The sequence below is a fragment of the Canis lupus genome, chromosome 11, assembly GCF_003254725.2.
Source record: "Canis lupus dingo isolate Sandy chromosome 11, ASM325472v2, whole genome shotgun sequence".
In the NCBI taxonomy this organism is placed as follows: Eukaryota; Metazoa; Chordata; class Mammalia; order Carnivora; family Canidae; genus Canis; species Canis lupus.
The window spans coordinates 27,626,493-27,770,671 of NC_064253.1; the positions used below are offsets into that span (position 1 = coordinate 27,626,493).

Sequence of the window (144,179 nt, forward strand, 5' to 3'; positions counted from 1 at the left end):
TGGGTTTCAGAGTGGTCATTTACATTTCATCATTTTTTCCTTATTTTTTAGCTGGCATTCTTTCTTTAAGAGGAGTTTTTCTCTCTTTTTCCCTTTCCACTTTATTTTGAATCTCATGATGGACTTAACATTTTTCCAGGTGTTATAATTCATTACCATCATTGTTCTTTTTTGACTATCAATTATCAACAGTGGCTGTCCCCTTGGGTCAGTTTCTGGGCTCACTAATTTTTAAATACTTCCTTACTTTTTAGTACAACTTTTTCCAGGATCATCTTGTATTTTACCTGTCTCAGACCTGGAATCAGCCATTTCTCCTAGGAATGCTGGTGACTTTTTTCTTAGAGAATAGTACAAGAACTAACTGCTAATTGTGCTTCATCACTATTGAAATTTATTTGTCGTAGTGCCTTTTCAGTGTACAGTTAGGATTTTTTGTTGTTGTTGATACTTCAAACTCAAAATCAAATAGACCCTTACCAGATCCTATTTTATATTTTTTTCTCTTGTTCTTAACCATATACCATGGTTCCCAACATAATAAATATATTTTCTAATTTCTCTATCCTAGAAAATTCAAAATGTTTACAGAACTACAATATCATTGCATTATCAAGAATAACACTACTAAGTACAATTCAAGACTACATTATATTTTCCTTGTCTTTAAGGAATACCCAGGGTAAGGACTCTGTTTCTAGGGGGCTCAGGTGAACCTCAGTGCAGGCTTTTGATTTTACTGACTTTATAAGCAGCATAGGACTTGGGAAGACCTCTAGTCTTCTCAGATAGCTAGAGAAGGATCTGTAATTGATTTTTCTTTTTCTTTTTAAATTTTTTTGTAATTAATTTTTATAAATTATCTGTAAATGATTCAATGAAATATATATATTTTTGGTATTCTGATCAAGTTTTACACTCCAATTACGTGAATATTATAATTTGAGACATCATTTGCCTATTAATGTTTCTTTTCTTGGAGATTGCTTTGATATTAATATAGCCACACCAGGTTTTATTTTTGCATCCTTTTACTATCAAACTTTCTATATCTTACTGTTTAATGTATCTCCTATAGGTGATGGATGTATCTATGCTTTGCTGGTGGTGATGATTTCATTGTATACTTAACCTCCAAATTCATGGAGTTGTGTATATAAATTATGTAGAGCTTTTTACATGTCAATAATACCTCAATTAAGTGGCTTAGAAAATATATCTCCTATAAGTGGCTTATAGTTTTTTTTTTAAGATTTAATTAATTAATTTACTTGAGAGAGAGAGAAAGAGAGAGCGTGTGGGAGCATACACGGTGGTGAGGAACAGAGGGGGAGAGGGAAGGAGAGAATCTTTAGCAGACTCCATGCTCAGCAGAGGTGGGCAGGGGCCTTGATAACACAAACCTGAGATCTTGATCTGAGCCAAAACCAAGACTGGAATGCTTAATGAACTGAGCCACACAGGTGCCCCAACATGTAGTTGGTTTTAAAACCTGTTTTCTTCAATCTTCAACTTTTAAGGGTTTCATTCATTTCCATTTAATGAAGTTACTAATACATTTGAGCTTAAAACTATCACTTGACTGTTTTCTATCTGTTCAATAGGCTCTAATGTTTTGTTGTGGCTGTTTCTATTTTCTCTCTTCTTTGTTGTGTTGATGTAATGTTGTCTCTTGCAATGCCTAGTTTTTCAGTTGATGTCAGTCATTATGAATAAAAATTGTAGAGGTAATTTGATGCCCTGAATGATGTTATATTTCTCCAGAGAACTACTTTTGTTTCTGGTAACAGTTAAAATAAGGACAAATTACTTTCCTATAACAAGGAAATGAGCTAATCCAAAGCTGTGCTTTGGTCTTATAAGTGCTGCTCTATTTTTGGTTCACCCTTACTTCAAGGGTATATACCTTGGGGACCCTGAATGAAAACTTAGGGTTTACCAGGACCTCTCTCTTTTTGGTGTATTCTGAGCTCCAATTTTTTGCATTCCTAGCTCCTTGAAATGGTCAGCCTCTCAAATGCAGCTTTCAAATCAACAAATCACTTAAGGGGAAAACTGGTGTCAAGTGTTGGACTCACCCTCCTGCTGAACCTTTGTTTCTACACTTGCCTTTTCCTGAATTGATTCTGTAGTTCTCTGGTGACTTAACCTGTTAATACCCCTATGTCCAGATTTTTCAGTTAGAGAGAGAGAGAAAGAGAGAGAGAGGGAGGGAGAGATATGAAGTGTTGGTCTGCAGCAAGCTATTTGTTTTATTATGGACTAATTATTCAAGTCCAGGGATATAATGAGAAATGAGTTTTTTCTTCCATATAAGTAGTTTGTCATACTTTGGAATATTTGGCCTGAGAGTATTTTCTTAGCCCTAGGCTCTCTCCATCTTATGTGACAGTGTTCACTTCTTTTAAAGTTAGAATTTTGGCCTGTGACCAGAGGTGATAGAGGCAGAACTGGAGGTCATTATGTAAATATCTAGAGGAACTGTGTTTTAGTGACAGAGCTCAAAGTCAAATCTACAGTATCAGCAGGGAAAACTATCAGTGCCCAGCAGTGATGACAGTGTTTTTTTTTTTTTTTTTTGTTTTGTTTTGTTTTGTTTTTAAGAGAGCAGCCTTAGAACATACTTTGAGGTGTCATTCCTGGCGGCAGCGCCTCCAAATCTAATTTTCAGCCTTGTTGGTAATTCCTTAAATGCTATAAATTGTTCAAACAAATTCCTTTTATAAAGGAAGTCAGGTAGGTAGGATTGATTGCAACTAAGAACCCTGACTTGATATATGAACTTTAGACAGAGAGACAGACTCATAGGGTATAAACATAAGGAGCTTTAATGACCATATTATCCTCTAAGAACCAGAGGCAAAGGAAAGTTACGCTCCCTAGAAAGATGGTGGTTTAGTTGATAGTATTCCACCTCTCTAGACAGGGAGTAGGGTATGCTGACATTAAAGAAGGAATGGAGTAATACTATTCCAGGGGGCTTCAGGAAAAATCAGATTTGTCCTCATGTGGCAGGGGAGGAAGATTAATTCCATTGATGATTCTTAGCACATACAGCAGTGTTACTTTGGGTCCTCCAGGAAGCAGGTGGCAAGAAAGAACTAGAAGTGCAAGAAATTTATTGGAGGAAGAACCTGTGAAGGATAAGTGGGAAGAGTAGGTGGGAAGAGCCTGAGAATATCATGCACACCTGACACCGTCAAAGGAGCGAAGGAAGGACAATTGGTTAGGAAGTCAGACTGTTGTGCAGTTCTGAGGAAGTCTCAGTATTTACCAGGAACTCTAATGCAAAGACTGTCTATTAAAAGGAGTCCTATGTTGGTCAAGAATGGGTGCCTTCTGTAGCCACATTGTGCACAGTGATTGGCTAGGAGCAGCTTAGGGATGGCATGAGCTTGGCATGAATGTTGCAATGGATCCTGATGGTGTGATAGCTGGAGGCCATCAGCCTACTACTCTTCTAGGAGCAGGTTCTCTCTAGAAGGGTGCTCTGGGTAGTGCACTCCCATATGTGTGACTGTCACACATTACTAGCAAGTTTTGGGGAATGTATTCAATTGTCTTAGATGATCTAGGGGGTGTACTGTTGAGACACAAGTAATTCACCAGTCCTTTGAAATATGTACCAAAAGGCAATCAAACTCTGGTGTTTCCAATATAATTAAGTTTGGACTGCTATGTCAAGTTTCTAACTTTCAATTTAGGGCATGAAGTTTCAACTACCTCCACGAACTGTTCAGTAATGAAAAAAGGAAGGACTATTACAAAATGACTTGCCTTGTAATTAGGGTAGGAAGGGTGAACAGGTTCCAAACACCAGGGAAATGGGCATTCAAAATTTATTATATGCATTTGGTGAATTTTGACAAATACGTATACCTATGTTTATATTCTCTCTGGCACTTGGAATTGTCAGAGTTTTTAATTTTAGTCATTCAAATGAGTGGGCAGTGATATTTCTTTGTAGGTTTAATTTGCACTTCCCTGATGAATAATAATGATGAGCATCCTTTTTGGGTTTATTGCTCTTCATATATCTTCTCTGGTGAAATGTCTTTTCACATCTTTGGTCCATCTTTTATTGGATTGTCTTCTTATTTAGTTGTAAGAATTATTTATATTCCAGATACAAATCTTTTGTCAGATATATGTTTTGTGAATAATTACTCCCATTTTGTGATTTCCTTTTTTAATATTTCATCAAATGTGTCTCTTTCTTTTTTTCTTTTTAAAGATTTTATTTATTTATTTATTCATGAGACACAGAGAGATAGAGGCAGAGATATAGGCAGGGGGAGAAGCAGGCTCCCTGTGGAGAGCCCCAAGCAGTACTTGATCCCAGGACCCCGGGATCATGACCTGAACCAAAGGCAGACTCTCAACCACTGAGCCACCCAGGTGTCCCTGTCTTTTTCTTTCAAGGACCAAAAGGTTTTTTAGTTATGATAAAGTCCAATTTATCAATCCTTTATGGCTCATGTGTTTTACATCTAATCTAATCTAAAGAATCTTTGTGCTCACCCCTAGTCAAAAAGATTTTTATCTTATGTTTTCTTTTGGAAGGATTGCCTTTTTAGCTTTTACAGTTAAGCCTAAGATCCATCTCGAGTTAATTTTTATATATGTTATAAAGTAAGAGTTGATGTTTATTTTTTCTCAAATGTGCATCTATTGTTCCAGCATTAGTTTTTGAATAAACTTCCCTTTCCTCATTAAATTGCCCTAGAATCTTTGTAAAAAACCAATTGTTCATGTAAATATTGGTTTTTGTTCCCTTCCTTTGATCTGCATGTCTGCCCTTACACCAATACCACCCATGTAGGTTTCTGTTACTTAAAATCATCTATTGAGAGTCCTCTTTACTTGTTCTTCTCTTTTAAAATTGCTTACTTTTAGAATCAGCTTTTCACTTTTACTAAAAAAGCATTCTGGAATTTTGATTGGGATGACACTGTTTCATTGGTCATACTGGGAAGAACTGTTATCTAAACAATATTGAGTCTTGATATCCATGTATGTTGTATATTTCTCCAATTGCTGAGATCTTCTTTAGTTTCCCTCAGCAATGCTCTGCAGTTTTCAAAGAAGAGCCTTGCGTACTTTTTGTTAATTGTATTCCTAAGTGTTATGTTTTTTTGGGTATTATAAATGGAATTATTTATTTATTTATTTATTTATTATTTATTTATTTAAAAGATTTTTATATATTTATATATATAAATTTATATATAAAAAGATTTATATATAGTGTTTATTTATTCATGATATATATATATATATATATTTTTTTTTCATGATATATATATAGAGAGAGGCAAAGACACAGGCAGAGGGAGAAGCAGGCTCCGTGCAGGGAGCCCGACGTGGGACTGGATCCCTGGTCTCCAGGATCACACCCCGGGCTGAAGGCAGGTGCTAAACCGCTGAACCATGGGGGCTGCCCGGAATTATTTATTTAAAGATTCCATTTAATGATTATTTGCTGCTGTATACACAATATAATTTATTTTTAAATATTGATTTTGTTTGCTCCATCTTACCAACTTAGTTATTAATTGTAGTGAGCTTTATATAGATTTAAGATTTTCAACATAAGCAGTTATATTACCTGCAAAAGGAGACAATTATTCTCCCTTAATAATTTTTATTGCTTTTATTTCTTTTTCTTGTTTTATTGCTGCTTACAAAGTGGTAAGAACACATATCCTTGCATTTTTCCCAATATTAAGGGAAAAGTATTTAATATTTTCTATTATACATACTGTTAACTGTGTTTTTATAGTTGTCTTTTGTTAGATTGAGGAAATTACCTTATATTCCAAAATTGTGAGAGTTATTTTTAAAAAAATCATTATTGGATATTGAACATTGTCATATACTTTCACTGAATATTTTATTTTATTTTATTTTATTTTATTTTATTTTATTTTATTTTATTTTATTATTTTTTCACTGAATATTTTAAAATGATCATATGCTTTTTGTACTTTTCCCTTTTAGTATGGCAAATTAATTGCTTTTTATGTTTAGCAACTTTGCATTTTTGAGAGAAACACTACTTGGACTATCTAGTCTGTTAATTGTTTAAAGGATTTTATATGTGAGAGATAATGGTCTGTAATTTTTTTATGGTGTCTTTTTTAGATTTTCATGTTGGGGTTATGCTAGCATTAAAAAATAAGTTTGGAAGTGCATCTTCTTTTTCTATGTTACGGAAGATTTTATGTAAAAGTGGTATTTCTTCTTTAAATGTTGTATGGAATTTGCCAGTAAAATCATCTGAGTTTTGTTGGTGGAAAGACTTTTAATGAAGAAGTAAGTTTCCTTAATATAGTGAATGAGATGTTTTTGTTCCACTTTACATCATTTGTTAACTTATATTTTTAAAGAATTTTGTCCACTTCAACTAGGTTGTTGAATTTATTGGCATAAAACTGATAATAATATTTCTTATATCTTTTTAATATCTGTAGGGTTTATTCTGATAACTCATTTCCTTCCAGATATTTATGATTTATGTTTTTTCCTTTTTTTTTTTGATCAGTCTAGTTATGGCTTTATCAATTTTATTGATCTTCTTAAAAACAGCTTTTGGGGCTTACAAATAGTCTTTATTGTTTATATAAGTTCTACTTAAATTATTTCTGTAGTTATCTTTATCACATTTAGTTTATTTGGCTTTTCTGTGTTTAGTTTCTTGAGTTGGAGCCTTAGGTAATTGATTTTAGGCCTTATCTTCTAGTATGTGTTTAAATCTGTAACTCTCCCTGTCATAGTTCATCAGCTTCATTTCACATCTTTATGTTATTTTTTCATTACTATGGAGTTTGAAGTAATACTAATTGTCCTTATGATTTTTTCCTTGAAGTATGGATTATATAGGAGTGTGTTGTTTGATTTACAAATATTTGGGCTTTTCCTAGATATTTCATTATTATTGATTTCTAATTTAAATTCACTTTGTTCAGAGAATATATTTTGTAAATTCTCTTAAATTTAATGAGATTTGTTTTACAATCTAGCAAGTGGTCTATCTGATGAACGTAATATATGCACTTAGAAATAATATAAATTCCTAAACAATTGGGTGTATGGATCTATAATGTCAATTATGTCAGGTTGTTTGATAGCATTTTTCAGATTTTTCTATGTTATTACTAATATATTTTGTCCATTCATTTTAACAATTACAGAGAGAAGAGTATTAAAGATTGTTATTGTGGAATTGTCTGTTTCTTTGATTCTAATAATTTTTGCTTCATGTATTTTGAGGCTCTGTTATGAAGCATATATATATTACTGATTATTATGACTTTTTGATAAATTTACCCTTTTATTATTATGAAATGTCGCATTTTATTGCTATAATACTTTATCTTGAGATTAATTTTATATAGCTTTCTATTGCTTATTGTTTGTGTGGCATAATTATTTATGTTCATTTGCTTTCATATTGTAGATAGCATATAGTTCATTTTTCTTTTTCTTTTTCGTCCCTTCTGATAATCTCTGTTTCTTAGCTATAGTGTTTATTAGCATTTTATATAATGACTGATATTGTTGGACTAAGTCTACTGTTTTATTGTCGATTTTCTTTTTGTCACCTATGTTGCTGGTCTTCTGTTTCCTGTTTCATGCTTTCTTCTAGATTATTTGAATGTTTTTAGAATTATATTTTAATTTATCCATTGGCTTTTTAAATATACCTCCTTGTATTATTTTTTAGTAGTTGTTCTATAAATTGCAGTACATATTCTTAAAATTTCTTAGTGTATTTAGAATTGATATCATACCACTTCACATAAAATGTGGAAAACTTGAATCCTATAAGTCCATTTATCCATACCTTATGCTTTAGCTGCCATACTATATTTCTGAATATATATTTTAAGCACCTCAAGATAATATAGTTTTTGCTTCAACTATACACATTTTAAAGAAATTAATAGGAAAAACTATGTTTTCTTATTTGCCATGATATTCACCATATCTGTTGTTCTTTATTCTCTCTTAAAGGTCTGATTTTCTCTTTGGTTCCACTTTCATTCAATCTTAAGAACTATTTTTGTTTATTTGTTTATATTTCTTATAATAGGGGTCTGATGATAACTAATTCTCTTAGCTGTGTTTTATCTATAAATGCCATTATTTCACTTTAGTTTCTATTCTCTGATTTCTTTTTTTCTGTGAGTTTTCCCTTCACTTTCTGGTGACTGTGGTGCCCCATACTGATTTGTGGTTTTTCATTACAGAAGTATGGAAGGTTTTCTGTTTGAGTTTGGTTCTCTATGTTGCCTACTGTGATGTGCTCTCAGTATAAAGCCAAAAAAATGGAAAACACATCATGTCCTAGTCTCTCCTCTGAACTTTTGACTCATCTGTAAAATGTTCCTGATTTTGTCTGCTCTGCACAGCCTTTAAATAGTTGCTGTCTGTGTGGAGGTTGGTCTATCAGTTTACTCCATCATGTGAGGATGGGAACTCTGCCTCATCTTAATATAACTATGGTATCCTGAAAAAGTGGCCTAAAAATATAGTGCTCCCAATATTTTAAAATCTCAGAGTTAGAGATTTTTGTAGGGATCTAGTGTGACTTTCCCATTTATTAATGAAGAAATGGAGATTCCTTAGGATGGAATTCATTTATTCCTTCATCAACAAATGCTTTTTTCAGCACTTATTGTGTGCCATTTACTGCGCTGGGTGCTGAGACAATAGAGATGACTTCCTCAAGGGCACCGAGGCCTTGGCAGAGCTGGAACTGGGACTTATGGCTTCTATTTTCTAGTTTATTGTTTTTTTTTTCTGCTGCTAATGAGGAGAATGAGAGAGGGAGGAGAGGAGAAGCCCTCAGGACATAGACTGTGGTCATCAAAGTGACTAAATTTTGGCAACTTGAATCAGATACTGGGCCACAACAGCCTGAAGTTCTTACAATTTTTTTTTCTGTTAGAGTCAGTCTTAGGATCTCAACCTATGTATGCAGAAAATCTTTCTCTATGCTCATTGGTGGTGGAAGTGAGCATGTGAGATGTATCCCTAAAATCGAAGTTCATCCTTCACTTAGCATAGTATCCTCCAGGTTCATCTACCTTGTTGCATATAGAAGGATATCCTATTTCTTTCTTTTTTTAAAAAGCTGAATAGCATTCCATGGCATATGTATATATATATATATATATATATATATATATATATATATATATATTCCATGTATGTGTGTGTATATATATACACACACGCACATGCCACATTTGGTTTTTCCATCATCCACTGATGGACATGCTAAGTGAAATAAACTAGTCACAGAAGGACAAATACTGCATGATTCAATTATATCAGGTGTCTAAAATAGTTAAAGTCTTAGAAACAGAGAATCAAACTGTGGTTGCTAGAGGGATTAAAGGGAGGGAAAATTGGAGAGTTGCTTACCAACAAGTATAAAGTTTCAGTTATGCAAGATAAATACATTCTAGAGATCTTTTGTACAATTTTATGCCTAGAGTTAACAATACGGTATTGGGTACTTAACAATTTGTTAAGAGGGTAGATCTCATGTGTTTTTATCATCATAATAAAAATATACATATGGAACAAATAATGGCAACAACAAAAGTGTGTATTAAAGTTCACCTTAGGCAAACTATCTGATACCGCTTGAGGAACAGCAAGTTTGAGGTTTTGAGTGTAATGAAATTATTATAATTTGCAAAAAGAAAGAATTGCTTAGCTTTCTACATGTATATCTTCAGACTTGGATCTTGGCTATTGAGTCACTGCCAGGCTCCTATCCCCTTAGGCTTGTGGATTACTTTAGGCATCCTGGAGCTTCTGTCTTCTTCCTGAGCGCTCACTGCCACATGGCTGATTATGTGCTCCACACTGCAGGCAATAAATAAACCCTCTTGATCATGGGGATGGTTGACCTGGATGACTTTGATTTCTTTCCATGTGAAGACTTAGGAATTGGCTCTATAAAAAAATGCAGAGAAATAGAGGGACAGAGAAGGAGGGCTTAAACCTTTCTGTTGGACTTTTTCAATTATTCATGGAAAATCTATATTCTCTGTTATCGGCTTTAAGTAAAGCAACTTTGTTGTTCCTATTGATCATGCAATTTATTATCTTTATTTAAACTCTTCAGGCAATAAATAAATAGCAGTTGGGGGGAAAGAAGCTTTTCAGAGAAAGTAATTTCTTAGGCAAGTAGTTTAATCCTTTTAAAATTAGGCTTATAAACTTAAGGATGGTATCTGATTATTCTACTTGATTCTCTTTTAAAAAGGACTCTGGTCTTGATTTCTCTGTTTTAGCTGAGATCTTTCAGTTTTCACTTCTCTTTTCACCAAACTCTCTTTCCATTATATTCATAAATTAATCTACAAAAAGTAGCAAAATATATTGCAACTGGGAATAAGAAAGCTTCTATTTGAGTAATAGTCTCATTTCTCTATTACTGGCTCATGAATACAGTTTACTTAACCTCTTTAAGCCTTATTTCTATCACCAGTAAAATTGGGACAGTAACATTTGCCCTTTCTTCTCCATGGTCAAATGAAGATTGCAGAAGATAACCATGGTGATGAAAACAGTTTTGTATAGTAGTTCACTGTTTATTAAATTATTTAACATTTTTATTTCCTCTAGGTCTTCTGATGCCAAATCTAGTGGGGTTTTTTTTCAATATAGAATGTATACTATTATAAAATTAGAGAGTTGTATGAGATGTTCTTGAAGTTCTTTTTCTGATTTAAGATTCTGTGATTTTATTACAGCTTTTCATATAGAATTTTTTTCAAGCCAGAGACTGCATAATTTCTGTTGTGCTTTCCTCTTGCATCCTGGATGAACAGCCTTTCCTGTGCCCTGTGTTTTATTAGTGCACCTCATTTGGAGCCATGCTGATATTCTCCTTGTGCATTTCATCTGTGCCTCCTGGCTTCATTGTCTATGGCTAAGCTATGGTGGGGTTCTTTAGATTTACTCTGTCCTATTTCCTTGCTGGATTGCTGGATAAGTGTCTCCAAGTTTTCTTCATCAGGGAGAAATTCTCATTTTCTGTACTGAATCTCTTTTTTAAAAAAACAAAACCAACCAAAATGTGTCTCTTCTTGATGACAAACATTGGTTTACTACTTGTACAGTAATTTATAGGAACTTTAATAGGCTCTATGGGATTGAAAAATCAACAGATGAAGATCTGGTTCTTTTCTTGGGGTGTGTGTACAATTATAATTTTGTTCTTTACTCTTAGGAATGCAACACAACATTGCCCAACATAGGTTTAATATCCTCCAGAAAACCTCAGCTTATTATTCTAAAGCAACACAGGTGCTTTTGAATTTAAATGCATCTGAAACCAAAATCCTCTGCAGATTATTATAAATGATACTACTAAACTATAAAGAGGCCATGGTTCTGTTTCATGCCATAGCAGCATGGTGCTGGTGAGTGATTACAGGTTTTGTAGTTAGAAGGCTTAGGTTTGCATTTTGTTCAGCAACTTACTAGCTTTATGAACTTGGGAAAGTTATTTAGTCTCTCTATGCTTTTATCTCCTTATCTCTAAAATTGGATGATGATAATAATAACAACCTCATTGGTTTGTTGTGATGGCCAAGAGACTACCTAGGTGTGAGCAATCCCAGCTAGACTCATGGCGGAGGAGAATTAATTGCCATAAGATCAATTACAACTGCCAGAACGGATAGCAAACAAGAGGAAGAAAGGAAAGGGATAAGGAGATGAATGGCAAAGACAATGAAGAAATTACCAAGCCTTACAGAATTTAGCAAAGAAAGAACAGCAACAGGGACAAGTTGGAAAGAGTAGATTATGCTGGTTTTTTACTCTGGGCCAGCTCATGGGAAGGGAACTTTGAATGACGGAAAAGAGAGGGACAAGTTGAAAAGGACAAAATGAAGAGAAAAAGGGAGAAAACAATGAAAATAGGTGAGCAGAGAGGAAAGAAGAGCTAAGAAATTCTCTGTGGCCTTTTGGGGTCCAGAAGAGGGAGCTAGAGGCAGAAAAAAAAAGTGAGGTATTTATTGAAATCAGGAAATTGTTTTACGGTTTCCCAGAAAGAGACTGTGGTGAATCTAAGGAATCTCAATGTGTGAATCAATATTGAAGAAGTCCAGAGTTTAGGTGAGTGTCTGTTTAGCAGAAAAACAGCTGATTTTTTAGAATATCTCATGCGAAAGATGGACTGTTGAGGGGATACTATGAAAATGTGACTTGGACTAATGGCCTAAACAACCTATATAGTATCTCCAGGGATGTCTCAACCACTTATTTATTTTTTTAAGAATAGAGGGTAGATGTAGGAGATGATGTGACCTGATTACTGTTGTAATAAATATAGGTTTAGCATTCCCTCTAAGATGTGTGAAAGGGGATTTTTGATAAGTGAGAGGTGAGGATGATCATCTGCTAAGTGTCCTTCATTAATGGCACAGAGTTTTAACTAGTACAAGGAACAGCCAAAAACATCTCCATATGGATTATGTTATTTCCTATATGTGGTGTGTAGCTTGAGAGAGTTCCTCTGCAAAGTGAACTAGAATGTCTGCTTAGGAGTCTCTGGTGGATAAGGGTCTCAAATTACTACTGTGAATATTCTTTTGGCCTAAAGTGAGATTGCAAGATACCCCATTGTTGTACGTACATATTGTTTTTTCTTCAATCACAAGAAAGAATATACAGTACAAAATAAGGTTGAACTGGAGGGTATTATGCTGAGTGAAATAAGTCAATCGGAGAAGGACAAACATTATATGGTCTCATTCATTTGGGGAATATAAAAATTAGTGAAAGGGAATAAAGAGGAAAGGAGAAAAAATGAATGGGAAATATCAGAAAGGGAGACAGAACATGAGAGACTCCTAACTCTGGGAAACGAACTAGGGGTAGTGGAAAGGGAGGTGGACGGGGGTAGGGGTGACTGGGTGATGGGCCCTGACTGGGGCACTTGATGGGATGAGTACTGGGTGTTATGCTATATGTTGGCAAATTGAACTCCAATAAAGAAAATATTAAAAAAAATAAGGTTGCTTTAAAATCAGTATGTTTAGTTATATTAGGCATTCTATTAATTCTGTCCTTTGGAAGAAATTTCTCTTGAAGACCTGACCCTATTCTAATCTGGAATGTATTCTCTACTGACATTTATCTTCAGTATTATATTATGGATTTCCTTCAACTTTCTCTTGGCTGATTCTAGATTTTGTAATGGCATTTCCTTTTTCTTTTCTAATTTATGTCCTGTTTTTGGTGGCATACATGCCCAAGCAGTGCTCTGATAAATGGTACTTAGAAGGAAAATTTTTTAGGACCCTATATGTCCCCAAATATCTTTTTCCTGATATTTTAATTGATAGTTGGCTGAGTATAGAGTTCTAGTCTGAAAATAATTTTCCCTCTGACTTTCGAATGCGTTGCTTCTTTGTCAGTTGGCTGCCAGTATTGCTGTTGAGTAGACTAAAATCAGCGAACTTTATCCCTGTGGCTTGTTTTATATGTCCCATGAACTAAGGATAGGTTTTACATTGACAGAGTATTGTAAAAATCAACCAACTAACCATGTCTTGAGATAGTCAGATTCTTCAAAGAAAATTCTCTCAAGGTATTGTCTAGAGAGTAATAGACTTATTACCACTGTTCTGGGAACAGTGAGGGAAGAGAACTTTGGGATTCTAAATTCAACATATAAAAATTCCCTTAGCTCTGTTTTCAACATGTTTCCTCCTATGCTGGAGGTCTCTCAGTCAAAGGACACTCTGTTTTACTTTTTTCAGGGAACTAACAGTTCTCAAGTGAGGTAAGCAGGGCATTCACTAAGCCGCTCACAGAGGGACAGGAATCTAAGGCTCTAACTGCCTTTAAAACAGACTTCCAGCCCATCATTTTACTTTAGCTCTACTTTGACCTTACTTCCAGTATTTGTATTGCCAGTGTTTGAACTTTTTAGGGGCTTACAGGGAAAATCGAGTTGTTCTTCTGCTTTCCCACTATTAGCATAGGATTCCCATTTCTCAGTTCTTGGAAGTCAGACATCCCACCTGCTTCCAAAAATGTTTCTTTAAGATTTTATTTATTTATTTGAGAAAGAGAGAGAGTGCACAAGCAGGGGGGAAGGGCAGAGGGAGAGGGAGAGGGAGAAGCAGGTTCATCACTGACCAGGGAGCCTGATACGGGGCTCAATCCCAAGACCCCGGGATCATGACCTGAGCTGAAGGGAGCTGCTTCACTGACTGAGCCACCTACACGCCCTCCCAAATTTGTTTCTATTGTCTTCTGCTTTCTTTCCTATTCTCTTTATCCTTTTAGATTTATGCCTCAAAAATACATTTATTATCATGGTAGTGGAGTTTAGGAGGGAAAAAAAGTAAATGTGTGTTCTCAGTTTCCCATCATCCAGATTAAACAAATCTTAACATTTTGCCATAGTTGCCTAAGATTTCTTTCCTCGAAAACAAAACATTACACAATCAGTTGAAACCCCTTTTGGCCCCTCTCCAGTCTCAATTCCCTGCCTCCCTCCACCAAGAAAACCACCATCTTGAAGTCAGCTTATATCTTTCTTTTCCTTTGCTGCACATGGATGTATCCATTAAAGTGTAGGCTGTTGTTCCAATGTCTTAAAGTTTGAATAATTGGTGTTATATTATGTTCAGCTTTATGCACTTTTCTTCACTCCACATTAACTATCTGAGATATAGGCATGGTGATAGATTTAGCTCTAGTTCATTCATTTTTACTGCTTAAGGATATTCATTGGGTAAATACTGTCAAATTGCACTCCTATGCTTCTACTAATTTATATTCCCACTAGCTGTATATAGGAGCTCGCATTTCTCCACATCTTCTCCCAATACTTGGTTTTATAACATGTTCTTCAGATGTTAGGTGGTGATAACATGGGTTGTATTACCTATGAAAATGTAACATTAGAACTCTATATCTTTTCCAGAGACACACAGATTAAAACAGAAAGTAATATAAGGTCTGGGGATGCTTGAATTCTATTTGGCCTGACTTCTCTGTACCTTAATTTCCTACAATTCTCTTTGATCATGACTGCTGCTATTCATGAGAATACTATGCTTTTATTTAAATGAACAGAGTTTGAGATGTGATAATTTTGGGATTTGGGTACATAATGTAGGGGAAGTGTAAAAGTAGTCTTCAGACAGATGGTGATGCTGGTTCTAGCAGTTCTACTGTCTCTCATTATCTTTCAACTTTCAGATGCTGATGCCAAGGTACTCATTAATCAGTGAGACAGGGCTAGAAGACTAGCTCTTAAGAAGTGGTTCACTGTTTGACTTGTATGTTTCCTGGTGTGAGCACGTCTCCAGAGAGACAGCGCAATCTGGCTGCTGTGATAGCAAAGTCTGTGTATAACCTTTATTAACACAATCAACTCACCGTTGCTAAGGGGGAAATACCTTCCTTCACAGAGATTTTCCTTCACTTTCCGTATCTTAAGCAGGGCTCTGCCAGCAGAATGTAACAGAAAGTTTAACATGGCTTACCCATATTTCGGCTCTTTCCTAGCTAATAGAAATGAAGTCTCAAGACCTCTGGGTATTTTACTAATTTGTTTTTTCTTTTTCAGAGATCACTGAAAATAACATCTAAGAAAGTGAAATATATGGAACTTAAATGACAGACACACCTTATAAGGGAATAGCAGTCATAAAGCAAAAAATATATTTTCAACTTCCTAATTAGATCTTTCCTTTTTAGTATTACCTTCACGACTACATTTCCATCATTATTTACTTATATGTTCTTTCTTTTTTGTTACTTTCCTTTGTAATTGAACACACAACCAGCTGGATCATATCCAGCAAGAATGCAATTCAGGTAAATAATTTTTTCTGCCATTGACATGCCTGATGCGTTCCCTCTTTGTCTCAACTGAATTAAGCATATGACACCTATACCTTTTATTGCTAATGTCAGCTATTTAATATTTTTTGTTTACTCATATTTATAAAATAATATGGAAAGATATAAAAATTTTAATAATTGCATAAGTAGTATTGTGTACACAATCTTAAAAGGCTTCTGAAATGGAACTATTAGCTGAGAGGTGCTTTGGATATATGAACATATTTTGATATGAACAATGTTCATATCTCAAAATATTTTGAAATTTGGCATGGAAATATATCTCATCTATTGAGATTTGGCGTGGAAATATATTAGTATTACATATTATATGTGCACGCACACACACAAATATGTGAGTTGTTTGAAAAATGAACGCATGAACATCGAGCCCATAGGGACTACCTCTCTCATCCTTTTGTTCCCTTTTGATCTTCTTAAGGCTCAAGTCCTTCCCTTTCCAATCATTGGTATCCATTTCATTTTCATGAAATAATTTATTCTTATCTCTGCTATTCCTGATGCCTTTTACATTGAAGCCCATTTGACTATCCAATGTTGGTCATACCACCAACTCCTTGTGAAGGAAAAATTGAGGGACTTACAAATAAGCCTCAGAGCAACTTGCACCCCAAAGGATTGGGACAGGCTGGTGACGTTAATTTTTTCTGACTCTTGCCTGCTGAACATTAGGCATAGGAAGCCTGAAAGATGACACCAAGGGTCTTAGTGCCCCAAATAGCACAAACAGATAGCATTTTAAGTTCCCATATGTATAATAAGGCATCCTCCAGGAATCTAGAAATATAAGGAATAAGATTGCTGTCTGAGAGTTAAACATTTAAAACAAACAGGTAGTGAATTTTTTCTATAAGAAAGAAAATGACTCCTTTGTTCATAAGACCAGACAGAGAAGGGTGCCTGGGTGGCTCAGTTGGTTAAGCTTCTGCCTTCAGGTCAGGTTATGATCCTGGGGTCCTGGGATTAAGCCCCACATTGGTCTCTCTGCTCAGGGGGAGCCTGCTTCTCCCTCTTCTCCCTGCTTGTCTTCTCTCTCTCTCTCTCTCAAATAAATAAAATCTTTAAAAAAAAAAAGACCAGAGAACTTAGTGAAACTATTAACATATCAAAAGAAGATCTATATCAAGATGTGAGGATGACTAAAGCTATTTTGGAAGAGAGAGAGAGGGAAGAGAGAGAGAGGGAGAGATGCACGCATGGGTGAGGGGGCGGGGGAGAGGGGAAGAGAGAGGAGAGAGAGTCTGTCCAGTGATTTGATATATCTGGTCTCATGATCTGCCTATTATAGAGATAAAAACATGTTATTTCAACCTAATGCTGTTAAGCATCCAACTCATAAAACTAACTCACCTTGTTTTGATTCTGTGTTCACCAAGTTACTTTGTTTTTGCTATTTGATTTCCTGAGTAGTTAGTGTATCTATAGGAAGAGAATACCTGGACCAGTTGGCTAAGTGTATGAGTATTTTGGCATTTTGTTTCACTATAAGTAAGTAAGTAAATAAATAAATAAATAAGTAGGTATTCTGGTTTCAGATATTAGACTTAGAGTTCAGTCAATTTAAGTCCAGCTCTGAGTAGTGGATTTTTAGAAAATTCGTTAAGGGCATGCCACTCTTTGAGGCTACTTTTGAAATAGTTGGCTGGTGACATACCCCTCAGATCATGGGTATAGTTGATCAAGCATATCTATTGAGCACAATGCCTTCAACCCTAAAGGAACAAAATGTAGCAAGAGAAACAAACTGTCTTTGAGGGATTAGACAAATCAACATTCAGCTCTTTTTTCACAGGACCAAAATGTGCTATATACAGGTAGTCTCCTTGTCACACCTCCACTCTTCCTTCTTCTTCCATGTTTTCTGCTCTCTCATTTCAGTTACTTTAGTCATTTCCATGGGCCAGACTCTCAATCCTATCTCCTTTTCCTTCTCTGAAAGTAGTTGTTAATGCAACCACCAATTTCCACGAAAGACCTCTAGTCAAAGGGCAAATATCAACACCAGGGATTTCTAGTTTTGCCTGTCACAGGAATTAGGGCTTTATGGGACTCAAGGGGGCCCAATTGCTTTTCTGAGGCAGGGTGTAAAGGTCTAGGCATGGGTCAAGATTCTGCAGTTGAGGGGCTTTTTTGGAGCAAAGAGGAAGGCTAGAGGCAATGAGAACCTCTGGGCAGCCTAGGATAACTCCCTTAGACTCTCCCTTCCAGTTATTGCTTTAGAGGGAGAATCATGTATGAGGGGTCAGATCAGTGAGAAGGATTCTTTCAAGACAAATGAATGCATACTGATTTCTTCCTATCTTGATTCTAGCAACATTAGTATCCCTACAGATGTTTTTAAAAAACTAAACAAATGGGGGAAAAATAAGAAAAGAAAGAAAAAGTTCCCAGGATAATGATAATTATTCAAGCATATCAGAAAACATGATCTTCTCAAAATAATAAAAGAAAACAAATTACATGTCAAAAATATGCCAGACATTAAAATTAGGTAATTTTTACCTGACTGCTGAAAATTGCCAATCTTCCTAAGCTCTGTGTCTATCAGAGTTTTTGTGTGTTTTTCTTTGGTCTTTATGTGTAAGATTGTAAAAGTGTAAAGGTCAAGCTGAAAGCCCAGGTGTCAAACCCAGGTGATGAATCTCAAGTGCAGTTGTGATGCTGGTTGTGGGGCACAGTGCTGACCCCTAGGCTTGGAGACTATAGTTTCATATTCTCATCATATGAGGTATTCTAGTCTTCACTGGCAAAATCTCAGAATCTTTAACTAATAAAGCAAAAGCTTCTGTGTCTTGGTTTATAAGTAATTGAAATAGCAAAACTGAATGGATGCTGCTCTTACAAATGTCACCATTCACTCAAAAGATAGGTTAGAGGGATGGAATGACATCAGAGTTTGGCTTCTGAAACTTACTGCCACTGTGAGCAACTGCCTATCCTCAGGAGGTCACCTAGACATAAAGTCATTTACTTGTGTCTCAAGCTCTGCCTCTGGGATGTGTGAGCTCCTGGGCAGGGAAGGCAGCTCTGAACTTAGAGGCAATTCTGAACGTGAGCTTGGGGGACAGATTGCCCAGCCTGTGAGCTCTCTCTCCTTCCTGAGATTACATTCCTCTGCCTACTGCATTTGCATGGTGGGTCTCTGGAACTACATCTTCATATATAGTCCAACTTCCCCTACTCTCCTCCCCTCCAAGACACAGGGGATGTTTGACTCAAGTTAGACAACAAAATCTCTTTCCTGGGAATTGGAGAATTTGAACTTAAGGAAGTAAACATTACAGTGTAGTCTAATACTGACATATGGATGAGAAAGAAAGAAGCCTGCTTCTTCTTTCTCTCAGAAAAAGGCAAGAATAAAGAAGCTTTGCAGAAAAGGGCAGACACAAGAAATGCAGAGACGATACTTCTTCAGATTCTCCAACTTTCCAGTTGCTAGCTTTCGTCTCATTAAGATCTATGTTTTTGCCTTTGGATTTAATGAGACACTTCTATATATCCTTATAATAAAATTCTCCTTTGGTTTAATGCTTGAATTAGTTACTTGTAGTACAAAGAGTCTTAATTAATAAAAAAGAATAAACAGAAGATTACAGAGTATCAATGTTTTAGCCTTTCTCAGTAAAAGTCATTTGGCTTGAATTTAAGGGAAGTTTTTTTTTTTTTTTTAATATTTTCAATATTTTGGGGGGAGGAGCAAGATGGCGGAGGAGTAGGGTCTCCAAATCACCTGTCTCCACCAAACTACCTAGAAAACCTTCAAATTATCCTGAAAATCTATGAATTCGGCCTGAGATTTAAAGAGAGACCAGCTGGAATGCTACAGTGAGAAGAGTTCGCGCTTCTATCCAGGTAGGAAGACGAGGAAAAAGAAATAAAGGAACAAAGGCCTCCAAGGGGGAGGGGCCCCGCGAGGAGCCGGGCTGAGGCCGGGGCGAGTGTCCCCAGGACAGGAGAGCCCCGTCCCGGAGGAGCAGGAGCTGCACCGACCTTCCCGGGGGAAAGGGGCTCGTGGGGAGTTGGAGCAGGACCAGGAGGGCGAGGAGGCCCTCGGGCTCCCGGGGACACTAACAGAGCAACTGCGCGCCCAGGAGAGTGCGCCGAGCTCCCTAAGGGCTGCAGCGCGCACGGCGGGACCCGGCGGGACCCGGAGCAGCTGAAGGGGCTCGGGCGGCGGCTCCGCGGAGGGGGCTGCGCGGCCCCGGGAGCAGCTCGGAGGGGCTCGGGCAGAAGAAGAGGCTCCGTGCGGAGGGGGCTGCGCGGTTCCAGGAGCAGCTCGGAGGGGCTCGGGCGGCGGCTCCGCGGAGGGGGTTGCGCGGCCCGGGAGCGCGAATCCACCAGCGCAGGCGCCGGGACACAGGGCGCCGGGACACAGCCCAGGATCCGGCCTCCCCCGGGACAGGCAGAGGCCGGGAGGGCCCAGGACAGCGAGGACGCTCCTGCCCGGAGCTGAGCAGATCAGCGGCCCCGCCCCGGAGCCTCCAGGCCCTGCAGACAGAGTTCCTGCCGGAGCTGAATCCAGGTTTCCAGAGCTGCCCCGCCACTGGGGCTGTTCCTCCTGCGGCCTCACGGGGTAAACAACCCCCACCGAGCCCTGCACCAGACAGGGGCACAGCAGCTCCCCCAACTGCTAACACCTGAAAATCAGCACAACAGGCCCCTCCCCCAGAACACCAGCTAGACGGACAACTTCCAGGAGAAGCCAAGGGACTTAAAGAACACAGAATCAGAAGATACTCCCCGGTGGTTCTTTTTTTGTTTGTTTGTTTTTGTTTTTGTTTTTGTTTTGTTTTGCTTTTTGATCTGTTTCCTTCCCCCACCCCCTTTTTTTCTCCTTTCTTTTTCTTTCTCTTTTTCTTCTTCTTTTTTTTTTTTTTTTTTTTTCGTTTTTTTTTCTTTTTCTTCCCTTTTTTTTCTCTTTCTCTTTTCTTTCCTTCTTTCTCTCCTCTCTTTTTCTCTTTTTCCCAATACAACTTGCTTTTGGCCACTCTGCACTGAGCAAAATGACTAGAAGGAAAACCTCACCTCAAAAGAAAGAATCAGAAACAGTCCTCTCTCCCACAGAGTTACAAAATCTGGATTACAATTCAATGTCAGAAAGCCAATTCAGAAGCACTATTATACAGCTACTGGTGGCTCTAGAAAAAAGTATAAAGGACTCAAGAGACTTCATGACTGCAGAATTTAGAGCTAATCAGGCAGAAATTAAAAACCAATTGAATGAGATGCAATCCAAACTAGAAGTCCTAACGACGAGGGTTAACGAGGTGGAAGAACGAGTGAGTGACCTAGAAGACAAGTTGACAGCAAAGAGGGAAACTGAGGAAAAAAGAGACAAACAATTAAAAGACCATGAAGATAGATTAAGGGAAATAAACGACAGCCTGAGGAAGAAAAACCTACGTTTAATTGGGGTTCCCGAGGGCGCCGAAAGGGACAGAGGGCCAGAATATGTATTTGAACAAATTCTAGCTGAAAACTTTCCTAATCTGGGAAGGGAAACAGGCATTCAGATCCAGGAAATAGAGAGATCCCCCCCTAAAATCAATAAAAACCGTTCAACACCTCGACATTTAATTGTGAAGCTTGCAAATTCCAAAGATAAGGAGAAGATCCTTAAAGCAGCAAGAGACAAGAAATCCCTGACTTTTATGGGGAGGAGTATTAGGGTAACAGCAGACCTCTCCACAGAGACCTGGCAGGCCAGAAAGGGCTGGCAGGATATATTCAGGGTCCTAAATGAAAAGAACATGCAACCAAGAATACTTTATCCAGCAAGGCTCTCATTCAAAATGGAAGGAGAGATAAAGAGCTTCCAAGACAGGCAGCAACTAAAAGAATATGTGACCTCCAAACCAGCTCTGCAAGAAATTTTAAGGGGGCCTCTTAAAATTCCCCTTTAAGAAGAAGTTCAGTGGAACAGTCCACAAAAACAAAGACTGAATAGATATCATGATGACACTAAACTCATATCTCTCAATAGTAACTCTGAATGTGAACGGGCTTAATGACCCCATCAAAAGGCGCAGGGTTTCAGACTGGATAAAAAAGCAGGACCCATCTATTTGCTGTCTACAAGAGACTCATTTTAGACAGAAGGACACCTACAGCCTGAAAATAAAAGGTTGGAGAACCATTTACCATTCGAATGGTCCTCAAAAGAAAGCAGGGGTAGCCATCCTTATATCAGATAAACTAAAATTTACCCCAAAGACTGTAGTGAGAGATGAAGAGGGACACTATATCATACTTAAAGGATCTATTCAACAAGAGGACTTAACAATCCTCAATATATATGCTCCAAATGTGGGAGCTGCCAAATATATAAATCAATTATTAACCAAAGTGAAGAAATACTTAGATAATAATACACTTATACTTGGTGACTTCAATCTAGCTCTTTCTATACTCGATAGGTCTTCTAAGCAAAACATCTCCAAAGAAACGAGAGCTTTAAATGATACACTGGACCAGATGGATTTCACAGATATCTACAGAACTTTACATCCAAACTCAACTGAATACACATTCTTCTCAAGCGCACATGGAACTTTCTCCAGAATAGACCACATATTGGGTCACAAATCGGGTCTGAACCGATACCAAAAGATTGGGATTGTCCCCTGCATATTCTCGGACCATAATGCCTTGAAATTAGAACTAAATCACAACAAGAAGTTTGGAAGGACCTCAAACACATGGAGGTTAAGGACCATCCTGCTAAAAGATAAAAGGGTCAACCAGGAAATTAAGGAAGAATTAAAAAGATTCATGGAAACTAATGAGAATGAAGATACAACCATTCAAAATCTTTGGGATGCAGCAAAAGCAGTCCTAAGGGGGAAATACATCGCAATACAAGCATCCATTCAAAAACTGGAAAGAACTCAAATACAAAAGCTAACCTTACACATAAAGGAGCTAGAGAAAAAACAGCAAATAGATCCTACACCCAAGAGAAGAAGGGAGCTAATAAAGATTCGAGCAGAACTCAACGAAATCGAGACCAGAAGAACTGTGGAACAGATCAACAGAACCAGGAGTTGGTTCTTTGAAAGAATTAATAAGATAGATAAACCATTAGCCAGCCTTATTAAAAAGAAGAGAGAGAAGACTCAAATTAATAAAATCATGAATGAGAAAGGAGAGATCACTACCAACACCAAGGAAATACAAACGATTTTAAAAACCTATTATGAACAGCTATACGCCAATAAATTAGGCAATCTAGAAGAAATGGACGCATTCCTGGAAAGCCACAAACTACCAAAACTGGAACAGGAAGAAATAGAAAACCTGAACAGGCCAATAACCAGGGAGGAAATTGAAGCAGTCATCAAAAACCTCCCAAGACACAAGAGTCCAGGGCCAGATGGCTTCCCAGGAGAATTTTATCAAACGTTTAAAGAAGAAATCATACCTATTCTCCTAAAGCTGTTTGGAAAGATAGAAAGAGATGGAGTACTTCCAAATTCGTTCTATGAAGCCAGCATCACCTTAATTCCAAAGCCAGACAAAGACCCCGCCAAAAAGGAGAATTACAGACCAATATCCCTGATGAACATGGATGCAAAAATTCTCAACAAGATACTGGCCAATAGGATCCAACAGTACATTAAGAAAATTATTCACCATGACCAAGTAGGATTTATCCCTGGGACACAAGGCTGGTTCAACACCCGTAAAACAATCAATGTGATTCATCATATCAGCAAGAGAAAAACCAAGAACCATATGATCCTCTCATTGGATGCAGAGAAAGCATTTGACAAAATACAGCATCCATTCCTGATCAAAACTCTTCAGAGTGTAGGGATAGAGGGAACATTCCTCGACATCTTAAAAGCCATCTATGAAAAGCCCACAGCAAATATCATTCTCAATGGGGAAGCACTGGGAGCCTTTCCCCTAAGATCAGGAACAAGACAGGGATGTCCACTCTCACCACTGCTATTCAACATAGTACTGGAAGTCCTAGCCTCAGCAATCAGACAACAAAAAGACATTAAAGGCATTCAAATTGGCAAAGAAGAAGTCAAACTCTCCCTCTTCGCCGATGACATGATACTCTACATAGAAAACCCAAAAGTCTCCACCCCAAGATTGCTAGAACTCATACAGCAATTCGGTAGCGTGGCAGGATACAAAATCAATGCCCAGAAGTCAGTGGCATTTCTATACACTAACAATGAGACTGAAGAAAGAGAAATTAAGGAGTCAATCCCATTTACAATTGCACCCAAAAGCATAAGATACCTAGGAATAAACCTCACCAAAGATGTAAAGGATCTATACCCTCAAAACTATAGAACACTTCTGAAAGAAATTGAGGAAGACACAAAGAGATGGAAAAATATTCCATGCTCATGGATTGGCAGAATTAATATTGTGAAAATGTCAATGTTACCCAGGGCAATATACACATTTAATGCAATCCCTATCAAAATACCATGGACTTTCTTCAGAGAGTTAGAACAAATTATTTTAAGATTTGTGTGGAATCAGAAAAGACCCCGAATAGCCAGGGGAATTTTAAAAAAGAAAACCATATCTGGGGGCATCACAATGCCAGATTTCAGGTTGTACTACAAAGCTGTGGTCATCAAGACAGTGTGGTACTGGCACAAAAACAGACACATAGATCAGTGGAACAGAATAGAGAATCCAGAAGTGGACCCTGAACTTTATGGGCAACTAATATTCGATAAAGGAGGAAAGACTATCCATTGGAAGAAAGACAGTCTCTTCAATAAATGGTGCTGGGAAAATTGGACATCCACATGCAGAAGAATGAAACTAGACCACTCTCTTTCACCATACACAAAGATAAACTCAAAATGGATGAAAGATCTAAATGTGAGACAAGATTCCATCAAAATCCTAGAGAAGAACACAGGCAACACCCTTTTTGAACTCGGCCATAGTAACTTCTTGCAAGATACATCCACGAAGGCAAAAGAAACAAAAGCAAAAATGAACTATTGGGACTTCATCAAGATAAGAAGCTTTTGCACAGCAAAGGATACAGTCAACAAAACTCAAAGACAACCTACAGAATGGGAGAAGATATTTGCAAATGACATATCAGATAAAGGGCTAGTTTCCAAGATCTATAAAGAACTTATTAAACTCAACACCAAAGAAACAAACAATCCAATCATGAAATGGGCAAAAGACATGAACAGAAATCTCACAGAAGAAGACATAGACATGGCCAACATGCACATGAGAAAATGCTCTGCATCACTTGCCATCAGGGAAATACAAATCAAAACCACAATGAGATACCACCTCACACCAGTGAGAATGGGAAAAATTAACAAGGCAGGAAACAACAAATGTTGGAGAGGATGTGGAGAAAAGGGAACCCTCTTACACTGTTGGTGGGAATGTGAACTGGTGCAGCCACTGTGGAAAACTGTGTGGAGGTTCCTCAAACAGTTAAAAATATACCTGCCCTACGACCCAGCAATTGCACTGTTGGGGATTTACCCCAAAGATACAAATGCAATGAAACGCTGGGACACCTGCACCCCGATGTTTCTAGCAGCAATGGCCACGATAGCCAAACTGTGGAAGGAGCCTCGGTGTCCAACGAAAGATGAATGGATAAAGAAGATGTGGTTTATGTATACAATGGAATATTACTCAGCTATTAGAAATGACAAATACCCACCATTTGCTTCAACGTGGATGGAACTGGAGGGTATTATGCTGAGTGAAGTAAGTCAGTCGGAGAAGGACAAACATTATATGTTCTCATTCATTTGGGGAATATAAATAATAGTGAAAGGGAATATAAGGGAAGGGGGAAGAAATGTGTGGGAAATATCAGAAAGGGAGACAGAACATAAAGACTGCTAACTCTGGGAAACGAACTAGGGGTGGTGGAAGGGGAGGAGGGCGGGGGGTGGGAGTGAATGGGTGACGGGCACTGGGTGTTATTCTGTATGTTAGTAAATTGAACACCAATAAAAAAAAAAAAATAAAAATTAAAAAAAAAAAAAAATATTTTCAATATTTTATCTTCAGGAAATTGGGGTCCATCTTAAAAGCAATATGTTCATTTGAAATGTTTCTTTGTTTTTTTGAGAAACTATTAATAACCCAAAGGGGCATAATCAATAATATGTCAGAATCAAGGAAATGCTATATATTACTGCAATATACTTAGTGTTCCTCTTTTTTATACTGACATTCCTGGATTTCCAGATTCTTAGACTGTAAGAAATGGCTGACCTACTTTGAGGACTTGTGTCAAAATGATTGTGCTCGTAGAATGGTTGGTTTCATTTCCCTAAGACATCTTATTTGACCTGGGCAAAGTTTTCTTGTATTATTTTCTTCTCTTAAAGTGAAGGCAATAAAAATGAAGACACCTGGCTTGGGAATCTTCACCCATCACTGGAGCCACTGCCACTTGGAAGGAGCCGGTTGTCTCCCTGGACCTGAGGTAAGGTTTCCCACTTAGTGATTCCCTTCTTACAGACTACACCTGCATTTTCATTTTTGCCTGCCCCATTGGATGGTAACAAAAATACTTGCGACTTTTCAGTGTTACTTACCTTAAAATTAAAAAAAAAATCAGGAAACTTCAAATATGATATTGTTTAACAAATACAATGACAATTCTTTGAAATCTGACTGCTTTGGTCCTTAAATAGATACCATTACCTTTCATTACTTAGAACTGCCTCTGAGGATGGTTTGCAATTTAAATACGTAAAACCACTAGAATGAGTAATAGGAAAATCAATCTTTATTCTCTCAGATTAAATAAACTTGCTCATGAAAAATACCTTATGTGGACACCAAAATGTAGCTAGAGCTGTTTTTCTGGAGGTCATTAGACAACAGTGGATAAATCTTTTAAAGTAGGTGATTTCTTTTTGTGGGAAGGCTGATCCATGGGAGCCTAGAAATTCTTGAGTTCATATCCACATTCCACTTCAAAGTGTTTTAGTGGGGAGATGGTGGGCTTTGGAAGCAGAGAGGCTTTTTATGAAGCTTGGCTTCTGTAATAGCTGGCTGTATGTTTTCACACAACTCACTTAACCTCTGAACTTCGGATTTCTCAGCTGTGGCATGGTGGTAATATTACTTATTTTCCGGAATGCTTATAGAGATTAGAGAAAGTGAGAAAAACTGACCAGGGTACCACCTGTCCTGCAATGTATCTCCTCAAAATCGATATCCTATGGATGGGTCTGTGTGGTGGGACCTAAACCACAAGTCTAATCCCTGACAGCAAAGGATATTAGGATTAGATTTTTAAAAAATTCTATGTTGAGAAGGTAGGATTCACAATGTGGAGAATTATCAAAAGATTTTGGCAGCCAAAGATACATGTCCACTCTAATATCTTAGGTATGTTAGAAGCATCTTACTCCTATCTCATCAAGCTGTCAGGGCCAATCCTTGTAATCACAGTAATGGCCACAGTCATCAAGATTCCCAGGGTCTATTTTCATCATGTTGCCACCTAAATTAGCAAGACATAAATTGAAAATATAGCTCATGTTTTACCTTTTTAATGATTTATGAAGGTCTTTTCATATTATTTCCCTTTTTTCTCCTCACAAAAGCCTGGAAAATGGTCATTATGAGCTTCATTCACATATAAGGAAGTTGATCATCAATGAAAGTATATTTTGTTGAAGGTCATTCAGCTAATAATTGCTAGGTCTAAGGGTGCTATAGAGATTTTACCTAAATTGTTGTTTCTAACTCAAAATTTATAAATGGTTAAGAAAACAGACTTTTGGGTCTGATCCTTGTGGGTTCAGATCCTAGCACTGCTATTTATGTCTGCCACTTAGCCTGTTTGAGCTCAAGTTTTCTCATCTGTGATTGATGGTAGCATCTACCCTGTAAGATTATTATGATGATTAGATAAGATACCATAACTGGAGCACTTAGTGCAGTGTCATGGTAGGAAGTGAGTGACTCCTGTGTGATATCATTTCTGTCATCAGGATAATCATCATTTGTATTCTACCACACCACCTTGAGAGAGTTGTGCATGTATATCTCTCATATCCTCATGAATGTGTACTCCAAACAATCCTAGATAGAGGGAGAAAGCTTGTTAATAAAGTGCTCAGGCAGACAGGACTGTAACTCTATTTACTGACTTTTAAATTACTGCCATTTTAAAGTTGTAAGCAGTTTTTTTTTTCTCTAGGAGGGAATATTTATTCACTCTTGAGCAGATTCATTTGGTTGTGGAAAAGGCCACCAAGTGACTCCTTGAAGGTATTTAGATATGTGGTAAAACTCCACTCTATTTGTGTGTCTCTACCAATTTACAAGGTTTCCAAGGAAACTTTGAGTTCTGATGGGACTTGGGCAAAAGCCCTCCTAGGTTAGAGCTCCAGAAATGTTGTCATAAACTGTAAGAAGAAATTGTCCTAAGAAAGGGAGAAATGTGAATGCACAGTCCCAAGTCAACACCAGGGCTGTGACTGTTGGTGAGTGAATTCCTGGGTATAGTTCCTGGGTCATGATGGAAACTATGCTCCAGGATATAGTTTGCACCAGGGAAAAGATGGGTGAGATGAGATAACTAGGAATATAATAACTGAAATTCCAGGTTGAGTTTGAGTGGGGGCATCCATGGTTGAACCTGATAGTGGGGCCTAAGGAGCCACTACAGGGAATGGTGCTGGGGCCATCAGATTTGAGAACCTCTTTGATTTGGGTGATGACATAGTATTCTAGTAACAATAGTGGCAGTGGAAGCAAACGGGTAAGGCTTCCAATTCCCAAGTTTTTCTAGTGCCAGTTTTAATGAACAAAGCTTTTGTTTCCTACTAGTGCCTTCCTGGTTTGGTAATAGTGTCAACATTGGCGGTAAATAAGTCATTTCTTTGGTTTGATTAGACCCTTACCTTCATTCTTACAGCAGGAGAATCCAGACAGAATCTGAGGACTGAGTAAGCTTATTTGGGAATTCTGGTCACATGGAGAAGGGATCTCTTTGTATGAGTGTAGAAAACTTAGATTTTCTGCTAATCTGGATACGTGGGGATTCAATGGCACTGTAATTTGTATATGAAAGAAAAAAGTAGTTTTTTTGTTTTGAGCCCACTCTGGTAAAGTCTGGGTTACATATATAAATAGTGATTATGACTGTGCTTGGGAAACAATCAAGTGCTATTGATATTGAAGATGGTGGTATATCAAAAACCAAGGAAAGTTCTCAGACTCATACTAAACAGTGAAAGTGATGATTTTTAGCACACACAAGCTAAGTGCCACTTGGAATTCAGAAAGTGGCTAAACTGTCTTTTAAGGTTCAGCTGCCAAATGGAAGGCTCACAAGAGGGAAAGAACCACATTGCCCTAACTCTGCATTTCTGGGGTAGCCCACAGTTTGAGGGGTCTGCTGAAAGAGCATGGACTCTATAGTCAATTGTAAATGAATTCTAACCTTTCTGAGCCCCACATAACCTTTCTTAGTCCCATTTGCAAAATGGTAATAAATATCCCCTGCCCTTTTTTTTTTTTAGGGAGAGAAAAAGTGGAGGGAGAGACGGGGGGCAAAGGAGAAGGAGGGGCAGAGGGAGGGGGAGAGAGAGAATCCTAAGCAGATACCATGTTCAGTATTGAGCCTGATGTAGGGTTAAATCCCATGACCCTGAGACTGTGACCTGAGCTGAAATCAAGAGTCAGACACTAAACCAACTGAGCACCCCAGGTGCCCCTAAACATACCTCTTATGGCCCTGGTGTGGTATAACACAGGAAGGGGGTCTAGTATGGTATCTAGCGCATGCTGATTTCTTTCATCCCTTTCCCCTTTACTGTGGTCAGTAAGTGCGAGGGAAAGAGGTAGGACTAGAGGCCAGTGAACCCTTTCTTCATGCCACTGGCAGACCTCTGACAGACTTTTCTGCTGATAATTTGATAGTTTTCCCCAACTTCTACAAATGTAACTACTCCTTTGGGGATTGTATCCCTTGAAAATTGCTAGTGGAATTTTGGTGATTTGGACTAATTTACTGGTGTATTATAGGACAAAGTTAATGGGATCATGGGCTCCATTTCCACACTGACAGTTTGCTTGTCATAAAACAAAAATCTGTTTCAGGCCATTGTCTGCCTTCTTCATTCTTGACAGCTGTGGGCCTACAGTCAGTTGGTGAGGGCACTGCAGTGAACTTGCTGCATGCAGTGAAATTGCATTTATCTTGAAGGGGAGGCTGGGGAACAGTGAGGCTGCATAGTGAGGCCAGGCATGGGGCAGCCTGCCATTACCAAGGGACTAAGTGAACCATGACAGACCCTCCAAACCTGTCATTAAATGCCAGTCCGGGAGGAGGGTTATTTTTCAGTTCCATTTTATAAAAGAAAAAGCTGAAGCTCAATGTGGTTAAATGACCTGTTGAAGAAAATCAGGAGCAGAAATAGATAAAATTCCATGGCTTTGGAATCAGAGAGTTATGTACAAGGCAAGAGCCCAAGGCCACACCTCCCTCTTTTCCATTAAGGCAGACTCTTTCACTGCTAAATTTGTCTTGCTTCTTTAGACTTGCACCGAAATTAATAAAGGTCTACTTTCCTAATTGCACAATCAAAATAAATTATGCCCACAAATTAGAAGTCAAGGAAATTGCATGTGCATTTTGGGTGCTCTGATAATGTCCTGTAGTAAATTGTTTTCATATAAATTGCATGCTTAATTAATCGCTTTCAAAAATGCCCATGTATTTTCCTGCAAATACATCTCTGCCTGCAATTCATAAAATACAAAGACAAATTAAATGCTGATCCCCACATAAAAGTGTCGCCCTTGGTGTATCCTGGCTGCGCTCAGTCATTCTGCCCTCTTTCCAGGGAATGCAATAAACCTGGTGAGCCTCTTCCTTTCTGAGTTGCCCCTGGGTATCTGATTCAACATATTTGAGGTCTCTCTTAAATTACAGCCAGACAAGGCAATAAAGTTAATGTGTGCTCCATAACAGGTTGTGCAGAAAATCTGGCTGGCTCAGGTGACTCCTGAGACCTCTCTCGGGCTGAAAGACAGCTCAAGACAGTGAGCTTTGGGAAAGCTAGCCACGCTAAAAACAAAAATAAATACAATGCTCCCCAACATTCAAAATAAAAAAAACTTTCTAGAAAAATGCATGCATTATTTTGATGAAATTACAGAAAAGTATGAAAAAAAGTTGCCTTCCATAATCCCAACACCCAGATATAATCATAGATCATCATGTCCTCTTTGAACAGAATACTAAATGTTAGAAAAATGAAAATGATCATTGGCCGATTTAGTTGATTTGTTTAGGAAATTATTTTTAGTGATGAGTTTGGGCTTGTGCAATTTTCATTAGTTAGAGAATATGTCCTCTATTTCCAACTCCCACATACAGTATGCCTCAGTAGGCAAAAGTTAATGTTTAGAAACGACCCTAGTGTGGTTTGCCTGCTGCAAATCCTTCTGCTCTGATTTCTAGAAAGGAATTGTGCTAACTAACAGAAAGTGAAGGGAACGCTTTGCTAGATATTAGAATTTATTTGCCAAAAAGAATTCAGTGCCCGAAAGCTTTGTTTTAAAAAATATTTCCACCCATGTTTTTGATACAGGAGCCCTTCCTCTGGCTTCCCCTTCAAGTGACTGCTCACCTAGTATTATCTGAGGGGAGAGGTGACCCAGCAGAGCCACCCTCATCAGCCAGCACAGCTTGCCTTGAGCTGATAATTCTTGCTGCTGGAACTTAAGGGCTTGTCTTTGGAAAGCAAAGAAAACACAAGTTAGAAGGTGCTGAGATGGTCCAGTTTGTAGGGTGTTTGGGCTTAATGTGATTATTTATTCCTATGGAGTCATGACTTGTTCGGTGAAATTGTAATGGAAGAGTCAAAATGAGGATGGAAATCCATTTGAAGTGTTATTTCCAGTGATCACCAAAAACAACAATCAAAACAAAACTGAATACCCTCCACTGATGTATTTTTGTAGATGTTGTGAACTTAGCTTTGCTTCTGGCTCCAGTGCTAATTCTGGATGCACCATGGGAAACTTGGCTTTTATAGGGACCAGTTCCTCCCTCAAAAAGCAGCATCTGAACTGTTGTTTAGAGTTAAGAAGCAGCCATCCCCACACACCAAGCCAATGACTGTACTGAGAACTGTGGTTGACTCAAGCACCTATGGAGGCAGAGGTCCTTTCAGGCTCTACTAAGGTCTGAAAGGGAAGTTGTTTTAAAGTTGATTCTGCTGTGGGCTCTACAAATGTACCAAAGTGAGGAAAAAGGTGACCAGAGGAAATTCGAGATCAAATTATATATAACTCTCATTCCTTCTCATTCTTGCATAACAGAAAAAGAACAAAATGAAGAGCCAAATCATTAACTATTACCTCAATAAATTATTTTGTCATAAAATGTTAAAGAGTATAAATATTTATTCATTTGAGATTTATGCACGTGGCATGTGCCTGAGCATGTGAGTACACATACATGTTGAATGGAGTATTGATTCTTAAAAAATTTTAAATCGAAGTATAGTCAACACACAGAGCTACATTAGCTTCAGGTATATAGTGATTTGACAACTCTATATGCTCACATGTGTAGCTACTATCTGTCACCAGGAGTGTTAATTCTTTTTTTTTTTTTTTTTTAGGAGTGTTAATTCTTGATAAGCTTATGAAATTAGCAAAGTTTATATTGGGTATTTTTCTAAACCATCTTTTTTTGGTCATTCTTTGTCTTTCTTGGCCTGTTAAGCCCCATATTCCCATTTCCTTCTCCAACCATCCCATCGAAGCTTGTTTTTTGTTTGATGTCAGTGAGTATCCAGTAGATGAAATGGGTTTTGAATGCAAATATGCTCTTCTTTGGAAATTTAAAATCTGTAAGCATGATGTTTTACAATTATTCTGTGTAAAATATCTAGCACAGAAGCACACTAATGCCCATATAAATCCAGTGGTTTCCAACTTGGTAATGTTGGTCCTTCTTACAGTCTGGACCCTCAGGCCTCGTAAGGGTAAAATGATGAAATTTTCTCTGAGGAGAGGTGATTCTCTTTCCACTCTCCCTTTCTTAGGGTGTCTCCTTGAAAACATAATAGGCTCAATAAGAGGCCTGACCTTTCGATTTTACAATGCAAAATCATGGGCCTTCTGACCTTTGGAACTGTAAATACATACCTCTGAAATTACTCCCTCCAGAGACGTACAGGAGAAAATGACAAGGTGCATCCATTTATCTCTCAAGCAGAGAGGAGAAATTGTCATTGTTTTTTCCATTCCATTCACTGTATAAATTTGTGTGAAATTCTATCTGTACTCTGTAGTCACTTTTGTCCTATTTTACATGTGTGTAAATCTGATAATGCCTACTTTTTAATAATTGCACTTATTCTCTTTTATATTAATATGGATGAGTCTTTTGTTGGCAGGATTATTTTACTTCCCCAAAAGCCTACAGCAGCTTTCTAAGTATAGCTATGCCTGTGGGCTTCTGGGTACTTCTTTAGAAAAGAGATGTTTGAGTGTGGAATGATTAATATTACATGCATTCAGATGGTGATATAGCTGGAAATACATCCCTGTGGTTGCCCATGACTGCTGGCAGGCTCTTACATTTTGGAAGGAGTGAATATGCTTAGGATTTATAGACGTTCTAAAGAGAACCAGTGCTTTAGAAAGAGGAGTTTCAATTACTTTTGGTGCATTGTAGGTACTCAGTAAGCATTTGTCGAATGGATGAATGTGGTGAGTGTGAGGTAGGTTTACTAGAGGTCTGTCTTTTCAAGGTAGTGAGGGACCTCTTGGGACAAGGGCATTGGTGTGATGAGCTTGGCTTTGTTGTAACCCAGTCTTGGTTGTCAGAGGAAAGGGATTTTCCAGGTAAAGTGTGAAGGCTGCCAACTCAAATCTCTCTCTCTCTGGCCCAATTTCAGGAATTCATTTCTGGTTCAATAGAGATAATTTATGTGGGTAAAATATGACAAACTTACTCCACTAAAAACATCACAAAGCAGAAGAGCAGGAGAGAGTCTGTTTTCTGGCTCCTCTTGAGTAGGTTTCACGTAGCAGAGAGGTAAGCGTCATCTTTCCCTTCCGTCTCTGTGGGCCAATGCTTAGCACATTGAGGGCTCTGGTGTGGTGCCAGAGGTGACATAGCTGCCTGGTAGGAGGACCCTGATTTGTGAGCACATATGAAAACTTCCCTGGGACTCCTAGAGATATATGGGACACTAAGGGATTATTGCATAGAAGACTCTGGTCCTGTAGCAACAAGTGAAGTCTATGTGATTTGAGTTGTCATTGTCACAGTAACTATTATCATACTTTCAGATGGATAAGTCCAAGGTGAATTTGTATTTTAAAAATAAATATCACATTCTTCCATTACTCTCTTTAGACAGGAAACCTTAGCACTTGAACTCAGATTCCCTTGTATCTGTTTAAACTGCAATAACAAGATAAAAATTCAGGTTTTCTCAATCCCAAGCCTGTTATGAGCACAACAATGCAGTCTGCCTGGTGCTAATGAAAAATAATATTCTGTATACCCTTTTCCTTAGACTTTTAAATTTCACTGTTTTTAGTAGAGACAAAGGAATATGATTTCACCATGATTCTCTAACACCTGCTTCCAAACCAGGATTTCAAGGCAGCTAGTTCATGGCCTTTACCTCTATCTCTCCCGCTCCTCCTCCCCACTTCCATCCCTTGTTAAAATTTTTAACTCCACCGCCAGACACCATATGAAACTGAGCTCCATGCATCTGTTTTTTGTCATCCCAGTTGACAGTATATTTTCAGAACTCTGGAATTTCTGCTGTTGCTTAATCTTATTTCTGGGAGCAGAATCTATGAAGCTAGAGCAGGAAGCAAAGTCTGTACAGTTTTCTCTGGGATTCTGTCCTAAATTTTGCCTCTTGGAGGGGTGGGGGCAGCTGTCAGTTTAGGTCTGTCAGACTATGTACAGGGTTCCCTGGAAATTCCAGCAATAATGGGACAATGACTTGTTAGGTCTCTGACAGTGGTTGAGAGTGGAGGGTTGGGTGGAACCTACGAAGAAGGTGTCTGGTTTGAGTGAGTCCCAGTTTTGGAACAGGATATAGAAAATCAGAACCAGACAATAGTGGAAATGCAGGAAGCATGGCACAAGTGTAAAATTAATTGCAGGAGTTTACTCAGTTGTGTAAGTCAGCTTTCTGAGACCCGTAAATTATTGCTCAGAGAACGCAGAAGAGAAGGCAAATTATTATCAGGCAGGCATATAGCTCTTCAGACACATAATCAATTTAAATAGGATTTTCTGAACAATATACAGTACTGTCCTTCATTCTCCAAGAGGGTGTTTCTTACTGGGAGTGGGAGTAGGTGTAGGGTGAAGCGCATAGGCTTCAGTGCCACAAGATCCACAAGTGTCATGAGTATGCTGATTCATGGCAAAATCTTAATGTTTTCTGGCCTTGGCTTCCTGTTCTACAAGATGGGATTAAAAACCACCATATTATCTATCTCCCTGGATTGCCGTGAGGAGCAAATACATTCCCATGTGAAAGAGACATATGGTAGCCAAATAGCTGATCTGCCAGACCTGATCGGCTTCTACCCAGCTCTCCACTCTCAACCACCTTTAGAGGCCTAAGAAATCCTGGTTCCATGATTACCAGGAAGTTCCAGGGAACCTGGTACATGACAGCCTGAGACTTGACAATTGCTCCCACTCTTGTGCAAAGCAAAATTTAGGACAGGATCGCAGAGGGTTCATAGACTTTGTTTCTTGCTCTAGTTTCATAGATTCTGTTCCTGGATGTCAGCTTAAACAACAGTAAAAATAGTAAAACGCTGCCCTGAAGGTGGTTCTGTGACATGTTGTGCTCATGGATAGAGCCCAAATAGTACCCAGATGCCACCTCTACTCTTTCTTTCCCAAGTGGAAGAGATTCTAGTCACTTGAGATATCAGTTGCTTCTTGAAGAACTTGGTACCTTTGGTGGCTTTGCCTCTTTCAGGCCTTTGACCAAATGCAGAATAATTTTGTGGTAGATGTCAACTTTTCATTAAATAAATTGTCCATGAAGTTCCTTAATGGTCAGGTTCACTCTACTCCTCAAAGCCTGTTTCCTCATCTGTAAATGGGTGGTATAATGACCATATGGCAGGCTTACTGGAAGCATTAAGTGAGGAGATGCCTGGCCTGTCAGTATGTTCCACAAGTATTAGTTTCAGTTTGAATCTCTATGTAACTTTTTTCCCCTCAGCATTAAATTTTCGTTATGCTTTATTTTCAGTAGTTAATGAGTGTTTGTGACTCCTTATGTCTGTAGCTAAAAGCTAGATTATAGATTAGTTGTGATAAATACTACTTACCCTAGATTTTCTGCTACAGTGATTTCTCCTTTCAGTATTATCTCTTTGTTCTACATCTTTTGTTCTTTTTATCCTTGTTTTAATGATTCTATTGTATGTGCCATGGGGTTTGTTTTTTCCTTAGAAGCAACACAAACTTTAATGGAACCAGGGACATAAAAGTACTAAATAAAATGAAGGAAAAAAACGAAGGACAGAAAGGAAGGAGGGAGAGGAAGAAAGGAAGGAAGGAGAGAAGGAGGGAAGGAAGGAAGATAGACTGATCTTTTTGGCTCCCTGTGGTCCTGAACTCTTTTTTTGTGAATATTTTTCAGCGAATGTTTATAATTGAAATCAGCTGCTGGGCTTCTTGACAGCTGCCTCTGTCTCCATGTGTGGCTGTTTCCATGGACAGTTTGTTGGAAGGTGGGCTTTCAGGTCTCATCAATAGGGTTGCCCCTTTCCTTTTACCTTGAGCTCCTTTCTTTCAGCCAAGCAGGCTGCTCCATCAGTTGTTTTGTTGGCAGTCTTGCCCCATGCTTGTCCAGCCTGGCAACTCCAAGCTAAGTTTAGCAATGTCCCCATCTCCCTATCCCCACATACTGTTTGTTGATAGGGGGACTGATTGATACAAAATTAGGCTTGATTAAAGACTTAAGTGTAGATTAATATATGAGATCAGACATTCCCTGCTGAAGGTAAATCACCCTCTTTAGCAAAAAGTTATCTATTATCTTGTTCTTAAGGTGGGATATCTGTTCTTGACAGAGGGACAGGAACAACTGTTTGGCTTTACTGTAAGTTCGTGAACTCAGAGAGAGAGCCTTCTCAAACTCAACATAAGGTGAATGTGAAAGGAAAGGTTAATGCCCCTTTCCTTATATGATACATAACTCATTCTACAGTTTATAAATGCTATAATCATTTCTCCTATTTTTTTTCAGTGTAAATATTGAATGGATGGGTCTTGGCAGGAAGAGGGAACCAGGGTGGCAGATTTTCCTGGCTGCCAGTATCAGGCATCTTAATGATGGAAAATGGATTAAGGAGAAAGCATATCAATACACAAATGCTGAGTCTTATATAGAAACTGAAGCAAGTTGCCAGAGTGCCCTGGGTTGCGTACTCTTGGAGCAGAGCAGCCAAGCCCTGAGGGGCCTCCTAAAGGAAGAGTCAGAAATAGAAGCAGACACACTTGCTGTCAGAAGGCACAGAGTTCTCTGGGGAATGTTGAAAGCGTCAGGGCGACCTATATTTTCCATTTTGTTTCAGGTCTTCTGGTAAGGGTCTTGGAATTCGTGTCCTAAATCTACTTGTCATTTGATTGTAAATGGGCAGGGGTGGAGTGGTGGGGATGAATGTATGTGTGTGTGTGTAGACAGTGATTTGTGTTCTAATGTCCTTAGTGACTGTTAATGTTTCACATTCTTCATTTTGCCTTTAGGATACTATGTGTTTGCAGGAAGACCATAACTATCCAAGGACCATCCTCATTAATCTCCCTATCAAAATATGGCTAGCAGGAAGTACCACCTACAAAGCACATAGCATCTTAAAGGCAAAATGAAGAATGTGAAACATAACAGCCGTTAGGGAAGTAGAGCACACAAATCTCCCTCTGTCACATACACACACATTCATTGCCTCAACCCCACCCTTCTGCCTATTTATAATTAAATGGCAAGCAGATTTAGGATAAGAATTTCAAGAGCCTTATCAGAAGACCTTAAACAGAATGAGGAAAAAGTTATTATATAATCACATAATTTATATAATATATAAATATAAATAGTGTATTATATATACATGCACATGTATAGTTTGTACACAGTAGCTGTTATTGTTAAAGTTAGAGTCTATTTAAATGTATTATTTCATTGTGAAATAAAAAGATGGTGGCTGGCATAGTGAGTTGAGCTTGATTACAGCAAGTCCTGCCTATTTTTCTACTTGTGGGTTCTTCCATGATTAACCTCACTAGTTGCCATATTATGCTCTCAGAGTAGATTCATCAACTGTCCATTACACATTACCACATACAGGTGCACACACACATACACTTAGCCAGTCACATTATCACCTGCTCATTCATGCCAGAAATTCCTTTAATAAGACACAAAACCTGAAGGGACTATGCATTAGCTTCTGTCTACCTAGTGTGACTGTGTGAAATAAGATTTCCTGAGAGCAGTTTCTAAGGGAGAGATGGCATTGGGCGTTTGAGTAGTAATAATGCCTTTCATTTGAATAGCATTTTATAATGTGCAGAATATGTTCACATATCTCAGTTATCCTTACCTGCTAAGATTGGGTCTTTTTGGAGGTTCCTCTCATCTTCCACTAGATTCCATCCTGGAAGCCCCCCTGGAGCTTAGTTGTTTTTATTCCGTAAAGCTGCTGTAAGACTTTAGCCTTTGTCCATCTGTTGGGTATTTCTTCTTTCTAATACAGGCTACTAAAGAAGCCTTCACAGTGACCCTCTCCACTAAAATCATGGTGAAGGCTCCATCCCTCTCCCAAGACTTAGATCACAAAGTCAGTGCATGTAGACCTGTTAGGAAGAGGTAGAGGGATTACTTTCTCAGTTTTTAAAAATGCCTTTTGGAGAAACCAATGTAAGATAAGAATTATCTCAATAGATTTTCCTACCACAACCCTGAACAGGTAGATGCAGTCTTTTGTGAGCAGTTCTCTCAAGTTAAATCATAATGTCAGAGGATAGCAACTATGGCTTTATAAGGTTGGACTACAAGAAGCAAAGGTATCCATATCGCCTGAATTATTTAGGCTCAGAAGGCAACTCTGCAAGCTCCATTGCTGGTCTTTATACACACACACTACCTGAGAGAGTGCAAACTAGGTTTCTCAAGACTGAGGCCTCTATTTCTAAATGTCATTTAGATTGCATCATATGGATAGAGTGAGGGACTTCATATTAATTTTTAATTGAACTTATTTGCCTCCCAAACTTGCTTCTTTATGCTGGTTTATCATGGTCCATGGCATTGCTATCTACTCAAGCAATTGATAAAACTACAGCATCACCTCTGCCATTTTGCTTTTGTTCCAAATATCCCTTGAAAACCCAATTTAATCTTCTCCATGAAGTTTTCCACAAGCACAAGACTTTTTTATTCTTCTATTAACATATTTGTTAACAAGTCCACTATATATGTCTTGATTTCTCTTTCCCTATTGTCTTCCTTCCACTTGAGGTCCTTTGGTGCAAGTCTTAATGCCTTTTTCACTTTTGTATTCTTCTGCCACCAAGTACCTAACACAGTGTCCTATACATAGCCTGGGCTCATGAAGTTTTCTGCTGTTCTAGCAGCAGGTGTTAAGATAAATAAAATAACTTAAGCTGTTCTCATTGTTATCTTGACAGCACTCTGAAATGGCTTTCTTTGACAATCTAGCCTCTCGAAATGGAATGCTTTCTATAGAGTTTAGATTGCAGGGTACCCCCATGATGCCCTGTGCTCCATGTTTATACTGCCTTCTCCCTGCTGTATAGGTCTCTCACTTTCTTCCCAATGGTTGTGAAATTTACAACAAAGGGAGGAGAGAGGCAGGAAGGCCATGATTTGTCGGTTGTTGCTCTCATACATTGATTCCCTGAAATGTGTTGTAGGGCTTCTTGTGTTACCTTACAGGAGATGGCTTCTACTACATGCCACCTCCCTGGATAAACTGTTTGCCCTCTTGTAGACACAGGTTTTAAAGAATCATATTGTAGATTCTTAAAGGTATTTATACAAGATGGCCTCCTAGATCCTCAAGATCCTGTTAAATGTGCCACTTTTGAGCTCAACTCAGCTGGGAAATCTTTTCTTTTGTACAAACTTGGGAAAAATCAATATAAATAGCTGTGAGATACTGAAATGAATCCCCACTCACCTCTGCTGTTTCTTTACATGTCATCTGATTCCTCCTGAAATAAAAATGGTTTTTGCTTTCACGGAATATTTTACAACACCAGCTACAGTGGGAACAATTATTTTTCTCTTGGAAGAAAGTAAATTATAATCTCTGAGTTATTCAGATAATGAAGGTGAAAACTTAGTTTCTGGAAGACCTAAGGGTTGTGTGGTTTGGGTTAAAGGATCCCCTGGTGGGTATCTATGGTGACATCTTTCCACCCTCCTGGAATGTGAGTCATGGACTTCTCACAAAATAATGAGACTGTGTAAGCACTGACCTCTAAGACAGCTCATTGGAAAAAAAAATCCCTCTTCACAGAATGTTTATAAAGAGACTATTTGGCTGTTAAGCAAATACAGTATTTAATAGGCCCAGAGTGATCTGCTTACATGGGAACCTATAACAATCAGAAAAAGACCATAGCAGAACATTAAGAAATTAATATGTGGCTTAGACAAGCAATGATCCTTGAAGAGAAAAACAGTTTGTGGAAGTCAAAACAAATGCCACCTGCCACAGTGACTCTAGGGGAAGATCTAGAGTATGGTCTCTTCTGGAGTAAAAGCAGTTTTCTAGTACCTTGAACAGCCAGCTGAGGTGGAACACTGGAAGAAGGAGTCAGCTCTTTGGTTGTTCCCTGGGTAGTCATCTCGTAAATCAATGGAAATGACATTGTACAAGTTTTAGCAGCTGGTGTTTTTATGCCACCCAGCACATTCCCAGTTCTGTGGCACCCTCTAGATTTACATGGAACCTCAGAGGACCTGTGAGAACCACATTACTCATTTAGTGTACTTACACTGTGTCAGCCTCAGCATCCATGTGCTTAATGTACATCACTTTGTCCAATGGAAGGTATACATATCTATAATCTCCATTTTATAGATAAGAAAATGGGAGCCCACAGAGGATAAGAGACTTGTCTAAGGTCTCATAGCTCTTCAATGGTGGAATTAAGACTCAAACATTGGTTCTTTTTAGTTAAAAGCCACTGAATTAGAGCTCTCACTATATGGTGAGCAGAGAAAGGTCAGAGTTGCTGGATAAGTAACTTCATATGAACAAGTCATTGTGATGGTACAGACATGCTAGTGAGATTGAAGAGCATCATCTTTGGTGATCTCCAGGGACAACAGCCTTTCTGAGTTGACGTGAATTTTCCTGACCCTTGCCACTACCACAGTGACATAGAACAGCAGATAGTTGAGTATTTGTTGATTTGAGATGTTTGCCTTCTAAACGAACTTCCATATGACAAAATTCCCACATGAAACAGCAAATTTACAATATATTATGTAATTGCATTCTAGGACAAAATAATTGTGAGGGGAAAAAACTAACATATAATTTTTCCCAGGTGTGACATTCTTCCGTTAATTTGTTCAGGTCACAGACTTTGTTTTGCAAATGGAGATAATGGGTGATGGGGAAAAAAATTAAACTGGTTTTCCCAATAAAGCTTGAAAAGAATGTTTGAGAAGAGACAAGTATAGATGGTCTGGAGCTTGGTAGGGATGGAGAGAGCAGATTTGGAACAGCTGTGATGATGAGTGCTTGGGTGGGGTGTGGAGAAGAAAAGAGAATCCTTTAGACATCAGTTATATCATGGTCATCTAAGCTTTTCTAGAATTGATTTTTGCTTCTCTTGGATGTGGCACTCCTAGGAATTGCCTGTGAGGCATCCAGGTAGTGGTTATTTAAACTAGGTTATTAGAAATGCTATCCTCACCTGTACACAGCCCTTTGTAACTTAGTAAGCATTATCACCCTCGATTCTCACAATAATACTAGGATGTCAGGAGGAGCAATACAAGCAAGTTCATTTCACAGAGGGGTTCATGGAAGTTTTAGAGACATTCCTGCAATCAAAGCCTTTTAAGAAGCCAGGCCAGTACAAGAGCCCAATTCTCTGATACCTCTGCTAATGGGCTCCTCTGAAGGCTTCTTTTAAGAATACAAAAGCAAAAGGCCATATTGGGTCAGTTCAGTGGTTCACCCCACCAAATATTTCATTTGAACAGTCTGGACCCAGGGATATTTTGCAAAGGAGTATGGCAGCTGCCTCTGTAATATCAAAAGTTGAGAGTGCATCCAGACACCTCAAACCTCTTCAACAACCAGTAAGATATTGGGCATCACAAATTTTCCAAACCCTTCTTGAACCTATTTTCATTCTTGGCTTGTTCAAGTCTTTGGGAGTAACAAGTTCCACATGTTTACCACCTGCTGTGTGAAGAAGTACTTCCTTTGGTTATTATTTTAAATGACTGCTTTCCAGGCTTAAGTGCTCCAGTACCCAAATACCTTTCCCAAGCAGTTATAGTCCCCAGGATGCAATGTCTGTCTGGCTCACAGCCCTTGGCATGCACGCTTCTGCTGCTGTTGAGGTACACGTGGTAGTTTTATTTGCAGTATCACAGCATGAGGAAGTATGTGCCCATGGGCTTGCTTTTGGGGTACAAATACTGCCTATATCCTGGAGTAAAAGTTGGAATGTGACTTTCCCCACAGTGCCCTGACAACTTGAAAATGTTAAAGAAAGATCATATTATGAAACTTTTCCCTTTTCTGTGACTATGTCCTTCTGAAAACCTTCACTGTTCTAAGGAATTCCATGCTACTCCAAATGAAATAACTACAAAATCATACTTGTGTGAATGTGCTATTCCGGTTTGAATCCTTTCTAGCAACTGACCTTGCTAATGTGAACATGTTCATATGGTTAAGATTAATGAGTCAATTATTTTTATACAAGCTATCCTTCATGTAGGCTGTTTTCCTTGACTTGACTATGTTAATTAATAAAAAGCATTCAATCCTCCTTCCATTGCAGTTTGTGGTTAATCAGGCGCAATTATCAATAAGGTTATGGTGAATGTCTGTGTGCTCAGGCACCTCTAATGAAAATAAGATATATTTGGCTATGAAGAGAAGTACTTAAAGTTTCTCTTCAGTGAGTGCTTCCAGAAGGAAATAAGGCTATGGATCTTGGAAGGCACAGGCTGCCATTATAAATATAGTTGTGTTTTTAATTAAATAAATACTGAAACGAATGTGATTGAATATGAGATAATCCATTCATGTGGATATTATTTCATGTCATGCCTTAAATTAATACTTCCTAGGGCTTGGCTTGGCTCTTGCTAGTTGAAGAGTGGAGTGTGCAATAAATACATAAATACACAAAGGCTTGCATGCTCGCAGTCTACCTGCACCAGAGCTGTGAAGTGACAACATTGCTTTAGGAAAGTCCAAGATAAAATTTCAGAGTTGCAGAGAAATTTGGGTAGCAATTACTTATGTCATCAAAGATTTCCTTGCTCTGTGGGTGGTTGTAAAGGAGTAAATTTACATAAAGCAGTTTGCTTAGTGACTGGCATATAGTAAGCAGTTAGAATATTAATCATATTTATTGTTATTACCAATGTGGGTTTTTTTTTTTTTTTTTTTTGGCTTCACAAAAAGTCATTTTTCACAGTTTAGGAGGCTGGGAAGTCCAAAATCAAGGTGTTGTCCAATTTGCTTCCTGGTGGTTTGCAGATGGCCATCTTCTCCTTATATCCTCCCATGGTGGAAAGAGAGATCATCTCGTTTATGTCTCTTTTACAAGGGCACTAATCCCATTCATGATAGCTCTATCCTCATGACCTCCCAAAAGCCTCACCTCCAATAATATCCGATGGAGGATTAGGACTTCAACATATGAATTTCGTGGGGATACAAAAATTTAGTTCATTACACAATTATTACCAATGTTCCCTCTTACCACTTTTAATATATGATTTGATTATCATGTCATTTGTGAGGACAAACTCATATGTGTCTTAAAAGGGGACACAACTCTTATATGAAATGAAACATGCTTGAAGATGGTTTATTTTTAAGATGAGATAGTTGAAACAAGTGTTTCAAGACCCTATTGTGGTTGGTAGATATCAAGCCTTTAAAAAAGTAGTAAGTTGAATTGATAAATTTCTGGACTTGTGTGTTTTAGGATGGACAGGTGAACTTAGTGAGTGATTAGTTTGGCTTCATTTATAGATTAAAATACTATGGATTTTAAAATGTCATTAGCTTTTGAGACTGAGGATATTTGCAAATACTGAATTGTTATTTAGAGGAGAGATATTTCTTTAAAGCTGTTTTTATATACATATAGAATGAATGGCTGTTACTAAATTTTTACTCCTGTCTGCTGCCATTGAAATTATCTTAATTAAGGACAATGATTCATTGCCCAGGGAGAGGTAAGGCATGGTATGCTTGTGGAAACAAGACATTCGGTTCATCCTTCGGTGTAAATGACTGCTACTAGAACCTTTCCTAGTTGCCCTTCATGATGGGAGAGGGGGAGACAGAAGAAGGATATGAGAAGCTAAAGAAGAGTTTGGGAAGCTGAGGACAGACCTCACAAACTTAATAAGACCAGTTCATTATATCTCCAAGAGTGCAGGATTGCCAAAGAGGTTGAAAAGCTTCCTGTGACATCACTCACTCAGAAGGCATTTATTGAACACCTACTCTAGTCTAGCGTGTGTGCTGAGAGCTGGAGTTATAATAATAAAGCATTGGTAAAGTTCCTGCCTTTAAGGCCTTGCAGTTTATCGGAGGCGGATGGGACAGACGTCTAGGGAAATGCTGCATTAGGTAAAGCAGTGCCACATATAGTGGGACACAAGTAAAAGAATGGTTGATTTGACATGAGGTCGCAGTGGTGTATTACATCCAGCTTGTATCAGTTCATGAGAGCTGACTATGGATATCTCTTTCCAACTATGTGTTCAGTGCTGTCATGTAAGTAGCTTAAAGTCTACCTTAGAGGGAATAGTAACACTGCATCAGCTGGCAAATACTACAAATTAGGGTCCCCCCTCCACTACCTGCAGGGAGCTAGTTGTGAAACATTTATTAGCATGCTATTGCCTGGGGGTGTAGAAGGGATATATAAGGAGAGGTATTACAGAGAAAGGGATTATTGGGCTGAATCTTGTAGAGCAATTAGACAAATAGCCATTGTTGTATTTTTAGGAGAAGAGTTTGAGGAGGTTTTTTTTGAGGGGGATGGGGTAGGAAATTTTTTTTGAGAAAATAGGGGAAAATAGAACTTGTATCAGATACATTTCTGATGATTATAAACTATAAAGTTTTATTGTTTTTAAAAAAACTTCTTTTGTTTTCATATTCTAACTTAAACTCTAGTTAGCATATTACAGTGCAATATTGTTTTCAGGAGTAGAATTCAGTGGTTCCTTACTTACATACAACACCCAGTTTTAATCATCAACCGATCCCCTGAGGTCAGATTCTAGGCTTTATTCATCTTTGTGTATATATACACATGTACAACCTTGCACATGATAAACAGGCAATAAATGTGTCTTGCATGAATGGAATACATGTTAATATTCCTTAAGCCTCCTCAATTATCCTATCTGGGTGGGCTCAACCATCTTCACTAACTATATGCCAAACACTGTGCTAGGCACTTTATATAATTTCATGTATCCATTTTAGAGAAGAAACTAAGGATTGGAAAGGTTAGGAAATTTGTTGAAGGTCATAGAGCTAACAGCAATAGAAGCAGTATTTAAACCTAAGTTTTTTGCTCCCAAACCCCACAGTTTTTTCAGCTGTCCCATATTTCCCTTCAACTCGGGGGCCATTTGTTACATGTGGATGACAGTAAGTACTTGGGGAGTGAGGGATCATCAGGGACTGTGGACGTGAAGTAGATGGTCTTTAGCTTAAGAATTACTGGTTTAGGGGATATTGCATCTCTGTATTTGACTCTGTTGGTGACATTTACGTTAGCACCTTGGCTGATCTATGATAACCTTTTCCATGGACTCCTAATCTGAAATGCAACTTGACACACTTATATAGTACACCAGAAGGCTGAAGAATGAGGTTTAGATTTCTTTTCCTATCCCACCTTCAATTCAGTTACCAAGAAAAGATCTTTTAGATCAAAACACTATATCTCCCCACCCGCAGAAAAGATGTCAGACAAAAATGTTGAGAGATAATTTTGGATGTGGTGCACTTGAATACTGCATGCAAGGACCAAATATGACAGATATAAGGTTTAGGATTATCTATAAGTCAAAAATGGAATACTAAATTTTGGTACATCAACAGCTTGCTTCATGCTACTTAGCCATCTTATGACCTCCGAGTTAGACTGTACACTATTTTTATTTCCATTTTTCAGACTAGGAAATTAACTCTTACTCTTTAAATCATAACTTGAAGTGACTCACTCACCACTTATGTGTATTGCATTAAAAATTCTCATAATGGTGGAAAAGAATACAGAAGAAAACCTGCACAGAGTTGCATTTTGCAAGTGAGGGATTAGAAGCTGAAGAAGGGATAGGCTTAGTATTAGATATTTCCATATTATAAAAATTTGTAGGGTATAGGGACCATGTGAGTAATTTCTGGATAACCAGTAGTTAAGGGAGCAGCAATTGGGTCCCCTTATATTACCCTGCACTAATAGAGTTCTTGGTTGGAAACCATCCAAGATTACTTTGTTTAAATTAAAGAGACGAGGAGCTTCTGGAGGCAAAGGCTTATGGAACCCAGACAGGTTGGACAACAGGTTCAGGTAGTAATCAAGGGACACACGGAATGGCTGAAGCACTATTATGGGAGGATCCTGCAAAGGATACTTGTTTGCCAGCTGGGGACTCTCTAGTGCTGCTAGCACTATAGTCAGTGGATACTCATCATGCTGATGGATTATGTCTCCCTCAGACACTTGCTTCCCTGTTTCTGGATCCTCTAATCCACCACAGCCACCATGTTTCAGATCCTCTAATCCACCACAGCTACCATGAAAAATCTCTGACTGATTCCACACTCTTATTCATCCATGCATACATATGTGCATTCATTCATTTTTTTAACTTTTCTTCTGAAGATCTATGGGAGATGGCGTGGGAGCATCTGCTTGGTGTTATCAAGTCACACAGCTGCATTCTAGCTTCCTGGGAGGATAGAGCAGAATTATCTTTCTCTGATTTCCCCAAGAGGAATTGAACTCTGTCTCCTACCAATTCTGTGATTCATCCAAATAGGTGTGGAGTTTAGATGCTGGGCAGTCCTAAATGAGTGATGTTTCCTCTACATATCCTCATTTTTGCATAGAAATGTGCCTAAGAGAAGCTGAGACAGCCTTGTTTATATGGAACACTGTTCAAACAAAGCATGCTGTTATACTAATAGCAATGAGTCTAATTATGACACATTTATTTCTCTAAATCCACAGCCCCCCTGAACCTATTATGTACACAAAGTGAATTTGTGCATGCTCTGGATTTATCTGATTCAAGCGAGGATGCTCACATGCAGGCTAACTTCTTTCTCACTGTGTGGCTTTGCAATTCAGAAGATGTAAAGAGGTTTTCCCTGGCTTTCAGCCTCCCTATCTATTTTGATCATGGAGGTTAATAATGCTGAAAAGCACTCAGAGTATATAAGACTGCTGAGGAAATGAGAGTTCTATGTTTTATGGCTGGGACATGACTGGTAATGTATCTACCAAGAAAGTTGCCATTCAGAATTCAGCAATGAATATTGGATTCTATCATTACTCCACCACTTCTCCCTTCCCCCATCCCACCCCACCCCAATTCCTTGGTTCCCACTCGGAAAGGGAGCATTCAGAGCCCAGCTCTGAGCATCCTGGGGGCTTCTGTCTTTATAGGGCTCTGCCAGTGTTGCACCGTGGCTTACTATCCTGGTTGAACATTGGAATCACCATGAATTATTAAAAGTCCTCATGCTCAGGTGTCCCCCTAAACCAATCATATTCGAATATCTGGAGAAAAACCCAGTTGTCAGTATTTTTTAAAGCTCCCCAGGTAGTTCCAATGGGCATGAAAGATTGAAAATCACTGTGTAGCACAAGCCCCTAATGTCTACATGAACCAGACTGACTTCAGAACAAATACCAGGCTGTAGAAATGGAGACACCCTCCACACTCAGTGCCTACTCCACCTACCCCCACTTTTTAACAGGATTGAAATGGCCATTCCTGAAATAAGTACTATGCAGCAGGACAACAAACATGGATTGCATTCCAGTTTTCTAACTGATGTGGTCCTGGGCAGGTCACTTTAGCACTCTGGTCTTCAGCTTCCTTGCCTGTGGTAATTTCTGCCTCACAGTTATTTGAGGGAGGATTATATAAGAAACTTCACTTCAATTTCTTAATATAGTACCTGATACACACTAAGAGTTTAATAAATCCTAGGTAGCTTTATTATTGTATAGAACTTAAAGTTTTCAGAGCATTCTCATATCTGCTATTTCCCTAGAATTTAAGCATCATCCTTTGTAATAAACTAATCTGGAATTTACAGCACCATTTTAGAGATAAAGACACTGTGATTCAGAAGTGTGCGTGAATTGCTCGTGTTCATTCAAGTGGCATCATGATAGTAGGACTAGGACTTCACTGCAGGTGCTAAGTCCCAGATCAGCATTTTTTTGTTACCCTAAGTTTTCTTGCAGAGGGGGGTCAAATGACAAGGGGAGACAGGATAACATGGAATAAGTGAGATAGGGGAGTGTCTGTTGACTGTAGATGGCAGGAGAAGAGACAGATACAGGGAAGCTCCTATACCTTGGATTTAATTTCCACATGTTGACATTATAGTGACTATAGAATTTATTCAAGAAACTCCTTGATATGTCTCATGCTTCACTGTTGGAACATTATAGGGTTTGAGAGTTGAGTGGGGAATAGTAGAAAGCTGTTGTACCCCACCTCTAGGAACAGAACAGGGGTGAGAGAGTAGCTAAAAAGTCCATTATGTTACTTTGAGTCACTACTATCTGATGTGTGTGTGAGTGTGTGTGTGTGTGTGTGTGTGTGTGTGTGATAGTCTTATATAAGCTTAAGAAAAGAGAGGAGAAGAAAAGATAGGAAGCCTAGGGACAGTTGTCAGAGTAGCTAAAAATTCAGCTCTCAGAATCAGTTAGAGCTAGATGACCTATCAGTTATGCCTTGAGAAAATTATCTAATAGCTTTGACACTTGGTGTGCTCATCTGTAACTTGGGGTAATAATGATACTTAGCTCAAAACATTTTATGAAAAATTAAATGAGTGAAATATGTTAAGTACTTGGTCTAGTATAAGATGCACAGTTGGCTCTCAATAAATGTTGGTATAATCAATCAATACCAATCCATCAATCAATTAGGGTTTGGAATTCTAAATCTGGGAACTTGGACATCAGTCCCTGTTCTCATATTTTTAGATCTCAATGTTAGATTGACCTGTATCTCCATCAGTTTCTCCATCCATGTGATGGTAAAAATTTACCATTGTTAAAAATCATTTCACTTATCTTCTCCTTAAGTGCCACTTGAGAAGAGAAAAGTTAGCATGAAGTTGTCTTTGTAGGAGGAAGGAAGATCTAGAGAGTTTTTAGATTTATTATTTAAGCACAAATTCCATAGCCTTAAAATGGCCTGAGGCTAGTCATTATTTTTATAGTTAAAAGTTTTTCTTCAGTTTGGTGTCCCATCTATTTAGTTGAAAAGCATACTTTTAATAAATATATGTGATATTTATGGAAGGGTGTAAGGTCATATTGACATACTGATAATTTCTCAGCTTTCCAGATCTGTTGTTTTATTTGCCCTGTTACAATGTCTCTTGGCCTGTGGCTCTTTCACAAAGTGTGCTAATGGCAGACAGCACTCTATGGGATGCACAACATCTTTTGTATCAGTTTGCATGTTAGACAGTGGTCAGAGCATTCTGAGAGAAAAAGAGACAGCTGACAGTGAATTATGAGCCACCTCCATGTGAAGGGTTATTTTGAGAGGGAGACTGGGAGTCAGGTGTGCTATGGATAAGGCTGAGGGCCTTGGAATTAGCTTCCTCTGGGCCTTATATCCTGGCATTGTCACTTACCAGCTGTGGAGACTGGACTAAGATGCTTCTCTGTACCTCAGATTTCTCATCTCTAACATGGGAAAATAATAGTAAAAGCCTTGTTGAGGATTAGATGAATTAATCCTTTTAAAGTGTTTAATGAAGTTCTTGGTACATAGAAAGTATTTTTAAAGTTGCCTAATTTTTAACATATGTAGAAAGTGATAACTTATTCTTCATTTTCTGGTGCAGTATCAGAACAAAGGGGAAGAATCTAATATTTACTGGCCATCTTTTAATTTTCAGGAACTTTACATGTTATTTCTTCAAATGCTCCCCCCAAATATTATGTGATACAAATTCTTAGCCCTATTTTACAGATGAGCAAATTAAGACTCAGAGAGGTCAATCAATTTGTTTAGTGTTCACACACAATTAATAAACTATAGACTCTAGCTTTAAACTTGATGTATGTGACCCTAAGCCCTATGTTTTTTTATCCTTACTTGAATAGTTTGTATTGAATGAGATTGGAAAAATACAACCCATTTACCATTATGATTAGCACCAAATCCAAGACACAACTGATGATTTTATTGAATAAACCAGTTATAGGGATCATGTAGATCCAGTAATGATTCAGCCAAAAAAAAAAAAAAAATGCTTCCTTCTACTTGAGATTAAACAGTCTACCAAGAAATGTAGTAGAATCTGCTTCTGTAAGAATTATTTAAAAACAGGACAGGTGATTTATCTCTGCCTGTTTTATCACTGGCCTTTGAGGGGACAATGGAAAAAAAAACCAGCCTCTTGGCTTTTCTTCCTCATCTACTCTATCTCTGCAATATGTTGCATAAAGCATTTCTTTCTTTCTTTTGCTAAGCAAAATCTGGGAGTAACTCAGTACATAAAACAGTATAATTGAAACAAGTCAATAGTAATAACTAACATTTGTATAATCAGTTTAGAGCTTCCAGAGCTGCTTAAAACTCGTATCAACTATGGGAAGGAGGATGGACAAGTATTATTACTATTTGCTTTACTTTTCATGTAAAAAAAAGAGGGTGAGAACTTAAAGAATTTACCCAATACCCTGAGGATAATAAGTAACCAAATTCAAACCTGAATCTATCCAACTCTAGAGCCAGAGCTCTCAACCCAAGACCTCGCTGCTCAATGTAGGTCCCTGGACTAGGACTAACAACTACTCCTGGAAACTTGCTAGAAATGCAGAATCTTTTATTCCATCTCAGGCCCATGTAACCCAAATCTACAGTTTGGCAAGACTGCCATGTGATTGGAATATTTGAATAATCTTCTCTGAGAAGAGCTGATTCTTAGGCAATCCCACATCCCACATTTGTAGCATTAGTATTAATCATATTAGCCTGAAAGCACAAAGCTGGCCATAAGAAAGATTTCACTAGCCTTCCACTGAATATTGCCCTCTCCCTCACTTTAAATAACAAAGAGTAATTTACTTTCAAGCATAAAGCAATCTTGTTTTTAGTTTCTCTTGCTCGTATCTTTGAGTCATGTTTTGGGAGTTTTGAACGACTAAATTTGGGTGAGGTGGTAGAGGTTGCTCAGATAGTAGTACTGACCCAGGTGGAAAGGGAGTCCAAGCTACAAGGTATGGAATCAGGAAGTACTCTGGTTCTGCAAAGCTTAACCTGAGAGGGCAACATAATCCATAGCTGGCTTTATCTGAAAACCTTCTACAGGTTTCAAAGCAGTTATTTCTGGCTCCCTTAGAATTGGGATGTACTGAGGTCAGATGCCCCCCATGAGGGGACCCTCTTCAAACAGCATCTGGCTAGCATCATTCAACCCCAGTAGAGCCCCAGAGAGCCTGAGCTGGCTTTCTTTGCCCAATTCCTGGGTTTCTTTTCTTTAAAGAGCCAGCTGTGTTTCTAAGAAATGTGTGCTGTCCAGATGGGCTCTGCCCATGAGTTATATAGCACTGCTCACCCCTGGAAAAAGTGTCCAGGGAGGGCCCAGCAGCCTGCTGGCATTGTGACTCTGGGTAGCAGGCTGTCTTCTTCCTCGGATGTGTCTCCATCCTCTACCAGATGATGCTGGTGAGTGAGGAAGAGCATGCTTTAGCACATTCTTGCCCTGCTGTAAAAACAAGGAATTTATGAGCATGGTGGTTTGAAAAGAGGGCCTGGGGAATCATTACTGAAAGCATAAAAGACTAATTTTCCCCATAAAGTGGCAGCAATAAATGTCCTGTAAATATGGGCCTCCACTGACTCCTTCTTCAAAAGCATATTTTTACCCTCAATCCAGTAGAGTCGTCTATTTCATGTTAAAACAGAGTAAATGACATAGACTCAGTGGCTACTTTTACACACTAGAAGTGAAGCCATATATACTAAGGCAATGGAAGATAACCCGGGGGGGACACAGTAGGCTCTGGCTGCCTCCAGTCTGTTAAAGAAGGAAGAAAGGAAGGGAGGAAGGAAGAAGAGTATGGAAATGAGGAGAGGCTGTCAAAGGAGCAGTGAAGGAAGCCACCAGTGTGTGCAAGTCCAGAAAAGTAGCAATGATGAAATACAGGCATTGCCCTCCTGAAATCTAGGATTCTGGGAGGATTCTTCTGATTTTCAAAAATTAGGAAAAACAGTATCTTCGTAATATCTATTTATGAAAATTAAGCCAAAATCTGAATGTAAGTTCCGTAGATTCTCACCAACCTCCAATTTCTGATTGTGACAGAGCATTTGAAATTGAGTTTTGGAAAACTTAAAAATTTTTGCTTTCTTTTGCATGGTCAGCAGATCAATGAACAGATGCTGAGGTTTTGGGATGTCAGCCAGGAAGGTGATCTTTGCTTTTCTGAGATGTTGAGAGATTGTGCAGCCAGGCAATGGGTCCATGGGGAGAAGATACTGCTCATAGGCTACATTCCTGGGCGGGTGGGGGTAGGGAGTGAAAGCTGTGCTGGCTCGGTGGCTAAGGAGAAGGAAGGAGCAACATGTTCTTTTGTTGTCAGTTAAAGGATCTCTATCAGCAGTTAATATTGGTTTAAAAATGAGAAAAGAGAGTTGGCAAGTAGAGTGTTCTAGATTATTTATCTACACTATGCCGATAAACCTATAAATATTTTTTCTTCAAATTTTGCTTTCTGAGAGTAGGACATGGGGCTGACCAAGGAATTCTAGAATGAGATGTTCCAGGTAATGAGGCTCTGGATGTTAGGTATTGGGGTGGGGAACATAAAATGGCATATAGCCTGCTTTGCTATTGTCATCTCTATGTCACCTGGCTAAAAAGTCCACCTTAATAGGCAAAATGACACAAAGGTGGGGAGAAACAACTAAGACTATGGACTGTGAGGTCAGACATGCTGGGCACATATCTCAGTTCCACCATGTAGCAGCTAGGTGATATCAGGAAGGACATTTACTTTGCCTGTGCTTGAGATCCCTCATTTGTAAAGTGGGGCTAATAAGAGGGTTGGTGTCAGAGTTAAAGGAGTTAATATTTGTAAATGATTTATAATAGTGCACATAACTTCACTGACTGTTGAAGTTGGCTACTAAGTTATTATGAGTTATATATCCCACGTGCTAGGTATCACATGGAGGAGAATATCTCTTATAATAAATGGGCTATGTGTTTTTCCACATATACTTTGGAGGCATTGCTGACACAAGATTGTGTTTATTTTTTGATCAGTGAAAAACACAGATTTTTTTCAGATGAACTCAGTGAGTGATAATATGATTCTGACAAATTGGCTTCTCCCACCCCTACTTTATCATTCTCATGCTTTTAAAGTGACATGACTTGAGATGATTGAGGATTATGTATGTCCTACTTCATGGGTTTTCTGGTGACTGTGCTTAAATTCCTGATACTTGAGTTTTGATTTGTTCTACTTTTCCATTTTTCTAATGTTCAAACTATGATCTGTCCTCTTCCCGAGGTGCCTTCATTTATCGGCACTTTCTCAGCTGCCTTGCAGCCTGTCCTTGCCCTGCAGGACTCATGTTTCCTCATTCCACAGTGGGAACACATCTTAGCCTCCACTCTCTCAATCAGCATCTTTGTCCTCTTCTTCCTTCATGACATTCCGTCACCTCCCATGCTGGAGTCTTGCTTGGTCTTCTGTCTCTTGCAGGAGGAACCTCTGTGAGACTGTCTCTGAGAGATATATGAGATATTAGGAGGTGAGGGTAGTGCCCTACCAGGCATGATGTAGAGGAGGTTGGTGCTGGGGCAAGTTACTTCTGTTTCTGGGACTGCCACACCCACACTTGCTTCTGTGTGTGAATGAGGGGAGTGACAAGCCTGCCACTCTGGAGTCCTGGGAAACAGGTTGTGTTAGAGGTGTCATCAAGTGCTTCAAGCTGTTCTTAGGATTACAGGGGGTTAAAACAAAGGGTAGGAGATGTCCCTCAGCTATAAGAATGTAAACAATTACAAACCTGTTTTGTTAAGAATGAAAACAATTAGGAAAATCATATTCTAAATTATTAATTATGGTCTATAAGAATAATAGGAGCTTAGAGATGGAGAAAGGGCTGGAGGCTTCAAAGAGAGTGAGATCTGAAGGATGAACTTGCTTTAGGTAGGGGGACTTGGGCAGAAAGGAGGAGATATTCTAGGTGACAATGGAATGTGTAGGGTGTTTGGAACAGTGTCCATGCTGGTCTGAAGGGCTCCAGGTGGGGTGAATGGTTATAATAATAGCAAAATTCACTTAGAGAAATGTAGTGCTTCTGTTTCCTAAGCAAATTCACATGCAGTATCTGCCTGGAAATGTAATTGGTTAGGTTGGAGATCATAGAGTTGTGCTAAAGCGAGATCATAGATCGTGAAAAAGTGGAGTCAATGAGTTTGGTCTGTCTGGCTCTCTTACCTGAATTCATGGATTCTTTGTCAAGAGGAACCAGTCCTAATTGAACTCTTTTTCAGGTATCTGGGATCTTGGCCTTAGTTTACTGGCTCTGTGCTTCTATTTCTCTTCTATTGCCTTCCTTCTGCTTTGTTTCCAATAACTCACCATGGATCCAAATGTGAGCTCAGGTAGAGAATGCAAAAGACCTGTACCAATGCTCTTTCTTTCATTTGTTTAAAAAGAAAGGCCCATCTCTTTATAAACTATTGGAAAAAATGAACACTTTTTTTTCTATCTAGGAAGAAGCACCTGCTAGCATAGTGGGGTCTTGTTAAAGAAAAAAAAAAAAAAAAAGAAATGCATATATCACCTTAACTCCATGTGTTATTATTAGCCATCATTTTCAACTTCTCAGAGTGCTGTCACCCACCCCCCAAGGACCTTCATTGGACTGATATTGGCACTGATTCAGATTACATTAGTGTAAATTTGGGTTTTCCACTGCCTGCTGCTTAATAACTATCAGCAGTTCTGTCCCCATAGTATCATTAGCACCTTCTTCCTCCAGGTGCTGACTAGGGGCTGCAGAAAGCCCCCAAGCCTACAGCAATTTACACCTATTGACTCTCCCTGCAGCTAATTCATCTTCATGATCTGTCAAATTCTTCATTCAATTCTTAACTCTCTCGCTACTCTTATGGAGTTGGCTTGTCCAGAGTCCATTGATTTTTGAGCCTTATAATAAGGTTAGGGAGGCAAGGGACTTCGCAGATCATCTTGTTGACATCTTCTGCTTTCTAGATGATATAAGTGAAGATCAAAGAGGTTAAGTGATTTCTCTGAAGTCATACAGGAAGGAATTGAGGAGGGGCAGGGCCTACACTCTGTTTCCCCTAATTCTCATTTCATATTTTTCTAGTTGCCTTGACTGTAGCTTGGGACTCTGCAGGCACCCCCATGACCTAGCCAGCTTTTGGACATGTGGTCCCTTGAGATAGAGGCCACAGTATTGAGGGTTAGTCTCTAGGTTGAACTGTCACTTTTTAATATAACTGAAAAAAGCTACAATCAGTGGTTGCAGAAATTTTTATAACATTGTAAATGTGTTATGCTCACCCGATTGTACATACTAAATTTCTATGGAGTCTGTATATGTTATCATAATGGGTCAAATGGTCAACCTTCACTTTTTCTTTCCTTTTCTCTCTGCATCTGCTCAGTCATCAGTCCAGCTGAGCACTTCCCTTTGAAAGTATTTCTTATATTCTTTCCTCAGTTCCTCCTCTAAAATCTCTCTCCTGTTTCAGATCCCAGTGAGCAATATCATCTTAGCTGGTATCCCTGAGCCCTCCACTCTTGACTCTGTAAGCCTGTCTTCCACACTCATTCCAAAGTCATGGTTTAAAACCAGTCCTGTCCTTTCTCAGCACATCTTATAGGTGATGACTTCTCACTTAAACACAAGTCTCTAAATGGGGCTACCAAGACTCTCCAAGAGGGTGTATGTGCATGGATGGATTTTATTTTACTTATTTATTTTTTAATGGATTTATTTATTTACTTATTTGAGAGACAGAAAGAGAGAGGGAGAACATGAAGGGGAGGGAAAGAGAGAGAGGGAGAGAATCTCACACAAACTCCCCACTGTTTGTGGAGCCCAATGTAGGGCTTGATCTCATGACCCTGAGATCATGACCTCAGCCAGAATCAGGAATCAGACACTTAACCAATTGAGCCACCAATGTGCCCCATGCATGAATGGATTTTAATTTTTTTAAATTATTATTTATTATTATTTTTTTAATTTTTATTTATTTATGATAGTCACACAGAGAGAGAGAGAGAGAGAGAGAGAGAGAGAGAGAGAGAGGCAGAGACACAGGCAGAGGGAGAAGCAGGCTCTCTGCACCGGGAGCCCGACGTGGGATTCGATCCCGGGTCTCCAGGATCACGCCCTGGGCCAAAGACAGGCGCTAAACCGCTGCGCCACCCAGGGATCCCTGAATGGATTTTTAAAAATCAGTTTCCGGGTCTTTAATATCTGAACAAGTTTGCAATCACAAGATTCTTCTACTCCTTACAAAACAAAGATAGGCTTTTTACTCATCCTAAATCTTACTTTGGGGATCCCTGGGTGGCTCAGTGGTTTAGCGCCTGCCTTTGGCCCAGGGCTTGATCCTGGAGTCCTGGGATCGATTCCCACATCTGGCTCCCTGCATGAAGCCTGCTTCTTCCTCTGCCTGTGTCTCTGCCTCTCTCTCTCTGTGTCTCTCATGAATAAATAAATAAAATCTTAAATTTTTTTTATCTAAATCTTACTTTGGTACATAGCCCTAGGATATAAAAACCTGAATATCAAAGGGATAAATTGAAATATTGGTTTTTAGGAAAAACTTCCTTTAATGGTTAATCACTATACTTTGATCTGTCAGCTGAAACAGTAAAAGGTTAATGATTCTAATTCTTTTGAATGTAACTAGAATGCATGGGGGCTATCACATTTCTCCAGATAATTGTATACAAACTAAGGATCCATATTTTACATTATTTCTCTCAGATTTAGTGTGCTTTATCAATGTGGTAGTTAAAATCTATTTATCAAATCATAAAATACAATATTTGTTTCATAAGTAGTCAATTCTCATTTTATAAAATGTTTAACGTTTTCTATGGCCTTTTGTTTAAAAAACAAACCTATGATGAAAAGGTTTAAATATGTGTGAGGGGCATTGTGGATTTTTCTTTCCCCAAATTTTCATTGTGACAAAATTTTAAGCATGCAGAAAAATTCAAAGAATTATACAGTAAACACAGTATATGCACCACTTAGACTCAATAAACCTTTAATATATTTGCCTTATCACATATACAGCCATTCATCTATGTACCCATCAGTCCACCTTGTTTTTTCCAATCAATTCAAACTAAATTACAGACATGAGACACACATTTTTTTGTTATTTTAGTGGGTATATGAGCAGAAAAAGTTTGGGGACCATGGACTTATACAAGGGAGCCCAAATACCAAAAGGAGCTGGTTCTCTGTGGTGGGCAGGACGGAGTCTTTGATAGACAGTGGTTATCTTGTGCTTCCCTTTTTGCTTTGTCCTTGGAACTTGCTGCATCCAATGCTCTAGTAACATGAAACTGGTTGAAGTTCTCCTGCACCAAGGTGATTAATGACTCTTTGTCATGGTAGCATAGACTATTCTCTCTGCCTGGGGTTTCCTCCCTGCCTCCAGGCTTCCCTGTCTCACTTCAGCACATCCCTTAAGACGTAGCCTAAGGGGCACCTTCTACATCAAAGAGGCTTAAAAAAAAAAAAAAGCTTGTTGAATTCTACTGAATATGGCATGGGGAAAATTATTTCCTGCATTACATATCAGGTGATCTGAAAGTAAAACCCTTCCCTCAAAGTTTTTTTCTGCAGCTCTCATATTTTGTTGTAATGTATTTTTCCTCTTGCTCCTATTAGCAAGTAAGAACTACCTGTGACCTGAATCTCTTATAATTTATATTTGTATTAAATTATATTAATTACTATTAACTACATTTAAATATGTTTGTATTTATATTCTTGTATTCCTTGTCTTTTTAGGGGCGGGAATCCGAGGTCCAGGTCTTACCAATACCAGCAGTGTAGCTTTCCAAGGTCATTTCATTTTTCTGGATCTTAGTTTGCTTATCTATTAAATGGAGGTAGAAATACCTGCTCCACCTAGCTCATGAATATTTTCTTGAGTATCGGATATATGTGAAATTATATTTCCAAGTGCTTTGGAAATAGGAAGTGGTGGATATTCCAGGTATTTATATGCCATATGTAGCATTGCTGCTGAAGGTCAGTGGTTGGGACACCATGGTTTTGTTCATCAGCCTGTACAATCATTCTGGCCACTCCCTCACCCCTCACTTCTCTTTTCCTCTCAGTTCTCCCACATGGTGGCCCTTTTCTGTCTAATCTCAGCATCAGCTGAATCCAGTGAGTGCCCTCCATATCCATGACCTAGTGAGAGCCTGCAGAGAGGAGTGTGGAGTACTCTGATCACAACCAAATTTGGGTCTCAGTGAGAAGTTTTATAGGAAAGCTTTACTACATTTATGTCGTGCAATCCCTGGTGACAATGAACCATACCTACAGTCATGTCTGTGCCTATTTCTTAGCCATCGCAGATCAAAGATATCATACTTCCTGGTGTCAGTTAGGATTCCCTCAGTACAAGTAGCAGAAATCTGAAGCAGCTGGCTGAATTGGTAAGGACATTTATTTCCTCATACAGCATGAAGTGGAGAGGCAGGGACTCCAGGATGGGTTATTAGTTCATTGATGCGGTTGTTAAGAGTCAGTCTTCTTCTATTTCCTGCTCTGCTGGCTGCTCCAAGTACCAAATCCTGACAAGATGATATTCAGAGACAGAAGAAAAAAATGGTCTCTTCAGTTGCTCCAAGTCTTGCAGTGTCATTGGCCAGAATTGTATCACGTGTTCCTTCTTGAAGAAACCACTGGTTGGGGGAGGACTGAAGATATATGAAAGGCTAGACTAATCAGAATCCACCCCTGTACCTATGGATAGGACAGCCCCTGTTCAGGATCAAGGCTACTTGAACAAACAGGAAGAAAGAGGATAGATTTTGGAGAGGCAACCAACAGCAACTGCTAAATGTCTTCTTTCTAAATTGGCTAATAACCTAAGGGAAATTGGGGAGTTTGGTTCTGCAGAAGGATAGTGCAAGCATGTTTTGCTGGTCTATTTTTTTCTTCTCCCCTTTACTCCATCTTCCCTCTTCCCTCTTTCTCTCTCTCTCTATCTCTTTTCTCCTCTTCCTCTTCTTTCTCTTTTCATGACTGGGCATTTTGACCAATTATTACTATTTTAGCTACCAAATTACTAACCTCTGCAATTCCATCAACTTATATTATCTTTTCATTTTATCATCTTAAAATATTTCTTCTTCAATTTGCTCTCTCAGATCTTCTCTCAGAATTAATGTCTATCTCCTATGTACTTCCATAGCATGCTTTGGTTAACTCTTAACACAGATTCCCTTCTGCAAAGCTATTTTGGTAAAATTTGTTTTTCCAACACATAGTGAACAAATAGAGCTCAGGGGTTATTGGTTCTCATTTCAGTTCCCTGAGCACCTTTCCAGTGTTTCATACATAGCAGGTTCTTAATAAATGAGTTCATTTGAGAAAGGGGCTTTTGTCTGTGGCCTTGTATAGAGTAGATGTGGTCAGGAAGTAGTCTCTTCATTCTCTTTTGATAAACTTAACCATGACATTGGTTCCTTTGCTTCTAGATGCTTTTGTCAAAGCTTTTTTTTAGACTAGCCTACAACCCTTCTAAGGATTAAAAACCAAAAAATTAAAAGGCTCTGTGATTTTCTTTGGCCTAATATAGAGTAGGTTTCAACCAGATGCATTGATGGCATTCCCATCCTTGTGATAATCTCCTCCAGTGGATCTAGCCCCCAGTTTCTGAAAAAGCTTTCCTTGAGATGAAAACAACTATTTTCTTTAGTTTGGGGGTTGTTTTACTGCTTCTTTTTCTTCTTTATTCTCATTGCAGAGGGGTTTTTTTTTTTTTTTTTTTTGAAACCACTGAACTTTGGCTTCAATGAACTTTGAAAACTCAGCCCCCAAAGCTTAGCTCCTTTAGGAAGACTATGCTTTGCATTCATCCTGAGATACAGACCTGAGCAGCCAAGAAACTCCCTTGCAGGAATCAGGGCTAGCATAACACCAGAGGGCAGTGATATACTTCAGTGGAAAAGATTTCCATTTCTGTTTGTTTTAGCTTCTCTTTTCTTCAGAGCTGCTCATGACTGTAAACACCTGACACATGAATGTCCTTTCCAAGTAAAGATTTGGTTTGTGATATACTGAAAGAGTACTGGATTCATCATGGGGCTCTACAGGATCAGGAGGGTCCTTTGAACTGATATATTCTCTTTTTTTTATCTGAAAAGTTGATTGGTAGCTATTGAGTCTGAAATGGGAAAGAGAAAGTTATGATGCGGTTTCATTCTATTCTTGAATGGACACCCCCATAGGTCATATGGGAGAGACTAAGAAAGAAAGAGAGGGAGATGTGTTCCCTGGTACTCTAACATAGTGTGCCCTGCATAGAAAGTGTACATAATAGCTAGGTTCAAAGAATAATCCAGGAAATTCTTCTTAATCCATAAAGTGCCTCAAGTTGTAAAGTATCCTATGTCAGTGTAGAACTGTAGTTATGGAATGTTTTGTGTTTAGTACTTATATAGTACTTTATTTGACCTTAATAATACTGAATGCTATATTACTATCCTCATTTTATGGATGAGGAACTTCCTAGTTCACAGTATCCAGCAAATAGTAAGTGTTCAGTAAATGTCTATAGGATGAATAAGCAATCAGAAATAGTATGTTCAGTATCACATGGTATTGTGGTGAAGCTGGGCCTTCAGCACAGGTCTTCTAAGTCTCCAGTCTGTCCAGGGATCTTTCCATCTCCATGTTTTTCAAGCTTGCTCATGGAAAGACTTCAGTGTTGGAGGGGAGCCAATGAATCAACTGTGTCTGGGGATATAGCTTGAATTTGTTCTCTGAGAGATTTCTTTAAAAAGTCCACACTTTATTGACTTAAAATTTATTTTCCTCCAAATAAATGTAGACATGCATGTTAGAAAAGAGCAACTCAAACAATGCAAATTTATATAAAGTAATCACAGAGTTAACTGCCATTTACAGATTTTGTGCACATCTGGGTTTTATTTTAAAGGTTCATGTGAATTTAGCCTTCTATCCCATATACTCATCTACATGTCATGTTCCAAATGACTTATCATCAAGTACAGCTGATTCAGGGAAGATATCCATGTGTATCCCATGACTCTGGAGTCCCTGGTATTTTATGTCTTGCCTCTGTGGGAATAGGGAGTATCCCAATTTGAGATCACTGGAGTCCTGCTGCTGCTTCTGCTTCTTAAGACTCAGCATGGATTATGAAGACCAGCCTAGAATTAACCATACAAATGACACTGTTCCTAGGGGGAAATATATGCTCAGTTCTCAACAAATGAATGTTTGGAATACTAGCTGGGGACTGTGTGTCTGTGATCTCAGAGTAGTTTACTTTCAATCTCAAACTTTTGTGAATCCAGATTACACAGGCAAGCTATCAATTCCTCCTTTCCTGCCTGTCTCTCACTGGCATCTCTGAAGATTGGGAGAGGAAGCCTGATGGCAATGCCTTGTGTTGGCTGCCACAACACCACAGGCTCACAGCCCTGAAAACAGCATGCCACCTACCATTCCATGCTATGATTCTCTCATCAAACCTCTCCAGCTTCTCTGAGTCCGAATCCACTTTGGTGTTTCACTCACATCTCCTTCTCTCTGCAACTGCCTTAAAAGTCAGTAGTTAAAGGTCTTTGCAGAAAGTAGTGAGGGTTACACTTTGCTGTTTTTCAGTTATACTTGTGTAGTCAGAAAAATGGGCTCCAGCTTTGAGTCAGGAGTAGGTGAAAGTGGTGCTTCCTCCTTTATCCTCATCTTGTTCTTACCTGCTCTTGCTGAGTGTCAGTTTCTGAGGATAGAGCTCAGACTTTCTCATCTCTCATTTCTTCTCCCATGTCATCCCTCAAACTGGGATGTAGCAACAGGGATGGTCTGACTTCACTGGGGGAGGAAATCACTCTTATTTATATTTTGAAAGGGGGGAGGGAGGGAGGGAAACAAAAGGTCAGTTCAGTGGGAAATAAACTGAGAAACATCCCCTCATTCCCGACTCAAGAAGATAAGTATTGTGCATGTGATGGAATTTTGGATAATTCTCTTGCTTGATTATGTCCCTGCACATTTCCGGAAATGGCCTATTTGTCTAGTCATTGCCTCCCTATTGTGTTAGGCCCATCACCCAGGCATGCCTTGGATGATTAAAAGCAGCACATGTACTAGGTCAACAATAACACAGCTCTTCTAAAAATATGCATGCGTCCACTATGGTGTCATTGTATTGAGAGCCAGGAAAATGAATTCTACTCCCAGGAGAAATAAAAGGGAAAAAGAATCAACAATGTGATTATAACTCACTTTCCCCTTAGTCTCTCTTGTATGTTTTAGAGTTTCTGGCAAATATTTTTCCTTCTATCCACTGTCTTGGTACTTTTCATTAAGAAAAGCTAGTACCTGCCAAATGGTGTGGTCCTGTGATCAGAAGAGTATGATTTCCTCTCATCTGTTTTACAAGAAGGCTTTTGAAGTGGGGAGAGTTTGTGTTTAAATTAAAATGTCACTGACAAGCATGGGAAAGTATTTAATTAATGTAATGACCTTCTGTTAATAAGGGGAAATATGACCTGAGAGTCATTGGAAGAAGCTACTTGAACTGCGGTGAAGTCCACTAAACAATCTGGCTCAGAAATAGTAGTGACCTGGAAGGAGAGGAATCAAGAGGACAAGTAACATTTATTGAGCACTCACTATGTGTGAGGCACTGGATTTACTTTAAGGATTTATAGCCATTAACTCTGTAACTCATCCTGTGAGGAGGGTATTCTTTCCCCCTTCACTTTATAGATTAGGAAACTGATGCTTCAGACAGTTCAATGGCTTTCCCAAGTCACATAGCTTGAAAGAGGGTAGAGCTGAGTTTCGCACTCAATTCTGGTGGACTAGTCCCATTATAACACATAGAGAGGCAAGTGTTAATTTAGTATTTGTGATAAAGTTAAACATATATAGGCAAGTTTCATATGATGTAATTTGAGGATTCACAGGAGAATCCGTGTTACAAAATACTTTTTCTATTTGTCTAAAGTTTTACCATTAGAGGTATATTCTCCTGGCTTAAATGTTAATTTTTAAAAATAACTGAAGAAAAATATTAAGGCCTTGATGATTTACAATTTGATGTTTAGTGCTCTTTTAAGAAAAGGCCAAATCTTGAGAAAATTCATAGCTGCCAGTGGGCCAAGATGGGGTGGTGGAGATGGGATGGTAGTGGCAAGAGCTATGCCAACCAGTGATAAGCAGAGGAAGGGACCAGCCATGTCACTGCTTAGATACTGGAAGTGTTAGTAAATTAGTAAGAAATATGGAGGTAGAAATTTTATAACTATTTCACAAATTTTTAGGAGCTCAGAGTCCTCAAAGAAGTGCCTGAAATGCTGGCAGAAAGAGGTGAGAACTTGTTCCAGTAGAGGCTCAGACTAAGTGTATTGGTGGGGATGGAGGACAGGGTTAGGATGAGATCATCCTCTCTCCTAAAGTCCTCTTCTGAATTCTGCAGAATCTGTCACTAGTACCCTCTAGCCACCCTCAGGTTCAGAATCTAGGCCATTTTTTTCTTCTGGTCTATTACTTGCTCCCTTCCACAATAAGCTCAGGTGCGTGTGCACACACACACTTACATCCTTCTTCGCCAATGATACTTTGAGATCTACTAAAATCTTGTGCAACTGATGGTGAATGGCTTTCTTCAGGTTTTCTAGTACATAGCACTAAAGTGTCTATAGGTGGCACTCTTAGCTCTGATCAGAACTCTCCCAACAGGAATTTAAACAGGCTGTGGATAAAGTACAGATGAAGCTGATTTTAGCCATTGTCCTGGCTCTAAGACAATGAGGCCAAAGTAGGGCTCAGTGTCCCTTTGGCACCCAGAGGGGCTTTCATCAGGGTATTCCCTCAGGCTAGACCCCCTTTACCCAATCTCATTTACCAGTATACCATCTCTTTGCTCCCAATTTCTGAATAGTTAGTTAACAGCTGTGTGTTACTGTGGTTCGACCTTAGGGTTCACCACACTAGCTATCCCCTGGTAGAAATCCTACGTGTTTGAATACCTTGCACTGTGATTTTGGTTCCCCACGGAGATCCTGTAGGTGGGGGTACAACCCTCTGGGTACACCTTCCTCCTTGAGAGCAAAAGTTGAGTAAGCACAATCACTATGAATCTATACCATCCCACCCCCACGTCATTGATGACTTGGTAGAGTTTCTAAGCCAAACTTGAGGTAGGGTGGCTCTCCACTTCCCTTTTAAAAACCAACCAACCAACCAACCAATCAACCAACCAACCAACCATCCAACCAACAACAAATAGCAACAAGAAACCTTAGAAAGGATAGGGGGGAAATCCTCAATTCTTTCAACTGCATTTGTGCTTCAAATAGAAGCAGGGGATGCTATAACTGTTCTGACAGGGATTGAGAGTATTTTTATGTTGACAGACACACACACATATGGGAACCACCTGTGGTACCACTTTAGAAGGAAGACTTCCAGTTGACCAGGTCATTAAAGCCAGGTGTTCTTTTTTGCATGAGTCTTAACCTCCATTTGGGGAGAAACCTTATGTTTCGCTCAGACCAGATTGGTCCCACTAGTGAGAACAGGCTTGTGCTTTTGTGGAAAGAAAGACTATCCAGTTTTTGTTTGTTTGTTTGGTTTGTTTTTGTTCTTGTTTTTTAAAGCCTGGTGTTTATTGAGAGCTGATGACAATGGATATGTTTTAGACCTCTAATTCTGCTTCTGTGGTCTCAGAAGACCTGGAAGTGGATGTTAGAGTTTATAAGCTGCCAGTGGCCCAGAGCCCCAATTTGGGGGAAGTAACTGATATAGTGAGTAAGATGGTGCAGAGTGGGAGAGAGTTATATTGTGAATTCAAGTTTGAAAGAGAAAAAAATGAATATTTCTTCTCTACACCTTTCACTGTTCTGATTTTTTTTCTGTTTATGCTACCAGCATTTCCTCAAAGCTAAACATTTGAATTTCCTGCATCCTCCTTAACCTGTATTTTTTGTATCTGATCAGCAGTCCCGTTTTACTTTGTCCTATAAACACACAAACACATACATCCCTTAGCTTGAGTTAACATCCCTGAAGCAGTAACCCTCAACCACTGAGAAAAGGGAGTTGGTGAACATATACAACTCTAACCATGCCCCTCTTCCCCAATGGGCTACAGAGTGTTGGCTGAACAAATCCTGTGCTTTTCCGCTTCTTCCTGAGTTGTTTCCTCTGACCTGAGCACCTTCCTTTCCTTTCTGTGGATAAAATCTCCATTTATCTTTTAAGAACTCACAATTTATATCTCTCCTAATATATAAATATATGCTCCCTTACATGATCATTTTTATGCATTTGCCTCATTTCTTATAGAAGACTATCAACTCATTGGAAATATGTTGTCTTTTATCTTTGCATTTATCATAATGCCTGGCACTAGTAGGTGCTCAATAAATATATGTTGACTAATACTAAAGTGGGTGGTCAGGTTGGAAGTTGTTCAGTCTGCACATGTCTGGTTCCTTACTGCCTGACACAGTGGAGGTAGAACATTTCTAATTCTCAGGACTCCAGTAGATCCAAATCTGATTCTTATTCAGTTAGTTGAAAGATTTCAGGTATTTTATGGAATACCTCTGTTCTGCAAGTCTAAAAGCTGAGAAGCAGAGTTTGATTTTTTGAGGAGAGAGGGGTGGCTTTAAATCAAGTAATTGCTATACCTGTGGTGCCCGAGCCTTTTGTGTTATAGCTGGAGCTGACCTTTACCAAATGTATTTTTAGTGATCTCAGAGCACATTACAACCTTTCTTTCACACCATCTTGAGTGAACCAGAATGGTTACTAGGGGATTTTAGAGGGATCCCTAAGTGGGGTTATATAGAAAGGATTGACTGATGGAATATGTGTGACTTGTGCATGTCTCTAAGGGGTCAGTCATCACACATACTGTCCTCCTTTTTTAGAAGCTAGAATCACTAAGATGGTCCAAGACATGCTTGCCAAGACTACAGGACTGCAACATTAAGAGTATCTCTGCTGTGAATAAATGCTTCAGTTGGGTCCCTGCCTTTCAGCCTGTGCTGTGTTCATCACAAATGGCTACCTGGAGGTCAAGCTCCTAGGGTGAATAGTCAGAACACTGCAGTGAACTGTTCATAGGGTCCCAGATTCCTCAAGTTGGGGGTATGGGGTGGACTTGAACCCTTCACAGGCCATTCCAGCTTTTGTTGTCTTATGTACATAAAGTGAGACTATGTGTGTTCTATATGGTGTATGGTTCTAAAGCCTTTTGAGACATAATAAGACTACAGTTCTAAATTTCCTCAAGAGAAATAAAATGAAAAAAAAAGAAATAAAATGATGTCTACAGTAATTTTTGTCTATATACCTACATATCACAACCAAGGGGAGACAGAGTTTTATTTTCCCTCTATTATTATTATTATTATTATTATTATTATTAATTTTATTTTCACCGTTCCTCATATTTGTATGCTTCTGAGGAAGAGAAAACTTGATTCCCAGCAAGTCTGGGAGTTATATTTCTTTCTTCTACCTAGACTTGGATCATGTAGCCAAAAAGGAATCTTCATTTTGGAATCATGAGTCTTTCCCCTTCTCTTTGAATATTTACACTTTAATTTATAAGTTCTAGTAATTGGATGGTGGTCTGTATTTTTTTCCTTTAGTTTTATTGAGGTATAGCTGACATATAATGTTATATAAGTTTAGTACAATGTAATGATTTGATATATATATATATAATACAAAATGATTACCATAATAAGGGCAGTTGGGATGCCTAGGTGGCTCAGCGGTTGAGCATCTGCCTTTGGCTGGGGTCGTGAACCTGCAGTTGCCGGATCGAGTCCCACATAGGGCTTCTTGCATGGAACCTGCTTCTCCCTCTGCCTCTGTCTCTGCCTCTCTCTCTCTCTGTGTCTCTCATGAATAAATAAATAAAATCTTTAAAAAAAATAATAAGGGAAGTTAACACATCCATTACCTTACATAGTAACAATTTTTCTTTTTTTGTGGTGAGAACTTTTAAGTTTACATTTTTAGCAACTTCTAGGTATATAATACGGTATTATCACCTTCAATCACCATGTTGTACATGTTGTAAATTCCCCAGAATTTATTCATTTTGTGACTCTGTACCACTGAGGAATATCTTTCGATTTCTCCTAACCCCTCACCCCCCCCCGCCCCCGCCTTGGTAATGATTCTTTGTTTCAGGGAGTTTGACTTTTTTAGATTCCACATATAAGTGATACCTTACAGTATTTGTTTTCTCTGACTTATTGCAGTTAGCAAAATGACCTTAAGTTTCATCCATGTTGTTACAAATGGCAGAATAATAATCCAGTGTGTGTGTGTGTGTGTGTGTGTGTGTGTGTGTATCAATCATATTTTTTCTTTATCCATTCATCTGTGGAGGGACACTTAGATTGTTCCCATATCTTGGCTATTATAAATAATGCTACAATGAACATAAGGGAGTATGTATCTTTTTTGAGATAGTGATTTCATTTTCTTTGGATATATATCCAGAAGTAGAATTGCTGGATTATATGGTAGTTCTTTCATTTTGAAAGGAAACTGCATACTATTTTCCATAGTGGTTATATCAATTTATGTTACTATCAACAGTGTACAAGTGTTCCCTTTTCTCCAATCCTCACCAGCACTTTTTAGCACATGTCTCTTTGATAATAGTCATTCTAACAGGTGTGAGGTGATAGCTCATTGTGGTTTTGATCTGCATTCCCCTGGTGTTTGGTGATGTTGAGGCCCTTTTCATGTACTTTTTGGCTATTTGAGTATCTTCTTTCAAAAAATGTCTATTCGGGTCCTTTACCCATCTTAATTAGATTATTTGTGGATATTTTTGCTATTGAGTTGTGTGAGTTCTTTATATATTTTGGATATTAAACTCCTTATCAGATGTATGACTTGCAAATATTTTCTTCCATTCTATTGTTTGCTTTTTCATTTTGTTGATTATTTCTTTTGCTGAGCAGAAGCTTTCTAGTTTGATGCAGTCCCACTTATTTTTACTTTTCTTGTTTTTGCTTTTGGTTTCAAATAAAAAAAAATAATGCCAAGACCATGTCATGGAGCTTATTGACTGTGTTTTCTTCTAGGAGTATTAGGTTTCAATTCTTTTGTTCAAGTCTTTAATCTGTTTTGAGTTAACTTTTGTGTATGGTGTAAGATAGTGGTCTAGTTTCATTCTTTTTCCTGTGGCTGTCCAGTTTTGCCATCATTTACTGAAGAGAATGTCCTTTCCCTATGATATATTCTTTAGATCCTTTGTTGTAAATTATCAACCATATATGCATGGGTTTATTTCTGGCCCTGTATCCTGTTCCATTGATCTATGCATTTTTTAAAAATGCCAATATCATATTGCTTTGATTATGATAGCTTTGTAATATAGTTTGAAATCAGAAAGCATGATGTCTCCAGCTTTGCTCCTCTTTCTTAGAATTGCTTTGGCTATTCAGGATCTTTTGTGGTTCCATATTAATTTAGGATTGTTTTTCCTATTTCTGTAAAAAAATGCTATTGAATTCTTTTTTTTTTTTTGCTATTGAATTCTTGATAGGGATTTCTTTGAATCTATAGATTACTTTGGATAGTTTAAATATTTTAACAATGTTAGTCGTTTCATGAGCATGAGATATATTTACATTTATTTGTGTCTTCTTCAATTTCTTTCATCAATGTCTAATAATTTTCAGCATACGGATCTTTCACCTTTTTGGTTACATTTTTTCTTGAGCATTTTACTATATTTGATGCTATTGTAAGTGAAATTATTTTAGTTCTTTTTCAAATAATTCATTGCTAATGGATACAAATGCAAATGATTCTTATATGTTGATTTTGTATTCTGCAACTTTACTAAATTTGTTTATAAGTTCTAATCTTTTTTGGGATGTGTGTGGAGTCTAGAATTTTCTATAAATAAGATCATGTCATCTACAAACAGAGACAATTTAATTTCTTCCTTTCGATTTGGATGCTTTTATTTCTATTTCTTGCCAGACTTCTGTGGTTAGGACTTCCAGTACTGTGTTGAATAGGAGTAGTGGGAGTGGGTACCCTTGTCCTTTCCTGATCTTAAAGGGAATGCTTTAGGTTTTTTGCCATTGACTATGATGTTAGCTATGGGTTTGTCATATATGGTCTTTATTATGCTGAAGTATGTTCCTTCTATACCCATTTCTTGAAGGTGTTTATCATGAATGGATGTTGAGTTTTGTTACATGCTTTTTCTGCATCGTTAAGATGATCATATGATTTTTATCTTTCATTCATTAATGTGATATATCACATTTATTGATTTATGTATGTTGAGCCATCCTTGCATCACAGGGATGCATTCCACTGATCATGGTGTATGATCCTTCCAATTTGCAATTGAATTTGGTTTACTAGTATTTTGTTGAAATTTTATCCATCTATATTAATCAAGGGTATTAGCCTGTGGTTTTCTTTTCTTGTAATGTCCTTATCTGACTTTTGTATAAGGGTGATGTTGGTATCATAAAATGAGTTTGGTAGTATTCCCTCTTCTTTAATTTTTGGGAAGAGCTTGGAAAGGATTGGCATTGATTCTTTATAAATGTTTGGTAGACGTCACCAATAAAACCATCTGGTCCTGGCCTTTTTTGGGAGAGGGAGAGAGGTTTTTGATTACTGATTCATTTTCCTTACTTTGTTTATAGTTTCTATTTCTTCCTGATTGACTTTTGGTAGGTTATATGTTTCTAGGAATTAGTCATTTCTTCAGTATAGTTGTTTATAGTAGTCTCTCTCTTTTTTTAAAAAAATTATTCATGAGACACACAGAGAGAGAGAGAGAGAGAGAGAGAGAGAGAGGCAGAGACACAGGCAGAACAGGCTCCATGCAGGGAACCTGATGTGGGACTCAATCCTGGGTCTCCAGGGTCAGGCCCTGGACTGAAAGTGGCTCTAAACTGCTGAGCTACTCAGGCTGCCCCTATAGTAGTCTCTTATAATCCTTTATTATAAGTTGTAATCTCTCCTTTTTCATTTATAATTTTACTTATTTGGTGCTCTCTTCCTCCCTTGATTAGTCTAGCTAATGGTTTTTATCTTCAAAGAGCCAACACTTAGTTTTGTTAATCTTTTCTGATTCTTTACTTGATTTAATTTTATTCTAATCTTTACTATTTCCTTATTTTTCCTTGTTTGTATGACATTCAATGAATGCTAGTTCTATTCTTATTACATCTTGGGCATGAGGGTGACAAAACCTTGATAACACATGACTATGTTCTGACATCATGGAGAATTTTGGAAATCACTTGAGGTTTAATCTCCCTAAAAACCTCAAAGAAATAATCTTATATAGTAAAATAATAAATAACTTTATATTCTGACCACAAAATGCTGTTTTAGGCCCCAAAACTATCAGAGGGGGAAATGTTGAAATTTATAAGAATTTTCTCATTGAGCCTGGAACCCATTTTTTTTTTTTTTTTAAATGATGGCTAGAAGCAGGAAAAAGCTGCTATTCTGAAGGTGTCAGCTAGTTTCCTGCTTCTCTAGAGGTTTGAATTCACCATTGAGGGCAGATTTCTTTATTGTTCTGGGAAAAAAACAACCAAAACAACAAAGACAACCATTTTCTGGAACTTGATTGTGCAAAGATAAATCAAAGATCCTTTTTAGATATGGGAATCTCTAGGCCAGAAGTCTCAAACAAGTAGTCTACTTCCATCAATATGGTTTTTTTTTTTTTTTTAAGATTTTATGTATTTATTCATGAGCGACACAAAGAGAGAGAGGCAGTGACATAGGCAGTGGGAGAAGCAGGCTCCCTCCGGGGATCCTGATGTGGGACTCAATCCCAGGACCTCGGGATCATGACCTGAGCCAAAGGCAGACGCTCAACCACTGAGCCATCCAGGTGCCAACTGTCAATATGTTTAATCCACTAATGATGTTTAAAAACATCTAATATACCAAAACTGGGAGATGTCACATAAAGCTTCATATTTTCCCTGAAAAGTCAGAACAATCTGGGCACATATCCTGGTGTTCTCATGTGGAATCAATGACCTTGAAACTAGATATAGGCCACTCCCTCTTTGGCTGACCCTTTGGGTTGCATGGACATCACTGACCCTTCTTCACTGGTTTGTGTTATCTGTCTTGGATTTGTAAGAATGTGAGTTTGGATTCTACATGTATACAAGAAGCAGCTAAACTGTTTTATACAGTAACATAAAAGGTTATAGTTTATATCTCCTGAAGCACAGCTCAGAACCCTCTGAAAACCCTCTAAGTATCTCCATTGCCTTACCAAATAAGGCCCCAAATTCAGTGCTCCACGATCTGGATACTACTTTTTTTTTTTTTTTTCATTTCCTTTCCCCCCTCTATTATATGGTTCCTTCTATGCACTTCTGTATTTCCTCACACCCATGACTTTATTTGAAACTAACAGCAGCCACAACTACTGTTACTGGGTGCTTATGTGCCAGGCCTAAAAATTAAGGCTTGTTTTATTCCATTCAGACTGCTACAACAAAACATCAAGTCTGGGTAGTTTTTGAACAACAGAATTTATCTGTTACATTTCTGGGGGCTGAAAGTCTAAGATCAGGGTGCCAGCATGGTTGAATGAGGGCCCTCTTCCAGGTGTAGACTTCTCACTGTGTCCTCACATAGCTGAAGGGGGCAAGAGAATTCTCCAGAACTTTTTTTTATGAGGGCACTAATCCCACTTGTGATCTAATCACCCTCAGAGGTCCCACCTCTGAATGCCATCACATAGGGCATTAGGATTTCAATACATAAATTGTGGGGCAATACAAATATTCAGACTGTAGCAGGGCTATTACTCCTATGTTACAAATCTTGAAATTGAGATCAAGAAAAGTGAGATAAGGGATCCCTGGGTGGCGCAGCGGTTTGGCGCCTGCCTTTGGCCCAGGGCGCGATCCTGGAGACCCGGGATCGAATCCCACGTCGGGCTCCCGGTGCATGGAGCCTGCTTCTCCCTCTGCCTGTGTCTCTGCCTCTCTCTCTCTATCTGTGTGTGACTATCATAAATAAATAAAAATTAAAAAAAAATTAAAAAAAAAAAAGAAAAGTGAGATAAATTGCCAAGGTCACACAGTGTAAAGTAGCGATGCAGGAATTTGAAGTTTGATATGTCTGATACCACAGCTCACTGTTTCCAAGATACCATATTGCTTTGCTTTGTTCTCTGCTAGAAAAAATCCTTCTCCTTGCTACTATATTCTTTTTTTTCTCCCATTTAAAAAATAAAGATTTTATTTTATTTATTTGAGAGAGAGAGAGCATGAGAGCGAGAGAGAGTAGAGGGAGAAACAGACTCCTTGCTGAGCAGGAAGCCTGAGGCGGGACTTGATCCCAGGACTCTGAGATCATGATCTGAGCCAAAGGCAGATGCTTAACTGATTGAGCCACCCAGGTGCCCTTTGCCACTGCATTCTTGCTAATCTATCAACTTTCTAATTTCTAAGTTGGTCAAATACCAACTTTTACAATAAGCCTTCTTGATTTCCTCTACATTTCCACTTGCCCCATATACTCCCCCACTGCAACCACCATATTTCTAAAACAGCCTCAGCTAAATTGTGTCTTCTTTTCCTAAATAACCAGAGAAATTGGTGTTTACCTCATGGTACTAACTACATTTGATTATGTATTGTTTTGTTTTTTAAGAACAATATCTGTGTCCATGTGCCCCCAAAATACTTAGCACGTGCTTCATAGGTAGCAGAGCTCCAGTATATGTTGGGGGTAAGAAAAGAAACTTAAAGATGGTTGTTACTCTCTTCTGTGTCTGTTCATTTTGTCCTGTAGCTTTCCCAAATTACAGGCAGCTCAGTTTGTTTGCCACAGCCCAAAAGAGCCAATTGGAAATGATAGCCAATTCTGCTGGGTGATATTCATTATGACAACAATTAGGCACAGAGTTCACCTGCTTTAAAGGAAGACAACTCCTTATGGCATAGTCTAAGTTAAAAAATATGACTTAAAGTTGTTGCAGCAATTATATTGAAAAGGTCTCTTTGTATCTTTTGTGGGAACACTCCAGTGTCCTCTGCCCTGGGAGTAAAGGATACCTAATTAGTCCCTTTTCTTTATTTCCAGCAAAGCAACTAGGCAGCCCATTGCTGTCTGCATGGATTTTCCAGGCAGGAAAATTTCACTTGTTAGGATCCGGTTCACTATATTCCCAAGTTACAGAGCCTCTTTTCCTTGAGATAGGGGTGGGCACCCTTCTCTCTCTGCCATTGGCTGGGGGTGGAGGACAAGAGTAGTTGGAGGTAGAGCTGACTAATCTTTATCTTTACAAAATATTTCTGTATAATTTTTGTGAAGACCTCTTATAAGGTTAGGATGCAACCTTCCTTACTATCAACCTCTCACATGGGGAGAAAATGTGGATCATGTAGCATTACTATCTCCAAAAGAAAATGATTTACCCCAAATAACATTTTTTTCCCATAATTCTCTTTTTAAATCTTCAATTCCCTTTTACATGTCCTAAATGTGATGACGAGTTTTGGAATCATGAAGTTAGTTTATGTTTATATCCTGTGTAAGTCCTGTGTCATCTTTTATGAATCCAATTATCTTTATATTAGGTGGTTTGATGTTGTCCAACAAATCTCAGATGCTCAGTTCTTACTTTGTTTTTGGATTTCAGTTTGGATAGTTTTTATTTACTTTTATTCAAGTACAACAATTTTGTAAAAAGATTTTATTTATTTATTTTCGTGTGTGAGAGAGACAGAGAGACAGAGAGAGAAAGGAAAGGGACAGAGGGAGAAGCAGACTACCTGCTGAGCAGGGAGCCCAATGCAGGGCTGGATCCCAGGACCCTGAGATCACAACCTGAGCCAAAAGCAGACACTGAACCATCTGAGCCACCAAAGTGCAACAGGTACAACAATTCTTTCCTTTACTGTGTTCTATCCAATATTTAGCCCTTAAAATAAGTTCTTCATTTCTTTTCTTGTATTTTTCATATTTGGTGTTTCCATTTGGTTCTTTTATATTATCTCCATCTATCTTCTGAAATTCTCTTTTAATGCATATTTTTCCACATTTCCCTATGTATTCTTTTAAATATCTATTTAAAAGTTCTTTCCTGGTAATTCCAAATCTTGGTTATTTGGGAACCTGCTTCTATTGATTATTTACTCTCTTAACCATGGATCAAATTTATTCTTTGTTTATGTGTCTTATAAACTTTGATCATATGCTGGATATTGTGAACAAAAGAGCAGTAGAGACTGAATTAAATAATATTTACCCCTCCAAAAAGGCACATTCTTTTTTTTTTTTTTTTTCCTGTCAGAGCTTTACTATGGGAAGCTGAATCAATCCACTGTGTAATTGTTCACTTTTACCCATCTGGGCCTGGGCTTTGTTGCAACTTTAGTTAAATTCAGTTTCTTATTGGCTTTAAGCGTTTTGAGGTCAGAGTTAAGAACTTACTCGTTGTCATCCTGAAACCTTAGTCATAAAATTCTAGAGATCTTTCTTTGCTTTAGAGAGGAGTTACCAGATTTCTGAACTGTGATTAATTTCTCTACCTTACCTGTCTGGATGACAGATTTTTGGGTCACTAGTGAATTCCCTTTGTTTTTTAGTTCCATCCCTGGCTGTTCGAATTCTGGGGAGATTTCTTTCTTTCTCTTGCCCTGTTTCTCGCTTTAGGGGGATTGATTCAGTATACTAGGTAAAGGCTTGGATTGCCTCCTGAAGCATCTTGAAATATTTCTGTCAGCTCTCCTGCCTGTCTCTAGCCTTCAGTAAGTCATCACCTTGGACTTGAGAAATGTCCCGCGTGCCTCGTATAGGATTTGTCTGAGCTCTACTTCCCTGCCTTCAACTGTCAGTGTAGTAAACCTTTGACTTTGAGAAGGCTGATAGAAGAGTTGGCAGGTGGGGATAGACTCACTCTATGGCACCTCATCAGGACTTTAATTTCTCATGGTAATTCACATACAGCCTTTAAGTTTGTTAAAAATATAGCTTGTGTGTCCTCACCCTCATCTAAGAGAACTTCCTTTTTCTCTTGCCTCTTTGCCAAAGATAAATGCAGCTTATGTCTCTTGTAGAAAAGGCTTCAGTTTCTAGAGTTTTCATTTTAGTTTTTAAAAATATTTTAAGCTCTTTGACATGTTTTTAAAAACTATACTTTCATAGCTTATCTATTTATTTCTTGTTAGACTAAGAACTAAGCCCTTTTCACTTTCTATATTTGAATGGGAGGCCAAAGGTGAATATTATTCTGGTCTATAACTGTACCATAATTAATTCAACCAGCTTTCTCCAAAAGCTGAGTATTTAGAATTATTCCAACTTTTCACTATATTAAATAACTCTGTAATAAAGATCTCCATTTGTAAGTCATAGTCTCTATTTTCTGAATATTTCCTTAGCATTGATTCCTACAAGTGCTGATTAGGATGGAAATGAGGGGAATTTCAGAAGTGCTGATAATGTTCTGTTTCTTAATCAGTCTGCTGGCTTTTGGGTGTATTTATTCTGTGAAAATTCCTTTAGCTGTATGCTTCTGATTTTTTTCCTGATTTTCTTTTTTTTCTTTTTTTCTTTTTCTTTTTTTTCTTATTAAACTTCAATAAAAACTTACATAAATATTATAGGATTGAAATTTCTTATACATTGTTTTTCTGAGAATTATCTATTAATGTTTTATAGAATGATGATTTAGACCAAATCATTGAACTTTTTTTTAACTTCATTTTCCTCATCTATAAAACGGGACAATGAACTTTATCGTATACTCATGTGTAAGCACTTAAAAATACTTTGAAGACTTGGAAATTGTATATAAATGTAGGAAACATTTTTATGTTTAACTATTTGTCAATGTGATTCACACACAATTCTAGGTAACATGGAACATCTTTGAAAAGATAAGTCTCTCAATGAGAGTGGTAGTGTGTGAACTTTGGGAAAAGTAAAAAAAAAAATAAGTAGATCTGTATTGGCTCTTTGCATAACTTTGCAGTCATTGAAATTTGTATTTAGCATTTTTGTCTATCCTGAAAACTCTATCTGACTTCAAAGCCAGTGTTCCTCCCATGCCTCCTTGTTCCTCATCTAGCAGAGAGAAGTTCCTCTGTAATAGTGGCTGCCCTGACTCCTGATTGTAAAGTGCTGCCATTTTGTTCATTATGAGTTTGTACACTCCTTGTAGATGAGTCAAGTGAAAGCTTGTATGGTTTCACTTGCTTCATTTATATTGATTATTGGGCAAAAATTAGCATAAACAGAACAATAGGTTAATCTGTCTTATAGAGTATTTTAGTGATCATTTGCAAGGAATGAAGTTAGAATTAGTCAACCTAGGTGAAAATATCAAGTATTATGTGTACCACAACTTAGACCTTCAGTCAATGAAGTGCTCTTCTTTATCTTCCTAGGACTGTGCTTCCTTTTGTGCCAGTAGAAATGTGCTTCTTAGAGTTCTCTTTCTAGCCTCCCTGCCCTAAAAAGAATTCCTGCTGGTTAACTAACCATGGAGGATGGGCAAAGCAGAGGGGGCCAAGCAGTACACGCTGCTAGGAAAGGACTGTGTTCTTGAAGCTGGTAAAGTACTTTCAAGCACACTCTTCAGAATACACAGTGCTGAGTGTAAGGTATCATTACTATAAACTTGAGGAAAGTACGGCCTAATCATAGTTTACAAAGGAAAGGGGAGGAGAAGGCTGCAATTCACGTTTTAAAAATTGATGGTGTTTTCTCTGAATGACACTTTTTTCCTTCCAGGTTTTTTCTTGACTACAGCTTCTCAGTAGCTGCCACCAACCTTATCAAATATCAGAATCTTTGCACTAGATGAGTATTTAAAAGTCCTTTGGTCCAGTTGACTGAACATCTGTCTCTAGTAATGGAGATGATATGGTCTTCATTTGGGGACTTTATAATGTTTACCAATCTTCCAACACTGAACTTGCTTCTTGGAATCATAAGCCAGAAAAGTTAGAAAAAATGTTTGAGATGATTTAGTTCACTGTTCTAATTCTCTGGATTCTGCACCTGAAGCTCAGAGAGGTCAAGTTATTGGTCCAATACTTCTGAGTTAGTCAGAGTCCAGGGATAGAACCAATTCTAAATACTCCTGACCCTTGGCAATTTCCAGAACTGGCAAAGAAACCCTGTCATTTTATTGGTGATTAGTCAGCTTGGGCTGCCATAACAGATTACCACAAACTGGGTGACTTAAACAACAGAAATTTATTTTCTCTTAATTCTGGAGGCTAGATGTCCATGATCAAGGTACTGGAAAATTCAGTTTCCAGTGAGGTCTCTTTTTTAGGTTTGGGGATGGTCAGATTCTTGGGGTATCCTCACATGTCCTTTCCTCTGTGTGTGTTTGGAGACAGAGTGAGAGGGCTTTCTGGTGTCTCCTCTACCCTTTATTAGGGGTAAATCCCACTGAATTGCTGTCTCACCCTTATTACTTTATTTAATCCTAATTACCTTCCAAAGACTCCATCTCCGAATACCATCATTTTGAGGGTTAGGGCATCAACCTATGAACTTTGGGGAATTTAATTCAGTCCATAACAGTAATGAAAAGCCTTTGTATTTTTTCAAAGTGAAAATCTAACTGCTACCATACATAGGAGAAGGGCCTGGATCTCCAACACACAGATTCCAACTGTGAAGGGTTAAAATGAGGTTAGGTGTTAGAAACATTGAAAAGATGTGGAGGTAACTCTGAAGAGAGCAATAAGACTATAACAAACAGAAAAAAAGATTAAAAGAGGAATGTACAGCAGGTCTAGCCAATGATGGAAGAAGACCAGTGGCTAGTGCAGACCTGGATTCTGACACCTTCTGGACAGCATCTCCTCACTCCTCTTGGCTTCCTTCCAGTCTCACTTCTCACCCACTTTACACTCTTAGAGAACTGAGGCTGCCCGGAGGAAGCTACGCAAATCTCTTCTATTTCCAAATGTTTCTGTCTATTCTCCTCTGAGTATGCCTCCCTCTTGCCAAGATTAACATCTCCACCTATATGCTATTTTTACACTCACTTGCATTTCTAATTTTTCTGTAAAGTAGTCCTCTCTTTTTGTCTGCTCCATTTAATCAAGTATCTGTTCCTTTTGCTTCACATTCCCTTGTAAGCTTAGAACACCAGTTCTGAATTACATACTGGGAGCTCAAAGATAGACAAAATATAGCCACAACTCCTGAAGCATTCAGAGTTCAGTGTGAAATATGCTAGTAAGGGCACAGATCAGAATACTATAGATTATAATGGAACTCATAGAAAGTAGTATCAAACTTTTCTAACCACTCAGTTAATCCACTATTTCATTCTACCATTTTCTTTTTGCTAAAAATTCCCTGAAATGTCACCAGATACTCAAATAACCTCTTAGAACAGGCCTTTCTCACTCTTCATTCTATTTAAACTTTGTGCAGTATAACATACTTTACCTCATAGCCTCACCTGGGAGTGCTTGCAATAGGTCCTGTTGTCCTGCTGCTGCTCTGTCCTCTCAGTCACATCGGCTAGCTCCTAGTCCATGCTTATACATAGGATGTAGAAGCCACCTGAGGTTGTGTATTGAGCCCACTTTTTATCTCCCACTACTCTCTTCCTCTCTCCATGGGAAGCTCCCATTGATTCAATTCTTACCTTCCTCCCACTCTCAGACCTGAATTCTGACTACTTGCTGCAAGTTTCCTTATAGTGCCTTAGAATTTTAAAACTGAATTAATCTCTCTCCTCAATATCTTCTGATCAATTCCCACTTCTATCTTAGATTCTGAGTTATTTTCAACTTTGCCTTTACTTCCTATTTATGTCCAATCACTCATAAAGCCCCTTAGACTCTACCTCTTCAATGTTTATATTACTATTTTTCTTCTCCTTCCTATTACTACTCTATTAAATTTAGAGCTTTAGTGCATTTAATCTTGTGTAATACATTAGTCATCTAAGTGATCTTTTTTCACTCCAAAACATTCTGGAAATGGTTTCTAAAGTGATTTTCTGATTATTGTCTCTTTCTTGTTAAACAACCCCACAACCTCTAATAATCCTCACTGACTAATATTAATTATCTCATCTTGATGCTCAAGTCCCTTTAATAGTGTGAACCAAACCTATCATTACAACTTTTTCTACCCTTACCTTGTATGTCTCCTTGTGTATATTCCAGGTTAATGCAGGCTCAGATGTTCACACTTTGAGTTTTCCTCTTTCTATGCCTTTATTCTTGCCCTCCTCTCTATTAGGATTGTCCCATCTCCTAGTTTTTCTTGTAATCCTATTAAAAATATGATGTTGTTGACACCCTAGCTTCCACTCACCTTATAGTATAGCAATGGGGAATTATATATTATAATTATAATATAACTATATATTATAGAGGAGGGGTGGAATGGATGGTAATTTGTTCAAGGACCATGGCTGAAGTGACCAGAGTGGGTACGATGTGACCCACATTGGCATAATAAGGAAGAAAAGAAATAATTTTAACCTATGATTGGGGCAGAGGTGCTTAATTTCCACTATGAACAAGGAAGCATATATCTCCAATTGTTATTTTTTATAATTTTAAAATATTTATTGATTCAGACTTCCCAGAAACATTTTTTCAAATCACCAAAAGCCAGTACTTTTCTCTGCTCTCAATGCCAAGCCATTTTTTCCCATTCAAATAAGGAAGTAGCAAATATGTTAACAATTAATCAATTTACGACAGCTATGATTCTCAAATGCTTTTTTAAAAATACAAGTAAGATCAAAGTTGCAAACCATATGTAGTGATTAAAAAACCTGAACAAGCAAAGCCTTTCTCCAACTGACCCAACAACCTTTTGGTTGGATTTGGCCTTTCCAGGCTACAGATGACTTTGCTTAAGAGCCTTGTACAGGTTGGAGGGGTCTCATTGATGTTGTTCCCACCATAATCACGGATGCTAATGTCAGGGGCTGCCATCGACAGCACTGGCACAGAGAGGAGACATCCTGCTGATTCCCTCTTACTCCTTAACAGATTTCTCTTCTCCACTCTCTTCATCAGCTTCCTCTTTTTTTCTTGTAAGAATCCTGGCTGTTCAGTATCAATAAAATGATTTTCTTCCCCATTCGCTCTTTCTTCTATTTTTTCTTCTTCGTCAAAGGTTTCTTTATCTTCAGTGAAATTCTTCATCTCTTGATTGTTGAAGTACTCAAATACTTTTCCATTTTGGCCTTTCTTTGAAACAAACTCATCAGATAGTCCTAATGCTTTTAGGGTGTTAGAATAACGCTTTTCGGCTGCCATTCTTGCATTTTTTCTGAGCAACTCTTTCAAACAGTAGCGGCCTGTTTTTTAATTTTTCTTCTCTTTCTTCTAGTTCTTGTTGGTATTCTCCCATCCTTTCCTTTTCACTCTTTCTGAGTGATTTGACTCTGGATTTAGACATCTGAGCTAAACTTTGATGAGAGTCATAAGCTTTAGCCCGGATTGTCGGGAGTTTCTGCAATTCTTTCATTCTTTGCTTCTGCTTAGATAGGATCTGATTTCTCTCTTCTTCCAACACTTTCTTTTCCTCAAGTGATCTCCTTGTGGCTTGTTCTCTCCCTCTGGAAGATACTGCAATCATCTTATAGTCATAAGGGGAAACAGACTTAGAAAGCAGTTGTTAGAACAGTGGAACAGAAATGTTATTGTAATATAATAGATGATACCATTGAGTCATTGAGCCAACCAATTGAGAAGCCTGTTTTACCTCTGGATTTGTATTGATGAAAAAAATCTTCTAATTATTTAAGCCAGCTCAAATAGGAATTTTTGTTGCTTACAATTAAGAATAACATAAAAAAATATACTCTAATCTAGTCTTAAATGCTTCTTTGCCCATGGAACATCTAAACTGAGTTATTTTAAAACCTATAATAGTATTTACCTTTTTTGATGAGATGGCATATACTTACTATACTTTTAATTATATCTATGGATAATCTTGATTTATCCATATATGAGGCCCTCTTATTTAGGGAATGTATTTTCCTTATCCTGTGTCCCCTGAACACCTACTGCTGAACGCTGTGAAGGTTGTTGAATGGGAAAGATTTTAGTGTAGTAAATGATCCCTGTCATTTGCTAGCTCTGTAACCTTGAGAAAGTCAATTTAACATATCTAGATCCTAGTTTCTTCTTATGTAAAATTAAAGAATTATAAAACAATCTCCAGTAGTCAAGACTTTCTTCTTTAATGAAAATTTGTAAGCAAAGACAAGAAAGACCAAGAGAGTTGATTCCTTTTTCTCATTCTTAATTCAGACTATAGCTATACATTTCGTAAGCATGACCTACCTACAAAAAGAACATTTTTTTCTTCTTCAAGGAGAATTCTGCTGTCCTCTGAGAGCATCTGGCTCAAATGGCAGCCAGCACTTAAAATAGCATTTTCCCCTGTAAGTCCTATAATGTGGACTCACTCTAAGGATTCAATGAGATATCATTACTTAGTCCAAGTACTGAAGCAGGTCAGATGGCCATATGGATTTATCACATGGGCTAATGACTGTCTACCTGGGATTAAGAAGGGATTCCACAAGAGAAGTATCAGTACTCCTCACAAAGTCTCTGCAGATCTACCATACACCTTGGTAAATGTGTGTGTGTGTGTGTGTGTGTGTGTGTGTGTGTGTATGCGCTCATGCACAATTTACCAATTATTGATAACTTTCCAGTTTCCCCATCTATAAAACAGAGATTTTTGCCTTCCTGAGAACTGCCATGAGGATTAGATGAGGTAATTTATATATAGTGTCTAGTACATCTGGCTAAATTGTGGTTACCTTTGGTTATTTTTAATGCCTTAATATTTGTTAGGGGAAAAATGGAAGCTTGCAATGGCACCCAATGAAATTCAGAAAGCAAAGGGCCAGTACTATGACAAGAAGCCACCCAAATAGGTCATCCAGGTTTCTATCTGCTTCAAGGAAAGGGATAAGAAAAAGAATATTGGGAAAATCTGATTTAGGATCCATTGCAGGGAATCATGGTTGCCAAAGGGCTTTGAACTTAAAAGTGAATTAGAAATTTTTGCTAGGATAGGCAGATGGGCAAGCAAAGCTTGAAATCCTGTAGTCATCCAACCACCATGCAACTAATGAAGAAACCAACGTTATCCCTTGCATGGAAAGAGGGATATTAGTAAACACATGTGACTCATTCCACACTTTATAGAACTCTTCCTTATTGCATTATGAGTTTCACTCAGTCTTGTGAAGTAGATAGTGCAGGAATTAATACTTTCCCTTTGCCATGTAATAAAAAGGACAATGTGAGGATAAGGGACTTGGTAATTTTCATATATTGGTGAGATATGTTTGATCATGAATGTCCTCTTATAATTCATTGGCAGAAACTACTCTTCATCAGTTCTGGTTTCTACAACTTGCCTATTTTGAACAAAGAAGGTAAACCCAGTTGCCCTCTTCTTTCTTTTCTTTCCCTTAACTATGTTAAGTTCTGGATGAATTTATAACGGCTGTTGGGGGTGGAGTGTATCTGTGTGTGTGTGTGTGTGTGTGATTTAGAGACAAGATATGCTATTATTTCCTATAGATGCTAACCTAATCTGTGTGTTTCTTCTTGTTGTTTTCTCTTGAGCACAGGAACTCTTTTTTCATGTCATGGACTTTAAATCTTTAAGCAACAGCAAAACTGTATTTCCACTATTTTTCCAGGAATCTTCCTAGCCATTATTAGGAGAAAATGTTTTGTTCCTATGTATAGACTTTCCTTCCATATGGAGGAACCTCCATTCTTTGTAGCCCTACTGGACTCTCTCTACTCCCCCTCACTGACTTCTCACATGATGAGATGGAGAAGGGCTGACTTATAAGACCAGTGATTTTAGAAAGGAAGCTAAATATGCATAGTCCAACCTTTCTAGTAGAAAGTTTCCTATAGGAAGTACACATTTTACTTTCTCTCTAAGCAGATGCCCAAGCCTGTTAAAAACACTTCCTTATACAGGCAACTGCTTGAATATGAACCATTCAGGTATAACTGAAACCAATATGAGAATATGGTGAGAAGTATCTTTCCAAATACAGACCTTTTAGGCATTGGAAGCAGGACAATATTTGTTGTTTATAAAGCAAATGCCAGCTGAGTTCTGTATGTACTTTAGAACACCAAAGAAGCTGCCTTTAAACTGTCAGTGCCCGATGTCTAGATCGACAGTATAAGGTCATCTGTGCACAATCCCATTCTGGAGTCAGGGCTGAGGAGGTTGATGTGAGAAGGCTACAGCTGAGTTGGAGTGGTTTGTATGCAGGCTTAAGAATCATCAACCATCATTTTGTCCCAAATTGACTCCTGGTTAGTTAATTACAAATAAGGGAAGCACAGTAACGAGAGTCTGTTTTTTAGGCTTCAGAAATTCTTTTTTTTTTTTTTTTTAAGAGGCAGGGGAAAAAAGGCATAACTGGCATAACACTGAAAATGACTGCTCATAAGAGAACACAGATGCTGTGTCACTAGATAGGACCTTTACTTCATCCAGTGCTGGGGTGCCAGAACATGAGGCCTAAAAAGAAAACTAGGAGGCTTTGAATATACCATGTAGAAAAGAAAGTTCTTTTCAAATAACATCTGGTGACAGTTGCAGCTTTTCAAAGAAAACTGCTTTATCCTCTGAAGGAAAAGACAATATATTTTTTCTTTAAGATATAGTTGAATATATAATGCCAAATATATAGTGTCAAAATTAATCTCTTGATGAATTTAATGTCCAAATGAACTTAAGTTCACAGATCCCATATTTGAGACACCTGGCATAGTTTAGCCAGCATCTTGGCAAGACTAAAACCAGTAAGGAGAGCATAATCGGTAGCATGGCAGTTCCTGGGGAAGTCTGCCCAGGATTTGCATCTTGGTGCTGCTCTTGACTAGCCAATTAGATGACCTTGGGCAAATTCCTGGAGGGGGTGGCTTATTTTCTAAACATGGTGGTGTAAGGCCAGTGCATTTCCTGCTTTGAGAATTCAGGCACAATAAAGACTTGGCATTGAATTAATTTAAAATCAGAGGTTCCAAAGAAACTACATATATTCCAGTGAGAGCCATTGTGCTGTTGCTGGTAAAGGGCTCCTAACTCTACTCAGGGATTGAAAATTCCTCTGCAACTCAGCTGACCAGAAGAGGAAATAGAGGAGAATGAATTTCAACTGTAGTGTCCTGGGACCTTTACCTCACAAGGACCTTTACCTCACAAGTGTAATATAACCTGCGACTTTAATTATTTGAGGTTTCAACTTCCATGGAAATTTGATTTTTTGACTCTAATTACTCCTTAAAATTTGGTAATAGCTATTTATATTAAAATTTGAGGCATATTATTGCTGATATTTCAATATTGTGGTATCTTATTTGTTTTATTTTTGGAGTATCATGTTAATTGGACTTGGGGAACAGGAAGTAGTGAGTGTTCTGGATGTTTTGGTAAGACACATGCACACAGTTGGGTGGGAGATAAACTTTACCCAAATCAAGTCTACTACCTAACTCTAGGAGCTAGGCATGAACTTGGTAGGCAGATTTGAAGCACAGACCACATTTGGAAATGTTCCAACTCATTTATCATGTGACTCATGAGGCTACCAATTGAATAGAGTACAAAAAAAGAGGGGTCTGTACAGTAGTATCATTTTTCAGTATAAGTATAGCTGGTTGTATCATGTGACTCAGTAGATCCCAAATTATTATATCCCAGAGGTATCTTTGACAAGGTCTCTGGCAAATCCCAAAATGAGAGTGATAGCACAGACCCCTGGAGCAAAGCCATGCCATCTGCAGCAGAAAAGTATTCATTGTTTGAGATGCAGTTTCTGGCATGCTCCTCAGTCTTATGGAGGACATTTAGTAATTATACAATTGGAGCTGCTCATGATGAGTTGAATATTGTCAGAACTATTAGGTAATAATGTCAGGAAAACACAGCAGCAATCCATTGTATGATGGAAATTTTATACTCAGGATCAAGCTTGAGAATGTCCAGTGGGCACAGCTTAATGTACCGGTGGCCCAAACCCCCAAGTCACCTAGTCCTATTGTGCTGAAGTCTTTTTAACTCATTCCTATGGCTTCAGGGAGTTCTTAGTATCCAAATAATTAGGGAGAAAGTACCCAGACCTCGATCAAAAATGGCCCAATTCAGTATGGACTGTTGCTGAACTATAGCTACATTTAGGAATGGACCACTAGGAATGGTCCTGGTGAGGGGAAAATCTCTCAGTGAGAAGAGCTTTGACCATTAAATTGGTGGACAAGGAGAAATGCTCTAAAGTAAAGATAATAAATTCCTGGAAAATTGTCAGTGGTTTTGTAAATTAGTCAGGACCCTGGAAAGAGCAAGATTTGAAAAGTAGGGACAAAGAGATATAGAAAAAAGGCATGTAGATAGTCTCATGGGAGTAGCACAAAGTGTGCAAATCTTTGTGTCTCATATCAATGCCTACCAGACAACATCTATCACAGAGGTGGTGCTAAATAACCAGGTTGAATAGATGTCCAGTAGAGGTATGCAAAATTTCATTTTTGTAGAAACTAGTACTTGTGTAATGGACTAAAATAGTAAGGGTGGCAGAGATGAGTCTGTGGGTAGGCACAACAACATGAGCTCCCTTTTTCGAAGGCAGATCCAACTGGTACTGAAGAATGTTCAAAATATCAGTAGTAGACTAATGATGAGCTCTCATTATGGTACCATTCTTTGAGGAAATCAATTAGCCACTTGTTAGCAATTTGATTACCTTGGATCTCTTCTATCTGAGGAGTACAGAAATTCATTCTTCCTTGGTATGGTATTTACCTTAAACTTATGAAATGTTAAATGTGTGTTATATCTCAATAAAGCTGGAGAATATAAAAGAAATTGTGACCACTTTGGAGAATCAGTGATGGTAAGGAGTTCATTTAAAATGTAGGGCATTGTAAGGGATGAAGTATAGCAGATGTTCTCAGTGCCCACCTATATCTCTTCAAACCAGTAGCATCTACATGTTGTTGCTTGATGTCTTCCTCTGATGCTTAGAAACCACTCTGAAGGTGTGCTCACAAGCTGGAAGTTGCAGAGGATTACCAGTTTCAGGAAGCAGCCCTCAACCAAGCCTGATGAAAGTTGATGTGTCAGTGCTCTATCTCCCTTACCTCACACATGGAATAGCTCTGAAATGCCTGTCCTGCACCAGCTGGAGCTCCCCTGGACGTTGAAACTTCATTTGCCCACACTAAGAAATTTGCATGATAACACATATTGGCTATCACCCCATCCTGTATTGGCTGTGACCCCATCCTTCCTGTCTCTCTCCACCCCTTAGTTTCCTGGGATCACTGTTCAAATAAACTTCTTGCACATGAATCTTTGTCTCATGGTCTACTTCTGGGTGAACCCAAATTAAGATAATACCCAACATATATATATATATATATATATATATATATATATAGCAAAATCAAATATAAAATAGCTTTATTCCATTTTATGATGTGTTTATACTATAAGTATCCAAGTAAAGGTAGATAGATCCTAATTGTGTTTAGACATTTGCTAAAGGCCTAAACAATGGAGGGATGTTTATTTGGCTAGATCAGTGTTGGGCACATTTTTTCTATAGGCCAGGCTTATATTTCTTATATTTCAGGCTTGTAAGCTACATACATAGTGTCACATATAATTCTTTGTGTGTTCAAAATTTTTAAAGTATTTTTTATAACCATTTAAGAAAATAAAATCGTTCTTAGTTCATAAGCTATACAAAACAGACTGTGCATCAGATTTATCCCACAATCATTTGCTAACCCTGGCCTAGAGAAAAACAAATAGAAATAAGGAGATGCTAATTTCACAACATAACCTTGCCTCACATGTGAGGAGTTGAGTTTCAAACAAGTTCTCATTCTTTGATTTGATTTGTTTTCATGAAAATAGCTAAAGCTCTTGGCTGTGGGACAAGAAGTACCTAAAACTTGTAATGATCTGAGTTTAAGGAAGACAAAAATATATGGATTGAATTTTCCTCTAAAACCACATGAAGGGAGAGAGTGTTTGACATAGCTTTTTGAGGGAGAGAAGAGGTTATTATTTTAACAAAAACATTTGTGAAATAGTTCTAGAGACTCAACAAACCAAAAGGGTGATTGACTTTGCCCTTAGGAGTCATTCTGCACCTTAAGCCTACACCTCAAATATATTGATTTTCAAAGTACAATTTTAGCTTTTAAAAACCATCACCAGTGTGTTCCACTAAATATATTGAGGGAAGAAAATCCAAATGTGGTGATTTATTTGAAAAATTCCCAGATTGAGGGAAGGTATCTCTTGAAATGGTGGCCTGAGGGTAGGAGTATATTATGATATATTTAGTAAATGATGTTGAGAGAAATTGCAGAGGACTATATAAATTGGAATTGGAGAGGAAATAGAAGGCGAGAAAAGTATTTTCCCTGTATGAGATTTACGGGCCAAGAAATAGATAGATTGGGAAAGAAAAATTTTCCTTTTGTTCCCTTAACACTGAAAAACTAATAGCCTTTGGAAAACTGAGGTAGAGAATGATTTTCACCTGTTAGGATTTTGCATAGCTCCTCACCATTTCTCCATAGCACATTGTATGGCGATATATTTTCCTGTTTTCATTTCTTGTTCATCACACAAAATAATATGAATTTCTGAACTCTGTTGTTTGCAGACAAGCATGGTTTAAAATCACATCCATTCTTCTTAGAAAGTGTTTAGCTGTAGTGGCCCTTATGGGAGTGAGTGCAGTTGTCCACAGCTTGAGTGAAGATTTTGTGTTTCTGCTTAGGAGTCTTGACTTCTAAGGCAGAGGGAATTATGACTCAATATCATTTTATTGACAAGACAGTCTGAAGCATCCATCCTCTCAGACTTTGAAATGTTTACTTGACTCATTTCATCCAAAATCATGGGGGCCAGCAGAATATGATGGCCAGAATTCTCAGAAAATGCAGAAATCACTGATGAGTTTGATACTCTCTCCTTCAGCTCTTATCTCAAAGCTATTAATATGCCACAAAGGGATGAGCTGGATGTCTGGCTCCTAACAGATTTTCTGAGGGAAATGATATGATCAGAGAACAAGGCAAAAGGGATAAAAGAGGAAGGAGAGAGCACTGCAAAGAATATGAATTTATCGTTAGTAGATAATCAACCTGTGAGCAATTAAAGGTTATCTACATGTGGCTCTGGGGAGGGAATTTCATGATTTCTTAACTTCCTTTTCTTCTTAATCTAAGCGTCCTATTACATCATGGAGCACTGGAGTGAATCAAGGGGTTTGGGCTCTTTGGAGATTGTGATAATTCCTACAGATCACTAGAGAGAACTGTTTGTTGTTAATATATCTTATATCTGTGAGCCTCAAAATTTGTCAAGAACTATTTATGGAGAATTTTCTATGCACAGTCTTGGATAAAGTACACTAAAGGGGAAAAAATAAGCATACTTTATGGTCTCCCTGAGATGCTTTGATATTGTTTAGCCTTTACCAACACTGTTTCTTTCCAGCTGCCCACCTGGAAAATGCTTACTCATTCTTCCAGATTGAACCCTCATGTCACTTCCTCTTTGAAGTTTTCCACAATCCCCTCAGAAGCAAATGCCTTTTTCTTTGTGTTCACAGTGCTGGCAGGCCCTAGTTAGACCTTCCAGTTATTTTCTGTTTTGTTATCAGTTTCCTCTGTGTACTACAGCACCTGGCACAGAGTTTGAAATAATGTCAGTTCCGTTAATGGCCAACAGCCTAGAGGCCTAATGTAACTCACACACATTTGGTTTTATCTGAGCAGTCAGGAGTTACATTTTTTTGAATTAATTGCCAATTCAACACAAAGATCCAAATTTATATTACTTGAAAAATGGGAAGATACAACAGTGTTAAGCTTATTCTCTTGCATGAAACAGTTGGTTGAAGCTGAGAAGTGGCTATTACATGTAAAAAGGAACAAGTGTTTTCTAGCTGGCCACAGTGCCCAGTGCTCCCTCACATCAGCTTGACCTAGAATGCTTCATTTATTTACATGATTTACCTGGTCCCTGTAGATATTGGAGATTGTACCTTTGTTTCTCAGAACTACTTGTCACTTCCTCCCCTAAGTCAGCCCAGTCCTTATTCCCCCATTCAGAAAGTAATCTATATTCTTTAAACTCCTCTCAGTTTAGTGATTCTTAAAGGAGAAGAGACATATGCATATCAGAACCATTTGGGATGCTCTTTCAAAATATGGTTTTACACTCTTAAGGTAGTAGGAACATATTTGAAAATCCTCCACATATATACCTCTTACCTACTTTAAGAACCATTGAATCTTGTCTTTTATCATTCTCTTCCTAATATTACAGTTATTAGGCACATGGCTTATTGCCTCTACTAGATAGTAAACTCCTAAGGGCCAGAAGTTGGTTTATTTTATCTCTGTCTTGGAAAATGTATTGAATATAGCAAATATTCAGTAAATATTTTTTGAATGAAAAGTTTAAGTACAGTAGAAAAATTCAGAGAAAGGAGATCCTGAATTGGCAGAGGTAACTGTACATGGGCTTCATGGGGTATAATGGACTTGACCTTCACCAAAACCATATTATTTTTGGTGGTAAATTCCAAATCACTATTCCCCCCCCTTTTTTTTTTTAAAGAAAAGGTTTATTTATTTATTCATGAGAGACAAAGAGAGAGAGAGAGGCAGAGACACAGGCAGAGGGAGATGCAGGCTCCATGTAGGGAGCCCGATGTGAGACTTGATCCCAGATCCTGGGATCACGCCCTGAGCTGAAGGCAGATGCTCAACTGCTGAGCCACCCAGGTGTCCCCACTATCCCTTTTGAATGCAACTCCAATATAATAGTCTGCCTACAAGGCTAATTTCAGAAGAGAGTAGTTAAGGCATTGAAAGAATCTTATTTCCTCAGAGAAAGCTGCTCTATGAAAGAATCTTCATACCATAAAATATTTGACATGCCCTCTGTATCTTTATTGAAATATCTGTCTTTACTGAAAAAGGAAAAAATAATCAAGTACCAAATGTCACTGAGAGCAAAGGACCCACTAGAATACTTTATATATATTTTTTCTTGTCCATATTGTTCATGACTAAGACTTTAAGGAGCATAGATAGCTGAAACTTGTTGGATTAACATACTTAAGACCACATGAATGTTACATTTTTTTTTAATGAAGTGTGCCTTGTTTCTATTAAATTCTAATTATGATTACTGTAAAAGAAAATGAAGTCTCTTTAATTGCCACAAGAGGGAGATATATAAATAACAGGCTAGGCACTTGACTTGCTTCTGTTTAGTACTTAAGCTTGATGAGTTCCACATTCTAGAGTCCTCTGAGAAAAGAGAGTAAGAGAGAGGTTTTATGCTTTATATTATCCCCTTATTATGAGATACCAACTATCTTTTCTGCTCTGTAATTACTTCATTCTGCTCTAGTGGATTCAGCATCCATAACCTGTTTATAAATAAATGTATTAGTATATATAGGTCTACCTCACTTTTAGCAAGTCTTATTTGAAAGAATTCTACCTCTGGTCAATGGGTTCATTGTACCAGTATACTTATGTGGTATATATAAGACCTCGGGCTAGGTAGAAGAGATGCAAAGGAAAAGATGCAGAGGATCCAACACCATAACACAAGGTGAATAGATTTAGTGACAGAGCAAAGGAAGTAGTTATTTCTGAGAATTTCAGAAGAGGTGAGCTATGAATAATGAGTAGAGGTTGTACAGTATAAAAGTGAAGGAAAGGGCAGGGCATTTCATGGATATTGTAGGCAAATTTAAAGAGACTCTAAAGTGCTAAGCTTTTTAGGAGAAAAGCAAGTTACTAGCATGGCTGAACTGAAGGATGCATGGAGGGAATGAAGGGGAGAATGATTAAGAAGACTGGAGAATTAGGTTGACATTTTTGGTACATATGGGGTATAGCTTTATTTAATTCTAACTTCCTTTAGTGAGCCTCTCTCTACTTCAGATTCCAAAAACCTAAAAGTCTGAATTTCCTGAATCTTTTGTAGTAGATAGATTTCATCAGATGTCCTCCATGAAATTTTTAAAGAAGTGACATAGAGTTTATCTTTCTGCCGCTTCTGGCTGTATCTGTTTGCAATCATGGTGGGGAAGGTTTTGCATTTTCCCAGAGTCTAGTCTCTGGCTCTTTGTGGATGTTGAGAGATTGTCATGGTAGTAGTGATTTTCTAATCCTGAAATTAAACTAATATATTTTAAAGTCAATGGTTTGAGTTGGAGCCTTGACTATCTGTGTTCTTTCTTGTGACTGAGGCAGCAGTAGCTTTGATGGGAAAATTCTATTGTATTTCTGGGAAGCATTCCTGTAGAACTGGGGTAGAGCCTACTCTTTCAGTCCTTCTAACTAATTTGTAAACTTCTAATCTCCTGGATTAAAATTCTTTCTGTTTAATATGGGTAGTATGGTTTCCATGTCCTGCAATTCTCATGCAATTTTGTCCTGAGGATAGAGTGAAATCATTGAAGGATTTTCAAGTAAGAATGACATAACAAGACTTGTGTGTCAGAAAGCTTGGTCTACTGACAGAATAGAGTATGGATTAAATGGGAACAAAATTGGATAGGGAGTTATTAAGACATGGTTGTATATCATGAGCATGATCAAGAAGCTGTTGTGAAATGCTAACACAGTGGTGCGCTTCCAGGAAGGGCCAGCTTCATGGACTTGTCACATAGGACTACGTGCATAGAAGGCCCCAAGCTTCGGTTTAATGTCCTGTTATCACTGTCTTAAAATTATTAGTCATTTAAAAAATATTTTATTTATTTATTCATGAGAGACAGAGAGAGAGAGAGAGAGAGAGAGATAGGCAGAGATATAGGCAGAGGGAGAAGCAGGCTTCCCACAGGGAGCCCAATGTGGGACTCGATTCTGGTACCCCCGGATCACGACTGGAGCCAAAGGCAGACGCTTAACCACCAAGCCACCCAGCTGCCCCTTATTAGTGATTTTCATCTTTGAGTTTGGGTTTTACAAATGAAGTCTGATGAGACAATGGAGCATGAAAGCCTCAAAGCCTTAGTTCGTGTTGAGTCTTCTCACTTCCCTGGGATAGGGCCCTGGCTGCCCAATCTTCCTGCTTCCTGTGCCCAAGACCTACTCATCTTTTGATTCCTCATTATTGCTCAGCTGCTGCTGCCACCTCCTATACCTATCTACTTGGGGGCCTGGACTGAAGGAAGATGGGAGTCTGGTATGCAAGGTTCCATGATAATATGGTGGGCAACTTAGAGGGGTGAGCCTCTTGACCACCTCCTATTCAGGTATTAAGTGTGTCCTGGCATGGAAGGTATAGCATGTCTATTCCTGTAGGAAGGGAGGATTGACTTCTTTGCCTCCAGCCCAAGATCAGACCAGTGACTGGGAGGAGAGGAACCCAGCAGTTAGTAGGTTGTGCACACTCCCAACAATTATTACTGTGCCTAACACACAGTTATATTAAATAACAAATAAATATTATCATACAGGTCAGCAAACAAACAAACAAACAACACTGAAGAAAGGAAAAAAATTTATATTTTACGAATTTTAATAGCACTTTTCCCTTGCCTTTTGGACAAGGTATCCACATTTCATTTTTCACTGAGCTCCACACATAATATAGCTGGCCCTCCCTCTAGGTACAGCACCTACAAAAAAAGTCTGACCTTTAGCACTGAATAATCTCTGGCTTATAAAGGATTTGTGGCTTATAAGGCAGATTTCAGTCACCTTATATATCAGGACGTGTTATACTACCAAAAACAGTGGGAGAAGAGGAAAATAAAATTCCTTCTATTTTATCTGTAGACTTTGTGTGTGCAGAGGTGTAGGTGTGTAGGTGTGCGTGTGAGGGCAGAGAAAGAATGAGGGAGAAGAAGACAGAGAAAGAGCAAGACAGAAGATTCACGGGAGAGGCAGGTTCACCTCCTGTGCAAAGACCTAAAGGAGAAAAAGGACATTGGCCAAGAGCAGGGGGAAAGGTTTGTATCTGGCATAGAGATGAGAATGCTCCTTCAGAGAAAGAAGGGAAGGAAGTGATAATGGATGAAAATAAAAGTGATTTTTAAGGGTAGCTGGGGTATATATTTTTTATTTCTTAGTTTTGGTTGCATGAAAGTGAATAAGATTGGCAATTAGTGGATAGAAGAAAATAGATGTTTATTTTTTGTATATTTTTTATTGGAGTTTGATTTGCCAACATATAGCATAACACCCAGTACTCATCCCGTCAAGTGCCCCCCCTCAGTGCCCATCACCCAGCCTGCCATACCCCTGCCCACCTCCCCTTCCACTACCCCTTGTTTGTTTCCCAAAGTTAGGAGTCTCTCATGTTCTGTCACCCTCACTGATATTTCCCACTCATTTTCTCTCCTTTCCCATTTATTCCCTTTCACTATTTTTTATATTCCCCAAATGAATGAGACCATATGTTTGTCCTTCTCCAACTGACTTATTTCACTCAGCATAATACCCTCCAGTTCCATCCATGTCGAAGCAAATGATAGATATTTGTAGTTTCTAATGGTTGAGTAATATTCCATTGTATACATAGACCACATCTTCTTTATCCATTCATCTTTCGATGGACACCGAGGCTCCTTCCACAGTTTGGCTATTGTGGACATTGCTGCTATAAACATTGGCTGAAGGTGTCCTGGCATTTCACTGTATCTGTATCTTTGGGATAAATCCCCAGCAGTGCAATTGCTGGGTCGTAGGGCAGATCTATTTTTAACTCTTTGAGGAACCTCCACACAGTTTTCCCGAGTGGCTGCACAGTTCACATTCCCACCAACATTGCAAGAAGGTTCCCCTTTCTCCACATCCTCTCCAACATTTGTTGTTTCCTGTCTTGTAATTTTCACCATTCTGACTGGTGTGAGGTGGTATCTCATTGTGGTTTTGATTTGTATTTCCCTGATGGCAAGTGATGCAGAGTATTTTCTCATGTGCTTGTTGGCCATGTCTGTGTCTTCTTTGGTGAAATTTCTGTTCACCAAAGAAATTTTCTTTTGCCAATGTCTTTTGCCAAAATGTCTTTTGCCGAAAATGGGTAAGTTTAGCTGTGGGAAATGGGAGAAGAGACAACCTGGAGATAAATAAAAAACTCTAGAAAGGATTATTTGCTATTTGGGACAATTTCTTGATTTTAAAGAAGGGGTAATCCTAGGCTTACTACAAAGAACCAGCACCTTTTATGTATTAGAAGTAATTTTGTTTCAACAGACTCCATGTGATACCACTTCCTTTGGAATATCTATTGCTTAAAGTAAAGAATTTTTAATTTTAAGTTTATTTTAAAATTTTACATGATTTCAGTGGATTCCTAATTTGTCCTTTTGGATCTCAGCTTTTCACTCTGCTTTATCTTGCTTGAATTTCCAAGGACTGTGGGTCACAGCATCTACTAACAGCTTTCTTTGGCTCATGAGGCTTGCTTGTTAAAAAACAAACTTTAAGGGCAGGCTTTAGTTGATGTAACTGGGTAGACCTTACTCGGGGTTGGCCATGCTGGAAACCATATCCTGGAACTTTCTTATTTGTCAACACTGCAGCATTGACCCTTTTTACTCAGGCTTTATTCCTGAGTGGCTCTCATGAATTGTTTCTGCAACAAAATAGCCCTTAGCATATTCTGTGAGGCCCTCTGAACATTGCTCTGGAAGAGCGCAAACCTCTGCATTCTGTGGCCACTTAGTGTTTCTCTAGGGTTAATGGTCCTATTGTTTTTGATCTTTACGAAGAAAAAAATCTGTATTATGCAAGACATTTGTTTTAGCTTCCAGGTGTCAACATGGGACCATTTTTATACCATTAGGAAATCCATCACCACTATCTTTAAAAGTCAATATTTTTATATGATGGTAGAGACTAATTTGGCTATTTTTCCTTGGCCTAGAGGGGTGGGTAAATAAAATATCTTCATGGTCTATGTCTCCTTATGAGTATTTGTATATCTTCACAGAGGGTAGCATGTGTCTTAGTTGGTACTCTTTGTATGCAAGCATAAAACGCCGCTGTAGTTAACTGAGGGGGAAAAGGAGTATTTGTAGTATGAATGCTGGATAGACACCAGAATCTAAGCATAGCACTCCCTAGTGGTTAACTCAAAGGGAAAGGGGATGTCTGTAGCAAAGGAAACTGGGTAAATTTCAGACTCTAAAACAGAATTGAATAGTTGGAACTTGTCAAGGGCAGGATCCAAGATTGCTCTCTGGAACCAGGTGTAAGGAACTAAAGGACAAACAAACTCTTCTTCCAGGAACTTTCATTAGAAAGACTTACTTTCTACTGTTTTCATCTTTAATGACACACATGTTTTGCCAGGAAAGCAAAGTGTGGTTTACCTCACACTGCACACATAGCCACCCCTTGGTTAGGCACATGGGACAGATTTATTGACAATTCCACCAAGATTGCCCCCAGTAGGACAGATGACATTCTCAATTAAAAATGAACACCAACTATGTGTCAGGCTTGTTTACATATGTTATCTCATTTAACCCTCATCATGAACACACACCTTATGGGGTGTGTATTATCATTGTTTTCCAAAGAAAGAAACTAAAGCTCTAGGAAGTAATCTTTGAAAAGATCAACAAAATTGATAAACCTCTGATCAGACTCATTGAGAGAGAGAGAGAGAGAGAGAGAGAGAGAGAGAGAAAGGACTTAAATACATAAAATCAGAAATGAAAGAGGAGAGATAACAATTGACACCACAAAAACACAAACAAGTGAAAGAGAATATTATGAAAAATTATATGCCAACAAAGAAGTATGTCCAACCTAGAAGAAATAGATAAATTCATAGAAATATAGAACCAAAACTGAAGCAAGAAGAAATAGAAAATTTGAACAGACTGATTACCAGCAATGAAATTGAATTAAAAAACTCCAACAAACAAAAGTCTAGGAGCAGATGGCTTCACAGTTGAATCCTACCAAACATTTAAGGAAGAGTCAATACCTATTTTTTTCAAACTATTCCAAAAAATAGAAGAGGAAGGAAAGCTTCAAAATTTATTCTATGAGGCCAGCATCACCCTGATACCAAACCAGATAAAGGCAATATTAAAAAAGATAATTGCAGGCCAATATCTCCAATGAACATACATATAAAATCCTCAACAAAATATTAGCAAACCAAATAAAACAATACATTAAAAAAATCATTCATCAGGATCAAGTGGGATTTACTCTGGGGATTCAAGAGTGGCTCACTATTCACAAATCAATCAACAATGATACATCACACCAATAGGAAAAAGAATAACAAACATAGTATCACTTCAGTAGATGCAGAAAAATCATTTGACAAAGTACAACATTGAGTCATGATAAAGAGCCTTAACAAAGTAGGTTTGGGAACACCTGGGTGGCTCAGTGGTTAAGCATCTGCCTTAGGCTCAGGGCAGATCCCAGTCCCACATTGGGCTCCCTGTGGGGAGCCTGCTTCTCCCTCTGCCTATGTCTCTGCCTTTCTCTCTGTTCCTTTTATAAATAAATAAATAAAATCTAAAAAAAAAAACAAAAAAAAAAAAAACAGAGTAGGTTTGGAGGGACCATACATCAACATAATAAAGGGCATATATGAAAATCCATGGCTAACGTCATACTCACTGGTGAAAAAGTGAGAGATTTCCCCATATGATCAGGAACAAGAGAAGGATGTCCACTCTCACCACTTTTATTCAACATAGTACTGCAGTACTAGAAGTCCTAGTTACAGTGATCAGACAAGAAAAATTAATAAAATGCATCCAAGTTGGTAAGGAAGAAGTAAATTCTCATTGTTTGCAGGTGACATGACACTATATATAGGAAACCCTAGAGACTCCACCCAAAAAACTACTAGAACTGATAAATGAATTCAGTAAGGTCACAGGATACAAAGTCAAAGTAAAGAAATCTGTTGCATTTCTACACACCAATAATGAAGCAGCAGAAAGGGAAATTAAGAAAATCCCACTTACAGTTGCACCAAAAATAATAAAATACCTAGGAATAAAAACCAAAGAGGTGAAAGACTTATACTCTAAAAACTATAAAACAGGGCAGCCCGGGTGGCTCAGTGGTTTAGCGCTGCCTTCAGCCCAGGGCATGACCCTGGAAACCCGGGATAGAGTCTGTTGAGTCCCACATCGGGTTCCCTGCATGGAGCCTACTTCTCCCTCTACTTGTGTCTCTGCCTCTCTCTCTCTCTCTCTGTTTCTCATGAATAAATAAATTTTTAAAGATCTTTAAACAAATTAAAAAAAATAAAATAAAAACTATAAAACACTGATGACACAAATCAGAGATGACACAAACAAATGGAAAGATATTCCATGTTCATGGACTAGAAGAAAAATATTGTTAAAATGTTTATGCTATCCAAGGCAATCTATATATTTAATGCAATCCCTATCAAAATACCAATAGCATTTTTTCCAGAATTAGAAGAAATAATCCTAAAATTTCTATGGAAACACAAAAGACTAATAGCTACAGAAATCTTGAAAAAGAAGAACGAAACTGGAAGTATCACAATCCCAGATTTCAAGGTATACTACAAAACTGTAGTAATCAAATCAGTATGTGCTGGCACAAAAATAGACACATAGTAATCTATGGTACAGAATGGAAAGTCCAGAAATAAATCTACAATTATATGGTCATTAGTCTTTGACAAAGGAATCAAGAGTATGCAATGAGAAAAAGACAATCTCTTTAACAAATAATGTTGGGAAAACTGGACACCAACATGCAAAAGAATGAAACTGAACCACTTTCCTACACTATACACAAAACAAATCCAAAATGGATTAAGGACCTAAATGTGGTACCAGTTTTCTGCACAGCAAAGAAAGCAATAAAGAAAGCTGAAGGAGAACCTGCCGAATGGGAGAAGATATTTGCAAATAACATATTTGATAAGGGTTAGTATCTAAAATACATAAAGAATTTGTAAAAAAAAAAAAAAAAGAAAAAGAATCTGTACAACTTGACACCCAGAAACCAAAAATTACAGTGAAAAAAATGTGAAGACATGAATAAACATTTCTCCAAAGAAGACATACTGATGGCCAACAGACACATGAAAAGATGCTCAACATCACAAATCACCAGGGAAATGCAAATCAAAACCACAAAACCTGTTATGCCTGACAGGATGGCTAAAATAAGAAACATAAGAGCAAGTGTTGGCAAGGATGTGGAGCAAAAGGAACCCTCATGCACTGTTGATGGGAATGAAAATTGGTTGCAGGTACTGTGGAAAACAGTATGGAAGTTTCTGAAAAGATTAAAAAGAGAAGTACTATATGATCCAATAATTCTGCTACTAGGTATTTATCCAAAGAATATGAAAATACTAATTTGAAAAGATACATATGCCGCTATGTTTACAAGAGCATTATTTACAATAGCCAAATTATGGAAAACTCACACACACACACACACACACACATATAGGAATATCACTCAACCATAAAAAGAATGAAATCTGGCCATTTGCAACAACATGGATAGATATAGAGAGCATATTGGTAAGTGAATAAGTCAGTAGAGAAAGACAAATACCATATGATTTCACTCATATGTGGAATTTAAGAAGCAAAACAAATGAAGAAAAAGAGACAAAAAAAATTAGACTCTTAACTATAAATAATAAACTGATAGTTACCAGAGGGGAGGTTGGTGGGGAGATGGGTGAAAAAGGTGAAGGGGATTAAGAGCACACTTACCTTGATGAGCACTGAGAAATGCACAGAATTGCTGAATCACTATATTGTACACTGAAACTAATAATATAACACTATGTTAGCTATATTGGAATTAAAATGTAAAAAATTTAAAAAAATACCTTAAAAATAGAAAAGTTCTGAGAAGTAAGTAAACGTTCCATGGTGACAAAAAACGAGAGACTAGGACCAGGATTCAAACCAAAGGTGAATGACTATGCATACTGGGAATGTATCACCTCATGTTACTAATTATTAATTAGTAGAGATGATGATGATGATAATGATTTTAGGGACATAATAAATGTTCTTCTCTCCCTTCAGATTTGTTTGGTTACTTAATAGGAGGCACTTACAAGGATTTATGGGCTGAAATATCCCTTTGTCCTATCAACTAAATGCATCATCACATGCCTTTTTTTCATAGGAGAGGCCTATAAAGCCTCACTCTGGGTCCCCTTATATTTGACATGATTCTAGAAGAACCAAATTTTAACTTCAGAAGTGGACTTAATTGAATCAGCCATTATAAAAAACTGATAATAATAATGCTGGCCTGGGAGAACAATGGATCCAATCAGACATCAGAACTCAAAAGACAGTAAGAGGGTACCATTAAGCCTAAGAGCAAATGTCATTTGTATTTCAATAGACCCAGAGGGATTCACTGCTATTAAACCACAGGACAGTCACCATTGTTTTAAAAGAATATTAAATTATGCTAAGTTTCTTCCATCTAAAATGCATGGAAGGACAATATTTATTCCTACCCAAAGTGGAGGTGCCATGGCAGCTCCCCAGTGTGCTGCCCTGAGCTGAGCTCCCACAGGGAGCTACCAGCACAGAGTGTTCCTATAAAGATAAACTTTCAATGAGTTAATGCCCATTTGTCCTCCTCTGTCAAAGGAGAACAGCATCAAGGGCCAAGCCCACGACAATATACTGTGGTTTCTGTTAACACACAATGGATTTTTAAAAACATGTATATTTCTTTTTTTAGTGTTGAAAGTGCTCCACACACATACCATGAATTTATCTTATTTCAGTGGAACTGAAGATGAGGTTTCAAACCTTATTTCCTACTCTTTGAACTCTTTTACTCTCTATATATCCTTTTTAGTAGCTCCTCATCTTTTAGTGAAAGCCTTTGGCAGTCTTTGCTGCATTCTTTCTAGACTATAAAATTACGTGTAAGGAGAGATCACATTTTGGCCATCTTTTTTTTTTTTTCATGGCTTGCTTACTTTTCTCCCACATATTTCCTTCTTTGACTATTGCCATTGTAAGACTTTTAAATGCTGTCAGTTGGCCTTGGGGAACAATAGAAGGATGCTATTGTGACACAGTTGTCAAATACTCTATCGTGTTGTAAAGGGATCAAGCTGATCATACTAAAGAAAGGATGATGCTTTGGGATGGGTTGAAGCTAAGTACAAGCTAAGTAGGAGGAAAGGAGAGAGAGATGCAGAAAACACTGGCCTCTGGACTGGGGGAGCCTGGAAGGACCTGTGGCAAAGGTAGAAGATAAGGAGTAGGAAAATGAAGGTCTTCCTAGATGAAAACATAACAAAGGGACACAAGTTTCGTTGGTGAAAGTTATTATGCCAATGGCAATTATAAGAAGCCATAGTAAGTGCACACTAGATAAAAATCTTTATGGCTACAGTAGTTGGGGTAGACTAAACTGCTCAACAAATAGATGCCACACAAATTGGCCCAGGCAAATTAAAAACTTGTTTCTTGCTTATGTAACAGGTCAAAGTAGATGCTTGAGTAGGCAAAGAGCTCTTCTTCATTTGGCAATTTAGAGACCCAGACTCCTTCCTTTTTGTGGTTCTGCCATCTATCCCCTGGGATTTAGTCATTGTTTGCACCCACATGGTGAAAAGAGAATGGAGAGCCACCTGCTCACTTAAAAACTCCAGCCCAGGGCAGCCCTAGTGGCTCAGGAGTTTAGCGTTGCCTTCAGCCCAGGGCATGATCCTGGAGACCTGGGATCGAGTCCCACATCGGGCTCCCTGCATGCATGGAGCCTGCTTCTCCCTCTGCCTGTGTCTCTGCCTCTATCTTTCTCTCTGTGTCTCTCATGAATAAATAAGTAAAATCTTAAAAAAAAAAAAAACAAAAAACAAAACTCCAGCCCAGAAGGGACACACATGACTTCTCACATTCCACTGTGGAGACAACTGAGCCATGTGGCCTACATTTGTAAGGGGGAAGGGAAATATAATTCAGCTGGGGCTCCAATGAAGTCCAGGTATTGTGGAATGAGGGAAGAATAGGTTTTCATGGACAGCTTATGGTTTTTGCCACCATGGCTCAGGGAGTAAGAGCATAACCGTAGAGTTCAATAGATCTGTTTTAGAATTCTTACCTGGTGATATTGGTCAGTTATGTAGGCTCTGTACAAACCTCAGTAACTTCTTATATAGCATAGAGATAATAGTAACATCTACCTCATAAGATTACTATGAGGATTAGGTGAGATAATTAATATAACCCATTTAGCACAGTGCATGATAAACCATAAACATTCAGTAAATGTTTGCTATTATTCTTCATGGCTATAACCCAAATAAGGGAAAGCAATTGACATTTATTCTGTACCTACTTTAGTTCCAAACTGATGATAGACAATTTACACATGTTTACCATATAATTCTCAAAACAGTACCTTGAGATAAGTATTATCTGCTTGTTATAGATGAGTGGCTTAAAGCTCAGAGAGGTAACTTAGCTAGGATATAGGAAAGCAGGATTTGAGCCAAAGTTTATTTAATTCCAAACTTCATATTATTTCTACTAAGCATACAAATGAAGGGGAAAAACAAATGTGGGGTGAGGTGAGGCAGATAAACAGAAGAAACAGCTAAAGCCCGAACAAGAGAGTGGCATTTATTTGAACTCAAAACAAGGGCCTTAGAGAAGAGGGACACAAACCTTTACCATCAACCTCTAATCTTAACCCATAGTTTAGAGGGGGGACCTTTAAGCCAACAAGGGAGGAAGAGTATGTACCTTAACAAGAGTTAAGATCTGTTCAAAATTAGCATGCAATTGTATTTGTGTTTATATTCTACCTCTAATGTGTTCAATCTACTGTCTGGGACTCTCAGGCATGGGTCAAATTTAATGGTATACTTGAAATTTTCATGTGCTATTATTATTGGGATCATTTTCAGAGAAGATGGAGCAGAAGAAGTTTGGACACCCAGGTGCGTACTCGTTGAAGGGAGAAGTCTCTCGGTACTTCTGGAGGTAAATGGGTAAATTCTATATTCATTTATCAAAGACATACTCTCCCACTTCATCTTTAGGCATAATAACTCAGGTCAGTTTTCTGGTATTCCCATCCCTATAGGCCCTTATATAACCCCTTTAAATGTACAAATCAAACCCAAACTGAACATGTTCTTTATTACAGGGCTTCTCAGAGACTTTGCTATGTTAATTTGTGTTAGATAAATTTACATTGTGAAGGTATAGTTGGCAATATTTGCCAAATCTATCTTCCGTAGAGACTTTTGCTTCAGGGAGTACACTTTGGGAAACACTGCTCTAATATATTTCATTGGCTACTGATATAGAATGATCTGAGTTTTGAGACTTTGAAAAGCATTTGCTGTGTTCTTAGAAAACACATTTTCTGAAAGTTTGTGAAATTTCTTCCACAATACTACCAAGGCAAATCCCTTTAAAACACCTCTCAAGCTACTGTATATGGAGGCACTAATTGCCTTTGCAGCACTTTCTCCTCTTTTTCTCTTGTTAGGTCAGCAGTGTGCTCTCTTTCAGGGGATGAATCATGAAGAGTTTAATCAAGTAGTAGCAGTCCTCTTTCCAAGTGTAAGCACTGGATACAGGTTAGTCATAGAACACTGCTCTGGCTACTACGGCAAAGAAAAGTGTTCTTGGGTATCAGCAAAAATATTTTCTTTCACTAAAAAGATAGACTTGGGAAGAGCAAATCCCACTTCTGCCTGTTTCCTCCTTCTTGCCTTGAACATTATTGGGTAAGCATGTGCAAACATCACAGGATGGGATGAGATGTCTAGGAGAGTTGAAGACATTGCACCAATAGCTTTGCTATATTTGATCCAGTCCTAGAACCATCCACTTGGGAGATTCCTATTAAGTGGGATTATATAGATCTGTTTTAATTCACTTTTATCTGGGCATTCTCTTACCTGCAGCAGAAAGAATTCTGATACTTAAGATATATGTAAGCTTGTAATGACAAGCTTCACACTCCCCAGGCACGGCTAAGGTTGTGCTAATACCTACCACACTACCTGCAGGTTCCCTTCCTTTCTTCTCCCTCTAAAAAAACCATATTCAAATGAAAGTGAGAATAACACTACTGCATGGATCACTTCGCAATTACATTAATTTAAAGAACAAGAAAATTAGTTGCAAATTTTATTACTTTCAATGCTACAAGTGACAAATGATGTGGGGACACATCTTACTACTGAGTGTAAACATCAGTGCACTATAATGTTGTGTTTGAAACCTCTGATACAATCACCTCATAGATTGTGGTTGTCAAATTAGCCTTATAGATAAGGATCCTAAGTCTAGTCCAGAGGTTAGCAGACCTCTGCAACGAGCCAGATAGTAAATATTTTTGGCTTTGCTGGCCATATAGTTCTCTGCCACAACTACTGAACTCCACCTTTGGATTGTAAAAAGTTACAGATTATCATTAATGGGCATAGCTGTATTCCAATACAACCTGATTTACAAAAGTAAACAGTATGCTGATTTTGGCCCATGGGATATAGTTTGCTAACTACTTTTTTAATCTGCCATTTGTTTTCTTCCTTACTACTCCATATTCTCTGGCTGGTATTTGAAAAATAGTATAGATTTGTATAGATAAGGAACTTAAAGCTTAGAAATTAAGTGACTTGTCTGAAATCTGGGATTTGACCCCAGTTCTGGTTAGCTCCTAAGCCATCCCTCACACTCTCCCTCTATACCTTATTTGGGCCCTTCTCTGCATATCAGAACAGGCCCATGTTGGAACCAGAAATCCACTGTGGTGGTATAGCAAAGACACCTGAATGACTCCTTGAGAAGAATGAAATTTCAATCTGCTCATTGAAGATTGAAGAGCTAAGTTATGGTCCTTCTTCTTCAACCTGGGAATTATTTTCTCAATTTATTTCTAGAAATAAGAAGGTTGTCTTTTTTTTTTTTTTACCTTGGACCTGCCTGGCTAGAATCTTTTTAGGTTTGTCAAATGCTGACATGGGCTCTGCCTTTGAGTCTCACAGCCCAAGGAAACCAGCTGTCCTTGCATGCTAACAAGACAACATTTTTCTTGGTTCATTTGTTCTCCAACCTGGGCCACCTCTGAGCCCATTTCTGACAAAGACTCTCCTTCCCTACAGGCCAGCTCCTATCCTACAAACTCTGAAAGGGCCTCTGAAGCCAACACTGTTTACCAATTTGTTCTTAGAAGTGTCAGAACTGTAATCAGATGAGGTCAAGCAACAATTCTCACAGCTGTTATAAAACATTGCTAATTGCTCTACAGGCTTAATAGAAAACACAGCGCTGTAGCCTGGAAATGGTAATTATTGTGACTCAGGTTTGTTGGCCTAAATTCCCTGGCTGAATGTTCCCTTCCAGCCAAAGGGAAAAAAATTTTTTTAAAAAGAGTAAAACATTAAATATCCCAACTTTAATAATAATAATAATACAGAACCATACAAGTATTCATGACATAAAGAGTCCCTGATTTCTAAAATTGTGATCCTTTGTCAAGAAGGTAGTGTAGAGGGGCACCTGGGTGGCTCAGTGGTTGAGCTCGGTTTGGCTCGGGTTGTGATCCCGGGTCCTGAATCCTAGGATTGAGTCCTGCATTGGGCTCCCCACGGGGAGCTTGCCTCTCCCTCTGCCTTTGTCTCGGCTTCTCTCTGTGTCTCTCATGAATAAATAAATAAAATTTTAAAAAAAGAAGGTAGTGTAAATCTTATGAGTGAAAAGAAACTCTGAAGATTTGGATTCTCTACCCCATGTTAAGAAATATTGATTGCAACCCACAAGAAGGCTTTCACTTAACCACATTTTAAAAACCTTTCATAAATATTGCAATAAAGTGAAATTCATTGCTAGTTAAACTCTAACACCAGTATGAGCTTATTTATCATCCAGATGACTGAGCTGCTGGGAAGAGGAAACAGAGGGACAGTAGGGGATTTATATAGCACATCTTGAAATATCTTTCTGCAAGGTAATAAAGGCCATGCTCCACATTCGAATCTAAAGGCCAATAAACAATTTTCAGAAAAAGAAAAATAAAGATTGTGGAAATAGAGTACACTGGGAAATTCTATCTACACTATAGTCAATTATTGCAGTGTTCAGCTTTATTATAAACTTTTTTTCCCCATTAAGCATAGCTTGTCAGAAATCCTATACCAAGGGAATAAAATGTCAGGATGGTGTCCAAATCATTATAGTATGTTCCTCATAATAGATTCTTACTTCTAGAAACTCTAAATGATTTGTGACAGTGTTCATGGCATTTGAAAGTAAAATTAGTCAAGTGAGATTTTTTAATGAAGAATCTTTGATAAGGAGAGCTGTTTGAGTTAAGCCTGCTGACACATATACCTGAATTTTTTTTTGCATGCCATGCTTTCATTCACAAAGTGAAAAGTCCTCTCCAAATCTGTACCATAATGTATCTTGGAATAGGATATTGCTTTAATAGGGTTTATATACCTGAAGTCATCAAAATAACAGCAGTTTAAAAAGAAAGAGAGGAAAAATTATTGGTAAAGAATAGAATTTCCATTTCATTGAAGGAAAATTTAGCTAGTACAGTAGAGTCCTGGCTTATGCCTGCCAACCTGATGTAATGACAGTAGTGCCCTCTTTCATGCTTAAAAAGATCTCAGTTTGGGAGCTAAGTAATATGATCATCTTACCTCTGGATGCACTAGAATCAAAGGAGGGAAGCTAGTAATGTTGCCAATTAGTTCCCTCCAAGGCCAATGGGCCAATTACTGGGGGATGTGGCAGAAATTTCATGACAGAGGAAAAGTTAACCTGCACAATCAGTTACCTTTGAAAGAACCTAAAAAACTGGAGTCACTGGGCGGCCAAATTATCTTTATAGTATCAGAGGTTAAGTCCCTTTCCACTGGAAATGCAAAGAGCTCTGTCTTTGCTGGAGATAGGAGAACTTGGATCCAGCAGCTGATTAGGAACCATAGCACCGTTTATAGCAACAATACAAGAGAACAGGATGGTATTGAGAAGTGGCTGAGATAGAGGCAGTGGCATTCTATGCCTGAAAGCAAGATCAGAAAGGGTATGAGCCAAAGAGGATATTATGGGAAGAGAAGAAGAGAATCTCTTTCTTAAAAATATATACACCCCTAATTGCCTCTAAAGGTAAGAACTATAGCTATTGTCCCCAATTTGAATGTGTGTGTATATAAGAGGGACTGAGAGTGAGATAGAGAACAAAAATGAAAAGAGAACAACCTGAAATCTGGCATTGTGATGCCCCCAGATATGGTTTTCTTTTTTAAAATTCCCCTGGCTATTCGGGGTCTTTTCTGATTCCACACAAATCTTAAAATAATTTGTTCTAACTCTCTGAAGAAAGTCCATGGTATTTTGATAGGGATTGCATTAAACGTGTATATTGCCCTGGGTAACATTGACATTTTCACAATATTAATTCTGCCAATCCATGAGCATGGAATATTTTTCCATCTCTTTGTGTCTTCCTCAATTTCTTTCAGAAGTGTTCTATAGTTTTGAGGGTATAGATCCTTTACATCTTTGGTTAGGTTTATTCCTAGGTATCTTATGCTTTTGGGTGCAATTGTAAATGATATTGACTCCTTAATTTCTCTTTCTTCAGTCTCATTGTTAGTGTATAGAAATGCCACTGACTTCTGGGCACTGATTTTGTATCCTGCCACGCTACCGAATTGCTGTATGAGTTCTAGCAATCTTGGGGTGGAGACTTTTGGGTTTTCTATGTAGAGTATCATGTCATCGGCGAAGAGGGAGAGTTTGACTTCTTCTTTGCCAATTTGAATGCCTTTAATGTCTTTTTGTTGTCTGATTGCTGAGGCTAGGACTTCCAGTACTAGATTTCAGGTTGTACTACAAAGCTGTGGTCATTAAGACAGTGTGGTACTGGCACAAAAACAGACACATAGATCAGTGGAACAGAATAGAGAATCCAGAAGTGGACCCTGAACTTTATGGGCATCTAATATTCGATAAAGGAGGAAAGACTATCCATTGGAAGAAAGTCTCTTCAATAAATGGTGCTGGGAAAATTGGACATCCACATGCAGAAGAATGAAACTAGACCACCCTCTTTCACCATACACAAAGATAAACTCAAAATGGATGAAAGATCTAAATGTGAGACAAGATTCCATCAAAATCCTAGAGAAGAACACAGGCAACACCCTTTTTGAACTCGGCCATAGTAACTTCTTGCAAGATACATCCACGAAGGCAAAAGAAACAAAAGCAAAAATGAACTATTGGGACTTCATCAAGATAAGAAGCTTTGGCACAGCAAAGGATACAGTCAACAAAACTCAAAGACAACCTACAGAATGGGAGAAGATATTTGCAAATGACATATCAGATAAAGGGCTAGTTTCCAAGATCTATAAAGAACTTCTTAAATTCAACAGCAAAGAAACAAACAATCCAATCATGAAATGGGCAAAAGACATGAACAGAAATCTCACAGAGGAAGACATAGACATGGCCAACAAGCACATGAGAAAATGCTCTGCATCACTTGCCATCAGGGAAATACAAATCAAAACTACAATGAGATACCACCTCACACCAGTGAGAATGGGGAAAATTAACAAGGCAGGAAACAACAAATGTTGGAGAGGATGCGGAGAAAAGGGAACCCTCTTACACTGTTGGTGGGAATGTGAACTGGTGCAGCCACTCTGGAAAACTGTGTGGAGGTTCCTCAAAGAGTTAAAAATATACCTGCCCTACGACCCAGCAATTGCACTGTTGGGGATTTACCCCAAAGATACAAATGCAATGAAACGCCGGGACACCTGCACCCCGATGTTTATAGCAGCAATGGCCACGATAGCCAAACTGTGGAAGGAGCCTCGGTGTCCAACGAAAGATGAATGGATAAAGAAGATGTGGTTTATGTATACAATGGAATATTACTCAGCTATTAGAAATGACAAATACCCACCATTTGCTTCAACGTGGATGGAACTGGAGGGTATTATGCTGAGTGAAGTAAGTCAGTCGGAGAAGGACAAACATTATATGTTCCCATTCATCTTGGGAATATAAATAATAGTGAAAGGGAATATAAGGGAAGGGAGAAGAAATGTGTGGGAAATATCAGAAAGGGAGACAGAACGTAAAGACTGCTAACTCTGGGAAACGAACTAGGGGTGGTAGAAGGGGAGGAGGGCGGGGGGTGGGAGTGAATGGGTGACGGGCACTGGGTGTTATTCTGTATGTTAGTAAATTGAACACCAATAAAAAATAAATTAAAAAAAATGAAAAGAGAAAACTGGGTTGGACAAATGACAATTTGCTGGTGATTAATTTGGAGACCCACAAAAGATACTGAGATGGGCAAATATCTCTGTGAGTACCAACCAGGCTGAAGGGAATAGGTGCTAGAAACAGACTTGACTTTAAAATCAGTTCAGCAAACAATGCAACAAAGCTTAGGGGGAACGAATTTTGCTATTTTATTTAGAATCCTGTGTTTAAATCCTGTTTTTTTTTTTCCAAGTGCAAATTTACTGCCCAGCAAATTCAAATAGTAAAAAGAAAGAGAGAAGTAAAAACCCAGATGATAAGTAAAGCAGGTATAAATATAGACCATTAGAGTGGGGCACGCTTTCATGGGGACAGATGACCTTGGCCTAGATAAGACAAATGACATAGATTTATGTCCCATACATAAGGACCGAAGCCTCAAAAAGTTACTTAGTAAATATCTGAGAAGTAGATGCTTGTTAGGCTCTTTTTTTCAAGGGGATTTGTTGTGTCTAAACAATTATCCTCCAGGAGAAATCAGAATCCAAGGCTTCTAGCCTGTGTGAACTAAAAGTTTGAATTTACATAGCTCATATGGTATAGTTACTCCAGGCAAGAAATTAACATAAAAACATAACCAAAAAAATTGGTAAGTTAGGGATCCTGGCAGAAAGAAGTGAGAGATACTCAAATTACAGGGCTCATAGAATTCCCAAAGGTCAGCAATCTATAGTGAAATTGAGTTCACAATAAAACAAAACAAAACAAAACAAAACAAAAACAACCAAATCTGAGTTCACAGATGGTATGAAAGAAGATAATCAATACTGTAACACAAGGGAAATAATAGAACATATTGGAAAAGATTATACATTAATATACTTAGAATAAAGAAATAAAAGAAAGACCAGAAACTATAATAAAAATGAGTGTAAAATAATAGAGCATATAGTAAGAGGATAGGCAAAAAAAAAAAAAAAAAAAAAAAAAAACAGTTTTGAAAGAAGCTAAATAGAAATTGTGGAAATAAAAAATAATATTTGAAATTAAGATCTCTGTGGGTGAGTTAAATGATAGATTAGATACAACTAAAGGAAGATTAAGGGAATTAAGAGATCAATAAGAGGAAAAATACCCACAATACAAATCTCAGAGATAGAAAATATGAAAAAGCAGCTAAGAGATTTGAGGGAGAGCATGAAAAAATATAGTGAATTTAATGTGAGTTCTCAGAAGATAGAACAGAGGAAGAGTCCAAAAAAAAAAAAAAGTCTAAAAGAAATTATCCATATTTGAAAAAAGAATTGAATCCTCCAATGGATGGGGTGCCCTAAGTCCTAAACAGGATAAATAAAAGCATACACACAGTGTAGGGAACTAAAGACATCAAAGAGAAGGATCTTAAAATCAATCCAAAAAAAAAAGGAATTTTCCCTGATAGAGGAATCATAACTAGATTGGTATACTTCTCAATAGCAGAACATGGTGGGATAATATCTTCCTGTTTTCAGGGTAAACTCCATACATCACTTAAAAATGAGGATAAAATGAAGATATTTTCAGAGAAAGAATTAAGTAAAGTGTTTACTATTCATAGACTCTTGCAGGGAATTATTAAAAATTACTTTTTAGTTAAAAAAAAGAACAAGAAATGATTCCAAAAGGAGTGGCAAGTAGGAAAAGATAGTAAGGATAACAATTGTAAATATATAAATAAATCTTAACAAGTGTTAAATGCAAAAATAGAAATCTTGTAAGGGATCCTCATTTTAGGGATAGAAAACCAGATGGAACCAAAATACTAAAAAACAACATGGAAGAAGGAGTGACTTGAAATGAAGCATTCATAAGTCCTTATATTATAAGAAGATAGTGATTAGTTTTAGACATTATTGAGTCAAAAAGACATTATTGACTCAAATTATTGAGTCAAACATAAAAAATTAAGGGTAACTCAAAATAAACATAGAATGTCTGTTCTGATACCAATAAAGAAGGTAAAAAGAATAAATAAATTTTATCATTCTAGCAGGAAGAATGGAAAGAGAGAAAGAAGCAAAGGAAATGAAAGTGAATAGAAAGCATGAAATAATTTAGGAACCAAAGCAATGCAAATTATATGAATTCATATATTAAAAGAAAATGTCTTACATTATTCAATAATCAAACAAAAAGAAAAACCAAATCATTAGTAAGATGTTTGCAAGAGGCAAGCTAGTGACACTGATGGAAACCAAAAGTATAGAAAGATCTGCCAGGGATGACAATAGCTTTTGATTGGCTACTCAGCAGTTATTATTATTATTATTATTATTATTATTATTATTAAATTTTTTAAAATTCAGTTTGTTAACATAGTGTATTACTAGTTTCAGAGGTAGCATTCAGGAATTCATCAGTTGCATATAACATCCAGTGCTCACTTCATCACATGCCCTTCTTAATGTCCATCACTCAGTTCCCCCAAACCCCCTCCCCTCCAGGAGCAACTCTTAGTTTGTTTCCTATGATTAAGAGTCTCTCATGGTTTGTCTCCCTCTCTGATTTCATCTTGCTTTATTTTCCCCTCTCTTCCCCTATGCTCTGTTTTCTTAAATTCCCCATATGAGTGAAATCATATAATTATCTTTCTCTGATTGACTTATTCCACTTAGTATAATCCCCTCTAGTTCCATCTATGTCATTGCAAATGGCAAGATTTCATTTTTTGTTGGCTAATATTCCATTGGATGGATATATATATCATATATATATATATATGATATATATATCACATCTTCTTTGTCTGTCTTTATTCATCTGCCGAAGGACATTGTGGCTCCTTCCACAGTTTGGCTATTGTGGACATTGCTGCTATAAACATTGGAGTGCAGGTGCCCCTTCAGATCACTACATTTGTATCTTTGGGGTAAATGCCTAGCAGTCAGCAGTCATTTTAGATGTACTTCTCAGCCATTTTCCTTGATGTCAGAGCCCTTATCTCACTTTAAAAGATGCAAATGCTGGCTTTTCAGGTGACCAGTGTCTTTTGAAAACAGTATTGACCTGTGCAGGTTTCCTGGTCTTCATGTACATGACTCTTGCCTAGATTATTCAGTAGCCTTGTCCATTCTGACATTATGTTACTTCCTCCTCCTCACCCCATTTTAAAAAGTGGAATTCTATGTTTACTATATTATTTTACTACCAGAAATTTAATATTTATTTTAAACTATGCTATTTCATTGCAATTGTTTTCACTAATATTGTAGTTGCATAGGCTTCCTACTAGATGCAGTTTCTAGGAAAGTTGTTTTCCTGATGTAAAGGCACAAAAACTCCTTCCTGTTTGGAACACAGATGCCTGTTGGTGGGGGTCATTATGCTAAGGATAGTAGAAGACGCTAGAAGGAGCCGATGTCCTTTTGAATTCCTCAAGCAATGGAATTAGCCTTAAGCTGCCTGCCTCTGGACTTGTTAAAAGAAAAAAAATGTCTGGTTTAAGCCATGCTGGTTGAGTTTCTCTTATATTCAACTGAATATAATCCCAACTAATACAAGCAATATATTCTAAATATGATTAGGCATTAATGAATCATAATTTGCATTTTGATAGAGCTCAAAGACTTCAACATCCCCCTTTAAACTTGATCTTCCCCAAAACTCTGAGGTGAGTGAATATTTGGTAATTTTCTCATTTTTTTAAAGAAAGATTTTATTTATTTATTTATTTGAGAGAGAGCAAGAGAGAGAGAGAGCATGAGTCAGGCAGAGGGGTAGAGGAAGAGGGAGAAGCAGGCTCCCTTTTGAGCAGGGAGCCCAGGGCTAGATCCCAGGACCCTGTGATTATGACCTAAGCCAAAGGCGATACTTAACTGAGACTCCCAGGTGCCCCTTGTTCTCATTTTTTGAATGACATTATTTAAGTTTTGACAGATGAGTGATTTTTCTCAGGGTCACATAGCCAGTCTTTGGCAAAGTGATACATGAACCCGCATGTCCAGGTTTCTCGTACAGTGCATTTCCACACCACCAACTGATAGGGAGGTATGCATATTTGCAGTTAAACAGAAGTTTACCCACATGCTCTCACCAACTCTCAGTTCAAACCCACAGAATAAAGCTCATATAACTGTTGAGATCGACTTTTCATGGCTAAATATAAATAGCCACCCAGAATAATAGGTTTCATTCTGGTCTCCCATTACCAGCAGGGTTTGCCTCTGCTTGGGTGGGCCAATTCCCAGCTACAACCTTATAGTGGTACGTGCACCAAGTGTGTGAGCTGTGTTGGGGTTTCTTTCTTCTCTCCGTCCCTCCTTATAGACCATGGTCTCTATTCAGGTGAGATGATTCTGCTTAACAGAATATTCTTGGTATGGTTTTCAAATAAATCAATACTTCCTATATAAGAAGAAAAAGGAATCATATGGAGGAGCTTTTTTTTTTTGTGGGATAAGTTGTTTGCAAATGTAAAATGTGTCACTGAGATTTTAAAATCAAACTTCCAAAGCTCTTTTCAGAGTCAGAAAGTTTTCTTTAAGAGAGAAACACAGAGTTTAGATCAATACTTTTCAGCATTCAGCATACAACAGATTCATCTGGAGGACTCAAGATAGAATGTTGGGTCTCACTCCAGATTTCCTGATTCTGTGGTGGTCCAAATATTTGCATTTCTGACAAGTTCTTAGATGATGCTGATGTTGCTGGTCCAGGCAGAGCTGAATTAGACCCACAGAAATCCATGCATGTTGGAGTTGGAGGAAGAATGAACATGTCTCCAGCCCCCTCTTAGATATGTCAGATGGTTTGCCCAACGTTACATACCAAGTTAATGGCAGACTCTACCTTAAACTCTAAATTTTGTAATGTCCACTTAGACTGGGACCTTTCTACATTCATTGCTCTGCTGTTCAGCAAATTTATGGATTTGCTTTATTCTCTTCTAGAATATAACAATAATTATGGTAATATATATCACATATACATACATAATATGTGTATATGTTTGTGACTTTTTAGCAAGACTTATGATGTAAATTCAATTTGAACGTTTATGTTAATAAGGCAAACAAATAATTCAGTGTCTCAGAGTGAGTTTCAAATTCTTTTGTGCTTTGTAATAACCTAGTAAGAAAAATACAGTTTTCCTCTTTATTTCATCATTGTACATCTGAACTATGCTTACCTCTGCTTAGTTTGCTCTTTTGCAATCCTGTACTCCTAAAAGGTGAAGAGTGGGAGTATCTTAGATGAACCAATGTTTTTACAGGCACTTGAGCAACCCAACCATTTCTTACTCACTGGAACATTGTTGTGCTTCTTAGCAGGCAGCAAGTGATTGCCTAAACCAGGGGTCAGCAAACTTTTTTCTGTAGACAGCCAGATGGTAAATATTTTAGGCTTTCTGGGCCATGCTGTCTCTGCCACAGCTACTCAACTCTGCTGTTGCAGTGTGAAAACAGTTATAGACAATACATAAATAATGAGCATGGATGTGTTCCAATAAAACTTTATTTGTGGAGACTGAAATTTGAATTTCATATTTTCACATGTCACAAAACAATATTCCTTTTTGGTGTTTTTTTAAGTACTTAAAAATATAAGAGGCATCCTAGCTTCTGGGCCTTACAATGGGCAGGCTGATTTTGGTTCTAAGGCTATAGTTTACTGACTAGTAAATCCAAGCTCTTCCTTCCTCACTCCCTCTCCCACAACCTCTTCCTTCCCCTAGGGGGTTTAGGGGCCTCAGTGCATTTCTTTTTTTTTTTTTTTTAGTGCATTTCTTTATTGCCATTAAAATTCCATTCCTGGTAGTTAACGTGTAAAAGAAGATTCAATGTGAAACAAACTAAAACCACAAGATGTCACACCAATTTGGCAAAGATAAGTTATAGAAGAGGTTACAATCTATGTTAAATCGGGGACACTTAAAAAAGAGCTCTCTCACATTGTGGAAAATTGGTACATTTCCAGAAAGGACTTCACTTATTTGTATACCTCAAAGATTTTAAGCTCATAGTTTTTTATGATTTAAGATTATGAGTAATCTTGCAGATTATTTCAGAAGAGAACTCATCCTAAAGAAATAACCAGGGATAGGAGCAAAGGATAGTTGTTTCCTAATGGTCAAAGGTAGGGGGAATTATGTTTACGGAAGTGTTATTTATAATAATAAAAAATTTGAGTCTAATGTCCAACCATAGGTGAGACAGAGCAGAGGTTGGACTAGTGTCCCCTCAAACCTGATAAAAAAATCCAGTATTCCTTGAGTGTCTCCATAAGGAAAACCAAAAAAGCAAAAACACTACACCTCTTGAGTAGCATATCTTACTGGAATACAGAAGGAGGATGCTTACTAAAAGAAGGATATTTACTGAGCCAAGTTGGACCCCATCATTGGTCTTTCAAGGACTTTTCCCCTCATTATAATACAAAAATTGCACCCAAGGGTGGAGATTTAACCTGTTAATTAGACATGTGATACAGGAAGAAGCATGACCTTTAAGGACATATGTGCTAATAAATCCTGCCTCTATAGGCTTAGACATGACCCCTTTCCCACCTAAATTTCTTTAAAATACTCTTCTTGACCTCTCCTCAAGAAAGCCAGGCTGAGAATACTTTCTATTGTGCTGCCTCCCTTGTGCTGGAATATAAGCCCTGATAAAGCTTTGCCTTGGAACTCTGTTTGGCCTCTCATCAATTTCTATTGTCTAGAGTCCAGAGCCCGGTTCAGTATCATAGGGAACTGCTAATAGATTTTAGTATATCCATGCAATATTAAGAATGACAGTCTCCTTGTGTAGTATTAAGGGTAATGTTTTTTCTTGTTTACACTTTTCCATCTTCTTCAGGTTTCTTTTTTTAAAAGATTTTATTTATTTATTCATGAGAGACACAGACACATAATAGAAGGAGAAGCAGGCTCCCTCTTGGGAGCCTGATGTAAGACTGGATCCCAGGACCCCGCCCTGAGCCAAAGGTAGATGCTCAACCACTGAGTCACCCAGGCATTCCTTCTTAAGGTTCCCACAATAAGTATACATGACTTTTAAAATCAAGCAAAGTAATAATTATTAACAAATAAACAGATTGAAACAATTCCATAGAATAATTAGAATTAATATTTTCTATGCCTTTAGCTTTTTTGTTTGGGTTCATGATGGCTAGTGTTGATCTGAGGACCACCAAAGTTCTGAATGTACCTCATCCCATTGGCACATATGTGAACCTTCCAACTCATTACACTTGCTTTTTCACCCTGATATCCCATTCTCTCATATTCACATCTCTGTTCTAGCAATTCCTCTTGCTTATGACAGGAAGCACCTTTTTTCCCTCTGCGGGTACAATTCTACTGGGAATAAGGTGCTTTTCTATTATCAGTTCTTACAATGCTCCTAGTGTTTTCAACTCTTTTAATTTGAACTGGTTCTTTCATTTCCTATAGCCCTTATTTTTTGAGGAAATCCAGTTCCCTGATGCTTGGGTCAAAATCTTAAGTATCCAAATAGTTCTGTAATCAAATGATCTTTTCCTTCTGCAATAGAACACTTACTTTCTATTGAACATGGGCTCCTCACTTTACTTATTCTATATAGGGCAGGATGCCTGCCCAACTTGGAACTTTCTTGAGAGTTAAGTGGGAGCCTTTGTGTCTCCTCCTTATTTTCCCTAATATTTGATTGTGTTATTTCTGTTTCCTACAAGAGATCTGGTTAGGTTTCCATGAAAATGAGTCCTTGAAGGGAATAATTAACAGAATTAAAAGATACTTTAAACCAGCATTTTCTAACATTTTTTTTTCATCATGGAAAACATATAAAATGAAGATAATTTTACAACACACTGGAATAAATGAAGAAGCATGCCTGAGGTTGGAAATGCCTGGTCTAGAGACTCTTGCTGTCCAAGACCATGCTCAGTCATCATAAAGGTTGATAAAAGTCTTGGCACACTTATGACTATTTGAGACATACCAGAGTGCCATGGTATAGCAGTTGGGATGCTCCTTAAGGATCAGCTAGTCCCTCCACTCTCACTCCCTTTGCTTATAGATTAAGAAAATGAGACTTATTCTCAGACCTCAATGGCACCATGAGGCTGAGACATTGAGCCACTGATTTCAGGAAATGGAAGAGCTGGGGACTGGAAGGCACTCTGTGCCTTCTCTCCATCTTCATTCATTCATTTAACCTCCTATTTAGAATTTTCTAAATCTTTTGTTTTGTTTTTTGTTTTCCCCTAACAAATACTTGTCTTATTTTAAGGACAGATTCCAAGCTGCTTTCAAAAAGAAGTAGGGGAAAAAGTGGATCTAACTGTTAAATCATATAATGTTTCTCCTGCTGGCAAGGTAAGGTAAAGCTGTTATGCTTTTTTTTTTCTTATAGATTTGGTTGCAGAAACTAAAGATTTGCCTCAGTTGTAGATCTGGGTACTTATATAAAGCACAGAGTTTATGCAAAATACAAGATGAACTTCCTGTGAGAAGAAAAAACTAAGGATCACCCACTTAGGATAACCAGGCTCAGAGGGTTAGTTAAAAAGACCAAGTACCCTCTGCCCCTGACCAAAGTGACTGTTCTCAGGAACCTGAAGGAAGGCACTAAAAATAGCTGAAAAAACCCCCTGATGGTAGTTCTCAAATGGCTATTAACACCTTTTCTTGAATGCTGTGGAAGACACAGAAAGCAAAGCTAGCACTGCAATTCTCCACTCTGGAGATCCAGTCATTGAACCAGGGACTTTGGCTTTTGCAAACATCACCAGAGACTTTTGAAGTACATTTCAGATTCTTTGCCTTTAAAAATAGACGATAGGCAGAGGGGCAGGGGAGGAGGTGTGAGTCTCAGGCTTCAAGTGAATGAGATCATTCTGCAGCCTTCCCATTTCCCAGACTGCAGATGTCATAAGGTGAGAATGAATCCTCAACTTGTTCTGGTTTCCAAGTTACAATCCCTCTGCTTTTTCCCTATTGCCTTTAGGGAATCTGTGCAGTCTGCAAAACCACTTGAGAGACAATCATTCTTACAGACAGCAGACACTTACATTACCCCACTGAAACTCTCTTATCCAAGAGTTGAAAGCTCTTACGCATAACAGGTTTAAGTATAAACATGTGTTTTTGCCATTCATCACTCCCCCACCACCCCTTTAAAGAAGCCGTATGTTATCATATTCTGGGAGGCAACACAATCTACAGCAGGTGGGCTCTTTAATTGGCCTGCTAGGGGAGAAGCTGAAGTTGGGTTCAAAAGATACTGACCTTCTGGGTTTGGTTAGCAGGAGTTTGTGAATGAGGTTATAAAATCTAAACAGAGAGCTAACCTGCCTCTCAGATCCATAGGGGAACAGTCGAAGCCAATGTGATATTTCTCAAGGGAAGTGATAGAATGTGAAGAGGTTGTAATATTGAAGGTCAATAATATTTAGCTATAAAAATAATCCTATTTATCCCCACAACAGTCCTATGTATGGCCCCATGGGATCACTCTGAATCTTTACATTCTTTCATTCATCTGCCTTCTGGGAACACTCTAGGGCAGGGCTGACAGTGACTGAGCATGTGGAGGCTTGGGGGTGTTGGCTAAGCCACCAAGGTTAATGGCAGAGCCAGCACATCCTTGCTCTCATATCTTGGTTGTTCCTATTTTGATCAGAAACTAAATCATAAAAAGATAATGTCAGAGCAGTGTCTACATAGCAAAGAAAAGTTGTGATAAGGTGATGGCTGATAAGTTTTATCAAAAGCAAACACTGTAATTCAAAGCCAAATTATCCTTTTAGGTAGCCTACATCATTGAAATTAGCTGGATGATGAACAATTTGCTTTGTATTCTTGGAGAATCAGCTCATCTGTTGTGAATGCTTTCAAGATAGGATTCTTAAAACTCATTAACTCAACTAATATGTATTGAGTGCTTGCTCTCTGCAAGGTGCTGGAAACAAAACAGTGAGGCAGATTCAAGCCTTGCTCGCAGCAGTTTATGGTTTAGAAAAAGAAATAGATTTGTTAACAGGTCATTTAGATTCTTTCTGATAGTTGTTATGGGAACACATAGAAGAATACTAAATAAAACCAGTCTTGGTGTGGTGGTCAATGATGGGAGGGGGTAGTTCAAGAAGGTTTTCTAGAGGAATAGCTAAGCTGAAACATGAAGGATAGATAAGAGTTACTTGGTTGAAGAGAAAGGAAAAAGAATGGTCTAACACTGGGTGTCTATTCAAATGTCTGGGGGTGGGGGAATCGAGGAGGATGCTTCTCAGGACCTGCCAAGAGTTCAAATACATGAGGCAGAAGCAGTAAGGGACAAAATCATCAAGTATCTTTGTGTCTAGTGGTTAGTTCCATTCTACTTAGACTGTAGACTAATCCCTTTTAGCCTAGAAAACTCCATTTGGGGTTTACTACATATTGTTTCTATGCCATGTTTCTAAAACTCTGTCCGTTATCTTAATGTAAGGAGATATGCATTAATGGTTTGGTAAAAGGGACATTGGTTAACCCTTTTTTTTCCCAGAAAAGAAAATAAGCATCTGGTGGAGACACCTGAAACAAAAATAGAGATGAGAGCTTTTGGGTATCCACATTATACTGAGACAGGTGGTGTCTCAGGATGAGACAGCAGAAAGTTTCAAAGTTTTCATAAGCAACCATTGTTGAGAATTTAGCTCAGTCCCTATTTTATTGTATCAAATTTTCAGATTACATGCTGGTATTAATTTCTGGAGGGAAATATGAAGGATAAATGATAAGGTTTCCAGATGGTTATAATGGTAATTGGCATGAATTTTATGTAAGTGAACCACATTTTTGCAGTTTTATCCTCCTGCTTTTGTTAGTGCTTTTGGAATAATAATCATTGTTATTGTTGGCAGATTTCCCAGATTCCATCTTTAGTTTAACAATAGCAACAACAACAATAATAATATCTGATATTAGTAGAACACTGTACAGATTGCGATACAGGTTTATAGGCTGGCATTCTAACCTCTCCCATTTCCATTATGCATGCCACCTGCATGTACATGTGATTAAAAGATAAGTCCTGGATCTAGTTTCTCATAAAGTGTCTAGGCCATAGTAACATATTTAAATGTGCCTTGGATTTGAAACCAAGGTCAATGGTTTTTATTTTCTCACCTAAAAGTTCTGTTTCTCATTACGACAAATTATTGGCTTCCTCTGTTATATCTTTGAGAAGCATCAGTTTCTACTACACTGCCATTAGTTGCAAAGCCTCTGATTTACCCAAGAGGAGTAGAAAGGAAAAGAATGGTTTAAGACTTCTGGGACATGGAGTTATTTTTACCAAGATCTGAATTTTCTGGTTCTTTACTAGGTTACTTACATGAACCTTGCAACCATCAAAAGAACAGAAAAAAAGAATCATGCTTTATTATTACTTTATGTGGACCATTTATTGAAATATATGTTAGGTATGTTGAGAGATTATTTTAATTTTTTTAAGAAGGCTGCAGGTAGTTAGTTCTGTATTTCCATTTCTTTTTTTTTTTTAAATCTTTTTTTTTATTTTTTTTAATTTTTATTCATGATAGGCACACAGTGAGAGAGAGAGAGGCAGAGACACAGGCAGAGGGAGAAGCAGGCTCCATGCATCGGGAGCCTGATGTGGGATTCGATCCCGGATCTCCAGGATCGCGCCCTGGGCCAAAGGCAGGCGCCAAACCGCTGCGCCACCCAGGGATCCCTGTATTTCCATTTCTAATGAAACACTTTCAGAGATTAATTGCTGACATCTATACTGCCATCATAATTGACACATGTGGTTTCCAAGCCTCTTTCCACCATGCCATCCTCTAAGGTTTCTCACTCCAAGGTGATTTGTTTCAAATCATCCAGAGCATTTGATGTGCTAAAACTCATTGGAACCTCTGAACATCAGGTTGGAGGCTGCAGAACTAGAGCAAAGGGAAATGCAAAATCACTCTATTAAAATGACAAATATTCCAGATGTAGCTAATTAGTATGATAACCTATGCGTAAAAGAGAATTGTAAAATTAGTGAGATCAGCCTTGCAATGCCATTAACCATATTATAACTCTTCACATGATTTTCCCCTACCATGAAATGGTCTTGCAAATGCCTGATCTCAATTTGCTTTATCATATGGTGCAACTCATCAGTGCCACACGCTACTGTGAATACTGTGGTTCTCACAGTGGGATATTTTTTATCTTTGCAAATTGGTAAATTAAAATAATTTCACCTAGGGTGATGCTGCACCAAAAATATGCTGGTGACCTTGACAGCAGCTCTATTTTTTCCCTGTCACTTTCTTTTCTATAATTTTCTTTTTCATTTCTGTTCTGAATCACCTATTCTAGAATATAAAGACTCAGACAGATTAAGAGGCCAGTCCTGTTTATCCTGGAAGCTTTCTCCAAGAGGTAGGCAGTAGCTTTATTTGACGGAATGCTGAAGTCAACAGGCAGCAGGTTAGAGTTAAGCCATTACAGTTCTTCTAAGAAGGAGCATTTGGGGGCCAGCAGGTTTGGAAAAGCTGGGAGAACAGAAGCGCAAATTACTTCTACAAATTAGGCTAGAGACAGTCAGTACATTCAGCGGTTGCCAGGAAGCTAACACGAGGGAAGAAAGGAGCAAATTCAGGTTCTGTGATTGCAGAGAGTGTTTGGGGAAGGTGGCTGCTAGTTTGATCACGTTGGCTCCAGCAAATGACAGTACAGCTCCTTCCAGTGGAACTTAGCCTTCCACTTGCTCTTCATCGCTCATCTGAACAATTCCTTCCTCTGTTTGGTACATTTCTACCTTGAAGCCTTTTATGGCAATTCTATCTTCTGAAAGGATTTCAAATTAGAGCCAGAAAGCATGTGGTGCTGGAGGCAAAAGTTCTAATTAATGAATTTGGATTTTATGAAGTGTGTATGGGAAGAGGAATTGATTTATGTAAAATGCGTTTTGACCCATGATAGCCTGTGATGTTTGCCATCATGTTACATGTTTTCTGATATTACTTTGAGTTGAATTTGGTTTGTCACAGTTCAAGAGGACAGAATATGCACAGTGTCTCATCTGAGGGGCTCTCAGATGAAGGAAAGATAAATGAATATATAAATTGATCATGCCTGAATGCAATTAAGATATGCTAAAATAAGCTGAGATCTTGTTTTAATCATAAATTAGGAATAAAATGTAGTTTGTAGGGGAAAGATGCATGCACTCATTCATTGACTCACTAACTCATCAGATCATTCACTCATTCATTTTACACATAGTATTCATTTTATAAAAATCTGTTTTGTGCTAGGCACTGTGTTAGATTCTGAATATAGAGTGGAAAGTGAAATAGAGATGGTGCTTGCCCTCAAGAGTTTATATTCTAGTGGAAACAATCAATATCAGTTTATAAATTGATAAAAGTGAAGGTAATTTTCAGGGTTCTTAGATGGGTAATATTGAGATAATGCAGTTATTAAGGAAGATCTATTTGGGGAGACCTGCAGGAAAAGAAGGAACCATGCCAGGAGCAAGAGGCAGAGAGTGGTACAGAGGTGGATTGTTGGGACAAACGCTCTTAAGCTGGTGGGATCTTGTGTTGTTCTAGGACTGAAAGAGGAGAGCATGACCAGAGTGGGCTAAGTGAGGGGAGCCTGGCCTGGGAGGGGCTAGACAGCAGAATACACACCAGATTGTGCAAAGTTGTATATTTTGACAACCATATTGTCAAAACTTATTTGTAAGATTATTGCAGGAAACTTGGAAAACCTTTATTCATAGAAAGAACATTATATATGATCAGCTGGACAACCTGTAAAAATTTACTTGTAATATGACTACAGCCATATCATCACAGATTATAGTTTCAGTAGAACAGGCATTGTACAGTTTGCACTTCTAAAAGCTCCAGTGCACACCCCCTCCATAGTGATTCCAAATATGAGTTGACTGTTGTTCAAATCAATGTTCATCATACTTATATGCTAAAGCCTGCCATTCCTATTCTACTGGTAATTTTTTCTGTTCTTTTAAAAAATTTTATTCTGTTTTGTTTGTAATCATTAAGAATACATTTGGAGTTTTACCAAATGTCTTCTTTTTGTAATTATTAAACTATAATGGTGGAGAAATGTTTGTTAAGATAATGGGGATGGAGTGTTATTTTAATAGCTGTTCTCTTAGGTTCCTTATCCCTATGCCTCAACTTCCTTCATAGCTGGGGCCCCTCATCTTCATCTGTGGCTCAGCCCACATCTGGGTTCAGTCACTTGGGTTGCCAGATGTAGCAAATAAAAATACAAGATACCCAGTTTAACTAGAACTTCAGATAAACAATTTTAAATTACATGTCCAATACAATACTAAAAATGTACTAATACTAAAGAAATTGTTTATCTAAAATCCACATTAAACTGGGCATCCTTTTATCTGGAAACACTAGATAATTATGCTCTCAAGTGGATATAAGACTTAGGCCACGAGGTTAGTGGCTTAGCTTTATTCTTGCTTCTCTGCTGGCTTTCCCCTGGGCTCATTCAGTAACTGGACCATGCCTTGTCCCCTCTTTCTGTTGTGCCCAAGATTGCGAATCTGAGAAACCACCGAGGAGCCGACACCGATGCAAGTACATGAGGGTTTATTTACAAGCTCCAGCTTGGGTCCAAGTATACCCGACACAGCGGAGCAGGGACTTGGACTCTGAGGCTAAGAGGTGTAGCAGTTTTATAGGGTCCAGTGGCCAATGAGATTGTAACACACACAGAAAGTTGCACAGTCATGTCGGTCCACACGCAGGTAGCCAACTGAATTACAATTTACCCTATAGTGACCGTTTGAACTAGCCTATCTCTCTGGTCAGAATTGGTGTGCAGGTTTGGTGGGCAAAAGGCTGGGTTTACATTCTAATGAAGCGGTATCTGGTAAGGATGTGCTCAGCGGCTTGACTAGGGTGGGGCAGCGCCTTAAGCAATAACCAGGTCATGTGGGGGGCATACAGGAGATGGCGGGTGTAGCACAAAATGGAGTTAGTCCTGCTCTGCTTGTCCAGGGGTAGGGGATTTTTGTTAAATTCCTTGGGTCCCACACTTTCTTGAGTGACTTTTGATTCTTTACATAATATCCTAGTTCTATGAAAAATTGGGGTTGGCCTTTCCTACTCATGCCTCAGGTACTGGAATGCTGTACCCAAATAAAATCCCTTGGGTGAGTCCCTATCATTTGCCTCCATGCCTCCCTGATGCCTTCATATGGAAGGAACCATAGTGGCAGTTCAATATGCAGAGAAAGGAAAGAATAGGCATTGGAGGTAAAGTAAGTTGAACTCTTCCTGCCTGTTCTCCTGTGAAAACTTGGATTTAATGTCTCTGACCTTCAGTGTTTTTAATAAGTATAATGGAATAATTGTATTATTATGTGAGTTTTACTTTGTAGTTGCTCAATAAATGTGAAAGATTGCCCATCTGCCATGATTAGATACAGGTTTACTTCTAGGTCTCTTTATATTGTTTGCCTGTTGAATGTCTTCCTGTTGACAGAGGCTGGGGATTCCCCAGCACCCAATATATTTAGGGTTCTATGAAGTCCTCTATGGATCTGATTGTATTCATCAGTATTGGGAATTTGTTAAATCAGTGAACAAAATACCTCAGCCACTTATCCTGTTTGTCTGCCTGGTCTCTGGATCCCAGCTATCTAATAATTCCTGTCTCTAGATATGGTCTCACTCAGCCCCCTAATATCTCAGGTTTCTGTGGGAGTCCCATAATCATTTCCTTCCTCCACCAGCCCTTAATGATCAGTGGCCAGTTGGAGTGTTGATCAGGCTGGCCTTCTTGCAACAGGAGGGGGCCCTTACTGTCTTCCCAAGATGCTCTCCAAATCTGGTACAAGTCTGCCCTATCGATGGATTTTGTTTGCCTCTTACCCGCACACCATTTCTTTAAAAAAAAAAAATTATTTAAATTCAGTTTGCCACCATATAGTATAACACCCAGTGCTCATCCCATCACCTGCACCTGCATTTCAACTTCAAATCATTTCTACTAACATTTTCTCAGATCTCAGTGTCCATCTGCCACACCTTTATACCTGTAACTTTGTCCTGTAAGCCCCTCCTCATTCATGTGCATGCTTGGCTGAGAAGGTCCAGCAGGCAGTAGTGTTTTGCTTTTTTGTGTCCATTGTAGATGCTATAGGCCTTTAGATACTCCATGTCCAACACTGTCCTAATGTGATTCTGGAATGTGCTTTGTGACTAACTATACCTAGCCTATTTGATGTTTGCATTCTAAGAACAACCATTGGCATTTTAAAAACTTGAACTTTTATTCTTGGCTCTGAGGTCCTACTCTTTAACTCCAAAATTCTTCCTTAACCAAGACAACTAGCTGGTAGTAGTACTGGCTATGTGTATGTCACCTTGATGCTGTGTTCTGAAGCTAGGAGAGTCTGGGGAATATGAGAGACGACCTCGGGCTATTTATCTTTAAAATCTCTTTTAGCTTCTTCCAGTTCCTGGAGAAATAACTCCCCAGGGGGAATGGAGACTCACCACCTGCACTTCAGCTGTCTTCCCATTTCTCACCCTTTACTAACTTATTTTGTTTTGTTTTTTAATGTGATAGAAGCTAAAGAAAAGAAAAACAAAGCATCACATTACAGCATTGGGGATTAGAGTATAGAAAAATAAATCCCCAGACCCCATCCTCCCACATAAGACAATAACCTCATACTAAACTTCTTGTCCTTTTACTTCCTATTCAGAAGTAGCTACCTTTCCAATTAATGTTTAAAACAGTTAAAAGTTCCCCCTCTAGGCAATTCTACCCAGAGATAGCTTCTAGCTAAGGGAAGCTGGTAATTTGCATATAAAGACTTCTTTTAATTACTCCTTAAAACCTCCAATTTTTATAAACTCCCTCTAACATAAACTGCTACTGTATCCTTTTGCAAAAGAATCCTGTGAATCTAATTCTAGGGGAATCAGTGTCCTGATCAGGAAAGAATTTTCCACATAAATATTGACCCCCAACTGCCAAATTCCTTTCTTGCTTTTAAGCTTTTCTGAACCTCTTAGATCACTTTTTCTAGCTCCTAGTAAGGGTCTTTACACTTAGAACAAAATTTACCAATAGGTTTGCTTGGATTGGATTAAGGCTCTTTACTTTTCCCATGTCCAGTTTAATCATAGTTGTTCTCTCAAGGTCTCTCCACCTTGGCACCAGTGATATTTGGGATCAGATAATTCTGTATTGTGGGTATGGAAGGGAGGCTGTCCTACACAATGTAAGGTGGTTAGCAGCCTCTCTCACCTCGGTCCACTAGATATCAGTTTCACCCCTTGGTGGGACAACTGAATATATCTCCAGGCATTCCCTGGGGAACCACATCACTTCCTGTTGGGAAATCTGGTCTAGCTGGATCTAGATTAAGTTGAATCGGATGAATTATATAGTGGAAAAAGGGAGAAAGCCCATTTCTTGATACATATATTTGCTTTAGGTCCTTTGTAATTTAATTCCTCCCCTCCTCCATCCTGCTTATCTTGAATATCTCTGTTCCTAATATGCAGAAGTGAGTATCTGGAGATACTAGGACTTTTGTTCTTGAGAGACAAGGAAAATTAAATCCAAAGAGTACTCAGGATGAGAATTATCCAGTCTGGAAATGAAACAGAGAATGAATATGTCCTCTCAAATTTTCTGTAACTTACCCACAGCTTCCCTTGGAAACCCATGTTTAGGAGAGCTTTACATCCCTATGCAACAAGAATGAGATTAATGTGTCTTAATTAAATGAGTATGTACTATATTCTGAATTTTCTTGTCATTTAGGTTTTATTAGTTGATTTTCTCAGTAGTAAACATTCGGTGGGCTCAATATTATGCCCATTTCACAGAAAGATGAGAATGAAGAAACTCAGAAAGATGATCTAACTTGTCCTAGTTCACCAAGATGGTAGGCAGCAGAGATAGGTTTCAAATGAAGATGAGCAGATTACAGAAAAATTTTTGTCATACTTCAACATGTTCTTTATTGTGCTGGTTTTGAAATTCTCAAGCTGCAGGTAACGGTCTTGCCATCTTGGAAACTTTGTGTAAGATAGTTTTATAATAGTTCTCGTTTTAATATACCAGGAGATAATATATGCATATCCCTCTGCCAGTCCCCCCCCCCCGCCCATTTTTGTAAAGTAGCTTTTGAATGCTACTGAGGCTTTGTGGCTGTCTGGTTAAGGACCCTTTTGCCTACATAATTAAACTGTTTTTTCCACAGTTGGTATTGTTCATTATTTTCTGCACTTGTTGGCATTAGAATAAATAACTCCCAATGAAGATAACCTCATAAAATTCGCAGAGAGGATATATGTTTGGTTGAGAACATATGTCGGTTGAGGTGTACCTGCTTACTATCCAAATGTTTAAGCAATGATAATAAAAGAAGTTTCTGTTATGTTACATTGCTGGAGCTAATGTTCATAGTGTTCATTTCCAATGGGGCATAATACAACCTTGCAAATAAGAGAAGACTATTTGCCAGCCTTCTTTTTCTCTGCAGAATTATAATGAAATAATTATACTCCTCTCCTTCCTGGCATACAATTTTGAATAAAATTATAGAATCAGAGAAGTTCAAAACTGCAAGAGTAATCTATTTCATGTCTAGGTCAGCCCCCAATAAGGCTGCCATGTCTCAGAGTAGTCACTTAAATTTTTAAGCCTCATTTTTCTCATCTTAAAATTGGGAAAATATTACACTTCTAATAAAGCTGTCAGAATGAAAAATGAGTGAATATATGTGAGACTACAATGTAAATACTAAAATGTTATATGATTTTAAACTTAGCAAATATATAATGAGGAACAACTATTCAAGCCACTTTCCTAGAGACCCAAAGATGAGTAAATAGAAACCTCTAACTTTAAGGAGCTCTTCCTCTAGTGAAAGAGGGAGACATACAGACAAATGACAGTATTGTAAATTATGCTGCAAGCCCTGTAAGAGAGGACAACAGAAACAACAGAGGAGAAAGTAACAATGTCTGATGTTGAAATGCTTACAAAGGAGGAAGCATTTGAACTGGGTCTTGAAAGATTAAGGTTTGGACAGGAAAAGAAGGGAAGATGTTAATCTAGTTCAAGAAAACAACAAAAGCAAAAGCATAGGCATATGGGAATGGATCGAATATTTGGAGATTGAAATGCATTTAGTGTAGCTGGGTGATAAGACTCAAAAACAGTAAATGAGACTCATATTTGGAAAGATCACTCCAGTGGCAGGCAGCATGGTCATGTATAGAATAAAACAGGGGAAGTTGGCACATGGATTAACCAATTGTTTGGTTGTAATAAGTCTGTTGGAAGAAGATGACAGTATCAGGGTTTGTTGTGTAGATGAAAAACTTAAGCAATTTTGGAAATACGTTTTGGTTCTGGGCTGTTTCCCTGACCACAAATACATGTGAGATTAGACCACATGGCTCAGATTCACAAGGATTATAGATGAGTAGGAGTTAAGAAGATGAAGGTAGTAGAAGTGGGGTATTTACATGATATTCCAGGAAGAAGCAACCACGTGGGTAGATGCTCTGTTGGTAATAATGAAACCACAAAGTCAACAGCAGAGCACAGAGAGAACAGGGAATGACTAGTGAGAGAGAAGACTGGAGATGTTGGCAGGGGCCAAGATTACACATGGTCCTGGATGTCCAAATTGGGGGGTTGGGCAATGTCAGAAGAAAGTAGGGTCATACTTTGCTTTGAGGCAGGTCTTAAATGTCTGGGTCACTGGCTCTTTGGACCAAAGACCTTTAGTAATAACCACTAAATTGGGTGGTAAAAATCTTCTAAATTCTAAATTTAAGTCCAACAGTCACTTTCCAGAGTATCACATAGTTGTGCCAAAAAAGGTCAAATGTCTCTGTTGTGATTTGTCAGGAGTGTTCACTTGGAGATTATGTCACAGTCTTTCATCCTCCCTGCCTCCTCTCCACCCAGAGCTGGCACCCTCTGCAAATGAAAGTCAGATGCTTTGAGCTAGTTCCAACCTGTCCCTTTCCTTCTTACCTTTCTTTGTGATTTGCTGTTGTTATTTTCAAGGTGGTATGTGAGGGCAGGATAGGGTGTCAGTCTCCCCTTGAAACATTTGCTGAAAATGGAAAATAAGATGCACTGTGACATTTTAGCTAAGAGACCTTTCTCTGGCTTTGGGAAAAGCCAGCTGAACAGGCACTCATTGTCACACAGTCAGAAGAAAACCACACAGTCCAAATGTCACCTCAGAGCTTGTTTGCTGTTACATTTTCAGCGTACATTTGATTATTCTTCCTTTTTATTTTTAAGGATAAGGGGTCAAAGCCACTCCAGCTCTGCTGTTCTTCTCATAAAAGTCTCCCTCCCTCTTCTAATAAAAGCCACCCACATGAAAGCAAGTCTTGCACAGCTTTTTCCTCTTTCAAATTGTCAAGAGTACATTTGCAAATGCATATGTACCTAAATGGTGCGATTCACTTAAGCTTATTCATATTTTTTTCAGAGAAATTGACCAAAATTGCCAAGGAGATAAAATCACATTTTGGGCATTTCAAGTCTTTTGTTCTAAGCACTAACTTCTAGTGCTCCCTTTCAATCTTTTGCTTCTCATACCTTTTAAAGAGGCAAAATGATGGAATTGGAAAGAATAAAAGTGGAAAGCATTCAAACCTGCCTCTGCCTTGGCATCCTCCTTTACCTGGTCATGACTTAGGTCAACTTCCCTCATCCTCAGTTTCCTCATTTGTTAAATGAGGATAATAGTAGCACTTGCCATATGGAACTATATTGAAGATTAAATAAGAAAATATGTGTGAAACACCTAGCCTATTGCTAGTAAATGTTTTCATAAGACCCCCGACCGAGTTCAGGGTAATCACGTGCAGGCCAGGGTTTCCAAAAGAACATGAGTAACTTGGTCTGGATGGAAATGGAGGGCTCCTTTGTTCTTTGGCACCACTGTGGCCAGAGGAAGCATGGGAGGGTGTTAGAGTCAGAAGAGCATGGTTCCCACTTGAGCTCTTGGCAAAGATCCGGGGATACAGCAGGGATCCAGGCTAACAAGGTCATGCTTCCCAAAGGCTTATGTTCCTGTGGGCTTCATGGAGACACTGTTTGAGTGCTGAGGAGGAACTGAGCTGAGAGTAAAGGCTTTATCTCTCAATTCTGGGGCCCTGGGCTTCATTCTTAGTTTGCCATTGAGCAGCTCCATGCTGTGGGCACAGCTCGTGCCCCATCTTTCTCCAGCAGATCTACCTAACTAGGTTGTTGGGAGAATTAAATGAGGCAATATTAGCTAACACTTAACAAAACCTAACATTTTTTTGAGGGCTGATCATGTGCCAGGCACTGTTTTAAGCACTTTAAATGCATTAACTTATTTAACTCAGGACAATCCTGTGAAATTGGTACTATTGGTATACTAATTCTATAGATGAGTGTGAAGAAACAGAAGTTACCCAGGTTACTCAGGGTGTAGTTGGAAGAGGCAGGATTCAAACAACCTAGCTGGCTTCAAAGCTATGCTCTTAATTGTCTGCTGTCTAGACAGTGGCTCTCAAAGTATGGTCCCTGGACTGGCCATCAGAATTACATGGTAACTTTTTCAAGTAAAGGTAGCATAGAAAGATGTGCCCTATTTTGTACTGGGGCTCTTGTAGAACTCCAGAAACTGTGGTTGGTGTGCTGAGGCTTATCTAATATGGAGTCTTCATGCCTTCATGCACTGAGTGTGATTCATCTCTGCATTTCCTCAGCATATTTCACATAGTAGGCTCTCAACAATGTGATCCTGATTGACTGGCATTCCAAGGAAAAGCTGTGGCTAAGTCCTGTCCTCCTAGAAGAAAAGCTACCTCAGAAGCTTGTGGTTGAAGACTGAAGCTTGGCTCATCCTTGGCTGGTTTTTGACTCTTCGTTCCTTGTTTGGCCACTCCTCTTTGAAGAACAGGTCATCACTGAAATTTAGAGGAAACTTTAAAAAGATGTTTCTCAATTCTCAGAGCTGTGGCTTCTCTGGCTTTTCTTTTCTCATTCAGGATCTCCCCTAGATGTCTAGGAACACTAGTTACCTAAAGGCTTGGCTGCCGGCACCTGGCTGGGCCACTGGGCAGGGATGCAAGACACCTGGCCGGAGGGTTTCAGAGAATTCATTGCGGCAGCTGTGTGGCCTGATTGCTCCAAGCCCATTATTCATTTTGCATAATTGTTGACCTTTCTGTCTGCACTCTCCATGGAGAATTTCAAACCATTATCCAGAGCACAGATGAATATCTGAAGTGCACAATAGCACAGGTCACTGTCAGCATCCACCTTATAATCCCTCTTGGCAGCAGAGTAAGGGAGACAGAAAGGCCTACTTACAAGGGTAACTCCAGCTCCAGCGAGAAGCTCCAGGAGTCAGGCAGCTTTGGAGAGATTAGACAAAGAAAGCCCACTCATGCCACTTGTGGATGTTGCCTGCATTGTTCTTGAATTCTAGTCTGACCGTGACATCCTCTGATGATCAGTTGTACAAAGCCATTCATAATTGGATTCCAAACTGCCTTTTTATCCACAGTTCTCTGTGGTTAGTGTGGTAACCCATATGCAAATTCCCCAGAAAATCTATACTGCCTCTTGCCAATGGACCTTTGCACATGCAGTTTGCTCCTCCTAGAATGTTGCTTTCTTGACTGCTAATCTTCTTCTTTTTTTTTTTAATTTTTATTTATTTATGATAGTCACACAGATAGAGAGAGAGAGAGGCAGAGACACAGGCAGAGGGAGAAGCAGGTTCCATGCACCGGGAGCCTGACGTGGGATTCGATCCCGGGTCTCCAGGATCACTCCCTGGGCCAAAGGCAGGCGCCAAACGCCTGCTAATCTTCTTTACTGACACTTTTCAGCTGAATTAGTTTCCTTGTTCTGTCTGCCCATAGCACCTTCCTCCATCTCCCATGTTGCATCATTTTGTATATTCTCACGCCTCTCTCTTACCCTTCTTGAAGGCCAAGTTCTGGGAAATATTCATTTTTTTAAATTCCCAATTCCTGGTACTTAATAAGTAGACTGTAAAACTTAAAAAATAAATGAGTAAGAAGAATGTACTAAATGAATTCTTTTCTTAGATGCTACAGACTTACATTGTATTTGTGAGGACTCTTTATGTTGCAAGCAAGATAAACTCAAAGTAGTTTAAGCCAAAAATGTATTTCTTGGTTATGTAATTGAAAAACTTGGGGAAGTCTGGCTTCAGGAGTAGCTTGATTCAGGTTTCAAACCAAGTGGCCAGCAGATATATGTGAGTTCTGATGTTTCTAGGTGTTGGCTTTATCCATAGCCTAAGTCCCCTCATAGAATAGAGCTGGCTAGAACAGACACTCATTTTACTATGGCCTGAGGAGAGAGTGTTTCTTTTCCCCCGGAGCCTCTACAAATGTCTCATCAGCTCTGACTGGGTTATGTGCTAGTCTCTGAACTAATCCCTGTGGCCAACAGGCTGGGCTAAGCAAATTGGCTCAGATCAGGTTTACCTTTGTCAATTATTTTCCATACAACGATGGCAAAAAGTGGGAGAAGAGGTGAATGCCACAAAGATAAATCAAAGTATTAGTGCTGCACAAAGAGAATATGAATGCTGGCCAATCAAACAAGCAATTTTCACTCTATATATCCAGTCCCATCGGGCCAATTCAAGAGAAAAAAATAAACAAACAAAAACTTTTCAAATGCTTTAACAGCCATATCCGATTTTTGTGAACTAAATCCAAACCCTAAAGCAAAATGTACCATCAAATCTTAGGCTCTAGAGTTTAAAAAGCCTTAGTGAAGACTCTATTTCATAAATCACATGGTTGGGTTTTTTATTGTTAAATGTTTTTTATTACAGTAGGCATCAGTTGTGTCATTCTTTCCTTTGGTCTAGGTGTATTTTCTCTTGCAATAGTTCACAATTTTATGATTTGGGAAATTGTGTTAAGGTCCATGAGTAGAGAATTATAAGTTTCAAGACACAGATCTGTGCCTCAGATTGCTGACTGGGGTTTTAATCTTTTTCTTTTTCTATGGCAAGTATCACCAATTGGGAAGAAAAATAAATCAGAGCTAACATGAAGAAATCTTTATCTTGTTAGCAGGAGTATGAAAATTCTTTTCTGAGGAAAGATGAATAAAGAAAAAAAGAAGGGTTAGAAAGCATGTACTGGGGTAAGTCTGGGTGGTACACAGATCCCTAACACCCAGAAGAAGTCATTTTTAAAATACAGGTTGGAGAGGGAAGAGAAGTCAGGCAAAACCAGCAGAGGAAGAAGGAGACCCAGGGAAGCAGAAGAGAAGAATTTGCCCAAAGGGGATCTTATTTTTGTGTGGGGCACAATATTGAACTAGTGGCATGATATTCATTCTCCATCTCTCTTAAGAAGACTTTAGTAAAATCAATATTGTTTATAACACTTAGGTACAAGAAAGTTTTAGGAAGCATTCTAAAAACAGCTGATGATTTCTTCAAGGTTGACACAATTTTCTTCTATTATTTATATATGATGACAAAGAAGTTAAATGTAGTTAGAAGTCAAGAGAGTGCCCAGAGAAAAATTATCTGTAAAAGTCACCAAGTACCATTAGTTAAGGTAAATAGCCTTTATCAAAAGTTAAAGGCAGGGGCACTTGGGTGGTTTAGTCAGTTTAGCGTCTACCTTCAGCTCAGTTCATGATATCAGGGTCCTGGGACTGAACTCCACATTGAGCATTGCACTCCCTGCTCAGCAGGGAGTCTACTTCTCTCTCTCTGTCTCTCTCTCTCCCTCCCTCACTCTGCTCCTCTTTCACTGCTTGTTCTCTTTCTCTCAAATCAATTTTTTTTTTTTTTAATTAGAGACAGATAGGAAGACACCTACCCACACACAGAGTTCAACATCTGGAACCATTTGTGTAGAGTTCATAGGTCAGGAATGTACCCTAAAGAGAGGATAAAAACTTGGAGCAAGTTTTCCCAAGGTGGACTATTTTGACTTCAGAAATATTTATTTTACAAACCCACTAAAACCATTAGGACCAGCCCAGTAAACCTTAGAAGAAAGAACATTGAGAGGCTGGGGACTCCTTTCTTCACCAATAGTAGTGTCACAGACATTAGATATGATCTTTGTCCTCCTCTTTGTTCTTTTACTATTTTCCAGATAGTGAGAAGAAAGGGAGAAAAAAGAAAATATCTTTTATAGAAGCTACCTCTGCCTTTGTACCTCATTAATTCTTAATAATCCAGGATCAAAATTGTCTGTTGGCTAAAAAACAAAAATAAATAAAGACATATTTGATAAGAGTTTTGAAATTTAAGTTCAATTCAATGGGCATATTGCCTGTTTTGGGGTATTTTGAAACATCTCTCCAGATAATTGTACCAATCAACTTTGAATCCAGACTACTGAAGACAGATCATGTTACCCTGTTCTCAGTTCAACACCAGTGATGGGGTTTCCGTTTCCCCGTGGAGGGAAAGTACTGCCAAGGAAACAAATATGGGTTTGGTTCTTTTTGAAGTCACTGTTCATTTGTTTGTTTCTTTTCTTGTCTTTCTTGTCTTTCTTTCTTTCTTTCTTTCTTTCTTTCTTTCTTTCTTTCTTTCTTTCTTTCTTTCTTTCTTTTTCTTTTTAAAGTGTCTTCAGGATATCACAGCTTTAGTCAGTTGTGCACAGAGGTCTGGGCTTAGAACACAGCTTTCCTTTGGTTATCTCTCTAGGTAGGGCATGAAGCCTGCTTCTGCCTCTGGATTTGGGGAAGGGGCTTAAACTTTTCAAAGGCCAGTTGAATGTCACTTCAAGAGAGAACTACCCCAGCAGTCTTATTCATGTTCCCCACGAAGAGATTTCATTTCATTAAACTCGAGACTTGACTCTCTCTCAGCAAGGTCGGGAAAATATTACCTGCGGCACTATTCCTCGACTTTACTAATGCCACCAATGTTTGATTTATGGCAGCTGAGCCTTTGTGAACCTCAAAAGGGCCTTGCTGAGAAATGCCTCCTTCCTCTGAGATTAAGGGGCACTGATAAAGAGCTGGATGTGTGTTTGTGAGTGAGAAATGGAAACCTCCATCCATCATTTAGACTGGGACTGGGACATGTGGACCAAGGGAAGCTGCTTTTTAAAATACCAAGGAAATTTTAATAATTTTGGTCTCTGTGTGTGTGTATTGTACGTTAAATTTCAAGCTTGAGATTGTGTGTGTATTTAATAGACTTTATAATTTTAGATTCACAACAAAACCGAGAGGAATCCTCAGAGATTACCCTGCTACCACACATACATATACATGGTATATTTTAATAAACAGATCTTGAATTCTTTTTTTTTTTTTTTTTTTTTTTTTTTATTGGTGTTCAATTTACTAACATACAGAATAACACCCAGTGCCCGTCACCCATTCACTCCCACCCCCCGCCCTCCTCCCCTTCCACCACCCCCAGTTCGTTTCCCAGAGTTAGCAGTCTTTACATTCTGTCTCCCTTTCTGATATTTCCCACACATTTCTTCTCCCTTCCCTTATTTTCCCTTTCACTATTATTTATATTCCCCAAATGAATGAGAACATATAATGTTTGTCCTTCTCCGACTGACTTACTTCACTCAGCATAATACCCTCCAGTTCCATCCACGTTGAAGCAAATGGTGGGTATTTGTCATTTCTAATAGCTGAGTAATATTCCATTGTATACATAAACCACATCTTCTTTATCCATTCATCTTTCGTTGGACACCGAGGCTCCTTCCACAGTTTGGCTATCGTGGCCATTGCTGCTAGAAACATCGGGGTGCAGGTGTCCCGGCGTTTCATTGCATTTGTATCTTTGGGGTAAATCCCCAACAGTGCAATTGCTGGGTCGTAGGGCAGGTATATTTTTAACTGTTTGAGGAACCTCCACACAGTTTTCCAGAGTGGCTGCACCAGTTCACATTCCCACCAACAGTGTAGGAGGGTTCCCTTTTCTCCGCATCCTCTCCAACATTTGTGGTTTCCTGCCTTGTTAATTTTCCCCATTCTCACTGGTGTGAGGTGGTATCTCATTGTAGTTTTGATTTGTATTTCCCTGATGGCAAGTGATGCAGAGCATTTTCTCATATGCATGTTGGCCATGTCTATGTCTTCCTCTGTGAGATTTCTGTTCATGTCTTTTGCCCATTTCATGATTGGATTGTTTGTTTCTTTGGTGTTGAGTTTAATAAGTTCTTTATAGATCTTGGAAACTAGCCCTTTATCTGATATGTCATTTGCAAATATCTTCTCCCATTCTGTAGGTTGTCTTTGAGTTTTGTTGACTGTATCCTTTGCTGTGCAAAAGCTTCTTATCTTGATGAAGTCCCAATAGTTCATTTTTGCTTTTGTTTCTTTTGCCTTTGTGGATGTATCTTGCAAGAAGTTACTATGGCCGAGTTCAAAAAGGGTGTTGCCTGTGTTCTTCTCTAGGATTTTGATGGAATCTTGTCTCACATTTAGATCTTTCATCCATTTTGAGTTTATCTTTGTGTATGGTGAAAGAGAGTGGTCTAGTTTCATTCTTCTGCATGTGGATGTCCAATTTTCCCAGCACCATTTATTGAAGAGACTGTCTTTCTTCCAATGGATAGTCTTTCCTCCTTTATCGAATATTAGTTGCCCATAAAGTTCAGGGTCCACTTCTGGATTCTCTATTCTGTTCCACTGATCTATGTGTCTGTTTTTGTGCCAGTACCACCCTGTCTTGATGACCACAGCTTTGTAGTACAACCTGAAATCTGGCATTGTGATGCCCCCAGATATGGTTTTCTTTTTTAAAATTCCCCTGGCTATTCGGGGTCTTTTCTGATTCCACACAAATCTTAAAATAATTTGTTCTAACTCTCTGAAGAAAGTCCATGGTATTTTGATAGGGATTGCATTAAACGTGTATATTGCCCTGGGTAACATTGACATTTTCACAATATTAATTCTGCCAATCCATGAGCATGGAATATTTTTCCATCTCTTTGTGTCTTCCTCAATTTCTTTCAGAAGTGTTCTATAGTTTTGAGGGTATAGATCCTTTACATCTTTGGTGAGGTTTATTCCTAGGTATCTTATGCTTTTGGGTGCAATTGTAAATGGGATTGACTCCTTAATTTCTCTTTCTTCAGTCTCATTGTTAGTGTATAGAAATGCCACTGACTTCTGGGCATTGATTTTGTATCCTGCCACGCTACCGAATTGCTGTATGAGTTCTAGCAATCTTGGGGTGGAGACTTTTGGGTTTTCTATGTAGAGTATCATGTCATCGGCGAAGAGAGAGAGTTTGACTTCTTCTTTGCCAATTTGAATGCCTTTAATGTCTTTTTGTTGTCTGATTGCTGAGGCTAGGACTTCCAGTACTATGTTGAATAGCAGTGGTGAGAGTGGACATCCCTGTCTTGTTCCTGATCTTAGGGGAAAGGCTCCCAGTGCTTCCCCATTGAGAATGATATTTGCTGTGGGCTTTTCATAGATGGCTTTTAAGATGTCGAGGAATGTTCCCTCTATCCCTACACTCTGAAGAGTTTTAATCAGGAATGGATGCTGTATTTTGTCAAATGCTTTCTCTGCATCCAATGAGAGGATCATATGGTTCTTGGTTTTTCTCTTGCTGATATGATGAATCACATTGATTGTTTTACGGGTGTTGAACCAGCCTTGTGTCCCAGGGATAAATCCTACTTGGTCATGGTGAATAATTTTCTTAATGTACTGTTGGATCCTATTGGCCAGTATCTTGTTGAGAATTTTTGCATCCATGTTCATCAGGGATATTGGTCTGTAATTCTCCTTTTTGGCGGGGTCTTTGTCTGGCTTTGGAATTAAGGTGATGCTGGCTTCATAGAACGAATTTGGAAGTACTCCATCTCTTTCTATCTTTCCAAACAGCTTTAGGAGAATAGGTATGATTTCTTCTTTAAACGTTTGATAAAATTCTCCTGGGAAGCCATCTGGCCCTGGACTCTTGTGTCTTGGGAGGTTTTTGATGACTGCTTCAATTTCCTCCCTGGTTATTTGCCTGTTCAGGTTTTCTATTTCTTCCTGTTCCAGTTTTGGTAGTTTGTGGCTTTCCAGGAATGCATCCATTTCTTCTAGATTGCCTAATTTATTGGCGTATAGCTGTTCATAATATGTTTTTAAAATCGTTTGTATTTCCTTGGTGTTGGTAGTGATCTCTCCTTTCTCATTCATGATTTTATTAATTTGAGTCTTCTCTCTCTTCTTTTTAATAAGGCTGGCTAATGGTTTATCTATCTTATTAATTCTTTCAAAGAACCAACTCCTGGTTCTGTTGATCTGTTCCACAGTTCTTCTGGTCTCGATTTCGTTGAGTTCTGCTCGAATCTTTATTAACTCCCTTCTTCTCTTGGGTGTAGGATCTATTTGCTGTTTTTTCTCTAGCTCCTTTATGTGTAAGGTTAGCTTTTGTATTTGAGTTCTTTCCAGTTTTTGAATGGATGCTTGTATTGCGATGTATTTCCCCCTTAGGACTGCTTTTGCTGCATCCCAAAGATTTTGAACGGTTGTATCTTCATTCTCATTAGTTTCCATGAATCTTTTTAATTCTTCCTTAATTTCCTGGTTGACCCTTTTATCTTTTAGCAGGATGGTCCTTAACCTCCATGTGTTTGAGGTCCTTCCAAACTTCTTGTTGTGATTTAGTTCTAATTTCAGGGCATTATGGTCCGAGAATATGCAGGGGACAATCCCAGTCTTTTGGTATCGGTTCAGACCCGATTTGTGACCCAATATGTGGTCTATTCTGGAGAAAGTTCCATGTGCGCTTGAGAAGAATGTGTATTCAGTTGAGTTTGGATGTAAAGTTCTGTAGATATCTGTGAAATCCATCTGGTCCAGTGTATCATTTAAAGCTCTCGTTTCTTTGGAGATGTTTTGCTTAGAAGACCTATCGAGTATAGAAAGAGCTAGATTGAAGTCACCAAGTATAAGTGTATTATTATCTAAGTATTTCTTCACTTTGGTTAATAATTGATTTATATATTTGGCAGCTCCCACATTCGGAGCATATATATTGAGGATTGTTAAGTCCTCTTGTTGAATAGATCCTTTAAGTATGATATAGTGTCCCTCTTCATCTCTCACTACAGTCTTTGGGGTAAATTTTAGTTTATCTGATATAAGGATGGCTACCCCTGCTTTCTTTTGAGGACCATTCGAATGGTAAATGGTTCTCCAACCTTTTATTTTCAGGCTGTAGGTGTCCTTCTGTCTAAAATGAGTCTCTTGTAGACAGCAAATAGATGGGTCCTGCTTTTTTATCCAGTCTGAAACCCTGCGCCTTTTGATGGGGTCATTAAGCCCGTTCACATTCAGAGTTACTATTGAGAGATATGAGTTTAGTGTCATCATGATATCTATTCAGTCTTTGTTTTTGTGGACTGTTCCACTGAACTTCTTCTTAAAGGGGAATTTTAAGAGGCCCCCTTAAAATTTCTTGCAGAGCTGGTTTGGAGGTCACATATTCTTTTAGTTGCTGCCTGTCTTGGAAGCTCTTTATCTCTCCTTCCATTTTGAATGAGAGCCTTGCTGGATAAAGTATTCTTGGTTGCATGTTCTTCTCATTTAGGACCCTGAATATATCCTGCCAGCCCTTTCTGGCCTGCCAGGTCTCTGTGGAGAGGTCTGCTGTTACCCTAATACTCCTCCCCATAAAAGTCAGGGATTTCTTGTCTCTTGCTGCTTTAAGGATCTTCTCCTTATCTTTGGAATTTGCAAGCTTCACAATTAAATGTCGAGGTGTTGAACGGTTTTTATTGATTTTAGGGGGGGATCTCTCTATTTCCTGGATCTGAATGCCTGTTTCCCTTCCCAGATTAGGAAAGTTTTCAGCTAGAATTTGTTCAAATACATATTCTGGCCCTCTGTCCCTTTCGGCGCCCTCGGGAACCCCAATTAAACGTAGGTTTTTCTTCCTCAGGCTGTCGTTTATTTCCCTTAATCTATCTTCATGGTCTTTTAATTGTTTGTCTCTTTTTTCCTCAGTTTCCCTCTTTGCTATCAACTTGTCTTCTAGGTCACTCACTCGTTCTTCCACCTCGTTAACCCTCGTCGTTAGGACTTCTAGTTTGGATTGCATCTCATTCAATTGATTTTTAATTTCTGCCTGATTAGCTCTAAATTCTGCAGTCATGAAGTCTCTTGAGTCCTTTATACTTTTTTCTAGAGCCACCAGTAGCTGTATAATAGTGCTTCTGAATTGGCTTTCTGACATTGAATTGTAATCCAGATTTTGTAACTCTGTGGGAGAGAGGACTGTTTCTGATTCTTTCTTTTGAGGTGAGGTTTTCCTTCTAGTCATTTTGCTCAGTGCAGAGTGGCCAAAAGCAAGTTGTATTGGGAAAAAGAGAAAAAGAGAGGAGAGAAAGAAGGAAAGAAAAGAGAAAGAGAAAAAAAAAGGGAAGAAAAAGAAAAAAAAAACGAAAAAAAAAAAAAAGAAGAAAAAGAGAAAGAAAAAGAAAGGAGAAAAAAGGGGGTGGGGGAAGGAAACAAATCAAAAAGCAAAACAAAACAAAAACAAAAACAAAAACAAACAAACAAAAAAAGAACCACCGGGGAGTATCTTCTGATTCTGTGTACTTTAAGTCCCTTGGCTTCTCCTGGAAGTTGTCCGTCTAGCTGGTGTTCTGGGGGAGGGGCCTGCTGTGCTGATTTTCAGGTGTTAGCAGTTGGGGGAGCTGCTGTGCCCCTGCCTGGTGCAGGGCTCAGTGGGGGTTGTTTGCCCCGTGAGGCCGCAGGAGGAACAGCCCCAGTGGCGGGGCAGCTCTGGAGCCCTGGATTCAGCTCCGGCAGGAACTCAGTCTGCAGGGCCTGGAGGCTCCGGGGCGGGGCCGCTGATCTGCTCAACTGGGGCAGGAGCGTCCTCGCTGTCCTGGGCCCTCCCGGCCTCTGCCTGTCCCGGGGGAGGCTGGATCCTGGGCTGTGTCCCGGCGCCCTGTGCTCCGGAGCCTGCGCTGGTGGATTCGCGCTCCCGGGCCGCGCAGCCCCCTCCGCGGAGCCGCCGCCCGAGCCCCTCCGAGCTGCTCCTGGAACCGCGCAGCCCCCTCCGCACGGAGCCTCTTCCTCTGCCCGAGCCCCTCCGAGCTGCTCCCGGGGCCGCGCAGCCCCCTCCGCGGAGCCGCCGCCCGAGCCCCTTCAGCTGCTCCGGGTCCCGCCGGGTCCCGCCGTGCGCGCTGCAGCCCTTAGGGAGCTCGGCGCACTCTCCTGGGTGCGCAGTTGCTGTTACTGACCCGGGGAGCCCGAGGGCATCCCCTTCCTTCTGGGTCCTGCTCCAACTCCCTGCGAGCCCCTTTCCGCCCGGGAAGGTCGTGCAGCTCCTGCTCCTCCGGGACGGGGCTCTCCTGTCCTGGGGACACTCGCCCCGGCCTCAGCCCGGCTCCTCGCGGGGCCCCTCCCCCTCGGAGGCCTTTGTTCCTTTATTTCTTTTTCCCCCGTCTTCCTACCTTGATAGAAGCGCGAACTCTTCTCACTGTTGCATTCCAGCTGGTCTCTCTTTAAATCTCAGGCCGAATTCATAGATTTTCAGGATAATTTGAAGGTTTTCTAGGTAGTTTGGTGGAGACAGGTGATTTGGAGACCCTGCTCTTCCGCCATCTTGCTCCTCCCCCCCAGATCTTGAATTCTAACCCTAGCGATTTCAGATAACTGACCAAGAAAAACATGAGAACATCTATAGGGTATAGCATATGGTTCCTGGGACATTGGATCCCAGATTACAAGGCCATAATGTATCTCAGAGGAACATGTCAGGTTTCATAGAACTGAGGATTTATTGTAGCCAAGGACCATGCCTGGGCTTGGATTTCTAAATTTCATACAGATTTTAATCTTTAAGATTTTGGAGTGAAAAGTCAGAATTCAGAGACATTTTCAGGTATTCCTAAAATCATAAGTTATTCTTAGAAACATATATATATTATTTCTCATATTTTAGTATCACTTACCAAAAAATATAACCTGTAATGAATAATCCAACACCGGAAAATACCAGTAACACAATTAACATGTAGTATTCAAATAACAGTATATGTGTCTCCTAGCAGCATAAAGAGTGAATTGCCAATTAAGGACTTAATTTTCTTTCAAAACTTCCTTCTTTGAACACCATTCATAGGATTTGTATAAACTACACTGCCTATATAAACTTACTGACATTTGTTTTCATTCAGGCATAATTTGTGCTTAATGAATATTAAATAAATATAAATATTTATAATATTTATTTTGATGTAAGTGGCTAGACAGTGATACACATTCTGACAACATGGTCAACAGCCACAAGCAGGACCAAGAGTTTAGATCTTGCCCTTTCTTTCCCATGTATTTTATTTTTCTTTTTTTTTTTATTTATTTTTATTTTATTTTATTTTTCTTGTTCCTAGAAACACTGATGCTATCTTTTGATTCTATGTGTCAGTGGGTTCCATGGAGTCAGTAATGTCTCCAAATTAGTTGTTAAGTTTTAATTCTCACAAAAGAATTATAATACTTTCTCCTATTCTCCCAATTTCTCAACTGATTCTTCTTGAGATTTGACATTCAGAAAAGCATAAATCTCCTACATAATGACAGGAAGGAGTTCGGCACGGACATACTCCTTGGGTAATGTCTGCTTTCTCCATCATGTGTAGAGCAAAGCCTTGTACAGTTATATAATGTGACATCTACATTCCCCCAAATTGTTGTAATTTGCAAAATCATGAAAGAAAAACCATAGGGCTTCTGTGGAAGAATGGGGACAGGTATATAACATTAAAAAACTTCATCAGTGACATATAAAAGAAAGATAACCAAATAAAGTAGTAGCAGCACAGTTTTACACAGACTTTAATAAAGATGCATATAAATACCATAATAAATATGACCCTTTACTTTGAAAAAGACCTAGGGTTTGCTTCTGGGGTTGAGCATTAGAAGAGTTGCAACTTGTGAGTTGTGGAAGTGATGGAAGAAAAGTGATTAGAAATAGGATGAAAGTTGTAACACCAGATGTGTGTGGGTGTGGCTCATAACATACGATGAACTCTGCTAGTGAACAGATGTTTGAGGAGTGTGTATGTTTATGTGTGTGTCATGTATTCCTATGCTTGGTTCAGTTAGGTACGGTTTTCTGCATTTACCTAGTGTTACTTGCCTGTAAAGTCACACATAAGCAAATGTGAAATTCATGTTATGCTCGAATTGTTCCTGATTATATCAATCACATTGGAACAAATTTGAGTGTTCAAAAAGCGTTTTAGCGGAATTGGTCATACACGTAGAGTTAACTGCAGTTGCTGAATGAAGGAATGGCTCTCCAGGCTCTTCTCCATGTGTTCTCAAGTCATGCTTTGGGTTGCAGAGATGCATTCCTTCAGTGGAGATATTCATCCCATGGGTACATAGTTGGGTCAAGCATGTACTGACACTATGTCTTGATTTCTCTTCTTTCCTTTTTCCCTCCCTCTGAAGAATCTGAGAGAAGGAGTATATGCAGCCAATGGAGAACCTGCCCTTGGAGTACAATTTGAGGGATCCCAAAGTCCTGCTTACTTAAGAATAACAATCCTGCCAGCTTCCTACAGTAGCTTGAATCACCATTATTGAGAGACAGGTCATTGCCGTGTTTAGTCAAGACAGGTATGTGACACTGGAATTGGGCACGTTAGTACTGCCCATAGTACTTTATAGAAATATCTACTGGATCTACCTAGCAGGGGAAACATACTTAATGGTATTTACCATTAAGTACCATTCTTCTTTTTATTTATTTAAAGTACATTACACATTTTTATCCATTATGAAAAAGTATTCCATTCCTTCTGGCAACCCTTTCATACATTTCCTTCCAGTCTAGGAATAGTAGGTTTTGGTGATGGAGGAAGAGAAGAAAATGGAGTTGGTCACATAGCAACATTTCTTACTGATCTCTTTAATCATGAATGTAAGGAGTGAATGAAAGCAAGCTTGGGGACGCTAAACACATGGCAACTTCAAAATAACTCCTTCTGTTCTCTTGGCTGCTCTTTGTGGTAGAGCTTTACTATCTGTGATGATCTAAACTTTCCAACCAGCTATTGGCCTCAGCTGGCTTTGAATGCAATATTGGTTTGGCAACTCAGCTATTGAATTTATCTTCTCAGCTCTT

At 38.5% G+C, this 144,179-nt stretch overlaps 1 long non-coding RNA gene across 1 annotated transcript; it reads left to right on the forward strand.

Moving 5' to 3' along the window:
* Positions 1 to 26,277: 26,277 nt before the first annotated feature.
* Positions 26,278 to 87,110, forward strand: LOC118350167 (uncharacterized). The gene is made up of 2 exons (XR_007401035.1): positions 26,278 to 26,371; positions 86,784 to 87,110. It is a non-coding gene; the product is annotated as an uncharacterized LOC118350167 (long non-coding RNA).
* The last annotated feature ends 57,069 nt before the right edge of the window (positions 87,111 to 144,179 follow it).